Source organism: Pteronotus mesoamericanus, unplaced genomic scaffold (genome assembly GCF_021234165.1).
Source record: "Pteronotus mesoamericanus isolate MK-2021 breed Mesoamerican mustached bat unplaced genomic scaffold, CSHL_Meso_final contig_94, whole genome shotgun sequence".
Classification (NCBI taxonomy): domain Eukaryota; kingdom Metazoa; phylum Chordata; class Mammalia; order Chiroptera; family Mormoopidae; genus Pteronotus; species Pteronotus mesoamericanus.
In genome coordinates, this window is record NW_026555285.1 from 33225129 (window position 1) to 33369307 (window position 144179).

The 144179-nt window shown below is 36.2% G+C and overlaps 1 protein-coding gene and 1 pseudogene across 4 annotated transcripts; one reads left to right on the forward strand and one right to left on the reverse strand.

The window, feature by feature from the left end:
* The first annotated feature begins 11870 nt into the window (after positions 1-11870).
* LOC129081171 (60S ribosomal protein L26-like) lies at positions 11871-12357 on the forward strand (annotated as a pseudogene).
* A 20717-nt stretch (positions 12358-33074) lies between these two features.
* On the reverse strand, positions 33075-119056 carry RBM26 (RNA binding motif protein 26). 4 transcript variants are annotated; one of them, XR_008530245.1, is made up of 23 exons: positions 118923-119056; positions 92415-92533; positions 91077-91213; positions 87716-87804; positions 86843-87060; positions 84914-85174; positions 83240-83479; positions 82657-82797; positions 82174-82314; positions 77605-77716; positions 76310-76469; positions 73705-73869; positions 72922-73053; positions 64094-64219; positions 63677-63751; positions 61910-62077; positions 58535-58639; positions 55253-55465; positions 53741-53827; positions 43240-43353; positions 40458-41612; positions 39798-39856; positions 33075-36144 (listed from the first exon to the last, which is right to left on the reverse strand). XR_008530245.1 is itself a non-coding variant. In XM_054586465.1 (22 exons), exons 1-22 carry the CDS (start codon positions 118991-118993, stop codon positions 41523-41525), a joined length of 3081 nt encoding a protein of 1026 aa, XP_054442440.1. In that variant the 5' UTR covers positions 118994-119056; the 3' UTR covers positions 40233-41522. The 4 variants fall into 4 exon arrangements, 1 of the variants encoding a protein (XP_054442440.1); XR_008530244.1 differs by having other exon boundaries at positions 82657-82827; XR_008530243.1 differs by having other exon boundaries at positions 82174-82329; positions 82657-82827.
* Between the last annotated feature and the right edge of the window lie 25123 nt (positions 119057-144179).

Consider the following 144179-nt stretch of genomic DNA (forward strand, 5'->3'; position numbering starts at 1 on the left):
AAAATTAGAACTATGTTGGAGGAAGGTGCTATTATATAGGGAGAGTGAGTGAAGAGGGCTGTATCTTCATCCACCACAATAGCCGGTCAACAGATGTTTCTAAAATTGATAAATTAACTTAAGTAAACAGCACTATAAGAATGTTATCTAGAAACACAGAGGCAAAGGCCATAAGGAACAACTATCGGACTTGAGGGTGGTTGTCTCTGAGAAGCAACTCCGAGGAGCTGGGAAGAACAGGGTTGAGGGCTACCGGTCTCACTGAGGCTTTATTAAAAGTCTTGACTTTAAAATTGTGTGTGCCATTTTGATAAAACTATAAAATAATATTTTGAAATTAGCTTTTCATCCCAGAGTCTACTCTTTCCTTCTTTCCTTCCCTTAAATTCTAAACACTGGTAAATACATAGCCTTATGATAAAGAACACAGGGCAGGAAGGCAGTAATCGCACTGGATAGTCCAGGAGCACACACCAAATGTTTGCGGAGCTGCGTGGGGATTTATTTCACCCAGATTCTTAAATTCTTATCCTCATTTTCAAAAGGTGGAAGTTGGTGAACATAGAGATTTCTATATTCCAAGCAATTTTTCCATATAATCAGGATATGAAATATAAAGACAACTTCAATTCTAAAATAAGGTCTGTATTATATTAAAACATTGTTAAATTTTTTAAAAAACTGAACATTTTAACAAGAGCAGTCTCATATAAGCACAAAATTCACCAAACATTTATTTATAGAATTCCATAAAAGATTATCTTTATGATTCAATAAAACCTAAAGGAGAGGTCTTGGTTCCCCCTATGATGGGTAGTCCACCAACACCATGAAATATCATACAGAATGAAGCAATAGGTCTTGGCTAGAATGTCATTTTCCTAACTCTGAGAACATAAAATGCCTTTTGTGTCTTAGAATTAATAAAAGTAGCCCACTACATTCAGATGCTAGAAAATACCTGTAGTTCTTCCCATAAAGATAAAAACCCATCCTTACCCCCATTTTCCCTAGATCTTACAGCGTTTTCATTTGTTTTGGCTTTTTTGTTCAAGGTGCTAAAACAGCGCTGAAAATTGATAACAAACCAAGCCAACCTAATTTATAGTGTCAAAGTTAACTGACATTACATTAAACAGATCATCAACCATCAAAATTACTACAGCAGTGTTTATCTTCTAGATCATATTTCATAGTTTTGGATATGTCAAATATGCCTTCCCACTGAGAGGCAAATGTGGACATATATATGCTAGGAAGTCATCCACATGGGGAAGACTCAAAGCAGATTTACAAGGATTCATTACAGAACTAATCCATCCTAAAGTTGATTCAACAGGGACTTGATGTTGGGGTGGGGGGGATTCGTGTTATTGATTACTGCCTTAGGAACTGGAGTTCCTTATTGTTTGACCGAATGAAATTTCAGATCTGCAAGTTCGTGACCTCCAAATAAAGGACATTCATTTACCGCATGCTTTATTCAAATTAATGTTAATAGCCTCCTCCCACCTGTAACAGACTGAGAGCTCTCACCTGAAAAGCTGTATTCCTTTTATCACATTAAAGAGCAAAAGGCCACAAACATGCTCAAAATGCTGAAAGTCCCTTTAAAACATATAAGCCTTTTAGAATAATGATGAGAAATAGTCTCCCAACCTCCATGCCGATCACTCATCCCAAGCACTTAATACGAGCCTTTGCTTTCTGGCTTAGCCACCTCCTGCCGCCCCAACCACGCACACTAAAAAAAGTATCCGTGAATGTGTCAGCCACGACACACAAGTGACTGACTTCCGGCAGCCACCCTGCCAGTCCACCTCATCTTGCTCCCAGTTCCAAAACTCCAAGGTACTAATTGGAAACAATGGCTCCCCTTCAGACTCCTTGTGCCTATGTCTTTACACTGCACGTGAGGACAATAGCACAGGTTTCTGTCTTTGAAAGGCTCATAGTTTATGTGCAGAAACAGCAGCCAAACGACAACTGCCAGATAACGGCTGAGTACTAGAGACGTGAGAGGGAGGAGCAGAGGGAGGAGCAGAGGGAAGGAAAGTAGCCCTTCGGTCTCCGTTTGTGGCAGCGTATGGGCGTGGCCTTGAAGGTTAGGGGGCGGGGACATCCACAGGGTCCCAGGGCAACGTTCCAGTCTGGGAGAAGCATCTGAATAGCACAGCATTGCCTGCAAGCATAGTGCTCTCAGGATCCTGTAAGTGGGCTCCACGTAACTGAGGCTGGAAGGCGCGTTTGGCAGAGAATGGAAAAAAATGAGGCTGCAAAGGCAAGATTTAGGAATATATTATAAAGGGTCTTGTATGCTGAGCGAAGGAGCTTGTACTTTTATCTTGTAGTTTAAAGGGAACCATTCAGAATTTTTAAGAGAATGTAGTCCTGTGAGTTTCAAAATTAATCTACCTCTTCATGTTTTACCACAAATTCACCTAAGAAGACTCCAAAAAGCTCCATTTTAGAGTTGATAGGAGGATTCATTCACCAACACAAATTCCTCTGGTGGCCTTAGATCAAGAGCCCATAAAAGGAGAGCATACATCTTTTCTATGTGTTTCATACCCCCTTTGATTCCGCTTTAGCCCTAAGCAAGGGGGCTTTAAGTGCATGCTAAATCTATTCCTAGAATTTCCTAAAGTAATCTCCAGCTTCGGGTCTTCTACAAATAATATTCACCGAAGAAAACTCAGGAGGCTCTCATATTTGCTCTACCTATCGCTTCATCTTTTAGGACCAGTATATCCCAATAAAAATTGTCAATGTACTTGGATTTCTTGCTTTTTCACCAATCCACTCTGTGGGCACATGGGCTGATAATGACTCCACTCCATCACCCTCAATGTCAGGTGCAAAGATGTGACCCTGAGTCACCTCTTACTTATAAGCAAAGACCATTTGCTTGGCATTCCTAGGAAAAGAGATCCTTTTTTTAAAGTAGAGTAAATGCTCAATAAATGCTGACTGCTGGACTAGTGAGTGCCTCCTGCTAATTTCTAAACAGATTAGAAGAGCAGCAAATCCCCAGACAAGGCCACATGTCCAGGGCTGATAAAACCAGAGCATACGCACAGCCAGTCAGCACGAGAATCAGCCTTACCTGAACTGCCATTTCGAGATGGTTCCTTGAAGAGCCAAGCTGCACAGTGCCAGATGGACAGATGGAGTTTATTCAGAAATGTCTCCAGGGAGCAGGCTAAAAATTGCTACCAGGGCTCAGGAGACACCGGCCCAGGCCTGGAAGCCACTGGCTTGAGGCCAGTGCACATCACAGTTACAACCTGGGCTTCTTCTGTTGTAGAGAAGCACTGGAGACAGGGGCTTGGCTCCTACCCTGCATGGAAATCCCCCACACAGCTCCTCTGATCAGCCAACACTTGTTAACAATGACCCCAGGCATCACGTTGACGGAAGCGCTCTGTGGGTAACATCAGCACCTACCGATATGACCACACAATTACTCTGCATTGATTTTTTTAATCCCCCTTTACAATTTTAAACATTTTAAGGTTATTTTTCAGCCTAATTAAAGATAGAATATTGAACTACTTTCTAAAGCACCGTTATATATTTATCCCATGCACAGCCCTTATGCTAACTACTATCCCTCTTCTGGAGACCAGAGAGTAGACCTTGAGAAAGTAAGTGACTCGCCCATCGGTGGCTTTTAAGCAGTGGAGCCAGAGCCGCCTCCCAGGTTTTTCTGCTTCCTTGGCCAAAGCTCCTTCCTCGGCACCACACCGCCCCGTGCTTGCTGAGACCCGTGGGCACAGGGAAGAACTCAGGCCGCGGGGAGGAGGGGTCCCCCAAGACTGCTTTCAGGTGTGCAATGGCCCTCTGATCCGGAGGAACTAAGAGACGAGAAAGGAGGGAGGCAGAGAAGACAGGTGGAATGCAGGGGAGGGGAAGGAAATTTAACTTGCTGATTTCCACCCCTTCAAGCAAGCCTTACAATAAACGGGCACAAAATTTAAAGCATGTTTCATAATTAGAACTATGTCTAGCTTCAGTCAAACAAGCCAGAATTTTCAAATGTGCAGAGCATCAATGCGTATTTTCAGAGCAACTTCTGTCAAACAAGGTGTTTGGGGCATTACTTCCCTTTCTCTCTGCCATTGACCATTGCTGCCATTTCTGATCTGATGGCCATCAGTGACAGAGAAGCAGGAACCTCCTGATGCATTAGGAAAACCCATGCCAGGGGGCTGCTGAAGGCCTTGGGTGTCATGCCCTGGGGAAGGGGGTTCGAACCGGCCAAAAGAGGCATTATATTTACCTTCTGCTACCAATTTCTTTTGCTACAAATCACATATTGTTTTCTGCAATCTTCGAACGTGCAATACCCATTATTTCTCTCTTTTCCTCAGAACCCACATCTTTTTTCCATGTTGTACCAGAATTTTTTTTTTAGGGCAACCTGACCGAGGAAATATTTTGTGAGATGCAATGAGAAAGACAATCCCTAATGCTCCGTACATTGTAGATCTTCTGGGGGCCAATCCTAGAAACATCAAGTTATAAATTGTAGGACTTTTGATTACTGAAGTGTAATAATTAAATTATACAGAGATTTCCTTCACTGTAGGGTTGAAAGGAACAAAATCACTGGTAATTGGTCTCAACCAGAGTCAATAATGTTTTTCTTTTTATTTACATTTGGTTTTCCTATAAACTGCCTACTGGGTTGTGAGGAAGCAAGAGGCTAGTAGAAAACTGAATCCCCATCCATCAGTATTAATCTCACACTTTACTCTGGCTCCATCCATTTATCTTTCCGACACAAATTAGAAATTCAAGAGTTTTAACAAATGAGCCTGCAAATGTAAACTTATTAGGCCATATATTTTTACTACACACTGTGCAGTGCCCTCCACAAAGCTGTCCCTTCAGAGAGCATTTTCCTATTTTGTGTTATTGATGGCAGCTAACTAATCACATTTTTAATGTTGTCTTTGGGGAGGGCTGTTTGAGTGAATGTGCAAGCTAAACTACCCAGAATAAATCTACCTTATTAAATGCTTGAAATTATGTGTCTTTTACGATAAAGAAACTCCCGAGCATTGTTACATTTGCTAACCTTCTTTCCGCAGGAATCAAAAGACTGGGATTAATTAAAATAATACATCAAAACTGGGGTGGTGTACAGAATGTGTCTATGTGTGAGAAAAGGCCAAGAAAAATTGGTTAATTGGTCTCTTCATCCCTATTCACTCCCCTCCATCCAAATAGCTTTAAGTGTTGCTTTCTGAACTGAAACTACAATAATGTGAGCAAGGGGGAGACTCACCCTGCCTGCCTGTAGACAATGGCTGGTCCCCATCCCTGTCCCCACCCCTAAGAAATTCGATCTAGTTTCCATATTGCCTTTCTGATTAAAAAAGAACTCCAAATATTTTGGTCCCTAGACCCAGAAGCTCTGAAACATAAAGTATAAATATATTGTGAGCCCAGCATTGTATTTCTTCTAAACAAAGATGCAGATTTAAGGCCTCTGAACAGTATCATGTTTCACGAGCATTAGAAGAAAACATCTGGCAGGTCAATGCTTCATCCTTTCAGCTCAGGTCCTCCTTTCCTTTAGCTATGGCGGGTCTTGGATGGCGGGCCTCCCTCAGTACTATGTACAATCATTTCATTATTCTGAGTAGGTTTAATTACTGGCAGGTCCTTTATTGCTGAGCTCAAGTGCTAATCTGAGCCCTGAGAGCATCTGCTTTCTACCTCTGTTCTTTGTAAGTTTGGCGCTCTCAGAAGCAAATGCCTCCATGGCCGTAACTCTGGCTTGTCACATAAATTTCAAGGATAACAAATGATGCTTAAGCTTGAAAGACGAAATGGAGATCATCTGGGAGCCAGGGCTCTCAAAGGCACAAGTGGCACAGAATTTGGAGTCCGCAGCAGTATGTCTACTTCGGGACAGAAGGAGGCGTTGTTAGAAATTTGCCAGTGGCAGGGGCGGCCGGTGGGGACATGCTTGGAAAGTGGGAGGTGATAAAGCAAGAACTTGATTTTTTGCAAATCATGTCTCAGTGACTTGACTGTCCTGCTTGAGATGTATGGCCTTTGTGAAAATGACATTCGAACACGATCAGCATATGCTCTTCATAGAAATTAAAGGCACAAGCATTTCACAAGCACATAAGAGATGGTGTTAGTGTTCCCCTGCAATCAGAGTTTTCCCTCTGTTCCTTGGCTTGGAGGGGAAACAGAAACCTGATTAGTACTTAAGGAGAGTGTAATGGCTGATAAATCGGCCTTAATGTTTCAAAACTAGACAACTACGCTCAGGTTGCCTAGAATTTATTTCTTGACTACATAGATACACTCATTTTTCTCACTCAGTCACAGGAATCAACAATTTAACAAAGCGCTGGCTCTTTTGAAGTGTATTTCTTATTTATCTTGGATTAAAGATTTAGCTGTTATCCCTAGCAAGGATGCAATGGGAAGAAAGGTAAAGGCTGATAAATTAAAAAGAAAGTCACGGCTGGCACAGGTGAAACTGACTGGGAAAGCCTTCTGCGTTCGAATCTGATTTGAAAAATGAAAGGAGGTGTTTATTTACTCACTCAGCAAATATTTATTGAGCACCTACTTGGAGCTGGGACCTGTGTCAGGTGCTGGGAAGACAAAGCAAGTGCCCTGAAGGAGCCAGTGGAGAAGACAGCCAGGCAAGCAGGAAAGGCTGTGACAGAAACGTGAACCAGGCATTTGGAAGCTAGACAGTCACTAAAGAAATATCCCTTCCTCTCAAAATTCTGTTTGTTATGATGCTTAGAATCTAAATTACACTTGCTTTCATTACATTCACGTGGAGGGGAAAATTCTATTCTGCTGTTATGTTAGAGGATATAATATTCACATTTTAAATAGTTACATTGTTACCTTCATTGGGAACAAGGTGAAATTCCACATCACAGAAGAGCTTCTGAAAAGTTGGTTTACACAGAATTAAATAAATTATCATTTGAAATGGCCCATACTAAATGATATTTATTCTTAAAGAGCACCCTGCAATTAATCCTTTATTTAAGCAAAGAACCCTGTTTCTATTTGAACAATCCCCATGTTTATTTGCAGTATAAGCCTGGATTTTCATATATTAGGTTTGAATCTCAAAAAATCTTAGTGATAGGTCCCCAGGCAACACATTGTGTTGTCTTCTTTGGCCGTGATACTGTGCTTGCACTGAATAGAACAAAAGGCTTTAAAAGCACTAATCCCTCTTGCCCTCAGGATAAGGTCCAAACTCTTTAACCTTTCACGGATCTGGTCTCTGCTTAATCCTCCAGCTTCCCACTGAGTGACATAAAACAGTGGGATCTCTGTCAGCTTAGGTTCCTGAGTGACTAGGTGGAACAGAGACGCCGCCCCCCACCACTGTTCCCCTCAGTCACTTTGGATATATAATGTGAGCCATGCATAAATGACCCATTTTCTGAAACCACTTTTCTCATGCTCCTGGATTCAGGGGTCTTTTGCATCGCCTCTCCTCACTCGTTGCCCGCCTGCCGCCAAGTGCAGGACACTTTTCACACTTAAGCACTCTTGTTATCTTCACAATTTTTTACATACCTAAATACTATTTTTATTTCAATTAATTTCATTTTATCTACCTAGAACTTTTAGTTTGAAAATAAAACTATACTATCATTGTTGTGAGTAGAAAACCAGTATCACTTCCCAATAGGAAAAGATAACTGTAAAAACCATGACTCTTCAAAGAATGTGCCCCATTAAATCTTTGATGTGCCACTAGTATAAATGCAATGCCTTTTTAGAAATACTACTTAAGTCCTAGTTGCTGTGGCTCGGTAAATTGAGCGCTGGCCTGTGAATGAAAGGGTTGTCGGTTCGATTCCTGGTAAGGCCACATGCCTGGGTTGTGGGGCCAGATCCCCAACAGGGGGCGTGTGAGAGGCAACCACACGTTGATACTTCCCTCCCTCTCTTTCTCCCTTCCTTCCTCCCTTCCTAACATAAATAAGTAAACTCTAACAATTTCTTTTTAAAAAAGAAATACTAGTAAAGGAAAGAAAGGCATAGGCCTTGACGTCCAACAAAATTACATTTCAATCCCAGCTCCACTACCTACCATGAGTCCTCAGGTTGTTACCAAACGCAGATCCAGCTGCCTGCCACCACGAGCCAATCTCATGAGAATGGTACCGGTGAGAAGGAAATGGTTTATTCAAGTACTGGCCACCTGAGAAGGTGGGACACCCTTGTCCCAAAGCCCATCTTAACATCTCACATCCGGCAGAGGTTTAACTCCTCACATCACATAAGGAGGGAGAGGGAAAGCAGAACAGAGATCAAGGGGAGGAGTTGAAATGTTCTCTAGGTGCAGACCAGCACAGTGCATTCAGTAAGGACCTCGCAACTGGTCAAGCAATGATCCAGTGTGTGTCTTCCTGGTTTTAGGTCATCATGGTTTTATGGTTGAAGTTCATCAAATCTCCCAGAGTGGGGATGATTGAAGGTCGGAGTCTATATCTTCTGAAGTTATTTCCGAGAATTCTTACACAAACATGCGCTTTATCTACAGGCTACATATTAGTCAGAGTCAGCATTTACAGAAACAATGTCAAAAGAATGGCGGAGTGGGTTACAATTCCTCACCGTTACAAGGTAATTTAGCTGACCTCTCTGAGCCTCATATTTTATAAGGTAGAAAACTATTACATCAGATTAATTTAAAGATTAAATAAGAAACATATGTGAAATTCCTGGCCCATATTTTTAGTTCTCAGTTCAATGGCTTTTAGTACCCTGGCACATTTTTCATGCTCAGAAATATGAGGCGTTGTGATTGTTATTATTTTGGTGTCACATAATCCCTAGATTGTGAGTTCCTTAAGGTATTGTATTTATTCATATCTGAATCCTCATAACATCTTCTACTGTTCTTTGCACATAGACATGGCAAATAAATCAAGAGATCTGTACACCACTTACCTGTGGCATTTGTTTTCCATCTCTTTATGGATAGAATCAACGGATCAGTTAAATTACTTCTCAAGGTGTGACTGTAAATCACTTGGCCAGGCTTTGCCTAATTCCCACCATAGGCTAATTGGGGATTCTTATCTTTGCAAACTGTCATTCTTCAAAATAATCTGTATCTTGTCTTAGGAGATTTATTAATTGGTAGCAGCAGAAAGTGTGTGAAATTTGAAGGTTGGAGACATATGATTATAATAAAAGAAAAAGCCACTTTTATAAATCAAAAATCCCAGGCTCCGAGTGTCACTCACGGCTCACCTTTCTTGGACACATCAGGAAGCCATTTGTAGTGGTTAAGCATCCAGAATCTAAAATTAAAGGTACATGGGTTACTAACCTCTCTGTTCTTAGTGTCCCCATTAATAGCAGTCTCCTCTTGGAGGTGTCAGAAGGGCTAACGGAGAGAATGCACAGAGCTTGGATGGGGTTAGGAGGCCCTGACGCAGAGCAAGAACTCGTTACGTGTAAGCTGTTACTACAGTCCTTTGTACACTTGATGACCGTTATTATAAAACTCTACTGTCTGAGTATAAGGGTTCAAACTTTGAATAACTGTAAATGCTTCAGGTAACTGAAGAGAGACTTTAGGCATCCTATTACTGCTTTTGTTTATATTTTAATTTTTCTATTCAGTTGTTTCATTAACCAAGATAAACTAGATTATGCTGTGGCTTAAAAAAAAAAAAAAAAAAGGCCAACAAAAGCTTTTCTCTCACTCTCCTCCCTGGCGATAACCCCCCAGGGCAGCTCATCCCCACGTGCTGGAGTCTCAGGGCATCTCCATATCAATAGGAACGTCTTTCATTGCAGTGGGAGGGGCGAGCAGTCTGGAGACTCAGTCATTCTAACATTCTTCCCCTCCAAGCCTTGGCCAAAGAAAATTGCACAGCATACCCATCCTCAGGGCAGCAGGTGGGGAAAGGCCCACCCACCTGCCGGAAGATGAAGGAGAACCAGACACTGAAGAGCTAATGCTTGCCAGGGTTGTGAATGGTCCTAATCATCACTCATCCGGGACTGGGGCTGCCCATTATAAATTCTCCAAGCTCTTAACAAAAAGCTGTTATTACATTACGAATCCGAGAAAACACTTAACAAAATTCCAAAGCAGACATTAAAGATCATGAAAGAAAAATCCTACTGAAACATTTTTAATTCACCCACAATTTCAGGGATTTATGATAGCTTCTTTTCCCACTCAAAACTCTGACCTTATTTCATGCTAGAAGAACAGGAGTTAGTTCCCTTCCTTTGCTGCCTCCTGAGCAGTTAAGAAAGGAATGTAATGCTCAGATCCAATACAATGTGGGATCTGGGCTTTAATCCATTGGATTGTGTTACTTGTTTTAGACAGAGGAACAACCTACAGAAAATCACTTCCCCATGGCAAAGAAGTGTCCCCATTTTATAGATTCCTTCCAAATTCTCTGTTTTTTCATAAAATAAAAATTTTTGTACTTCTACTTGCTCTACTCATTTATCTCCCTAGTTTACTTTTTTCTTTCACTGTCAAGCTACTGATACAAATTATATCCCAAGTCCTGTTCATTATTTTCCTTCTATTAATTTCCACATTTGATCACCAAATCTGCACCCGCAGCCTCAATCACTCCAGCTTCATCCACACCTCACAGATCTAGAAACACACTCAGAATATCCCCCCCAAAGCCAACAATCTCTCTTGCACTATCTTAGTTAATATTCTGCCCAAGTTTGAGATGTGAATGAACTCTGATTTCTTCATCTTTTTTGACATCCAATTTTACCTGGTCTTAAGGCCCATTAATTCCTTTTATGAAATCTTTGTTTTCTATACTCCTCCCTTTCTACTTTTTACCACACTATACTTAGTACCTCACACCTGGACCATCCAAACCATCTTTTAACTCATCTCTCTTTCTCCAGGTTTTTCTGTTCCCCAATGTAAGCACGCAGCCTGCATAATCATCTTAAAACATTGCCTCTCTTAGGTTAATCTCCAGAGGTAGGGGAAGAGGACCCTTCTACAACTTGCCACTGAGTATAGTAATAAATGCCAACTCCTCTTCTTGATTGGAACTTTTGTCTTAAGCATCAATTTTCTACCAGACAAAATCAAAAGCACTCACTAATCTAAGGAGAGATCATCTACTTTCTTTCTCTGCCTTTCCCCCATTCATCTCTTCTCCCTAGCACTTGGCCTCCTGTCTTCAAACCCCACTTCTCATTTACAACCTGAAAGAAATGCCTTCATAAACTCTTTCGAACCAGGGTTGGCTCTGCAAATGCAACATAATTTGTATACAAATAATCAGAAAGCAGCATCCCACAAAACGCCACTTAGCTGTAGTTTGTTTGGTCAACATGGTGTGGTTGTTGCTATTGTTTAAACTAAATTTTAATACATTTAGGGACCACATACACTCTTTAGTTGCCTTATCGCTTGAGTATGAAAAACCCACGTCTATGCCATGCCGTGCTGGTGGCATTGTTTATTTCATAATCCTTATATGTGATTTAAAAATAATAATAATAACACATATATGTTGTGTTTATTTTTCCAACTCATTTGCATGTTTCCTAAGGTCAGGAAAATGTTTTTATACAATTAAAAACATCAATAGGGCAAGATGAGCAAAAAGCACTTTGTAAACATAACTAGTCCAAAAGTTGTTGAGCACGAAGCCCCACCAGCATGAAGAGGGTGTCTTAGAGCTACTCGGGGACCAAGATGGTTTTCGTTAGTGGGGAAGAAAATGTTTATGCTTGTATTCATTCATGAATTCCTTCAGCATTTTATCCCAAAGTAAGTTAATATTTAAGAAAAAAATATTTCTATTTAATATTTCTATTTGCATCTGTCTGGACTGTCCCCTTTTATGGCCATCCCTGAACCAGCAGCGGTCCAAGTGAAGTTCAAGCCCTCTGTGACTTCTGACCAGACCAAGGACCATAAAAGGCATTTCAATGCACCTTCCGCCTTTCGCAGGAAGACTGTGTCTTCTCCCCTTTCCAAGGAGCTGAGATAGAAGTACCAGGTTCGATCCATGCCCATTTGAAAAGATGATGAAGTTCAGGTTGTGCAAGGATACACAAAGGGCAGCAAACTGGCAAAGTAGTCCAGGTTCACAGGAAGAAATATGCCATCTACACTGAATGAGCGCAGCAGGAGAAAGCTAAGGGTACAACTGTGCCTGTGCGCATTCACCCCAGCAAGGCGCTTATCTCGGAAGCTGGACAAAGACCAAAAATATCTTTGAATATTTAGCCCAATTTCACCAAATAGGAAAGGAAAAGAGCAAATACAAGAAAGAAACAATTGGAAAGATGCAGGAAAAAAGTAATCTAATATACAACTTTCATTAAAAACTTAAAAAAAAAAAAGAATCCATTTGAGAGCTCTTCACATTCCAAATAAAAAGTACTTATTGAAGCAGGTAGGTCCAATATGGATAAATGAATAGAGATAACTTCAAAAAAAAGAATATAAAAATTCAGCAGAGAGGAAAAAATAATCTCAGCGTTTACAATAATTTGGAAATAGAATAGGAAAATATTTGCAGGAAATATTTTGAGAAAATAGCAAGAGCTGGAATATAGCAGGGATTGAAAGAGTAAATTAATAATTATTGACTACCTTATTACTGCCAGCCAGTATTTCACATGCCTTATGTCACAGTAACCATACGAGGTTAGTAATGTTTGTTCTTACCCTAAACAAGGAATTGAGGTTTGCAGGATTTACCTGAGGTTACACAACATGGGAAACGATAGTGTCAGGATTCAAACCAGGATCTGTCTGACTCGAAGCCTTACATTCATGGGACTGGGCAGCACAGCCTCCTACAGAATAAAATAGAAATAGTGGATAACTAAGTGGGTAACAACTGGTTCAGTAGTTTATTTTTAACTGTGAAAAACTTTTAACTTTGTTCAAAAAAAAAGCCACAGAAAAATAATTCTAACCATGCCAGAAGTTAACTGATTGAGGAGAACCGCCTAGGATGTGGCTATTTTAATTGAAATGAAGAAGAGGTGTCAGGCCCAGAACTGCTAGCAAAGGCCTGGCATTCATCTAGAGAGGCCTCTGCCTAGGGTGAGACTTTGACGTGACGAACTAGCAAAGGCAGGAAATGCCAGCAAGACCAACATGGTGAGGGCAGAGACTGCAGTTGACATTGCAAAATGGCTCAGACTTTGTGGATGATGATTTTGCAATACAGTTCAATACCCATAAAATGTTTATGCCTTATGAAACAGAAATCTCACCTTGGAAACTTAGCTCAGTGAAATAATACAAAGGTGGGAGCAGGAGGGAGACAGTCCTGAATGAACAGAGATACAGGTAACTGTTTATTTATAAATTAAAAAAAAAAAACTACTGGTAATAATAGAAATATCCAATAGTTGGAAAAATATTGGGTCAAGTATGGAATATCATAGAAACCCATTAAAATGTGAAGTGATTGTTTAGAGACCTTAATAAAGTATTAAAACAGGTCAAAGGCAAAAAACTAAAGCATTAATCTTGTATGTACTATAATAGCTACTATTTTTGAGCACTCGCTCTGTGCTGACTTTGGATCTAAAGCGTCATGCATAGTAATTCTCTTACTCTAATAACTATCCTATGAGGAAGGTGTTCCCATCTTCTCCGTTATGTAGAAGAGAAATCTGACATTAACGAGTTACACCCAAGGTCACACAGCTCCTGAGAGCATGAGACAGGATTCCAACCACTTAGCCTGGCTCTACAGCCCAAACTATTAACCAGTGTCAATGGTGGCTCCATAATTACAAGATCCATAATCAAGCCAATGCAAAAATGAAATAGCGTATCTGAGTAAAGAATAAGGGATATTACTGAAGAAGAATGAAAAACATTATTAATTTATTTTTTTCCTACTCCTCATAGGCCCTGTGATAATTGTAATAAGAGATTTTTCTGATAATGGTTTCATTCAATCCTTCCTGAAGTGTTAAATCAATTTTTGTGATTCTTTCCATATTTTTGGTTTAAAGACATTAAAATATCTCATCATCGATATTGTTCCTATGTAACTAGCCACATCTATTTGAAATTTATATATGCAGGCTCATACGGACTTTCATTCACAAAATAAAAAATTGTAATAACATAAAAATAGTCAGATATAAACAAAATATAGTAGGAATAAAATTATTCCCCTATCTCTGTCAAAAAAAAAAAAAAGGTCAACTCTTAAACGTGTTGTTTTTAAAGTGGTAAACATTTCATATCCTAATCTAACTTCTTTGAACTAAAATGGGATTATACATTGTAAAGAGATTAGTGCACACCCAATTTTTCAAATTATATTTAATCCCTCAGTAGTTTAGCAGGTTGTGGCAAAGAGATTTTTCTTAAGCTATTACTATATAAAACTGTATACATGTTCAACTATTCCTTTAATTAATCCATATCATACAATCTAATAAAAATAAATCCCAAAAGATACTGCAATAAATGATGTGACATCCAACTTTCACAAACCACTGTTGCTGTAATGTCACATTTCATTTCAACACTATTTCAAGAATATAACCGTCAGAATCTCCAAGATCATTTATGCTGTATTCAACCTGTAAAGCTTTCAATTTTAGTTAATGTCACCTTCCTTGTTGCTTGAACATTACATACCTAAAATACTGGGGACAAATTAATGCAGTAAAGCAACCAGAGGCATTATTATAAACAAAAGAAATATTTGCATGTGTGACTCCTGGAAAACACGTTTTTTTGACTTTATACGCATACCTTCTGCATTGTTTTAATGGGCATCAAGAAATTACCAATCTACAATAGTTAAAGCCTCTTTATAACAAATATTGAACCAGACTGTATGTAGTATACATACAGATTTTCAAAACACCCATATTATATACCATTTAAACAGAATCCATGAGATTGAATGTTGCAAGCAAAGGAGTGTTATCCATTGTTTCTAATACTATTTCAAATGGATTCATTTGAAACCTTGATTAAAAATGTATACTGGTATGTCAGGTAAAGTATTGGGAAGTAGAAATGTGCTTTTTAAGACCCACTATACAATTTTTATCATTTGAGGAACAGGAAGTAAGAAGCAAAACAACACATAGATTTTAAAATAACATATAAAACTCGCTCCTACTCCCATCCTTAATTTTTTCCTACCAAAGAGGTTATATAAAAAAACTAAATTTACCAAATGGAAGAGCACACAGCAGCATACACCAGCATTGTAAAAATCAATTTAAGAAGTGCAACTGCAGTTGTCTTTCCTGGGTTTTTAATTATGTGTTTGTTTGCCATGGTGGCCTAATTTAGTCAAGAAGATGAGCCCACATTAAAAGCTGGTAGGAGAGGTAAGTAATCCCCAGGGTGGGCAGCTTGTGCTCCGGAGTTTAAAAGCTACATACACAGAGGCAGAAGCCGAGGCACGTTTGAGAAGGGGGTCCACATGACAAACAGTGAAAGGCGAGCAAATCAAATTTTTCACAATTAGTTGAACAACAACTGTGACAGGTTTAGCGCTTAGCATTTTCATTTGTGTGCTCAAATTTGGTTATCTGTCCTCTTTTATGCAAATGCGATGTGACAGGAGAAGCTGGGAGCGCTGGAGCGGGCCAATCACTCACAACAGGGGCCAGGGCTGCTGGGCTGGGAGGCCGGGATTAAATGGACCGGATGCTGATGGATAAATGACAGGAGTGGCGCCGAAAGCCTCATGAACTGATTTAAAACTTCTGAGGGAGGATGCCAAGCCTATAATTATGCTTTATGCCCCAGCCTAAACTGTCAAAAATAAAAAGATAACAGAAGCATATAAATTGTACCAAATGAATATTATCGGCATTCATAATGTAACTAAACCCAACATGTTTATCCTACATTGAAAAATAGATAAGATTGGAAGGCTATGTTCTTAGACCACAGGCCTTAGGACTGAAGCAAAGTTTAAGAACTTGTAAACGAAGCGCAACGGCTAGAAATCCAAGACATCGCGTCTTTCTTCTGAAAGGGCTCCCATCTCCTGGGAGGAAAAGGCCACCTCTGCGAAGCTGGCTCAGTCAGTTCACCTTCAAATGTATGTCTGCCAAGAGGTGCAGGTTCGCGGTGGCAGCTCCTGTACTCGGGAGCACAGTCACAGCCCCCAGGGGACTCAGGGGCCATTTCCACAAGTGTGTAGGCTGTCTGGGCTCTGTCCCCAAGGACGCTACCAGGCTATGATTGCATCAAGCCAAGAGGGCTGAAGAACAGTAGGGCTTGTTATCTAGCTTGCTTCACCTGGGTCTTAGATTTTTATTGTCGCTACAAGTTCTTAATACAATGTTTTACAGCATTAAGTTTTTCATACGGTAGAGTCCTGTCTGAAAACAAGGATATGAATGAACTATTTTGCTCAGTACCTTTCAACATTTGACTTTCAATTTCTCTGTTATCACTATACACACATACATCCTTCTGGGAAGACATCGATGATTTCAGACAAAAAGATAGAAAAGTCCCACGCATGTGCTTTATGGATAAATACATACACATAAAAGGAGAATGTAAACGTAAAATCTTTTTATAGCCCTGGCTGTGATGGCTCAGTGGATTGATTGAGTGTCAGCCTGCAAACCAAAGGGTCTCTGGTTTGATTCCCAGTCAGGGCACATGCCTGGGTTGCAGGCTAGGTCCCCAGTAGGGGGCGTGTGAGAAGCAACCACACACTGATGTTCCTCTCCCACTTTTTCTCCCTCCCTTTCCCTCTCTCTAAAAATAAATAAATAAAATCTTTTTATAAAAAAAGAGGATACCAAGCAATACCATACAATATGAAGAGATGCAGAAAGGAAAGATGGTAACAAAGAGAATACTCACATGCAAGGAAATACATAAATGTTAAAATGTAATTTGTCCCAGTCAATTGATGCTATAAACTAATAAAAATTTTTGTTCTTTATAATAAACCTTGACATAATTTGTTACCTAGCCCATCTCTTAAAATTCATCACAAGATTAACTCTTGTAGAACATGTCATAAAATTCAGAAAATATTAATTGATACATAGATGCATTTAAAATAAAAATATCAATTCCTGTGCAAAGACTCTACCCTAATATGCTAATGAGAAACAAACCTATCTTCATAAGACTATAATAATATTATAGATAAAATGTTTGCTACTAAGCAAACCCCTTTCTAAATTTTTGTAGAGGTAAAAATACATGTGCTGAAAAGTGCATATCAGAAATACATATATTAAAGATATTTTGCAAAGTACCCACCATCCAAATCAAGAAATGGACCATTCCCAACACTTTAGAAGCTCCTGATATGCCCCTTCTCAGCCATTAACCCTTCAAACATAACCATTTTGGGGAATTCCTTTAGCAGTTTGATTTTGCCCATTTTTTAAATTCATACAAACTGAATCATACAAAATCTGCTCTTCATGGTATGACTTCTTTTGAGGGATGTGAGAGTATCTGACTTCCTAACTCAATACTCGGTTTGTGATATTTACTTGTATTACATAACAGTAGTTTTTCCTTTTTCATTGTATATTCCACTGTAGGTATAAGATATTCTACCATCGATGAATACTTGGTTTGCTGCTATGAATATTCTTGTACATGAACTCTGGTGCATATATTTTCATTTCCATGGAGTATGTACCTAGAAGTGGGACTGTTGTGTCATTGGATATACACATATATTTTAATATGCATTTATAGCTTTAGTAGATTCTGCCTAATAGTTTTCTAAAGTGGAACAAAGTACTTTTTATATATTAAAAAAACCTCAAAATGCCCTGTTAAATTTTGTTTTAGTTTCCAAAAAAGGAGGAGGAGGATGAGACGTGAGGAAGGAAGGAAGGAAGGAAGGAAGGAAGGAAGGAAGGAAGGAAGGAAGGAAGGAAGGAAGGAAGGAAGGAAGGAAGGAAAGAAGGAAGGAAGGAAGGAAGGAAGAGTAAGTAACAAAAAATCAATACACACATCACACATACAATTCTCAGCCAGGAAATAATGCGCCCAAACTGTAACCTGAATATTGAGTTCTCCTAGCCCTGCCAATGTCTTACATGCCTGCCTGTGGAAAGAAAGGTGTGGTAGTCATGGCTGCCAACTCTGATTCCATCTGCCCAAGGAGTTTATTAAATGTACTAGAGAATTATCAGTTCATTGAGTAGCTTCCCAAAAAATGTGCTCTCGGCTAAAGCTAGATATATCTGTCCACGAATTCCTATTCTATGTGGCAGACACAGGACCCATTCTCCATTATTCAGAACATTGTTGGAGGCAGCGAAAAGAGCACCGGTGTTAGATTGGTGGAGTCAGACCAGATACTGATTCAGCAACCTCAGTCCTCAAGTTCTGGCTAGAAAAGAATTCAGAGCCCAGAGTCACACGTTAAGAGGAAATTTACTTAGAAAGTCACAGAGATAGAAGTGAGTTGTAGAAGAAATGGGCTCAGAAAACAAGCTAGAGGGGCCAAAGAAGGGCCCTTGGAGCTTAGGAAAAAGAGAGAGACAAGGAAAATGTGCCTGAGGGGTGGGGGGAGAGAAATGGCGAGGACATGCTCCCAGAAGGGCAAGCTGGTCCTCAGTTCTACAGGCTTTTCAAGGCAGGGATTTGGGGGGAGGTTCCAGGGGGGATCTCAATAGAATATTCATCAGCTTTCCGGGCATGTCCTTTCAGGGTCGTGGTCTCCACTCATTGGTCGGAGCCAGGACAGGGGGTCATTAGTTAATGCAGCTGGTCCTGAGGTCAGCTGTGGCATCACTTGTCCGATTTTGCCGCTTTTCTGGGCCTGCAGCCAAAACGTAACTTAGGCCTAGATGTGTCTGATGCATCTGTATCAGAATGTATCTGAACCACCTTGTCCTGGGGTTGTAATGCTTAAGGGCTATTTTCCAGTCCCCTGTTTGTTCCCCCTTGAGAAGGGATCTAACCCACATGACTAGGAACAAGCCAGGAGAGCAAAGGTCAGGGGAGGGTCCACACCGCAGGACCTGCATTCTGCGAGGGGAGGAAAGGTCGTCCTGAGGGAGGGGTCCTTGCTTTCCCAGTTCTGCCTGTCCCCAGGCCCCTGGGGCTTTCCACCCTGGGGACCTTCTGCACCTGGCCCACTGTCCTTGCTCTGCTCGCGTCTGTCCAAAAGCCTAAGCACAACATGAACCAGGTTTTTATTTCTCTAACACATCTGATTTTATCCTTTTAGAACAACAAAAAGCCTCGTGCACTTTTAGTCTATAAATGTGCTTTTTCAGTAGGTAAATGGAGAGACCTCATTGTTCAGCCCCATAGTGTCACACAGTTCAGGGACTGGACAACACTACTAGCCAATCATCGTGCCAATAAGGCTCATCGTACAGCCAAAATGGCGACATGCAGTGCAAGAATGAAACCCATTTGCTAACTCTATCTACCAGGCATGCCATCACAATTCAAAACATCAGCAACCAAAAGCTCTGAACTACATTGAAGTCTATGTCAGGGAAACAGATTTTAATAGCAAACAGGGAGAAGGAGTTGAGACCTGGATCTCTTCCTTCCAAGAAGATTCCTAGCCTGAGAATTTCCCCACTCTTCCACAGAAACCATCAGGGTCTACTCTACAGAGCATTTTTTTTTTTCTTTTTGGAGGGGCGATGGAGACACATATTAAAAACAAAGTCTTTACCTGCGATACACAGTCAGCTTGATCCTCCTGGGTCCATATAAGCTTTCCTCTGATGCTTGTTTGTCCAACCAACCCCACCTCCCTCCCCACCCTACCCACCCCCTCCCTCACCCCTGTTAGCCAACCTGCATTTATTGTGTCTTAGCTTTTGGCTGCATTAATGGCCAGGTGTCATAATTTCATCCTAAGGCAAGGGCGAGTCTTCTACAACCTCTATTTCTACATTCTCGTTGTTTATTTTCTCCCATGGGTTCCAGGTTTTTGCATTCATTTCAGCTTCATGACTATTGCCCATATCCTGTGCCTGAATTTTTTTTCCTCCCAATTTTATAAAGCAGCAAGATAAGGCATATGTTTTGGTATCTTATTTCTCAAGCTTCTTTAGCCAAGTCAGTAGCCAAGAGGGAAGTGCGTAAGTATAAATCCTTTCCCTCCTGGAGTTCCCCAGCTCGCTTCTTAGCTTTCACCTCAGCCTTTAAAAGGGTGTCAGTGGCCAAAAAACTACCCATAAATGGGGCCAGCCCACGTTAGCAGCCAGCCCACGGTGGCGGCCATTCACACACTTCCCTACCTCAGCGGACAAGACAGCACTGAGCAAACAAATGCTCCAGCCCATCTGGGGTTTCCTGGGGTCTCAGGTGTCACACAGTGTGCCACAGCATCTAACACATGGGCCACCCCTCCCCACATGGAGGTCCAGGGCCAGCTCAGGATTTCTCCCAGAGAAACTCCGTTTCCCTTTCCCTCTCCTCTGTCTCTTGGCTGGCTTGCCAATTGTTAGTAAAATGTCCTGGGGCCCAAAGACCAAAGAAAGAGGCTGGTAAGTTCAGAATTTCATCAAGAGTTGATTAAGGGAACGTGCAAACAGACTTCAGGCGCATCAGGACAGTAAATCTCTCCAGTGAAGAGAGGCACAAGTGCCCCATGTATATAGCCACGCAGCCTGTGCTAACGCAGGCGGCTCACAGCCCCATGGCATGTGTTGTTACAAGCTGTGTAACACAAGGCAGTAAACCACATACCGGGCCCGCTTTTCTGTGCAAAAACATCCCTTTCAAGTGATATGGGCAGCCCCTGCTACGGTGAACTGCTAGTCAGGCTCCTTGAAAGGATGGTGTTGGTCACATTAAGTACCAGGAATCATTCCTTATAACAAATGCCTAAACTATCTTTCTCCACCAGACATATTGTTATTCATCCTTTAAGACTCAGCTCAGAGGCAATTCCTGTGAAACCTGCAGCGACTCCTTGAGGCAAAGTTAGTCATTTCATTTTTCTAAGCTTCACGAGACGATTATGGCATTTAACGGTTTGCATTAGAATTACCTGCTGGAGTGCCTGCCCTGCCCCACTGGGCCTTGAAGTCCACAAGAGCAAAGACCGTGTCTGTTTGTCTTTGTGCCCCGTATTTCATTTCAATTCAGCAAATATTCAACACCCAGAATTGTGTCAATTTTAAAGTTGGTACTTCATAAATGTTTCATGAAAGGAAGAAAGAGTGAGAAGAGATAAATTTACATTATTTTAAAACTCCTTCAAAAAAGTTCAGGCAGAACCCTGGCTGGGGAGCTCACTTGGTTGGAGTATCATCCCAATACACAAGGTGGTGGGTTTGATCCCTGGTGAGGGCACATAAAGGAATCATCCAATGAATGCGCAAGTAAGTGGAGCAACAGATTAATGTTTCTCTTTCTCAATCTTTTCTTCTCTCTCTAAAAATCAATAAATAATTTTTTTTTAATTTTCAAAGATAAAATTGTTCAGGCAGAAATTTCTTTTTTCACTCATATCTAAAAGAAAAAAAAATGAATTTTTCCAAAATCGTACTTAAATCAGCAAGCCTCAGGTTTGTTTTTCCAGTTTGTTTTGTGTTTATACACTTAAATTTAAATGATGAATAACATGAATTACGTGGTATAGCCCCAGTGACCTTGGAGGTAATCTAGTCTAGGGAGACAGTTAATATATGGCACAGTTGGGGCTGCTCTTCACCTCCTGCACCCATAGCAGACAGTACTAATCGATCATAGCACTCCTTCTCATTAAGCCCAGACTTAGCCTTAGAATTCTCAACTCAGCACTTAGCAGGCTGCTTTCTGGAGTTGGTGGTCATGATGAATCCTGCTTGTCACTCCTGGTCTAGTTCATTTTCTCTTATTACAGGTAAACAAAGTGAGGTCCAGAGAGGTTGAATAGCTTTGCCTAGGTCACAGAGCTAATTAGTAGTAGCTCTGTACTAGAACCCTGGTCACCAAAGGCTCTTTCTATTAAAATATGCTTTTTATTTCTGTAGCTGGATAATAGAAATGAATACATCATAGAACATGTTGGTTTTGGTCATTCTATGTGTGTGTTATATATTATACATAATAGTTTAGAAATTTCACTTACTATTTCTCAACCAATGGTGTCAGCAAATCAATGTATCATAAATACCTCATTAGTGTGTCATAACAAGCCAATCTTCCCTTAAAATGATGGTGGCATAATTTTTCAAAAACTGCAGCTTGGTCCAGCATTCTAGGGTGAACATACCATTTTTTTAAATCAAAAGTGAGGTGCCTTTAAAAGTTTGCAATAAAAAGCAGTAAAAGGCAAAAAAAATGCAATGAAAAAATAAAGCACTGATCAGTTTAACTGTCTGATATTTTATAGCTAGCTTCTTAACATATGAAAAATGTATTTGAGAAAAATAGCTATGGAAATTAGAATATAAGCAAAACTGATCATTTATATTTCCAATAGGTTGTTCAACTAGTAATTTTTATTAACTTTTTATGTATATTCACATTATCCTCTTCCATCCAGGTACAAGTAGGCATCAGGGAGAATCCTAGAATTGTCTTAATAGTATTTCTTATTTTAATTTTATTTTTTTTAAGATTTTATTCATTTACTTTTAGAGAGGGGGGAAGGGAGGGAGAAAGAGAGGGAGAAGAAACATCAATGTGCAAGACACACATCAATCGGCTGCCTCTCACATGTTGCCAACTGGGGACTTGGCCCGCAACCCAGACATGTGCCCTGACTAGGAATCAAATCAGCAACCTTTTGGTTAGCAGTCCAGCACTCAATCCACACCAGTGGAGCCACACCAGCCAGGGCTATTTTTTATTTTTTAAATGCTCAAATGCTGTAGGTGTCTATCTTTATTAAACACAAATGCTTATGTGTAAAAGAAGAATGCATGTAAAAGAAAACAAGAAATATATTAAGAAGTGAAAGCCACTGTTTTCTTTTCCAGCCCATAAACTTAAAATTCTCCAAAAGGGTAGACTTGTTCCATCCCAGTGGGCCAGCAGAGGCATAAGAAAGAAACAGACAAAGTTGAAATAAATTAAAATCTCAGATTTCTCAGCCTCTTTTTCTTTGAGTAGCAAACTGAAAAATACTCTCAAAGAATCAACACCCAAGATACCTCATTACCAGAAATAAAAAGGCAAATGAGGAAGGGAGGAAAGAAAAAGCAAGCCCACAGCCTGAGAATAGATCATAGAATGCCAACAAAGTTCTTGGACATGGAATCACACAAAGGTTAGCCATTTGAGGATAAGAAATGAAATAAACTATTAGCGAATAACAATGATAGCCTTTGGAGGGAGGAGTCTGATTTTTGTTGACCAAGTAAAAGTGGTTGTAACTGACCTCTGGCTATTATTTGAGCAATGTGTGTCCGTTTACTTCATCTCATGACTTAGAAGTGTAACAGATTTATGACGATGGTCATGTAGACATGCCTCTTTGGAGACTTGGGGTTTCAAAACGAGGCATTAAAAATCCTCTTCTTCTGACAATCCTGGGAGAAATGGTAATGACAGCTACTGCCTCTTGGACCCAATCCAAGCCTCCTGTACTGGCTCTGTAATGCAAACAACATTTCCCAAACTAAAGGCCAGTGGGAGGCACTGTTGGGAGACTATAAGGGGAAAGACAGGGTGAAAGGTGTTCCTTCTCCCAGGTCTTGCGTGCATCCTTCCAACATCTTTTGTCACTTTCAGAATCAGCTGTGTGGTCCCTCAGAGTCAACAGCCCCTGTATGTTGGTCCGGTTGCCATGATAGCTACCTGTTCCCTTCTATTCTTTGCTCTTGAGAGAGCAACAACCACCTCCATCTTTTTTAAGCGGTTGTTAACTAACACTTTGTCATCCATTTTCTTAAAACATCACACGAGTTTATCACTGGGAGACAGGAAGGCAGCACAACTACATTCTTTGCTACCTGTGTGTGAACTGAGTAAAAGATGCACAGAGACCAATCACTACAGGCTTTGGAAGAAGCAATGTGATTGGTCACTAATCATGATGTGCATCTCTTATTTACACAGTGATTTGTGTATTAAGAGCTAGCAGTGAACTTTGCACTTGAAACAGTTAATCACAGTTAATATACCAGAGTAACTGGTTTTCATTCATGGTGTTGGGGGACTGGGTGGTAAGTAAAATTCATGCACGTAAGAATGGTCTGAATACAAAGACTGCCTATAGTTATTTGTATTATTATGGGTACCTTCTTCTCAGTCCTTGCAAATGCTGGGGTTCACCATCTTTAGTCTTCCCTCTTCGCATACTCATTTCCTTACTGGGTCACCTCATTCATGTACATGAATGACATATCTGCACCCCAGACTTCTCTCCTGCCCACAAGACATTTCCATTTTGATATCCCATAAGGCCCTAAAGCTCAACACGTCAGAAACGAATTCAACGTCTCTTCTTATCCTATAACCCTGCTCCCAATCCCGCATGTCCCATCTCAGGGTATGACATGACCATCAACTGTGTTGCTCAGCCCGGAAACCTGGGGTTTCTTTGCCCTCTGTCCAATGTCCTCCCTGCCTCCAACGCATCCTCCTCACCACGGAAAAATGATTTATAATAAAAAATTAAATATAAGCATTTCACACTCCCCTCACCTCATCTGTCTTCCTTCCATTCCATCTCCTTTTTTCTCCCCGACTTTAAACCTTTCAGCGGCCTGCCAGGACCTCAGGATGAAGTTCAAAGTTCTTACAATGTTCTGAACCTTGTTTCTTCCCAGACTCTGTCTAGCTTCTATTTTTCTTAAAACTCTCTTTTTCCCCCAAACACCATTTTTATTTGAAGGGAACCTAGCCAAGGAAAAACACACACACAGAGACAGTGTTTTCTTCTTTGCATGTCCTTGCCTGTGTAAAGGGATATTCTTTTTTCTTTTGTATTTCTGACCAACCTGACATTATAGTTTTTTATTTTGTGGAAAGTTTAAAATTATTTTTCTGTAACTCATTTACCTTCCCGTCCTGAGGCAGAACGAATGTCCACATTTTCAGCCAGTCTTAGCGTAGCAGAAACCATCAGAGGTGCCGCGGTGCCTTCCGGGGCTGGAGGAGCGGGGCGGCGTTGGAGCAGGTGGTTTGAGCCAATGCAACACAGCTGGGCAACAGGAAACTGGAGAGAAGTGGCTCCGGGCTGCCCAGGGCCGGAGCCCAGCCAGGCTCTCCCGTGACGCCCAGCCATGGTCTGGCTTCCAACCCGACTTCTTCCTGGGCTTGAGATCCTGGGCCTTTCTTGCTCGCTGGTGCAGCCTCCCTTGGCTCACACGGGCCACTGCGTTCCGTGAGGAGAGAGCCAGCGCGCCGAGCTTACTCCTGCTTCTTGCACTGGCCGCCGCTGGGCGGGCTCAGGCTTACGGCATAAGTAGCATCACTCTTAGAAAGATGTGTCCTCCTCTTAAGGCTCTGCATTCTAATGACTTCACGCTCCTTGACGTGCTCTGAGCACTTATTTTCATTAACTGGTATTTACTGGGGAGCTTTCTCCCCCGCTAGGTTAGAGATCATGGAAGAGAGTGCGTAGAGCAGGAGAGAATTATGGAAGGGATGGCAGGATGTTTGTTCACCCACTGGCTTGAGAAGCTTAGAGCTGGAAACAGGAGTGCCTGTGTTCCAAAAAGACAGGCTCTGAGTAGATGCTGTATTGCATCTCAGGTACAATGACTGACGGGCTTGAAGACAGACCACCGACTCCCTCAGGCCACAGGGCAGTTTTGGTGCCTTGAAGGCGTGGTGCGGTGGGGGAGAGGGGCTCTGCGAAGGCTGGGTGTATCCGGTGAAGCAGCCCACTATGGTTGGCAGTCGAGGCCATGATGAAGGGTCCAGATGAGTCTCGTATGGAAGAATGTAAGGGGACTTAGTTAAGATTAGATAGTGAGGGGATCCTCAGGTGTAACTGGGAAAGACGGTCAAGTGGAGGGGGAGGTGCTACTTGACAGTTCTACAGGTGAGGGCATAGAGCAAATGATTTTCCTACGAGTTGGAAAGAAAACTGAAACCATCTGATGGGAACTCTTTGAATGTCACTACCAAACCTAAAAACATAATGAATTTGTTCCCCTCTCCTTGACTCCAGTTACAATGGAGGACTTGTCTTTGTTACTAAGAGCAGAACTTTTAATTCTGCTTTCGATCTATTCTCATCCCATCTTTTGTGGCACCTTAAATGATCAGTATTTTCCACACTGTCTTCTTAATAGATCTCCTTTCTGTACAGACTGAAACATGTTTGTGTCCACCCCACCCCCATCCCACCTGCCTTGCAAACTGCTAATGTATCTCTCTTCTATCCTTAAAAATCTCAAAAAACCCTGCTGCCTGTGCTGTCTCCAGACCCTTACCTTTATTTTTTTTTTTACTCCTTCGCCTATTCATTTTGCTCCCATATCCCTCTTTAAAACAAACAAACAAAAAAATAAACCAAACAAAAATATATTCCAGGTTCATCAATGACTTCCTTATCCTAAAATAAGTCCAGTGGACATTTTCTGAACATTTTCACATTTCATCTTACTTTACCTTGTAATATTGTTTATCATTCCCTTCTTCCTAAAACACCTTGTTTAAAAAAACAAACAAAAAATCTTGGCCTCCCTTTATAATTCCCATTCCTGGCTCTGTCTTTGGCTGCCCCCTCTAACCTTTCTTTGTAGAAACTGCCTACATTAACCTGGATTCCATGTAGATTTCCTCATTCTATACTTGATCTCTAGGAATCTCATCCTCACCTATAGATTAAAACTTTTGTAGTAAATAATTCTAAAATTGTATATCTCCACACTGCAACCACACTGGGCTTCTTCTTAGCCTACAAATGTACTACATTGGGTCCCTCTGTGGTACTTTTGCACAATACTGTTCATTCCCTCAAGAAAATGCTTCCCATTAGTAAATTGCTCAGCTTTTCAGATCTCAGCTGAAGATCACTTTTCATGGGGAGCCTTTCTTGACATTATAGGGTTTATATCATCCTTAGAAATGAATTGCTCCTTCAGAGCATTTAATTTATAATTTTGCTTTTATTCAATACTTCATTCCTCTGTTGGATGATTTCCACCCTCCTAAACTGTGATAAAGGGCAGGAAGAGCAAGGTAAACATCAGTTGTTTTCATCCGCACCCACCTTTTCATAGGCAGGTGAACTCTGCCATTTCTCGGTGAGAAGAGTCCTTTACAGGCAGCAATGCTGATGGAAAGAATGACAGTTGCCATGTACGTAGCACTGGTTGTAGTGTAACCAGTGGAAGAAATAAGTCTGCAGGACTTCCAGAAATCCTCAGGATGCAAACTCAATTGACTCCTTTTCTATACCTCAAATACTCACTCTCAAGAACTCATTCTCTTTGGCGAGCAGGTATCTTTCCAAAGACATTTCCTAAGACTGGATGGAACTAGACAGATGCTACTCTGCCATTACTTAAACTTTGTATTTTGAAATAATTTAAATTCACATGTAATTGTAAGAAGAGAAAGATTCCATGTACCCTTTACCAAATTTCCACAAGGGTAATACCTTGCAAAACTAGTACATCATTACAACCAGCTCACTGCCGTTGATAGCCGAGACACATTTCCCACACCACGGGAATTCCCCGCTGCCCTTTCAGTCGCACTGGCTTCTCTCCCACCCCACCTCCTCCAGAACCCTTGGTAACAAGGAATCTCTCACCTTCATAATTTTGTTGTTCCAAGAGTGTTATATAAATGGACTCACAGTTGCCTTTTAGGATTGGATATTTTCACTTACTGTAATCTCTGAAATTCATCGAGGGTGGCATGTATTAGTAGTTGTGTTGTTTTTACTGCTAGTATTTCATGGAATGGATATATCAGTTTAACCATTCATCTACTGAAAGACATGTGGGTTATTTGTTTTTTTATGATTTTGAGTAAAGCTTTTATGAACATTTGTGTACAAGTATTTGTGTGAAAATAATTCAAATGCCCAGGAATGTAATTGCAGGTTCATAGGATATTTGCATATTTAGCTATTTAAGAAATTACCACATTGTTTTCCAGGATGGCTATACAACTACCACAGCTGTCCAGAGAAACTCTCCCGCTAACAATGTATGAGTGATCCTTTTTCTGCACCCTTGCCAGTATTTGGTGTCACTATTTTTTCTTTGGCCATTCTGATAGGAATTTTGTGATACCTCATTGCAATTTTAATTTCCACTTCTCCAGTGGTGAAGGATGTTGAATATCTTCCACGTGCTCCTTTGCCACCTAAATATTATCTTTGGTGAAATGCCTCTTTGTCTTTTGCCCATGGATTGCTTGCTTTTTCATTGTTGAGCTTTGATTTATGTATATATTCTAGATACTAGTGCTGATCCATGTTGGTGTGGTTTGCCATTATTTTCTCCCACTTTGTGTCTTAGCTTTTCATCCTCTAACAGATTCTTTCACGGAGCAATAGATTTAAGTTTCAACAAAGTCTAATTTATCATGCTTTTGCAAATCATGTTTTTGGTGTCAAATCTAACAACTTCTTGCCTAGTCTTAGATCTGTATTTTTTTTCCCCTAAAAGTTTTACAGTCCTGTATTTGTCCACAATCCATTTTGAGTTCATTGTTGTTAAGGTGTGAGGCATCAGTGAGGTCTTTTCTTTTTTTAATATATAATGCCCAATTTTCCAGAATTATTTGTTGAAAAGGCTGTATTTCCTCCATTCAGTTGCTCTTGCACTTTATCAAAAATCAGTTGGGCGTATGTGTGTGGGTCTTTTTACGAGATCTGTGTTCTGTTGATCTGTGTGTCTGTCCATCTCAAGATCCTTTTATCAAGTTTTGCCCTAGCTGGTGTCACTCAGTGGACTGAATGCCTGCCTGCGAATCAGTCGCCTGTTCAATTCCCAGTGTAGGGCACATGTCTGGGTTGCAGGCCAGGTCCCCAGTAGAAGGCATGTGAGATGTAATCACACATTGATGTTTCTCTCCCTTTCTCCCTCCCTTCCCTTCTCTAAAAAATAAGAATCTTAAAAAAAAAAAAAAAAAACCAAACTTTTGATTACTGCAGCTATAAAATGCCTTGAAATTGGATAGACTTTTTTCCACTTTTGTCTTTTTTCAAAATTGGCTTTATTCTAGTCCTTTTGCCTTTCCACATAAATTTTAGGGTAATCTTGTATGTACAAAAAAAGGTTTGTGATTTTGACACACACACACACACACACACACACACACTACATAGGATTTTCCAGCACATTAAGTCTCTCTCCAATTATTTAGGTCTTCTTTATTAGCACTTTGTAGTTTTCAGCATACAAGTTCTGGACATGGATTGTTAGATTTACACCCAAGTATGTCATCTTTTCTGTCAATGCTTATAATTGGCTTTGTACTTTATTCAGTCTCCAAGTGTTCCATGCCAGTATATAGAAATGCAATTGATTTTTGTATGTTTATGGTTTGTGGAAAGCCACAGCTAGAAATACATATAGGGGGGCCTAATTGTTCACATTTGGAAAAATCCCAAGTCCAACTGGGCAAGTGAAGTCACGAGTAGGTTCACAGGTATACACTCAGCAAATTATCCTGAAACAATCAACCTGCATATTAGGTCTAACAGTGTGGCTCATGGCTGCATGTGATAATATAAACTATGCTGCCGTGCTCTTGTGGCAGATAAATGGGTGCTCTTTAGGGGCGGAAGGAGTACCTTGCCACTCAGGTTGCTATCATCATCCCTACCTTGAGTGCTTCCCATGAGGAGCTCAGGAGCTACCCCAAATCAATATGCTCTTGACTGCAAGCATTTCTATGAGATTTTCATGTCTTTTGATGCCTGATAAAACTTATCAATTGAAGGGGGGAAACCCCAGAAACATACTTGCTTCCAGGCTGCTTTCAATCAGAACTTGCACAAACGCAGGACTAAACCTGTAATTCATCTTTCTCTTCCTCGCCTTGGCATCTTAGATGGCTCTATTCCTTTGTGAGCACTCCCATTTTATTCTCTTTGGATTTGAATTTAGATTCTCCCCTTTTCCCCCAGAGATGTTAACAAAATTAAAAAATCCTACTCCTTTGGGTTAAAGAACAGTTGGTTAGACTATATTACATTTTAATATGTAACTTTCATCTTATATTACAGGTATGACATGCGAGGGTTATCATGACTAATCCTATCAGTACTCAAAAAGAATATTTTTGTTGTTACCTGTTTGGTTTTTATTTAAATTCTTACCTCACTCAACATGGTAATTGCCAAGTGCAAGAAAGCTTCCTTCTTACCATTCCTTAATTTTCTGTTAATATTGACTTGCCAAAAAAAAAAAAAAAATACTGGCATATTACCTGTTACCACACACACACACACACACAAAATACTCCATTAAACTTGGTACAAATTCTACAGCTATCCATTTCTAACTCCAAGACTGCAAGCATCTATAACCTCTACATGTAATCTACGTAATTCTAACACTTGTAATAAAAAATACAGGATGTTCATGAAGTCTTGCCATAGATACTCCCTTTTTTAAAAAATAGGTTGGTAATGTTTTTATTTAAATGAGATCTTTGGGATAAATGACAGTTTAACATCAGTGCTTCAAGAACGTGAGACTTAAAAAAGGCTACTTTTCTCATCCTTAGTATCAGAATTAGGAAGTTGGTCTTTCCATTAACTCCATCATTCAAAATCTTCAAACGAATACACTAAGGGCTTTATTTCAATCAGAATCATGACCCTCACTATCACTGAACATAAAGTGTATTCTTGCATACCTCAGTAATACTAATTTTGTAAGAGAATCAGATATTGACAATTTAAGAAAATTTTCATGACATTTGCAAATTCTCACACACTGGAGTTAAATATTAGCTAAAACATGACCATTACATGGATAACTCAGGAAAATGTTTGCGTTTTTTTCTTCCCAATAAAATTATCAAGAATTGAATTTTCTATTTATGACACAGAAGGAAAATATATGGAACCCACTATCTTCCTATTTCTATATTCTTCTTTCATAGATATTTCATGCTTTATGAGTTTCAGTAACAAATGTTCATTAACTTCATGGGGAAAATCTATTTTGCTGAAGAAAAGCAGTTTGGAGAGTTGAGATAAAGAGGGAGTTTGTTGTTGCTAAAAATTACTTGGCACCTCTTTGTGTATTCTTAAGAGCAGATATGGTGTTAAGAAATGTAATTCCCATCCTGATTCTGCCATTTTTACTTCATAAAGATTATCTACATCACATTTCAATACAGCCAAGTTATTACAACAGTTCTTGAAAATTTATGAAATGCCATAAAAATCTGTATTCCCAGGAAAAAAGTTTGGCTATAGTGAACAAAACCTTGGCAACTATGTTGTGGAAAAATAATAGTGTCGCTATTGCACCAGTACTACATTATGAATAACTTGGTTCCCATTATGATTATAAATCCAGTAAGTCCCAACTCATGTATGTGCAAAGAAAATTGAATTTGCGGTTTTCCAAAGCTATGTTATCAAAGTATCTAGGTGTTTATACTTACCTGCTTTGTAAAAGATTAAATTCAAAGCATCACATCTTAAAAACAAGTGTACTTTGACCCAGTAGTTCTGAGAATATATCTCGAAAGGATAATCAAAGATATTCAGGGAGACAGCACCATTTATATTAAAATAAAAAAATGGAAAGGCCCTAAGTCCCCCAAATGAGAATTGATTCAATTGATTCACCTACAAATGGAGGGGCTTTGAAAATGGTATAAATCTGTTACTATAAATGAAAAAGACTACAGAATAGTATACATTATATAACCTTAGTTTAACACATTGTGTACCGCTCATGGGTTTTCTTGTTTCGCGCGCCATCTGTTATGGACTTTAGATGTCAACACACTGTCTTGTCCACATCGAATGAAGCGATCTCATTGGTGGAAACCGTGCAGGTAAATCTACAAAAAACTATGTAATTGGACAAACCCATAAAGCATTGCAGTTACATTGTACTTTGGTCATTCGACCCTGGTGTATGTCTTAGAGATTTCTATGCGGTACGCAATGTATTAAAATGTCTAGTGATCATTTATAGACAGGCTACCATCCCTTTTTATTCTGAATTTCTACCTTTTCTACAGTAACATTTATGTGATTTTTAAAACGACCAAATTTATATACTTTATACAAAAAATATTTTTTAGGTTAAATGAAAGCTCACAACGTAATCTGCCAATTGTCCACAGGGATTGGCAGTATATGTAAGACACTTAATTCCTTTAAATAACTTTAGTGTGTCATTATTAACCAAGGTCCTCTCTATTTCGAGCTAGAGTCCTCTACTATTTCACATCCAGATCTAACTAGATTTTTATCAAGATTTATGCACTTGGAGATCATGTTTTTATTTTCTCATAGAAGCAGTATCACTAGTGGAAACCAATCTTACTTACCCAAGATTATAGATGATAAAAGGTATTTCTGCAATAAAAAATTTTTTTACCATTTGATAAAAAAAGTATGAAATGAATATGCTACATGCTGGGAAAGCAGATTAAGTCAGGAGAAATGTCCAAATGAAAACTGAAAACTAAGGAGGGAAGTTCTAAAACCTTTCAGTTGTTTCGGAGATTGACAGTGTAAGCACTTTATGCCAAACTTCACTTCAGAATCTATGGCAATCCTCCTTCGACGAAACAATACTTTTATTCTTATCACTCATGATAAGAAGAAACGTTTTGGTCCCCAAACAGAAGAGAAAGCTTCTGGCAGTAAAGAGGCAGGAGTCAGGGAGAATAAGGGTACAGAGGATTTGTGTATGTGTGAGAGAAGGAATCATAAGGCCAGTAACACATTGGAACCAAAGGTGACTTAGAACAATTTAAAGTGAGAATGCAGGGCAAAGAGGGGACAAGGCAATGTGAAGCCATTTCTTAACATAAACATTTTCAGAATTCTCAACTGTAATGCCTGAGGGCTACACATTTTTCTTTCTATTGATACAAGATACAGAACAATTCTTAAAAAGTTAACAACTTCTTTTAAGTAAGACTATTTTATTTAAAATTTTTTCAAAATATAAAAATAATAAACATTATGGATATTTAACAAACAAAACATAATTCAACTGTAAATAAAAATGTTGACAACCTCACATAAACATGTAAAACTATAAACATTCTAAGCATTCTAAGCATAAAAGAGTAGTTTTCTAGTTCAAGTTTTACCCTTTTCAGTTCAAGTTTTAGTAAGTACTTTTAAAAATAAACAAACAAAAAAAGCTGCTACAGCTTAACCAATTACTTTTGCTCCACTCAAAGAGCAGGGAATTTTTCCCCATGCCAACACACATTCGTGAAATGGATACGTATGGGCACAGGTATTAAACTCCAACAGTCCAGTCTCCAGACAAGAAAAGATTCCTTTGGTGTTTTAAGGTTGAACAATCCACAGAAATTGAGTTAAATTAAACCACTTATTAAAGGAACTCTTGTGCCAGACAACATGTTCTTTCACACCCAAAACAGTTTCAGGATTCTGAGAATCAAGAATAAACATCTATGAATGCTTTGTTGATACTTAAAAATTGTATCTCAAGAACATTCACTAAGGTGCTGGAATGAAGTCTTGTAGATGTAGAAAACAATCTACATATTAAAACAAAACTTGTACAATGTTAATAATACAGCTCTTTCAACGCATCAAATGTTCTATAAATATTTAAGAATTACCCTGCCTCGCGCTGAGTAAAAGACAAATGGGAATTTAAAGCAGAGCAGGACTATACCGTATTTTAGGACTAGAAAAAGTTTTCCACTTGAAATACAGGAAAACTGAGCCAAGCTGAATGTATCATTTTTTAAAATTCTAGCCAGGTTAACACCATTCCTCTTATTTAAAAGAGCCAATGACAAACTGAAGAAACTATTCTCTTTTTGGGAAGCTGGGCACAAATAAATACGCCGCCATTCTGCTTATCTTTAAATTGTGGGGTGTTTCTATTGGGCTGGGCTCTTCACTAACCACCAACCACTTTTATTATTTTGCTCTTAGAATAAAGTAAGTCACAAGCAATCAGAGATTAAAGCCTAGCAAAGTCTAAATAACATGTTCAAAAATGATACTGAAAGATTTTATAGCACCAATGACTTTTTCCTAAGACACTTTGGGACTGCATCATTTTAAAGTATTATTTATCTTGTAAACAAGACCAAAATATTCCATTGATCTGTATTTGAGCATAAATATTTATAAACTCTATTAAAAAAAAATATAGCATGACTAGGGCAGCTAGTAGTGTAAAATCCAAGTATATTGAAAAATATAAAGATATATATATATATTAAAAAAAGGCTTCCATAATGTAATCATGCAAAGGTAAACTGCTTCATTCAATTACACAAAAGTGATTTTGCACAGGTAATTACACATAGCTCCATGAGATTTCTACTCAGGAAAATGAAATAATAAAAATCCTTAATTCATCAATATATGGGAATTTTAACTATGAAACTGAACTACTGGATCTCACAGCAATTTCTAAAAAGCGCAATGATCTTGAGAATCAAATCACTTCAACTCTGATTCCAAGTGGTATGTTCAATTTTGTTTTGGTTTATTTTGTTTTTAATTTAAAGGCAAGGAGAAACCAGGATGATGATAAAAAAAAAAAAAAAATGAGGGTGGTAGTATGTGGTCCACATCCAATAACCAGCTAAAACTGTTAACAGCAAATATGGCCCCTACAGACAATGTTCTTTGGGTTTCTAATGCAGCACGTAAACCACTACTGGACAGGCAGAGAATCTTTCCTTGAAAAAATACTGAATTAATCTGGGAAAATATTTACAAACTCCCTACAACTATATGCTAGTTTGCAAATATAAATTAAAACTAAAGTCTATTTTTAAAAAGCCTTGTACACTAGGTCATAATTATGTTAGAAGACCTTCCAAAGTATGTATTTTTCCTTCATACCAAGCCTACTATTAACTATGCTGTCTCCCAACTACAGTGGATCAAAATAGATCATTTACATTATGTCTGATGTGTTCATTCTTTTTATTTTTCATGAAGACAAATGCAATGCATACTCAAGAAAGAAGTGTTTACAGAATAGTCAACTTTCCACACACACAAAAAGGAAAATATAGCAAGAACAAGGGTGAATATAACCAAGTGCCATTTGGACTTTTCTAATAAAGTTTGTACCAAGTGTAATGTCTAACTTTCTCAAATGCCTCACAAGAATTCAAAATACTCGAAAATTGATTTTCTGAAAACTGGGTTTTAAATTAATGCCCATTATAAAAAAGATACTTTGGACAAATACCTAGGATTAAATTCATTCACACTTTATAAATAATTTTAAGCCATACTGCTTATTAATAAATATGGGCACACACCTTTTAAGACCGGAAAATTATAGTAGTCTTTAACAATGTTAGACACACAACACTACCTCCCCTTGCTTTTATGATTGTCTGATATCTTGAGTGTGAGGAAAATATGGAAAAATTGTGTAAATTAGATATTTAATAGATATTTTTTCAATGCTTATACTCCACAAGTCATCCTGCAATACTTGAAAAGAAAGAAAAATATTCTCATTGTTGGTTTTGGACAGCTAAGAGTTTTTTTAAAAAAATTATTCAGGTAAGTGGTCTTGGGAACAACTTCACTAAGCATATTTATAAGAAATTCGCAAGAGTGAGTAAAAAAGTATTTTATCATCTCTTCAAAATTATTTTGACTATTCTAACCCCAGGAATGCCCCCTTTTAAACCTCCCCCCGCCAAATGAAAACTGTACCCATACTTAACTTTTTAATCATTTTCTTCATTCTAAATTGTTCATGTTAAAACAGCATCATGGCTTTACAGGTTTCCTAGATACAATTCTCAACTTTGCGAAGACTGAACTTATGTCCTATTAGGAAACCAAGAGATGTTTTACCTTCTTATGGTGTATAAAAAAAATAATGGTCATAAAGTAAGGGTAAAAATATTTAGGATAAAGTAAAACAAAGCACACACTCAGATATACTTCTGGACTCAGATGTACCCTTAGAGAACTGTAAAGATAAAATGCTAATTATAATGCATGTAAACATCTATTCAAATTGATAAAGGGCAAACAAAATGATAGTGATAACAGTCGTCTCCAGACAGGAACAGGTCTTGCTGTTGTAGTCACAAAGCTAAATTCAGGCAATGATGATCTCTCTCTGCTGGAAAAAGAGAAGACTATTAAAAAAACTGAAAATAGTAAGTAAATCTAAAAATTGAATCACACCATAAATTAATCTCCAATTTTTCTAAACATCAAAAAAAAGTCTACCTGAGAAAGGATCAAAGTAAAAGTGGTAGAAAGCTTTCATAAAAGATCCATTTTGGCTTAAAATGATTTTAACAAAACCTCTCTGTATCATGCTTCCTTAAAACATTAAGCTGCCAAAATCAGCTCTACAACATGAGTATCATCTAAAAATCTTTGGTTAAGAAATGTAGTAACAGATCAAAGAGCAAATTTTTAGAGGTGTGGGTAGGCAAAGTTATTTGAAAAAATCATGACCAAATGCAAAGATTTTATATATAAAAATGAAAGGGAAAAGAATTATCTTTAGTTTCCCAAAGATTTCAAAGTAATTGCAAGGTGTATCTAATTTCTTTAAACGCCACATGATAATCATTTTGTTCTCTAGTCACAGTATATATGTCATAAAATTCTATTCTAAGCACAATGATTAACAACAAAAATAAAAAGGAACACATCAAAATGAGACAGTGCTTGCTACACAAAGGAAGACTAATTTTGGGTGATGGGGAGGTGAGTGGATAGATGAAGTAACAAGGAAGGAGGGATTAGGGAGGAGTGAGTATAATAAATTGATACCAGAAAAGTAAAATAAAAAAACTATTTTCAATTATACTAAGTAATGAGTAACATCATACTTATAAACTGCAAGAAAATTATTTACCAAATTAGAAATTTTTCAACTAAGCAATGTTTTCATTAGAAATTACTGAGCATGGCAGGCATGTTCTCCAAGATTATTTCTTAGGACTTTTAGGAAGCTATTTTGGAAGATTACCTGCTGTCATCTAATAGGCATATAATAATCAGAAAGAGAAAAAAACCTACTCTTCTCTAAAAGCCTGCATACATACCCTAGAGGAACTAGCCAGTTCAAGAAGTTAACAAGAACAGGGTAGTTCCTAAGGTCTAGGAAAAGGAAATTTTCTTTTTGCCTTACAAATATTATACTCATAATTTAATACTAAATTAAATTTCCGCTTTTAATTTATAGGGTCTTAGAAGAATAAGAAAAACCCTGAGAAAGACCAAAAAGTGAACTAATTTAACCAGAATTTCATGCAGGATATTTTTGTTTTAAAAGGCTAGAAGACTTTTGTAAGAGAAAAAACAATAGCTTACAAATACTTATATAAATCCTAAAAGAAGTAAAAATTATTTTCTGTAATTAGTTCACATTATGGGTAAGGGGGAAAAAAGAAAAGAGATGATAAAGTTTGTATAATACTGTAAAATAGCCATTGATATTTTGACATACCAAACATGCAGCTGTTTGCTTTCTTTTTGTAACCCTTAGAGCCAATGATTAGTGTTCAAAATAAGACTGGAAATACCATCCTCACAAAACAGTCCTAATAACAGGAAATTTCCTTCAATTAAGCTCAGCCATATTTCTATAGATAAACAGCTAAAAAGTGAAGACTTATCTTCATAGTAAACTACCAGTTGATACATTTGTTCATATTACAATAAAACAAGCACTATGGAATACTCTCCCATTCCTACATGATTTCAATAACCACTTGGGCACTGGTTAAATATTATGTTACCTCATCCAATAACATTTAAAACACTGCTTAGGTAGAGACATAAAATATGTAAATTGACACCTCAACCATCCCTTGAAATAATCCTATTCAATCTTTTAACCAATTAACACATAATTTCCCCTCAATTTTTTCCAGTAAGTAGCCATCTACATTATTCTCAATCCTTTTTTCACTCCCAACTCAGCCTAGATCTGTACTAAAGCAAAAAGCTTGTTATGAGAATTGTAATTAAAAATGTGTTTCAAGTTTTAGGTAGCATATTTTAATAGCAAAGAGTCTTAAACTTTGAGTTCAGAAGTGAATGGAAAAGTAAGTAGAAAGGAGAAGTGCTAGTGAATACAGAGATTAATCTGTACTTCATAGGCTGAATGGAATTTGTACCAGCAAAGCCAAGCTTTGAAAACACCACATACAAAATTGTAGTAAGACATGTAATATGAATTATGATAACCAAATCAAAATTGTTTCTATTGGTAAGATAGAAACAATAGCAGCAACATGTATGGGGAGTTGGTATAGATATATTTAATTGTTTTAGATTAAACACTAGTATACATCAGGAAAGCTATAGGTGTGAAAGGGACCTTAGAGATCATCTAGTCCAACCACTTTCATTTTACAGACAAGGAAACAGCCCTGGATAAGTTAAGAGACTTTTCTAAGGTCACAGAGTGAGTTAGAGCTGGGACCAAAAGCTAAATCTCTTAACCCTTGTCCAGTACTCTACACTAGGTCTTCTTTGGATATAAAAAAAATTAGTAGGATGGACTAGATTGGTGGCTTTTGCCAATTCTGAAACCAAAAGGCTATTTTACTCCTGAAACTGACTACAACATTTAATTTCCTAAAATATTAATCGTTCACTAATTGTTATGGATGTTCCACTAAAACTACACATGTATTCCTCCATCAGCATTTGTAACCCCAGTGGTGCAATACTTAACAGCAGCAACTGTTTAGCAAAATGGTCCCAATAACTGAGAAGACCTTCAAGAGATACTTTTGAAAAATTGGTAAGAATTAACAAGGGAGGTAACTATCACTCCACTATTGGAGGTTCAAATGTGCATTCATTCATTAATTCATCCAACAAACATCGATCTTAGTGCCCACTAAGAGTCAGGCTTTGTGATAATCACTAGAGATAAAAAGATGAATAAGACATGGTCCCCTTCCTAGAGGAGCTTGTAATCTAGTGGGGAAGACAGACATATAAACCAGATAAATTATATTACAACATAAGTACTTGTAACAGAGATATGAACAAAGTGCTGTATTAAAAGGGAGGGTAAAGGTATGAACTGGCTAATGATCAAGAAGTCTACTAATACTGTGCAAGAACTACCACATTTATTGCTCACACAATCTCATGTTCTATCAATAATTAAAAAGGAGGTAGCAATGTAGAGTTTTTAAAAAAACTTCATAGCTGGCGCTGGAACCAGAATGCGTGCATTCAAACCTAGTCCTTCCATGACTAGTTGTTACTTTGGGCAAGTCACTCCATCTCTATTGGCCCAAGTTTCCTTATCTGTAAAATGGAAATTAACAACTACTTTAAAGGGATATCTTAAGTTTTAAATGAGAACAGATGAAAGTACCTGTAGAATACTAGTATCTATAAACATTAATTTAAAAAGTTCAATAGCAATGAAAATCTAAGTAATATTTGTAATTAAAATCATATTAACGCTAATGAAAATATAATTGTGAGCCTAATGAATGTCACTAATATTTAATCCCCATACCTCAGGACCAAATTGAAATATACTTGTCTTTGGATTCATTCACAGCAGAATAGCTTAAAACATTTCAATTTTAGGTTACTAGGGAATGTGAAACTAGGAAAATTACCTATTTGCAAATTAAATTAATTATAGGTAATTTCAGTTACACTACAAGGTGATTTACAGTAATTTTTAAAATATCAGGCAAAAATTTACTAATCAAATTATGAAGCCAAAAATCAGCATGGAGATTTAACTGGCCTTTGAAAGATTTTCTTTCTTTATAATACCTGTTTGGTGTAAAGAGAAGAAACGTGAGCCTCTGCCAATTTGGCACTTTTCACGACTACTAAAAAGAAAAGAAAACAAACTTACCTAACAAATCAGAATAGCACACAGTCAACATACAAGAGACTACATAAAAATATATCATAGATCTAAGTAAAGAAGCTTTCAAGTAAAGTCACTGTTTTGACAAAAGAAATTTGATTTGAAATTTTAAATACAAACATAATGTACCAATTACAGGTCAAAACATTCCTATGAAATAGTATTACTATCAAGAACATATATATAACTTTAACCCTAAGTGAGGGAAAAATCCACTTAGTCACTCCACTGCAGGAGACTATTGGTGGTGGAATCACAGTTTGTGATTATGAGGACCATAGTATGAAAAGGAAGTGTTGTTTTTAATGTGACTTTTAATATAATCACTATAACCTCAGAAGGAGCATTAACACTTGTAACCGAAATGAATTTAAAAATATATATCATCTCCCACCCCCTCATTCTACAAAGAATGCATTTATTTCCTGAATCAACTTTTAAGTGATCATGTTCACTTGGCAGAGATATCCACATAAAAAATCACAATATTGTTGCAAATGTCAAAGATTTTTATACAGTATAGGAAATGCACACTTAAAATATCAGACTGAAACACTTACCAAACAGTGTTTTCCTAAAGCAGTATCTATAGTACATTTCTTTATTCATACATCTTCAAATGGTCAAGTTTTCTTTCATACATCCAAAATGTAATGTGATGGTTTTCTTATTCACCAAATGTTAGCTCTACTTGAAGTCTGGTTCCAAACTAATCAGCCTGCTTTTAAATTTTAAAACATCTGTTGAAAATTTATAGGATCAAACTGAAGTGGTATAAATTTTAAACATTGGATTGTACATTATTGTAAAGGTACCAGTAACCATGGTTATTAAGAGTAAGTGATTATAGCTCCTTTTGTGATAATTGGGGGGAAGGGTATATTACCATCAGGAATGGTCTATTTTTAACTTTTTTTCTTATCTTTCTTTTCTTTTCTTTTTTTTTTGAATCAAGGAACATTGTATTGTTTTTTTTTTTTGTCATTGTTTTCTTTTCTTTTCTTTTCTTTTTAAGAGACCATTCCACTTTATTTTAAACATCTGAATGCATAAGAAGGGAGTCATATGCAAAGCAGTCATACACCATTATCAATGAAACCCATATGGTAAAATACATACACAAGTCCAACAAAAGGCTAATACATAGTAAAGCCTAAGCATACTACTATGTAATAATATGAATACATACTTGGAGATTTTAGTTAGAGTACTATGTTATCTATTCATTTTTGAAAACATTCATTAAGATTTTAAATGCAAATTCATTCCTTATTTGGAGTAAAACAAAATCCTCTAAGTTATAACAAGTATTGGTCATAAGTTTTCAGACCTACTCATTAAATTACAAAGAACCCGAAGAATTCCATAATGTTCAGTAGAAGTATGTAAAAAAACATTGCATGTTTCTAGTATGTCTTTAGCAATTGTTTACTGAAATAAAATGCAAACATCAATCTTTCAAAATACAGGATCAGAAGGTAGTTTTCTTCTCTTTTGTCTATTTGTGAAATCCATCTCCATCACATTTACCAAAAATTGTTTTTACAAATATGTAAAAGTACATTAGATAATACTAATGAAACACAGGTAGAGTTCTAGCATATGCAGATCAACGATCAGTCAAATCATCTTCTCCAAGAACGAGATTCATTGTCCTCTTCTTCTTCATCATCATCTTGAAGTAATGAGTCATCCACCAGAGACTCTTCCTGAAACTTTAGGTTAAAATGCATTTAGGAATTTACCCAAAAAAAAAAAGAAAAAAGAAAAAAAAAAGGTGACACTTTTAAATACACATTTCTCCCAACAGAGTCGAATATAAAAGGTATTTCTACAGCTAGAACATTCAAGAAACAAAGAAAAGCAACCTTTATCAACTCAATGGTTCCTCTATAATACCTATTTTTGGTTGCATCATACAGGCACTGAAGAATTATCAAAGAAAGCCTTTGTACATGCTGTTTCTCCTGCCTCTCTTTACCGAATAATGATGCTATCTTCCATACCTGCAAAACATTGTTTACTTTCTTTCTTCTTTTTTTTTTTTAAAGAAAACATCAATAACTCTTCTCTGACTTACCCTGTCTAACGCTGGACACTAAATCAACCAACAAGTTATATAAGTCTATCCACATTTTCTACTGTATGTGAACAAACATTTTCTTATAGCATTCCTTTCTTTTCTCCATTCCTTTCATAAGACCTTTTGAGACTGCTTTTCACACTTTTCAAAATACCTAATACCAGGAGCTCTCCTGCTTTTCTCCCCATTCAATTCAAACTCATGGAAGGACAAAGGTATAATCTAAAATATAAAATGACAAATCATGTATATGAGTTTCAAAACACACAATTGATTCTTGCATTTGACTATGGATATGTGTAACAGCCTTGAATGCTCTTCAAACAAAGTGAAGTGACACTCTGAAAATCTAAAAGTAAAACATGGATTCATTTAGTGTCCCTACGTTACCTTTTTTTTTTTAACTTCCTCAACTTTTTCCTACAGCTTATTATGATTAAACAAAACAGAGTTGCTTATTTTTAATATTGGGTTGTTCAAAGGGCTCCCTGTTCTTTACGCTCACAAGTCTAAGTCATCAGACTAACTGCTGTTACCCAAGAAAAATGTAATCTTCCACACCAACCCTCTGCTCAAATATGCCTCAACTATATTCCCCATCCCAGCCCTTGGTTATGGAAAGCTTTATTTTCACTTAGGGTTCAGCTTTACTGTCACCAACTCCTTCAAGATTCTTCTAGACAGAAATAATCACTCTTTCCTTTAGATTCCAACAGCATATTGTTCCAATCTCTATTCAGCATATCAGCCTGCCTTTTATTATAATTAGTTTCTTATGTGTCTGTTACCACCACCCTCCTTTCCAAATTATAAGCTCCTTGATGATAGGGACCGTGTCTTATTCATTTTTCTGCCTATCACAGTATCTACAATATAGCAGGTATTCATTCTAATAAACTAAAACAAGATGAATTAAAATAAAAGATAACTGAAAGATTAATAAAGCAACTAATAGTACATACTCTAAAACCTGAAATATTTTAAGTTCCTGTTGGATAAAAATCTAATGAATAATTATTTTCTTCTAAGAGTAAATGAAAACTGAGTATAGGTGATTTTAACATATTCTTTTTGGATTAGCAATCCACAGATTTCATTAATCCAGAAAACTTAAAGTTGTCTGCATTTATCTGATACCCATGCCTGAAATATGGCTCAGAAATAGAAGTTTTATGTTAAAATTACAGCCATAAAATCGCATTTTATATAAAAATGTGATCATTTAAGGATAAAACCAAATGGAAAAAAAAAAAACATACTTCCTCTTCATCAGGTTCAACTTCTTCTGTTTCAACAGCTGAAATGTTAGTTATTGGTTTATTCCATGCCAGTTTTAGATCCTGCCCTTTGAAACGAGCTCCATGAACTGCAGCCTAAAATAATTAAGACATGGGAATATAAAACATTAATAATGTTTGAAGAAAAACATAATGTTATAGAACTCAGTATTTAAATTAAATTAGCTAAACACAATGAAGACAGCCGTCTATTAATTTGCTTTATGGTATTTACTTTTCTATTTACCAGACATCATAATGTACTTTATATGGTTATTTCTAACATCAGCCTAGAGATTGCCTTTAAAAAGAAAACAAGAACAATTTCTCATAATTGATTAGAGCGAATTCACTACTGGCCACAATTTGACTAGAAGAACTATGTCTACATGTTTATAATACAATGGTAATTGCCATTCAAGACAACAGTCTCAAAGTACTTCAAGATCCTGACTCAAAGTCTAAATTGGAATCAAAAGACCGTTATTCTCTGTATTTTAATTCTTGTTAACTTACAAACAGCATATATAGTAACTATAAATAGAAACCGTTAACAGAATTACAATTTTGCATGTATGAAGTATATTATTTTTAAATTACATCACAAGATCACAAAGTGTTTGATATATCACTGTTATGAAATATAAATATCTCAAATCCTGAACTTTTTTCTTACAAACTGAAGTATCTTCTACAAAGCTTTCAGAATTGCATATAAAACAAACTTACTAAGTACTTGCTACATTAAGTGGCTGCTTTGTAAGTTGTGCATTCAAATTAAATAACATGCTAACATAAATCAAAATAAGCAACATACCAAAATAATTCAGTCACAAAAGATTTAAAGCACAATCTCAAAATACAGCATAACGTGAACTGTAGAAACAATTACATGTTCAATGACATCTGACCATGAGTTGTGTGATATTAAAGTCCCCAGGTATAAATTTTAAATCTGTACATATAAATTTATGATAAATTTAAGAGTCCATGCCTATTAAAATGCAGCCCAGTAGTCTTTAGTCCATAGCCTCCTCATAATGTCATATAAGTAATTTAACATACTTAATATATAAGATTTAAGTTCAGAAACAACTTGTAATTTTTGAAGCTGTAACTATTACATAAAAATATATTACTATAAGGAATTCCAATGGTCTCATGCAAAATGTCTGCTCATAGAAATCATCATCCAACATAAAAAGGCAAAAAATGTTGGTGACACTTTTTATAAGTTCTTTACAAAAATTTCTAACGACCTAATATTGTAAATTTCTATATTCAGCATATGCTTCTTCAAATTTATAAGGTAAGTCTACAATTCTCTAAAGTTTTAATTTTAAAATTATTTACCAGATGGTTTTCAAAGCTAGGTGTATTTAACTTTTTATTAACTGTTCCATTAGAAACTTGACTATTTGGCTGTGTAAATTTTTAAAATAACTGCATTCTTGCCTTTTGAAGGTATAAACTTATTTCAGGTACTCTGCAACATAAAATCTTTTTTTAAATTTATTTTTACTGTATTTTTTTCCATTACCATCTATCCCTCTTATATCCCCTCCGCAATATTAAATCTATAAAGTTTTAAAAATTATTCCACAACTCGTCCATTTTATTTCTAAAAAATTTCAGGTCACATAATGAAAGAAAATTGTAATCTATACTTACTCCATCCCTAAATGTAACCACCATTCAATGAAGAGTTTGAAAAAAGTCCTACACAGATACTAAAAGGGTCTGCATACTAACATATGAGAGATACATATGTGGGAATATACTTTACTAGTTTTACAACTTCCTTTGTATATTATTAACCCATGTTTTTCATAGATCCTTTCCATATCCATACTAACAGATATATCACTTTTCTTTAATGGCTATACATACACACCTACATACAAACACATATTTATCATATGTAAACCAACTTCTTGAATAGAGTTCTGTCATAGTTATTTGACAAAATTTTTTTTTCCCTCAACTGGACATTTTATTCATATACATGTTTTTCTTCAAGAAGGAAGGGTTGTTGCTGTTTTTGCCACAAGGAAGTTTTAAATTTTCATAGACTGAAATTTATCAACGTTTCTTTCTTATGGCTTCAAAATACTCTGCCAAGCCTTAAAAAGCTCTCTCCACACTAAGATTATTTTCTGAAATACTATGAATTTTTACTAGTCTTAGGTATTAAAACAAAACAAAATTTTATCCAACTTGAATTTAGTTTGATATAGAAAATAAAGACATTTGTCTTTTTTTTCCAAAGTTATCCCAACATTATTTACTGAATAATCTGTTTTATTACCTGATTTAGACAAAATATCTCCTTTGTAATTTGCTAAAATTCTTGTATTTACTTAGGTCTATTACTGGACTCTATTTTGTTCTATCATCACTCTATTCCATGTCATTACTATATTAATTATTTCATAATAAATTCAGTATCATTCCTCACCCTTTTCAGAATATTCTTGGTTATTCTGATGCTATTTTGTATTTATGGCCTTTGGAAATCTTTTTATTTAATTTTTTTTAAAAAAGATTATTTATTTATTCTTTGAGAGGGGGAAAGGAAGAAGAAAGAGAGGGAGAGAAACAGCAATATGGGAGACACTGACTGGCTGCCTCTCACACACCCCCAACCAGGCACCTGGTCTGCAACCCAGGCTCGAGCCCTGACTAGGAATTGAACCAGTGACCTTTTGTTTTGTGGGTCAAGGCTCAACCCACTGAGCCACACCAGTCCCAGCAACCTTTGGAATCTTTTGGCCAAGTCTATTATCATACTATCTTAATTACTGTGACTTATAAACTAGGTCAATGCTTTTCATAACATATAGTATGGCAGTTGCTGCAAAGTTCTACAAACATTTCATTAAAATGTACTTTAAAAAATAAACTCTATAATTATACAATTTTAATCGAGAATCACATTTAAATATATTCTATAGGATATCTACCTGAGCAAAGGTGGTAGTGATTATAAAGGTAAGTAGGGGCTAAATGTAAAAATATAATACTAAATGCGAAGTGTTAAAAAATAAAATTTTAAAAAATGCACAAAATAAGAAAGAAAAGTGAAGGAAATAACCTCAGATGAAGATAAAACTAAACAGATGAAAAAAGACAGAAAAAAACATATTTGTATAAATACACAAAAAATTCTAACAAAATCCATTTAGATCAAAAATTTAAAATTTCTAGAGCTTTTACTAGAATAAGAATCATTCATGTGCACTTACTCTACCTTAATTTAAAAAGCCAGCATCATACATAATACTAAAAAACACTAGCAATGACATTATTCATCATTTTCATTCATTTCATAAGAAAATGACACTTCAAGACACTATTTTATTTAAAATTTTCTAAAGATACTAACAAATAACAGGTAGTAAGTATATAAATATAAAAGTTGAAGGTAGAAAATAAAAATATGATGAAAGATCTCATTTAAAGTAGCAATAATATAAATTATCAAGTTAATAAGCAATATGTATTACCTATGTAGAGAAAATCTGTAAATGCTCTAAGAGGACTAAAAAAAAAATACTGAAAAACCTGAAATACAATGATGTTCCAGAGGAAGATTTAGTATTATTAAGAAGTTAATTCTCCCCTAAATTATCCTACCTTTTTGGAACCAGATAAGCTTATTTTGAAGTTTATGTAAATAAAGTAAACATACAAAATCCACCAGAAGTGTCTGAAAATGAATAGTAATTGGGCATTAAAAGAGAATCCAAACAACAGTCCTGACAAACTTTTAAAATACGTTACAAAGTTAGTTTAATTGAAAGAATGAGGAAGAGGCACATGAGCAGAAAACTGATTATAGAACAGAGTCCAAAAACATACCCAAATAAACATATAAGACATTTTTATATAATAAGGAAAACTAGCTGTACTCAATGAAATCAAGTAGACTTCCTATTTTACTCCTTACACCAAGTAACTTTCATGTGAATTTTCTTGAAAAGTCAATGTAAAATCTAAAAACAAAAAAAGGGAAAAAGAAAACTACTGAAGGACTAGGGGAAAATGCTTATCATTACAGACTGGTGAGTGCCTTTCAAACTATAGAAAAAAATTAACCAAACAACTCACTATTATTGCATGGCAAAATGCAGCACAAATGAAAATTCATTAAAATGCTTATAACTTATATGCTAATTTCTAGTATATAAAGTGCTCCCACAATTTGTTCAGAAAAACAATCAGTAGAATAGATAACTTACCAAAATGATAGGCAAATGACATAATAACTGAGAGAAATAGAAATAAATAGCACTTAAATGTGAAAACGGCACAATTTCAATTAAGAAAAATGAATTAAAACTGAAATGAGCTGCTGTATTATAAAAATATAACTGTTTGATATGTCACTGTGGCTTACATACTCATGGATTTTTTTTTTAAATAAGAAAATAAGAAAATCAGTAAATCAGTAAATCTACTATAGGTAGTACACACTATGGCAAAAGTGTAGAAAAAAGGCACTCAAAGATATATGGTGACTTTGTTCAGTAAGTTAAAAATATTAATGTTCAGAAAAACACATCTTTGGTGGATAAGCAAGTAAGATACAACCTTGTATGGAGGGCAATTTCATAACTATCTATCAAAAATTTAAATGCACATATCCTTTCACCCCGCAATGATGTTATCAAGAATATATCCTAAATCATATTCACATGTGTACAGATAAATATGCACCGAGTATTTTCGCTGCTGTACAGTAAGAGAATAAAAACAAAGTCTAACAATATAGTCGATTACATTTGGTGCATCCATATAATGAAATACCTATGTAATAATGAAGAAATAAAGCAGCTCTTGATATGAAATTATCTGAGGATAGACTAGTACTGTGTAAAAAGTCAAGGAAAAGAACACTGCACATCCATTATCATTTCTGTAAGGAAAAGATGTATTCTTGTAGATTCAGAAACTCTGTATGAAAATATAAACAACAAAAAAACCCACCTAAAAGTATGTGTAATCTCTGGGCAGGGAGAGAACTAAGGATAAGGATGAGAAGACAATTTACTTCTTACTTCACAACCTTTGGAGTTCTTATGTCATGAACATGTATTGTCTATCTAAAAAATAAACTAATTAATTTTAAAAATAAAATTTAAAGCAGTAAAAAACCTCAAATGTGTAAACCAGCAACCTTTAACACAATGAACATTATCAATAAATTAATGTATGATGTCAAAAGTCAATAATTTTTGAACAGCTGTGCAATCCCTATTTTACTAAAGCATACTCTGAAATAGTAAAGGAATTTTTTTAAAAAAGGTTATAATTCCTCATCTTATTACCATATAAAGCACAACTACAACCATAACAGTAAGTCAGAAAAACTAGGTATCATCTAAAATCTTTCCCAACTTAAATTTTTTACATTCATTAAAATAGTCCCAGTGCCTACAAATACTTTGCAATACGTAAATGCAGTATATACCTAATTAATAAACCAGTAGGAAAAGAATGCAGAAATATTCAACTTTTCTTCTCAGCAATAGCATTACCTGTGGTAAAAGTGGTATTTTTATTTTCACACATACAGAGCACATAACTAATTATGTTGGTGTAAGTAAAATGCTGAGTTTTCAGCACAAAAAAAGGAGATAGAGATATGGAGACCCCTGCAATTACAGTAACTACAGTAAAAACCATATAATCCAGAATTAACTAGTAAGTATTAGTCTGCGTTCTTATTCTGTCTTCCTACCTGTCTATGTGTACATGCGTGTGTGAGCACATGTGTATAAAAAGTTCAGAATTAAATGGAAAATACTAGCTTTGAATTTTCTTTATACACGTGTGTGTGTATATGTGTGAATATACATGCATATGTATATATGTACATGTGTTTATGAATGTATTTTTCCCTCCCAGCTCTGACCACTGGAAAAGATTAGTGACAGTAACATACTCAGTAGCAATGAGCACCCCTAGCACTCAGGCTGTGGTCTCTAAATACCTTTGCTCAGTTAAAAAAGAAAAAAAAAATCAGAGCTCCTTAGAAAAATGGCCAGTTCCCAAGACTGGAAGAGAAAATGAGTAAGATGAACCCAGAACACCTCTTCACACCAAAAGTAAAGATACTATCATAACCCATTAGGGGCCTGTCAAAAGCCTTCATAAACAAACTTTTATACTAGCCACTGACCAAAACTGGGACAATTCATAAATAACTGAGAAAAATAGGTCAATACCCATGAAATGTTTCAATCTATGAGTTCATGACTTGTATGATACCAATCAAGCTATCTTAAAATATGAACCTTATTCTGTATCCTTAAACACAATGAGTAAAAAAAAAAAATTAAGAAAATTAGGAAATATAAATCCTGACTGGATATTTAATAATACCTAGGAAATATCAATCATTTTTAGGTATAATAATAGTCTTGTGTTTTACTTTTTTAAGGCTCTCATATTGAAAGACACACTGAAATGTTTACGGATGAAATGCTATGCCTGAGAACGGCTCCAAAATAAGGACAGGGAGTGCTGCGGTGGGAGTCACAGACAAAATACGATGGGCTGCAAGTGGGTGACCGCTGAAACTTTATGATGAGCATAGGGTGGTTGATTTCAAAATCCTAATTTCTATGCTATGAAATGTAAAGAATAACTTTAAAAACTAAAGCATTTTATTCACCTTGCACTTCATCAAAGTTTGAAGCAAATTAAAAACTAAGGAAAGCAAGCATATGCACAACAGAAAGGAGAAAAAGGCTAAAGATCTGACAAATGATGGAGGAAGAAAAAAGGATAAAAAGTTATGAGGCGGGTTCATTATCTCATGGTTCTGGAAATAATTAACATTTGGAAAAAACGGGGTTAAGCAAAATTAAACTGTTGTGTTTACCTTCTGCCTTTTCAAGTCACTTAGATTGTGAATCTAAATGAAATACACAAAATGCAGCTTTTTACAAACTTATCTAACAAGAGAATCCTTTGTTAGGGAAACTCTTGCAAAACCAGTGTTCTGTAAAAACTGTGGGAAAACTGACCTAAGGTCAGAGGAGTTAAAGCTGCAATCCCATCCTAGGGTACCTTACATTTTTAGTAAACATATGATTAAAACTAATCTATAAAAGAAAGCTAAAACCAAGTTTATTAATGTTTGTAATAACCACAGTATACAATGTTTAGGCAGAAATTACATTAAAGGACCACAAATTTAAAAAAAAAAAAAAAAAGTAAAACCTAATTTTTAGAACTTACAGGGAAAGACCTCTTTCCATTCCTTTAACTCTTGAGTTCAAGCTGCATTGCCACTTTCCAACAAGCTTTAGACTTAGATTTACTAATTCTGGTAGCAGTGCTTATCATATAGCAGTACTTAAAAGTAAATCAGTAAAAACATACAGAGAAAGCTCTGCTATGTACATGATTTGATTTCTCTTGATTGAATCCACTTACACATATTGTTCTTGCTATTCATTTACTATTTATTCAGTCTGCCCCATCAATTACTAGCTATTATTGCACTATTCTCTATGAACCCAATTTTGTATTTCTAACTTCAGGTCTAAAGAATGAGTTTTGAAATCATTTACTCTTTCTTGTCTCTCTTTAGTTTCCAATCATTTCTCTTCTTGGGGGGAAAAAAACCCCACAATAATATTAATTATAGCTATCATTAAGAGGGTTTACTATGTCCCAGGCATTGTTCTAAGTACTTTCTAAGCTGTGAATTAGTGAATCCTCACAGCTACTGGGAGTTGAGGCATGAGTGTTAAAAATATAGTAGTAGAACAAGATTCTCTTTCCTTCTGAAATAAAAAGCCCCCCCCCACATCCCCCCCTTGGGTTTGAGACTGATTTATATGAAATAGGAAATTAACTGTTCCTTTTCTAAAACTGGATCCTTGTATCTTACAAAGGTATAGGAACAATTCAGAGTAGGAAGAATAACATTCTAACCAGTCATGGGAAGAGACTACTTTTTTTGTCTTGTTTGGGTACTTACCTGTCTTTAGTACATGGGGTGGTGATAGGAAAATGGAAAATAAAGCAGTAGGAACCATCTTCTAACTAACAAGAATCAAACCATAATCATCTTAACCTAAAGCTAAAAGTGTTCTGTTTATATTATTATTCCTTAAAATATTCTGATCTTTTTTCTAGGTAAAATTTCTCACTTTTCAGATATATTTGAATGTCTCAACTTATTCCTCTACTTCCACTTTGAAAAATTTTGCATCTATTGATTATAAAAAAAAAAAAATTCATTCATTCATTCATCTACAATGGTTCAGAAAATAAAAATATTTGAAAATAGATATTAGTAAAGGTTGGTAAGTTTCTTGAGAAAGTCTATCCTTTGTCTTGACTTTATATCCTTCTACATTTTGGTGTTAAAATTTATTTTACACAATAGTGATGATAAATGTAATCTTTTTTGTACTGTTTAAGCATTCCTCATTGACAAAATTAAAAAAGTAGCACCCCTATGTCAAACATACTGATTTTTAAATTTCTGAACTTAATGTTTCCTGAGATCCAGAAGTTTAAAAACCACTACTTTAGCCTATATTCTGCCTGTATAAGATAAGCTTCAACTGAATTTTCTATTATCTTCTAAAATAGAATGTTACAAAATTTAAAGAAATGTTATGGCTTAAGGAAATCTTTGTGGTTTAACAGTGTCTATAACTTAATTCTAAATGTTTATCACAGCCTGGTAGTTTTTCCTTTCAGCCTGTTCAGTAAATGCAACTAAAATGGTTATTTATCTTGAAAAGATAATTTTCATTATACCTAACTTAAGCTATTTTTTCACTTATTCAGGGTTAAAGCCTTTCTTATACATTAATCCCTGGTCTTTTGAATTGATTGCTATTCATTTGGAAAATAAATATATTGAGTTAATTTATACATCTGAGGTGAAAAAATTAAGACTCAAGAAAGAAGGTAGATGTCAACAGGTCTTAGCAAGAGCAAAATCTCCAAAAATTACTTAAAAGGCAGAGGTTTGTTTTTCCCCCTCAGTCACATAAGCAAGCAGAAGAAAGTAACACACGTATTTTAAAAGTTGTTATTAAACCCACAAACTTGGTAATGAAGTATTTTAACCATATGTACAATAATAAGTAACTACCATTGTTTTGTAATGTGACTACTTCCTAAAAAATAAAATAGAACTCAGGTACCTATCTAACATTACACTGAAAATTACCACTGGAGCCATCATTTATAGGAAGCTTATTCTTAACATGTACTCAACAATACCTTTAAGGGAAAACTTGATCAAAGACCTACTTTTTCAATATGACATTTACACACAAGTTTATAAGAAAGTTTTAAACTCTCATCAATTATAAATTTTTATTTTCACAAAAGATCTTTAAATAAGAGCCAAAACTAGATTTATAAAAACAGAACTGTAGAATAAGGAATTCCTAGTCTATAAAACTGTCCACTTACCCACCCCACTAACCTAGAAAACTAGGTTATTCCAGGGCTCAGCTGAACACTTTTCTGCGACTTATCAGACCCACTGCCTTTAATTGGTTACAATGTCCCAAGAGGATGTCCTACCAGGTAAGCCCCAGCAATGTACCAGTGTGATGGCAGGAGCTACAAAAAGGATAAATCAGTCTTTAAAACGTTTTCCAAAACTTATATACCCCATAAATCAACTTAAAACATCAGAAAAGCATCCAACTCTTCCATTCACATTAGATTAACTAATTTCTTTGGAACATTTACTGCATTTTTCCAATAACAATAGGATACATATGTTTTTCTACAATCTTAAACAAAGAACACACAAGGCTTAAACAGTTCCTATAAATCCCCTACACCTCATACCTATTTTTCTTTTTTCATCTTTTAAACCCAGAAGAAATACAAGGTTGCATATACTCTGGTCATTCTTTGGGAAGACAATTCAAGATGTACATGGTTTAAGGCAACTATATTAAAAGGACCCTAGAAGCTAGAGCTTTATATTATTCTTAGGAAAAAAGTTGTAGAGGCATAGTTGGGCATATGCTGAGCCAGGGACAGTTCTTTAGGGTATAGCCAATTGGGACTAGGAAACAGGAGGTAGAGGATGGGTAAGAAGGGCAGGCACGAAGATTCCATCTCGGCTTCCACCTTATCCCTCACTACTCAGTCTGACAAAGAAGACTTTGTTTGGGGCCATCTTAGAAAAATAATAGAAAGTGGGGTGACCCTATCTCCTGTAAAAGAAAAAGGAAGCAGATTTCCTGGCGTCTCAAGAATACAACTTGACATTCAACTCTGATTATAAATTCTAATTATTTCATGTTATGCATAGCCTAGCTGCTTTAGACATTCGTTGCGGCCATGAAGTCTACTTCATATGTTCTATCTATTGTCAAAGTGTAGTTATTTTGTAAGTTAAAAAGTTCATTTATATTAAAACTTAAAAGCAAGATTTATAAAACATTTAAATCTGAATCTTCAATAGATTGCTTGTAATACTTACTGCTTCAGCTTCTGCTCTCGTCTTGAATGTAATTACTGCATGAAGTGAAGAGTCATCAATCTGACAATCTTCAATCTCACCATATTGCTTTAAATTAAAAAGAAGTATTTCCTCCAAATAAATATTTTGAAGTAGCCAAAATCCTAATGGTTTTTAAAATACTTAAATACCAATAAATATAATCTAGAATACAAAACAATTCATGGTGATTAACAGAAATTATGATGAATAATTCATTTTAGTACCTGATATTGTAAGATTAGGGGTGGTCCTATCTTCCAAGTACAATTTAAGGAAAAGAATTAAGGAAACTTATACTCAATTTAACTATTCTTTAAATAAAGGAAACAACGATCAAAGACAGCTTCCTTACTGTCTTTCCTTTTATACTCATTATTTTGATCTCAGAATATGCTGAATTCCTTCTAAAGCAGAATATTTAATCCTCAGAATAGTCTGAGGCGGGGAGTTGTGGGGGTGTGTGTGTCATTTACAATTTAAAGATGGGGGTAAAAAAGACTAAGAACTTAAATGATTTCCCCAAAATAATGCAAAGTTAGTTACCAGGTTAAAAGTCTAGGACTTTTGATTCAAAAGTTTAACACTAACCACTCTTTACTACCTCTAGACCACATATGCACTCTGTTAAAGACATTTAAAAGCTAAACATGAAATTGTTTGTGTTAGATTTTTTTTTTACATGGAGGATTTTTCTATGAACAGCAACTTTATCATATAAACTTCTATTTTTTATGTATCATTAGTATTTTCCTTCTTACTCCTAAATAAAATTATAAGTAACAATCTCATTAAATGCGCACACACACTCTCCATCCAGAAAAATTCTGTAGAGTGTAATAAAGACCATTGACTCTAGAATCAGTCAGATCCCTGCTCTGTAAGTTATTAGCTGTGCAAACTTGAGTAAGTTACTAAATCTCTTCATGCTTCATTTTCCTCATCTCTACGCAAAGATACCTACCTCAAAATGTTGTCAAGGTAATTCATAATACAGTGAGTTATATAAGGCACTCAGAAGAATACCTTCCAAAAAGTAAGTGCTCTACAAGTTTTAAGGTATAATTTTTATCCACTGTGACCAGTAGCAGTTTCATTTCTAGGTTGGCTAGACCAATCAAGAATACAGTATTAATAAATAAAATTCCGTCTTAATTTAAAAACTCTGAATGACCATGGCAATGCGTTGAACTTTTCCTTTAAAGTATCAAATAAAACTAAATTATAGGACTTTCCTCTCTAAAGTAGTTTAAATCACTCATTTCACAATACCTAAAGGCCTAATAAGAATTTTAAGATTTTTTCCAGATAACAATTAAACAAAACCCCTTACAGTTTGTTACTTAAATAATAACATTATTATAAATTAATCACCATTTGGTCAGATTAATGGGTTTAAATTACTCATGTCATTTTCATAATTTCCCCTTTAATATATACATTATCCCCCAAAATGATTATCAATATTTGTTTTGTTGTGCAGTAAGAAAGTACCGCAAAATGAGGAAGAAGATCTTCTCTATCACTCTCCGTAAATGCAGAAATCTCCAGTGCCCTGGGACGGTGATCCACCACAGCATGTCCAGGCACACCTCGACCTCGACCTCGACCCCGACCCCGACCCCTGCCTCGGCCATGAGCTGCGCCTCGACTCCTTGAATGAATTCCTCTACCCCGGCCAGTTGAAAGAATCCCTCGCTTTGCAGCCTAGAAGAAAATAGACACACAGGTTAAACATCACAATTACTAAACAAGCCAAGCATTATACTTTGTCAGATAAGTCAAACTTTTATACAATACAACATTATATTCAAATAATGCCCTATAAAAGGATCTCATAATTTAAGTTGGGGTTTTACTTTTTAAAGTGAAAGCAAATTTATATAGCTAATTTAGAAAACAAAATAACATTAATTTTTAAGCAATGTTTTGAAATTATTAAATGTGCTTTCTTCTCTAAGTTCTTACTCTCTAAGACATCAGACATCATCACGAAAAGACCAGCAATTCTTGATTTCCAAATAGTGTTAAGTGTTACTTCTGAAGTCAGTTCAATACATAAATATAAAATACCTACATACACAATAAATGTATTTTCCCATTTGTGATTTTAAAGTAGTGTTTCCCTGTTGACTTCAGTAGGTACTTATCACAAATTCATCACTTTGATCACTTACAGTAACATTACAACCAGTGTTGCATAGTAATTTATATTCTACCACATCACTCTATTATATAAATAGCACACCATTCTTTCATTCCACAAATATTTAATGAATAGTTCCAATGCACAAGTCCTTTACCCTTATGAAACTCAAATCCTAGAGGGGTAAAAAGACATTAAGCAACTAAGTTTATATCATATGATTATATTAATGAAGTGACTCAAAAAATGAAGAACAGAACATTAGAGATCTGCACAGAACACTAAGATCTGCAATAAATAAAACTACCAGAATGAAAGTTTCATGAGGATTTTCTCCCCTGGTTTTATTCTCCACTTTATCCCCAGCACATATAACAGTAGCTGGCAGATTGTAGATACTTAATATTTGTTCAATGAATCAAAGAAAGAACAAAACACAAGCCAAGGCCAGGGTAAGAGGGAGGGGGTTGGTTACAGCATAAACAAAGAGGAACAAAGCAGAACAAAGCTCAAAGGAACATAGTACTTCAAAGCATGAATAAAATCCACTGAAGTTGGACCACATGGAATGGAGAGATGAAGCTAGAAAGCCAGAAAGAGCTAGGTCATGAATAACTTTAAGAACTACACTAAGGATTTTGAATTTTATCCCAAGAGCTATGAAAATCAATTAAAATTAAAACATTTAAAGCAGAAAGGTAGAGTGATGTAATCAAATCAGGGTTCAAAACGTTATTATGGCTAACGTTTTAAGCATAGAGGAGAAGGAAGAAGAGAACAGGCTGAGATACCAGTCAGTAGTTTACTACAGTAACACCGACTAGTGAAGACAGCTGGTCTACAGTGATGGCAATGGAGACAGAGAAGTAAACACACTTAAGATACGTTTGGAAGTAACATGTATAACACTTGGTAATTAATTAGACATAACTAATGATGGAAAAGGAAGAATCAATGAAGACACTCAGATTTTGAGTTTGGGTAATTGTGTGGATAGAGTTTAGGGGCAAAATGAGCACCGTTTTGAACATACTGAGTCTGAGGATGTAAAACATTCAAGTGGAAATATTAAGCAGGCACCATTGCCAAATCTCTGCAAGTATAAATATTTCCATTTTTTCATCTTAAGACAGTAAATCTTAACATTAGCTAAAATAATCTAAAATCCAAATAGACTTCAAAGGACAAGGATTAATGTTAAGAATAGAGCAGCATACACAAAAGGATACTCTAAAGAACAAAGCGCTCCCTAAAAAAGGGAGTCCATGGACAAATAAGTTTGAGCAATACTAAATTTTAAATATGTATTTTTAGACATTTACCAATTAAAAGCCTCTTAAAAGCTCAATAGCCAAAAATGATGTTTAATATAACCTTTCCCAAGTTTATTTGGCCTCGAAGCTTTTTTCACTAATATCTGTTAACAGAAAGATGAAAACTCTGAGAAACATTGCATTACTGCATATACTAACTGCAAGCTAAAGTCTAGCCATTATAAAAGATAAATAATAATAACAAAACATTATTCAGTGTTTGGCTATATCATGATAAAGAACTAAAACTCAAATTAAAATATTAGTAATATTATTATTTATTTACTAAAATAATGAGCCAAAACTTTTAAAAATGATAATTTTTTTTTCATTCCACCAACACAGGCATCAATTCTCCAGAATGAGGAAAACACAATTTCTATATAACATAAAAGAAATCTATCTTTTAGAAAACCTGTTACCTTGGGTAGGACACACAGGTAACCATATCAAGTTTCTAGAGAATGCAAAATGCGCAGCTTAAGGGACACCATTTTATAGCTTCCTATGACTGTTAGATACAATAGAGCCTTATAACAAACACAGTGGCTGCTAAATGTTAAATCTTTAATACCTGGCTGGTTTGTACAATGTCAGAGAAAGATGATCAAGTGGCTAGCAAATTTGGAAAAAAATATAATTCTCAGGTTAAGCAAATATAATCATCTAAAATATTAAACTGGAATATCAAACAATGATAAATATAGACAAGCACCAAATACACTGATGACATTAATTTCCCTGAGCTTATATATAATTCTAATTTTTAAACATCATTGTACTAAATTTTAGAAATTCTCATGTATAGGAATCAATTTCACTTGATTTTTTTGTATAAATAATCATATGTATAAGAAAGTAGTTTATTTTCTTTTATAAATATCCATAGCACCATCTATAGGCAAAACTTAAATAAGCATGTTCTTTGACATAGTTCTGGTGCTAGAGGTCTGAACTTTATAGAACTTAATATGCTTATTTATGCATAGGATATCTGTGAAAGAATACATGAAAAGCCTTCAATAGACTTCGGTCCAAGGAGGACACACAAAAAAACAGAAAAGTAGCAAAATTCACTAGAAATAGAAGGACTTGGGTGCATAGGTAGAACTGCTGCCATCCCTCATTATAGAACAGATTTTATGTATTAGCTCTAAAAAATTTGTTATATTCCCTCTTTCCTATATCAATTCCCAATGTGTATGCCAGAGACTGCCACAGATTTTTTATTAGAACGAGGGGAATGTGTTTTCAAATTAACCACCCTAATTATATCTGCTCCTCCTTAGCATTCTGTGTAACTATGATGAAACATACTTCCAGCTGTAATTCTGTATACTTTCTCCTAAGTTCAGTGACTTCTTCTCCAGCTTGCATCTTCTTATATAAATCCAGCTCTGTGTCAAGCAATTCTTTCTGCATCTAGAAAATAGTAATTAATATTTTAGGTGACAATAATTAATACCCAGCATTTATACAAAAAACTTTCACACATTACCATTTAATCTGTACACTTCTCTATCTCCTGTCACACCGCCCTAGCACAAGCCACCAACCACCCCTAGCCTGCACTACTGTAATCGCTTCTTAACTTGCTCCTACTCCCCTCATTTCCCTGTAACTTATCTCCCATACAGAGGCCAGAGAGTTCTGTGGACTGATATAAAGTGATTTTCAGGAAATAACTGGGAAAGAAAAACAAACACCAAGGTATTAACAAACAATATATAGTATACTTTTATGTACAGAAGAATACATACACGTGCACACACTAAAAAGGGAAGAGTAGGGAACAGTGTCAGGGATCAAAGGGGGCCAGTTATGTACTTGTATACCTTTTCATAGTTTAACTTTTGAATCATGTTGATGTTTTACAAATTCAAAAAATAAAAATAAATCAGTAAGAATGAGGGGGATCCAAAACTGAACAAATACAGAAATATGCTCAACTTTATCAAATTAATAATAAAACCACACAGTAAGAAAAAGTAATCCTACGGCCAAGATGGAGGCATAGGTAGATACACTTTGCCTCCTTGCACAACCAAAAGAAGGACAAGAACAAATTTAAAAACAAAAAATAACCAGAACTACCAGAAAACTGAATGGTATGGAAGTCCAAAAACTAGGGAGTTAAAGAAGAAACATTCACCCAGACGGGTAGGAGGGATGGAGACAGGCAGCAGGGGCAAAGAGGCTGCACGGCAAGGCAGCAGCTGAAGGACCGGGCAGTCTCACATTCGCATGTGGACAAACCGGAGGAACAGCTACAGAGGGAGACAGACCACGCAACCCAGGGTTCCAGTGCGAAAAAAGAAAGCCTCCAAACCTCTGGAGGTAAAATCCTGTGGGGGCTGCAGCGGCAAGAGAAACTCCCAGCCTCACAGGAGAGTCTGTTGGAGAGACCCATGGGGTCCTAGGACATACACAAACCCACCCACCTGGGAATTAGCACCGGAAAGGTTCAATCTGCTTGTAGGTAGCAGGGGAAGTGACTGAAAACCAAGCAAGCAGCACTGTTCCCTCTTGGACCCCTCCCCCACAGGCAGTGTCACAACACAGCGCCCTGGGTGGCCCCACCCTAGCGAATACCTTAGGTTCTGCCCCTCAACCTAACAGGCATGCTGAGACAAAGAAATATGGCCCAAATAGAAGAACAGATCAGAGCCCCCAAAATAGAACTAAGCGATGAGGAGATAGCCAACCTATCACATGCACAGTTCAAAACACTGGTAATCTGGAAGCTCACTTAATTGGTCGAGTATGGTTGCAAAATGGAGGAAAAAGCGAAGGCTATGCAAAGTGAAATAAAGCAAAATATACAGGGAACCAACAGTAAAGGGAAGGAAACTGGAACTCAAATCAACAATTGGGAGCAGAAGGAACAGATAAACATTCAACCAGAACAGAATGAAGAAACAAGATTTCGAAGAAATGAGGAGAGACTTAGGAACCTCTGGGACAACTTTAAACAGTCCAACATCTGAATCATAAGGGTCCGAGGAGAAGAGAAAGAGTAAGAAATTGAAAACTTACTTTAAAAAATAATGAAGGAGAACACCCCCAATCTGGCCAAGGAAATAGACTTCCAGGAGATCCAGGAAGCTCAGAGAGTCTCAAAGAAGTTGGACCCAAGGAAGCACACATCAAGATACATATAATTACATTACCCAAGATTAAAGATAAGGAGAGCACCTTAAAAGCAGCAAGTGAAAGTGAGACAGTTACCTGCAAAGGAGTTCCCATTAAGACTATCAGCTGATTTCTCAAAAGAAACCTTGCAGGCAAGAAGGGGATGACAAGAAGTATTCAAAATCATGAAAGACAAGGGCATATATCCAAGATTACTCTATCCAGCAAAGCTATCATTTAGAATGGAAGGGCAGATAAAGTGCTTCCCAGATAAGGTAAAGTTAAGGGAGTTCATCATCACCAAGCCCTTATAATATGAGATGTTAAAGGGACTTATCTAAGAAAAAGAAGATCAAAACTATGAGCGGTAAATGACAACAAACACAACTACCAACAACTGAACCTACAAAACAAAAACAAAACCAAAAACAAACTAAGTAGACAACTAGAACAGGAACAGAATCACAGAAATGGAGATCAGAGGGGAGAGAGAGGGGGAAGAATGGGGGAAAAGGTACAGGGAATAAGCAGCATAAATAGTAGGTACAAAATAGGCAAGGAGAGGTTAAGAACAGTATAGGAAATGGAGAAGCCAAAGAACTTATATGTACAACCCATGGACATGAACTAAGGAGGGGGGAATGCTGGAGGGAGGGGCTGTGCAGGGTGGAGCAGAATAAAAGGGAGGGAAAAAAAATGGGACAACTGTTAACAGCATAGTCAATAAAATATATATTAAAAAAAATTTTTTTTAAATGTAATCCTAAACCATAGTTCTGATTCTATACCATTTGTGGAATATATTGTGAGGTTATAAAAAACATGCAACTAAATTCTAAATTTTATTTTAGTTAGTTGTTGGAAGTGATATTGTTGTAGCAATTCTGAGACTATTTAATATAATATGTAATTTATTACATATTGTAATATATTCCAAGACTGAGCAAATGAGTACTGTATTGATGTTAGTGGAAGCCAAGCTGTCATTATGGGAAGGGGCAGATAAAATAAGGAATAAGAGAAGGAAAGGGAGAACCCTAGGTGTTGGATTAGAATCCGAAATATCAATAGATAATAAAGATTTTATATATGTACACACACACTACAAATATAACTTTTTTTTTACTTAATCATTTATTATCATCTGAACTTATTTATCATCTAATGAATTTTCCCCCGGTTCAATAAATTCATTCTGTATAGTGCTGTCAGAATGTTTCTTCTCTGTTAATGTTTTATATCACAAGCTCCTAATAAAATAAAGCTCAAACTCCTCAGTCAAGCATTCAAGTACCTATATCATTTTGTCTTCAATCTACCTTTTCAAGATTATCCATATCTATTCTCCTAATTACTGACTTCCATCTGTAATCCACAGGATTTAAAAGATTAGTAGAGTTTGCTTATTTGTGTTTACTTATTAATGAAGGAAGGGGAGAATGGTAGCATACAATTTTGAGCAAAGAGTATTACCTAAAAAACAAACAAACAAACAAAAAACAGAACTTAATGTAGTGTTTTAATGTTTTTTTAAGTAGTAATATGAATAACACAAAATACCTGAGTCTTGGTTTTTATACTTTTTGGAAGACAGCGTCCAGGAGAAGTAGCTTTGACCTCATCTTTCAACTTGGTAATATTTTTTGTCAAAACCTCTAATGTTTTCATTATTTCTGCTTTATCTTCAGACTTCATTGCTTTGTTTTTCTCCAACTTTGAAATTAACATCTGCCAAATTTTTAAAAAGAGAAATGTAAAATACTTATTCCTATTATTAATAATACAAACACAGCAAACTAAATATAAAAATAAGTATCTACTACTTTTAATTTATATACTTATAACAAGGATTACAACCACTAAAATAGATTGGTGATGCTAACTATCTCAATTCAAGCCTTAATCTTGGCTTAGTCCCTAAAAACTATAGTACTACTATTTAGAACATAAGAAATTCAATTCAATCCCTGAAGAGTTGTCAGTCTGGAATAGTATTGATAATTTAATTTCTTTTGTTTTACATTTTTAGTTATTGATTTTTTTAGAGAATGGAGAGAAAGAAACACTCTCTCCCTGATTTGTTATTCCATTTATTTATGCATTCATTCACTGGTTGATTCTTATATGTGCCCTAATTGGGAATCAAACCTGCAACCCTGGCATATAGGGACGACACACTAACTAAATGACTTACCTGCCAGGGCTGGACAATTTCTAATCCATTGTTGATTATTATAAGTATTCCTGCTCCACATGGAGTCTGTAACCCAGAATGAATCACAGGAAAAGTTTTGCTTTCCTTCCATATAAATAAGGTATTAGGAAAATGGGATGTTGAGTTACCTTCTTTGTCACAGGGAAATAGTACCTGGCTAGCCTAGGAATGATATCCCCAACATGAACAGGGAACAAGAAGATAAACAGGGTATTATGGGGTAGATGATACCACACAATATTACAGGTTTTTGAGTCAAGATGGCTTCAGTTTTTGGTGCAAATCATTGCCATTTCTCTTTTCAAGCATATCAAAATTTAAATTATAAAAGACATACATTTTAAACCAAAATGTAAAGTTTCTGTATTTTCAGTATTTTGAAATGTCATTTCCTTTATTTCCAGACTTGATCAAGGACTTATGCTTATGTAGTCATAAACTACAGTAACACTGTAAAAAAGAAATACTGCAAGCTACAAAATTTTTAACTTTTTAACAGTCATTTTAAAAAGATAAAGATACAGTAAATGTATTAAATAATATATTTTATTTAACTAAAGATATTTAAAGTGTTCCAATTCAACAAAAATTGAGGTGTTTTACTTTTTTTCTTCATACGACATAGCTGAAATCTGGTATGTATTTTATACTTAGAGTACATCTCAACTTGGACTAGACACATTTCAAGTAAATAATAGTCAGATGTGGCTCTTAGTTGCTGTATTGGGCAAAACAGGACTAGAGGATCCCAAACCAATTAAAGAAAGGTACATATCTCAATATTGAGGAAAAAAGCTCCATTTCTTTATCTGTTGAACAAAGTATGCTGTGGCTACATGCCTGGATAAATATTCCTTATCTTCATTTCAAATCTGATAACCGTAGTTCCATTTAAACTACTCCAAATCCCTGTCCTCTATTTAATGTGTGCTCTTTATCCCCTATATACTAGCAATTGATAATATACTTAATCATTGATAACATTTCAGTTTTACCATTATCAAGTACAGTAAATATGTTTTTCAGGAATACCTATATAGTATAAGATTAAATTCACTCAACATTGTAGTATTTATAAATATGTTTCACCAAATCTAGCCTTAATATTTTACCTTCTGTGTTTCAATGTGCTTTTCTAAAATTTCTTGTTTCCTTTTCCTTACATCCTGCTGAAGCTTCAGTGCCTCCTAGAGAAAGGGACCAAAAATATCATTAGACTATTTAATGTTTATTTTTCCAATAAACAAAATGACTCAAGAGGTGTTAATTACAGAAGCATGGCAACAAAAATTAAACGCAAAGTTTTCCTAAGTAAGACTTAAATATATGCGCAAGTTAAAAAAATCAGGAGAACCGTTCATTCCAAGGAAAAAAAAATTTAATATTTACTACTACACTGTGGAAAATAAAATTTGAGTGGCAACTGACATACTCCTTTCAGTTTCAGTTTGTTATAGGCATTGTCAAAACACATACATGCAGAAAAGCTTTCCTACATGCAAATTTTGTACAATAAGAATTATACTTACCTGTTTTTTTTTCTGTGCTTCATTATTATCAACTGCAGAGGGGGAAACAAGTAAGGTTTTTTGTGCAGCCTTCAAAGCAGCTGGATTATACACCGTTTTTGTTAGGCCAGTAGATGTAGATAACACCTACCAATACAAATTCAATTTCATAAAAAATGTATCAAGCATCCATGGTTTTCTAACAAAACAATGCTCAAGCACTTCTGTCAAAATTTAGCACACTAAACTAAATGTATTATGTATGTATAATAACTAAATCATTTCTTAATTTGAAAAGAAGGGTATGAATGATGGATAAGCTATGACATAAAAAAATACTTTTTAATTAACATACCTACAAGAAAAGAGCAAAACAAACACAAAAACTTCAAGAAAAAAGTGCTGTCATTACTATATCAATGAGAAAATATAAGTTGATTAATACATTTGCTAGTATTCCTAGTAACTGAAGAAAAGCTGTATCAGAGAGCATGGCACAGGAGAAAACTGGATGACATCGCTCAAACAATTGGCAAATGTCTCTCATGATAATTTGTAATTTACAGTTCAGAAATTAACTTTGTTGCTTCCTTCTCCATTCCTTTGCTAGCATGGCCTTTCTGCTTCAAGTGACCGTATTCCCCTAAAACCAGCTCAGTCTCAGCACAACCACTCAAGACCTCCACAAAGTCATAATCGTTTATTTCTTTTACCCAAGTCCTTCTATAAAAATTTACTCCTATGACTATTAGGATATTTAGTAAATATGACCTGATTTGTTTCTCTCCCTGTCTACATAGTAAGGGCCTTGAAACAAAAACCATGTCTCTCTCTCCTTTGCATTTCTTCCAGTACCTAATCCCTGCTACTAATTAATTATGAGACCCTGCGTAAGTTCAAGTACCATTTTAGGCCTCAGTTTGTTTATCTATAAAATGAGAAAGTTCAACTTGATGATATCTAATGCCCTTAACACATAAGGGTAAGGTTTTTTGGGGCTTCGTTCATTGCTGTATCTTTAGTGCCTAGAACAGTGCCAGGGCACATTGTAAATATTCAGTAAACACTAAATTAAACTGAAATGATGACGGATCTGAGTGGACAACCTCTTCTACACAAGGGTCAAATTAAGAAAAGCACCATATTTTGCTGTGTATAATGCGCACACACATTTTAAGTACAAATTCCCATGTACAACGTGCATCCTTATTTTTCACTCAAATATTTGGGCAAAAAAATACATATATACACAGCAAAACATGGTATATGGCTTACTTTTTAACCTGTCAAAAGCAAAAAGTTTTAAGTTCTATGGGGTGGTTGGTTACTGGTTCTTGGAAAGGAGTCTAGGGATCCCTTCAGGGAGATCTATTCTGAATGCTATAAAAACAAAATATAAGATCATATATACAAAGAATGTAAATTTCTAGAGGAAAAAAACATAGCTTCCAAAGTCTGAAAGGAATTCATGACCAAAAAGAGGCTTTATTAAAAACTATATATAAATAGAAGAGTATCAATGAGGAAAAAGAGCTCTATCTTATAGCCACTAAAATTTAAATATCTGGGTGCCAGAGAAGTAGCAATCTAGACTCTCTACATTGTAATCTTTTATCATGAAATTAGTTTGGGGAGCATCACGAAGTTCAGGCAACTTATCACAATTCCTAGTATTCAAAAATGCTAGCTTCTAAATAAAATAAAATCCCAGGGTACTGTAATTATACTTGTTCCAAACAAACAGCACCACTGATGTTTAAAAATAAAAGTTATTTCTAATATTTGATGTGTATCAAAATTTCACTGCTAATTTTCTGTAATAATGAAAACTAATAGCCAGAATATCACTAACAATTATAAAATGGTTTATTCAGTAAAACACAGACCAAACTAGATTTATTTAGTTTGTAGTCTAATTCCAGTCACCATTCTCTGAAATTCTAGAGAAAAATTTCTTCCATGCTATCTTACCGCACACTACACAATGCCAAAATGTATGATTATATAAAGAATGAGACAATAATTTTAAAGGGAGAAACACAAGATAATCTGCTGGAAACAGAGTTGGAGTGTTTCATAAACTTTTCTTCATGAGAATTCCACAAGTTAAAAAGTTGTAACCAAAAAATATTTGTGCCCTCAAATCAGTTGGGAACAATAAATATCATAAGTCTATTTTCTAGTTTCAAAAAGTATTTTATCATAAACACTACGAGAAAGCCAGAAGTAAAGAAATTACTTCTTTACTTAAACATTTCTCCAATTTCAGCGAGTAGGGAATGTTCCTTTTCAAAGATGTCTTAATAACATCAGATATTAGACTAAAGAGTGGCTTTTCAAAGTGAATAAAAGTATCTGATAAGAATGAGAAGACTCCTTTGTTCCTAGAAACATCCCACTTTGTTTTATCCAGGAACTTCCTTCTGTAAAAATAGAACATCTGCTAACATATTTCACTGAGCTTAAGACATCACTCATTTTCAAAGACATTTTCCATTTATATACCCCACTAAAGAAAAAAAAAAAGGCTGCCAATTACAACCATAAACACCAATGACTAAAATGGAGCCCAATTTCAGAGGTATAAAGTGTGAAAATAGAATGTCTTAAAACAATGAACTATATGGCTGCAAATATTACTATTTGAATCTATTCGATTCCAGAGTTTAGACAGAGTTGATTCCAGAGTAAGAGTTTGGCTAGCAAAAATATCTATATATTCAAAACATGAGGACACAGTTGTAATGAAAGAGAAGAAAATCTGTTAAAAATGAAGCCAGTGGAGGGAAGTAACAAGCCCAAAAAAAAGATGCTATAATTCCTAAGAACACAAAGCACAGACAGTGGACTTTCCGAACTACCACACCTTCTCTATTGTCCAAACAGGTTGCTGTGTATGCTATATTTTTACATTTTGACCTTATGACCTTATTTCATTCATTTATTAATTCCAACTGTTTGCGAATTCTTTTGGATTTTCTAAAATACACAATCATGTCATCTATGAGTAAATACTGTTTCGTTTCTTTCCTTCCAATCTTTATGTCATTTATTTCATTTTCTTGCCTTATTGTACTGCTAAGGCCCTATACTACTGTAAAAAAAGAGACGAGAATGGACATTCTTTCTTGTTCCTGATCTCAGGGGGGAAACAATCAATATTCCATCACTGAGTATATTATCTATAGGGTTTTCCTGCATATATTACTTCGTCAAATTAAGCAAGTTTCTTTCTATTCCTAGTTTTCAGAATTTTTAATGTGATGCTGTTACAAATATTATGTTTTTTTTACTGAGATAATTATATGGGGTTTTCCCCTCCCATCTTCCACTCCAACTTTATTCTGTTAATGGCGTGAATTATACTAATTTCCAAATGTTAAATTGACCTTGCATTTTTGAAATAAACCCTACCTGGCTGGGATGTATTATTTTTTTTCATATTACTGGACTTTTGCTAATAATTTACCTACAATTTTTGTGCGTGTGGTTCATGAAACATTGGCATGTAATTTTCCTTTCTTGTTATATATTTTTCAGGTTTGGTATCAAAGGTATACTGAATTTTTAAGATCAGTTGAAAAATATCATATGCTTTGTTTTTAAAATATACATCACTAATACCTTTTACATTTCAAGACACAGGCCATTTTCTTAACAAGATATGTTATAATCTATAACACCTCCTTGTCTGATTCCTATGTAAAACATTACCAGCCACAACTATTATTAATACACTTAATACAGAGGAAAACAGATTTTTGTCATTGATAAGAATAGAAGAAGACAAAGTATTTTGTAAAAATTACTACAAAAGGTTATTAGAAATAAAGTAATCCAAGTATCACTTTTTAATAAGCAATGCCCAAGTTTGAATCAAATACAAAAGAAACACAGTTACAGTGCTTCATAGCCACACTCACAGTAAAGTTAGCTCTAACAACAGGTTTCTAGAGCTGAAGTGCCTTGTTTAAATGCAATGAAAATAGAGTATCTGAGGAGTTACATGTAGGAAGCTTATTAATATAATTACTGCATGGTCAATTTTTATATTAAGTAAATAATCATCTTTTCAATAAATCTGAATGTTCATTTATGATAGTCTCTTACAGTAACACATACATGTGTTTTCTATAGCAAACAAATTCTAGTGAGAACAACATGATTTAAAGTTAAATTTATAAAATATTTTCAGGGGTTAAGAGTTTTATTTCTTTCAATAGTACTAAATAGCTTAAGAGACACAAAGGGATTAAAGATTGCAGAGAAATATTTTAATGTCAAAGGGAAAATGTGTAGTTAGTAATCAATTTTTGCTACAAATAGTTTGGTTCCCAGAAAATTCTGCATAGTAAGTAATTTTAAAGACCATATTTCTCTGAAGAAAAAATATTCCTGATAGCAATTTTGACTGAGTAATCCAGATATTAAACCTGACAAGGCCAATGTATTTAAATAATCAAAATTAGTTAACAACAGTTATAAAAAAAACTATCATAAATTTCCTTAATCTTCATATTTAAAGTAGAAAAATTACACAAGTACAAATTTAAAAAGCAAAGGTTTACTTAAATGACTGCATTTACCATTAAGGAAGCTGAGAGAGTAAGACTAGTTCAGGATCATACAGAACGTCAGCTACTAAATCAACAGGATTAAGTTTCTCTACAGCATGCAACCTTCCTTCAATTCTACCACTCAATTTCCCTTTTAAAAGTGCCGTGATACAGATGTTAATAAATCAGCATGCAAAAACAAAACAAAACAAAACAAAAACCCCCCCAAAGATGTATTTTTCAGATAACAAGAAAAATAATAAGAAACAATATCCTGTATCATATGTCTGATACACCTAAAAATAATAAATAAGAACAATAAATATTCAAGTGATTAATCAGCTTGCTTCTCAGAATTTAGAGGGGCTTCAAGGAGATAATGTGGACAATGTAAATCTTTTTTAAAAAACGAGCCAGGATGGTATATGCAGCAGATGCCTTAAGTCTTCATAAATCCTTCTACAGTAAACAGAAGCACTCAAACATCATTTGATCACTCTACTCAAATAATACCTATTTCACAGCTACTACAGTATTTTAACATTTAGCTGTATCAATTAGGTTTTAAATTTCTTCTCTCTCAGCCCTCTCAAGAAATGGAAACTTAAATTTTTTTTTTTTAAATCACTAAAGGATTTACTCAATGTCATATACAGTACATTTGTCTATTTGCTTTAACAATGAGAGAAGATACTCGGTGGATACTAGTTTTTGAGACTTTTCTCTACCTTCAATAAAAAAAAAAAAGGAGTAATATTTGATGACGGAGAACATCTTCTATTCCTCCTAAGACTTTTTTGAATAATTAACCTCTAAGGATTCTGCAGCAAAAATCACTGTGGAGTAGGGGAAGAGACAGCACCAAGAATAAGCAAAAATAAAATGCTATTCTTTAAACAGGTTCACTGAAGATGACTGAAAGTTATGTTTCTGAATAATTGCTTCCCTGAAAAGATTCTTCACAGTATTTAGCAAGTAATTTTTTTCCATAAATAGCCCACTGTCATTAGTGATTTTTTCAAATTCAATTAATTGTAACTATATTAGTAAATTATACTATCAATTTTTAGTTTCTCCCCTTATCCTAAAACTATATAAATCGCACTAAAACAAAATTAATGGAACAGTAGCAAAACACACTAGAAAAGTTTTGTAAAACCTATAATTAGAACACTTCAGTCTCAGAGTCCAAATTTCAACAGAAACAGATACTAAACATAATTAGATTTTTAGAACTGCTAAGTTAAATGACCTCATACTGTTATTTCTTAGTTACTTATTATCAAGAAAAATACACTTAAAGACTTACTGCTAAATTGAGTAGGACAGACTAAGGTACACACATTTAGAGAAATGGGCAGCATAATGTGGAAAAATTTGGAGGTTTCATAGAAGAGGTCAGAGATTTTTCACTCTTTAAAAGAATGACTAGAATTCAGTTAGTCAGGGGGAAATGCACTTTAGGAAAATCATCACCAAAAACAATTTAAAAAAGAAACAAAAAATAGCAAGATATAATGAGCAGAAAAAGACTCCTTAGAAAAGAAGGACTAAAGCAGAGGTAACAGAACCGGAATAACTGAGGTATGATGAGCTTTCAACCACAATAAGTCCTTTAGCTAAGAAAATGAAGGTTTCTATAAGCAACTCACATTAAAATAAATCTGAGAGCAGGATGATGGCAGTGTTCGCTAGAGGAGGTGGCTGGCAGCTATGACACTGCATCTAGAGGCCAGGGACCTGACGGTGATAGAGATGTGGACTACAAACACAAGCAAATGACTCTAAAGTCTTTTAGATTGTACAAACTGGAAATGGTGATATCACTTCCAAAGGTGAGGGCTAGGAGAAGAAATTAATTTATGTGGGAAATAATGAATCATCTTAGGCATATTATGCCTGAAGTAATGCTGAGGTAGCCAAGAGGGAAATCTAATTTAGAGAATGAGACTGTTTTTACATAGTAAATAAGGAAAACAATATACTGAAGAATCAGTGAAGAGAGCAGGTGTTCTATTTACCTACGAAGTCAATTTCCTAGCTGAGTAACTTAAGTGTATAGGTCAACCAAAAAACTATTTGGACCTTACCCTTTTACCCCCTGCACATGTCACGGTCAAAAAAATTACAGGGTAGGTCAAGTTAGTCTATGTTGCTCAGATCAGCTGCGACCTCTTCAGCGTTAAGGTGAAGCTATAGAAACGGGAAAGATTATCTAATTCCAATATTCTGTGATTCCATATACCTCAAATAAATCAAGGCATTCACTCATACCTAAACAGGTGTGGAGGGTAGGGTTCCTCATCTACACAGAACTGTAAGATAGGTCCATTAATGGTCTTAATTTAATCAATATTTGCCCCTTCATTTAAAAAAAAAAAAAAAAGACTAAATATATTGTCAGGCTATACACAATAGCTGTTAATAATAAATAAAAATCTTATATTTACATCATCTTTTTCAGTTTACAAAATACTTTTAAATAATTTTATTTAATCCTCACAAAACTCCATAAGCAAGACAAATATTACCATCACCATTTATGATGAAGAAAAAGGTTCATAAACATTAACAGCACTGCCCAATGTCATGCAGTTAGTAAAAAAAGAGCCAAAGCTCAAACTCCAGTAAAATCCCTAGTTCATGGCCCTTTCTATTGGCTGTCAGTTTTCAAATTAAAATGTAAAATATCTCTAAAGAAAATACAGTAAATACAAAAAATAAAAATAAAAAGAGAAAGAATGGAGCACACGTAAACTAGAGTGAGCGGCAAGTATTAAAATGCTGATGCAAAAAGTAAAAAAAGGTAGGCAAGTATTTTTCTTTTTCAGCAAATGGAAAGCAAAAAGGTAGGAATAAGAGATAGAGATACTATTAAGAAGCAAAAGTTTGGATCTATGAAAAAATTAAAAAAATTAAGATGCCACCTGAAAACATTTATGAAGCCAAGACAAACACATCATGCTTCTTCTTACCTTTTCAGTTGCTGAAACAGATGGCTTTGATACAAAACCCAACCTGTCCTTCACAGATAATTTAGTTACATTCTAAAAAAATTAAAATGGACATATTCAGTGTTTCCCCAAACATATATAAGTCTGTTGGGACTTTGAACATTCTGACTCTACTAACAAATACTGACTCTAGAAGTATACTGATGTTAATCACAAAATCTGAGCCTTTTTCAAAGACAGAGACAGAAAGAAAATGTGTATGGAAAAAAACAAACAGTATGCAATATTACTCAATCATGAAAAACTATGATATAAAATAAGATATTTGAACCAGGTGGTTGCAAAAGTCCCCTCCATGATACAGAATCCATAAATTCTTAGAATCCTATGTTGACAAATAGAAAGTTTGAACACTATAGTATTAGATTTGAGTAAATAAAGGATGTGCCTGTTTCTCGAACTTAAAAATAAAAGCCATTCTTTCCTGAAGTACGTTTGTTTTATAGCCAAATATATTGCATTTGCTGATGATTTGGAATAGGATTGGGTTTTCTTTTTTTAAGTAATTAATAATTTACCAATTTACACTCTGCATTTTTTAATAAAATCTGAATATATTACTTTTCAGGAATTATTCAGGAAGACTATTTTAATAAGGTGGCATCCATTAGCTAAGTAGGATAGTATATCCTAACTCTATTTTATACAACAAATGGAGAAACATCTGGAGACAAAGGAAAGCTAAGTTTCAGAGACTGAGGGTATAGAAATAAGAAACCGCCACTCAAGTATGGAAGGGAGTGGGAAGGGAATGACACATGGAGAAGAAAATCCGAGAGTGAGGAGTAAGTGACGCAAAGTTCTGACAGAGCTAAGTAAGTAACTTGAATCAGTATAATATTAAGCACGCTAAAACCTGATGGTTTAGGCCTTTCTGTCCCAAAAGTTTTGAGTTTGGGTCACTGCATAGTTATCACTAGGGTAGAATTCTAGTTCAGTAAAAGATGGTAGGAAAAATAATATTTGGTGTATTAAACTTCACTTTTCAGGCAGACTTACTGGAAAATATTTCCTCCACAAAGTGAAAAAAGAGCTCTTTCTTATAAATAAGTACTAACTTGAAAGAATAATTTAAGTTTCAAATACTATAGAAAAAGGAGAATGTGGAAATGTTATAATAGTAACAAAAATATTTACAGCTGAAGTTCAAGTATGTATGGACTACCATATTTCTGTGTAAAATATATACAGAAATTAACTACAATTCAAATCACCAAGGGAGAATAATGTACTAAGAACCTACTCTGTGACAGGCACAACAGTAAGACTTTTCATTTACCTGAGGAAGGTCTGAACTGGCACTCTGGGCTTCGGCTGGTTCAATAGTACTTGAGGGTACTGGACCCAACCGTTCTTTGACCGACTGCTTCACAACAGGCAAAATGGGCTGCTGGACTAAAGGCTGCATTACCTCAGAACAAGAAAAAAATGTTAAATATGCTAATTAGTTCATGAGCATGGAAAGTCACCTTTGCTATTTTGTTACTATATTACCCACGCAAAGGGATTCTTAAAAGTGCAGCTTGTAATGAAAACTTAACCACCTTCCAAATTTCTTCAAATAAGATGTTTTTCTTTGCATGTAAGAACTTGTAGAGAGAAAAAAAATTAAAATCTACCCTTCTCTATCTTTTATAAACAAACAGGAGAAAATTAAGGAAACAAATTGCTGGAAGACACCTCTACAAGCAATTAACCTAGTATTACATGCTGACTGATTCACTGACTGAAAGAAAGGGAGCGAGGGAAAGAAGGATTTCCAAGACAAACCCATACTCTGACTTTGTAAAATGTGTAAAGCTACCATCTGCTGAATGTCTATCTACCTGGGACTTTCCTATACGCTTTCAACATATCATCTTATAATCTTCTAAATTAGGAATTAATTGCAAAATAAAATGAAAGAAGAGGTTAGAGAAACTAAGTGACTTCATCAAGTCTACACATTTAACTGTGGTAGAGGCAGGGTCTAGCTCGGAAGCCTACCTGACTGCAATGCCTCTGCTCTGAATTACCATGCTTTCTACGAAGAGCATTTAATTCACACAAGTTTCTCTCTTACTTTTGGAGAAGTAGTCTGTAACTGCTGGGTGCTTCCTTCTCTGTGCCAATAAACCTTAATAAAGCGATTGTTTAGCACTGCTTCTGTACTTGATATTGCTTTCTTTGCTTCTTCATAAGTTGCAAATTGGATAAGGGCACCTTCAGGATCACCATTAAAAGCAACCTAAGATTTCAAATATTAAGAACAGTGGATTTCCAAATGAATCTGTTGCTTCATACAGTAGAATTTCTCAACAAATGAAATACTGGTTCTTCTAAGTAAGATTCTAAATTTATATTTCCTTAAATCTAGATTATTACCATAGCCTACTTTCACTCCAGAAGAAAGGGTAACTGAGGACTGTTCAGCAGAGTGGAACAAAAGCGTCCTCTACATGACACTTAATAGAGGATGTTCATTTGCACAGATGTTATAAACAAGCATTCAAAATGTTTCGCTTTTTACCCCCAGTACTGACTACGAGAAATAATCCCTATGTCAATGAGTGGCTTTTGGTCAATATCTAGAGCAAGGAGAAGACAGTATTAACTACTTTAAAAAGGGGTAATCTCTAACTAAAAATTACCAAAAATCCATCTGTAAAATCTTTCAAATATATAATTCTCACAAAAATATTTCCAGGAGTACAAGAAAATTTAAGGGAAAAAGTCACATTGTACATATAAGGAAACTGCAATTCAAAGAGTATATGATTCTGCAGACCCATATTACTAAGTAATAAATACAAGGTATATAGTATTTGTTACTGTATTCAATAAATATTTGCGATATGGATTCTAGGTAGCATTTTGACTGATTATACATTTATTGGGATTTAAAAAATCAACTCATCAATTGATTTTTTTATTAGGCTAAAGTTATTAAAACTGGTGTTTAAAAAACGTGTATTGTATAAATAATAATCCAAGTATATGCAGATACAGTAAAATGACCAGTGAAAAGAAAACATCAACTTCACAAATTAAGGAAATGTAAATTGAATAGTGAGATACCATGTTTTGCCCCTCTGCTTTGAAAAATGTCTTAAATTTAGTATTACCAGTGTAGTTAATTGCGTGAGAAAAAAATATTCTGAGAAAATTTTTGTCTAGATCTAAATGTGATAGATCAATTCAACTGCTGTAAAAAGATATTCAGGCCTTGGCTGGGTAGCTCAGTTGGTTAAGAGCATCATCCCAAAATGCCACATTTGCAGGTTCAGTGTCTGGTCAGGGCACACAAGAATCAACAAATGAATGCATAAATAAGTGGAACAACAAATCAATGTTTCTCTCTCCATAAGAATCAGTAAGTAAAAATTTTTTTAAATATTACATATACTCAATGTTAAAACAAATAACTATAGGGTAATGTATATATTTTAAAAATATATGTATTTTTAAGTTTGCTGATTGATAATACATACATACATACATACATACAGAAATTAAAAACCAAAAACCTAGTCCTGGCCAGTGTGACTCAGTTGGTTGCCGCGCTGTCTGGTAAACCGAAAGGTTGAAGGTTCAATTCCCAGTCAGGGCACATACCTAGGTTGCAGGTTCAGAACCCAGTCTGGGCGTGTACCAGAGGCGACCTATCATCGTTTCTCTCTCATATCGGTATTTCCCTCCCTCTCTCCCTCCCTCCCTTCCCATCTCTCTAAAAATCAGTGACCATGTCCTTGGGTGAGGATTAAAAAAAAAAAAAAAAATCTAGAATAAGACATGGTAAATTGTTAACAATGGTGCAACTACATTATGGGGATAAATAAGAAGAGAACGTAAGGGGCACAATGAGTTGACACAGAAACATTTTGTAAAAAGTCTTATATAAATCTCTATTGCCCTATCACAAGCAAGCATGTTTTTCATCTATTACTTCTGTATTATTTTTTAAATGGCAAGAAACAGTTTTCCAAATTATCAAGTTAAGCTGTACTCTCTAAAATTTATTATTTTTAACAGGTAAGGAAAATAATTTTAATTGAAAAGAACATCATAAAAACTGAAAAAGAAAAAAGCCCAGCATTATTTCAACACTTTTAACATATTACATGATGTAAACTCAATACTAAGAAACCTCACAAGTTACACACACTCAAACCAAGGTCCAATTTTCGGTGAAGTCAAATACAAACTACACTGATACTAATCTTGAGAAAAATGTTCAAAAATGGTACAGGAAAAAGTAAATGTTTAAACTAATTATGATTACATTGTTTTTGGGCCCCATCTGTTAAATGCATCTCATCAGAGAGGCAGCAAAAAGAATCGGACTAAAGCATTCTGTTGTAATGACTTTGAGAAATTGAGGAAATGAAAACTGCAATAAGATATGAGTTTACCAGTGTGATTATTTCACTTTGCTATAATTTTATGTTAACCTCTACTGAGTAAAAAAGTATATATAATATGATCAACCAAAAATGCTGCCTTTTTAAAGTATAAAAGTTATTCAAAATCATACATCTAAAAATATAGTTTCATTTTGTATCCAATTTAACAAATTTAGATTACCAAATTTTTCATAATATTTTGTTATAAAAGTACTTTTCTTATTATGTTAAGTTTTCTCCCTAAATACCTGAGCAAAGAAAACAGAATCACTTCACAGCTCTTACCTGTAAGTTAACCAGAGTTCCAAATCGACTAAAATGTTCATTAAGTTTGCTGATATTATTTAATTCTGGAGGAACTTTTCTAAGTTCAAGTTTGGTATTTTCATTTCCAAACTGAACCTTTTTCTGGAATCCTGGGCTGTTTGTCCTATTAAAATTTGGTCTGTAAGAAAAATCAAGTTAATTAATACATACATTTATTAACCCTGACCCTTATCAAATACAAAGAAATAAAGTTTTACAATTTGTTTCTTTTGAAAATTGAAATTATTTGTTGATAATGAAAACTGAAATTTTCTTCCAAAAAAAGTCAAGTCTTCAAATTAGTAGTGTATGCAACTTTCATGGAAGCCAACTGAGGATTCTTCCTTATCACTTTACTTGGCACTTGTAATCCACTTCTACTTAAAATTGTTAGCAGGAAAGGTCCTAGCACCCTATTTCAGTCAATTTGCATATATTACCTTTGTTTCATTTCTCCAAAAACCTGCTTACTGAAACTTACCCTATTTTAAAACATTGATTAAAAGAGAGGAATGACTGTGTCAACCACTTCCCAACTTAAGAAAAAAAAAAAAGGTCCTGACTTCCCGATTGCAGACCATACATTTACCACTTGAAAAAAAAGGTTAAAGCTATAGCCGAGAGAGGTTAAAATGCTTGCCTTAGGTCAAAGAATTAAAGGCAAAGGCACAATATGAAATTATCCACTTCAAAATGTTAAAGCTCTAAAAATGTGTGACCCTAGTCTTTCCTCAAACGTGGAAATTTACAAACGAATCATCATCATCAACACCCCAACATTCTGATTTCTTACCCCTTTCTCTGAAGATCTTCCTTGACAACTTCAGGGCCTATCCAGCCTCCCTCACCACTCCCCCCCAGAAGACTGCCTTTTTAGATCTTAAAAGGAATTGCCTCATGCTAATACTTTCTTCCAGACCTGAACCACCCTTTCTTCCCTAATAATAATTTCATGGCGATCTTTTGTATAGGTAGTATTCAATGACATCTCTAGCATAAGGAATGTTTTTTGAAGGTGGGGGGACGTAGAAAGAGGAAAGATTGTATCCTTAACCACCTAATCATTTCTATATGAAAGTGCCTTCCAAATACCAGACAACTAATTATCAAATTTTTAGAAAACAACTTACACTTTAGTGGCAAATTGCCAATAGAGTAAAATTATATGTATATATTTTATTTTAAAAAAAGAATACTATACTGTCATAATAATACTCCAACAACTCTACAAATTATTCCATAATAAAAGTCCTCAATTTCCCCTGCCAGCTTACTTATCAAACCAAGTCTTCTTTGTGGTAACTCCAGGCTCCCCAGAACCTATGGTTCTTTTCCTTGACTCTGAATCCACTACTATCCTCATAGTGCTTTTATTAGGAGGCTTTTCTGTTTGAAAAGAAAAGAAAAGGCAGATTAATATTTTTTATCATAACTACTTCCTTAAATTCATATTTTGAAAACTAAGTTCTGGTTTTCCACATATATGTATTTTAGAAAAAACAGAAATAAATGTACATTCAAATATAGTAGTAATAAAGGGATTTTTAACTTACTTCAAATTTGCTTCAACCTAACTAAAGAATTAGTAATTCTCACATTTGAAATTAAAATACGGATTTGTGGGCCACTTCTATGGGGGGTGTGGTAAAATCCATGTCATTGTTCTTCTTTGCTATCAACCTAATCACAAATATGACCTTATGACCTTTAAGAATTGATAACTTAGGCCCTGGCTGGTGTCGCTCAGTTGGTGCATGACGAAAGGACACCAGTTCAATTCCCAGGCATGCCTGGGTTGAGGGTTTGGTCCCTGGTAGGGGTACATACAAGAGGCAACCAATTGATATTTCTCTCCCTCTCCTTCTCCCTGCTTCCTCTCTCTCTACGAATAAATAATTAAAAACTTAAAAAAAAAAAAAAACCAACTTAAGAGTTGTGACTTAAGTGAGTTGCTTATTTAAACACAGTATTAACATAATTAGCATACATGATTTTAAAAGGTAAAAAATTGAAATGCAGTGCCAAAGAGCTATGAATATCTGCTATGAACATTTTACATTTATGTAGAGTTTGATTCAGTTATTCCCCGATGACACCAAAGTTTAAGACATGCTAACTTTAATACCTACAGAAAAAGGCAATTAAAAAATTCCTTTTTAAAAGATGGACAAAAATTGGTTGTAGGAATCCAGTTCTTAGTATTGCTAAACACATAACTAACCAAAGGAATTTTGGATCTGTTTCAGCACAATCTCTCTCATGGCTACAACTATCTCTATGCAGGGAATCACACATCAACCTTTCACATGTGAACTCTGTTCTGAGGACCAGTCCTAAATTTCTAACTTCTTGGTTTTCTCCAGCCATCTTCTTCTGGAAATCCTATGAGTATCCTAAATACAAATTATCTTCATATTTAATGGATTTTTAAAATATTAATCATTTAAATTAACGAAACTACCATTTTCTCAATCATATTTAATTTGACTTTTCTCATACATCCCTTCAATTCATCTTGCACGGATTTCCTTTCATTGCCCACTGAGACAACCTTAGCACAAATTTGCAGTGTCTCATCTAGTCTACTGTCTTGAGCTTCTGCTTCCAGATTCTCCTGCCATCGATTTATCCCATACAGAGAGTTATCTATCAAGATCAGTGCTCCAGAACCCTGCAGCTTTCCTTCATCTTTTTTTTTAAGATTTTATTTATTTATTTTTAGAGAGAGGAGAAGGGAAGGAAAAAAAGAGGGAGAGAATTATCAATGTGTAGTTGCCTCTCATGCACCCCTAACTAGGGACCTGGCCTGCAACCCAGGCATGTGCCCTGACTGGGAATCAAACCAGTGATTCTTTGGTTCACAGGTCAGCACTCAATCCACTGAGCAACAACAGCCAGGGTGCTTTCTTTTCCTTCATCTTTAACCTCTCCCTCGAAACTGACAATTCCCATTTCTTTTTATATGTATTGGTTTGAGGTATACAGCTTAGTGATTAGATAATCATTCGTTTTACATAATGTTCCCGTCGATATTTCCAGTACCCCAAGTGGCACTATACATAGTTATCACAATATTATTGAATATATTTCTTATGCTTTACTTGCTTCCCTGTGACTTCCTTTTAATTACCAATTTGTGCTTCTTAGTCCTTTCACCTATTTCACTCTGTGCCCCAACCTCCCTTCCCCTCTAGCAACCACCAGCTCTCTTTCTGTATCTGAGTCTGTTTCCATTTTGTTTATTCATTTATTCTGATCTTTAGGTTCCACATGTAAGCGAAATCATAAAGTATTTGTCCTTCTCTGCCTGACTTATTTCACTGAGCATAATATCCTCTAGGTCCATGAAAGCTGCTGCAAATGGTAAGATTTCATTCTATTTTATGCCCAAGTAATAGTCCATTGTACATTTGTACCACAGTTTCTTTATCCACTTGTCTTTTGATGAATACTTGCATTGCTTCCAATGCTTGGCTATTATAAATAATGCTGCAATGAACACAGAGGTGCATATATTCTTCTGAATTAAGTGTTTGGTTTTCTTCAGATAAATCCCCAGAAGAGGGATCACTGGGTCATAAGGCAACTCCACTGTTAATCTCTTGAGGAAATTTCATACTGTTTCCCATCAGTATTACTCAATTTTTCTTTTTTATCCTCATCCGAGGACTTTTTTCATTGCTTTTAAAGAAAGGAAGGGAGAGAGAAAGGTAGAGAAAAACATCGATGCAAGAGAGAAGTATTGATTGGTTGCCTCCTGCAGGCAGCTGGGTATGTGTCCTAACCATGAATCAAACATGCAACCTTTCAGTTATATGACAATGCTCCAACCAACTGAGCCACACCAGCCAGGACAACATTACTCCATTTTTAAAAAGAACCTTCTTAGGATCAGTTTACCCTCCAGGTACAGCCTTCTTTCTCTCCTTACCACAACAGCTCTTTCCTAAGAGATGTCTTACACTTGCTAAGTTTTCCTCCTTACAACCCAAGCATTCACTAATTCTCGAAAACTGGCAGCTGCTGCCATTATTGCACTTACCTTGTTCTTGCTAAAATCACTATTCTCACCTGTTGCTTAAGCTTATGAACACATCCCAGTCCTTCTCTTACTTGACCTCAAGAGTATTTAATGCTGTTGATCACCTTCCACTCCTTATTTTCTCCCCTTGATTTTCATGACTCCACACTCCCTGCTTTTGACTGTGCCTTTTTGGCTTCATTTTTCTCAGTGCCTTATGTAAGCTACCTACCTTTGTCTCCTGCTTCAATGTAGGCATTCTCCAGATTATTTATTTGGGCCTTCTAGTCTCATTCTACAACCTCCCTAAGACATCTTATCTACTGCCAAGGCTTCATTCACCAATTTAGTGATTTTCAAGGAGGAAGGGGGTAGTATCAGAAACACATGAGAAAGACTTTTGGAACCTATGTCAGTCAGGTTTGCAGACTTGGGTATGCCTCCTTCCACATTTCTTTATTTCCTGCTATTACCAGTGACTCTGAAGAAATGACTGTTCTACATGCTCAATGATTCCAAAATCTGTATTTTCCAGCCAGCTATCTCTTCTAGACATCAGGTTTCCAGATTCTATCTCCACAGGACATTTCTACTCAACTGTACCAGGCACACAACAAATTAAACACTTGCAAAACTAAATTTATCTGCCAACCGAATCTGTTCTCCCTCTCAATGAATATTTTCATCTGCCCAATTTCCAGAGCAGAAACCTGTGTCTTTAATCTCGCCTTCTCCATTACCCCCATTCTAAGTCACAACAGAATAAAAAAATTCAAAGTATAAATAATCACAAGTTTACTAAACCAGTTAGTTATTACTGTTACTTATTTAATTAGGTGGACTTTTAGTCATGACTGATGAGGCATGACTTTTTTAACTGGAAAAAAATGGAATTTAAAAATTAGTTGAAATAGGAATAAAGAGATTTTTGTTGGCATATATAATATTTTCTAATATGCCTAACAATCCCCCAATTCTCTATACCACATATTTTCTATAGCAAAAGCTCCATTTTTCAAATTAATGTAAACTCTCTCCCTCCTCTGAATTTTCATATCCATTTGCACCTCTAGGATAGCAGTTTCGCTGCCTCAGCTTGTGACTCTATCAGTCTAAACAGTATCTTTCCCAAACAGAAATGTTATCAAAAAGTCTGTATCCTCTATATCCCGAGGAAAAAAAATCTTTTTAAATCCTCACCCAAGAGGACTGAGAGAGGAGAGAGAGACTGACCTTAGAAAGAGAGGAAAGAAAAGAGACAGAGAGAGAGACGGACGGACATCGGTTGCCTCCCAGACGCACCCCAACCAGGAAGATCAATCCCGCAACCTAGGTATGTGCCCTACCCAAGAATCGAACCTGCAACCTTTTGGAGTATGGGATGAAGCTACAACCAAAAGTCACACACTCATTTCCTAAAACATAATTCCATCTGCTTAAAATATTATAAGCAAACCTATTTCAAATTCTAACATCTAAAGTAAACAAAAATAAAATACACATCAAGCACAAGTTTGTAGAGCTAATTTCATTATAAACTATGAAAGGCTGGTATCTTCGAGAATTAAAGCATTACTCTCAAGAGTTTAAAGGAACCTATTAGGCTGCAAATGATAGAAAATACTCAACAATGTCTACCTTAGAAAATATGTTCTTCTGTAAAGTTCCCTTTCCCTTGGAAATACATTACATTTTCTCTCATGGGAGACCAAAGATAAACATCATTTTCTACTCAACCCCTGTAAATACAGAATCTTTTGGTCTTTATAAATGTTCTGTCACTCTTGATATGAAAATTACTTTAAAAGATTAATCATAGTACCTCTGGGTGGCAAATCCATATCTCCTGATGTCAGTCCTATCAAGTTGGGCCTTTGCGCATGCACTCTGTGCCTATACATAGGTCTGGAAGTGTTTGTTATGCTTGGGGCCTCAGGATTATAGCCATCTGTGTCATATGTATCTGGTAATACAAAAACTGTAATTAAAAAACAATTATAAAACTTCATTTCATAATTTTCCTATATTGACAATAAAATAAACTATATATTACTAATACAAAGCTAACACATTTCATGTTTTAAAAAGAAAATTTAAGTTTTATAAAATTTAAAAATATAACTTAGTTTTTTTAAAAAATCATAATTTAATGTACATTAACCATGTCTACATTTTTACTGTATCATTTTAGTGAGAAAAACAGACCTACTAGAGCAATTCACTCTCTAAATATTTAATAATTCCTCAAATAACTATGCTCTAAAACTGTATTACATCATGAACATAGAGAGAGCCAAAACTGCACCTGCAGTAAAAAGGGAGGGTGGAGCAGGAGGAGGCTGGTGATGAATGCCAGTTGTTACTACAGCAGGAACAGAACTGGTTGCAGAATTTGGGGGAGCATCCATGCCAGATGGCTGCAAAGGAGGAAGTGGAGGTGGTGGTCCTGTCAAAACCAAAGAATAAGAAATATCATCTGAAAGCAAACAAATAAAATAAGTTATTTGTATATTCAAACATGACATTCTCATTCATCAAACTATAATATCTATAAACACCAAGCTCTTATATTATGTTTCTAGGGTAAATATCCTTTTAATGTTTTCCAAAATAGATTTCTCTTAAGCTATAAAGGACCAGAGGCAGCTGGGATTTATCAGGGATATACATAATTCAGGGCCACTCTATACTACAGTAATCCATAGGTTTGGCATAACCAAGCAAAGTAGGGGTATATTCTAAATGGGAATATCTTGCTCTTGATTTCCTGCATCTACAAAATTACTTGATAGATACTTTTAATAAAAGCAAGCATCAAGCTCTTAATTTTTTTAAAAGTCTATGAATAGGCATATAATAAATACTGGCAAACAAACACATTTAAGTACCTGTGACAGGTGGTAGACTGGGAGGTAATGGGCCTGGTGGTGGCACTGGGGGTCTCAAATTCACAGGTGGGGGTGTAAGAATTGGTGGAGGTGGGGGGAGTCCAGGAGGAGGTGGTCCTTCAACAACAGGAGGCTGTGCTGGGAAAGGCAGCATACCGGGCAGATTCACATCTTCTACAACTACTGGGTCACTTCCATGATCAAAAGGGCACATGTCTCCTCTCATACAGAAACCCTTTTCTAGGAGGAAAAAGTAGAAATATGAAAAGTGCTGGACATATAAATTTTCTCTAAGTTAACAAAAGTAAGATATTTAAAAATAGGAATATTTTAAATATTGGACAAGTATAATTAATCATAAGAGCTAATTACTAATTCCAGTAATTTACAAATACCTGTCAAGTGATAATATAGGTAACACATACACTAAAAAACATATCAAGAAATTCAGGTGAGTATACCTTGCTAGCAAGATGGTATAATATATACAAGGCCTGTCCACAAAAAGTCCAGCCATTGTTAATATAATGAGATGGTGTGCATGACATGATGTAACCAGGCAGCCAAGGAGAGCATACTAAAATGCACACATGTGAACAAGAACAACTTCACTGTACTAGTCAGTGGAGGCAGTAGACGCCACTGAGCGAGCATATGCATTGTGTGGCTGTCCCATTGAAAATGACTGAGCAAGTAGAGCAACGAATCTGCATAAAACTTTGCATTAAGCTTGAACATTCCTCTGCAGAAACTATCTGGATGATTCAGAAGGCCTCAGCTATGGGTAAATGGTAACTGGCAGCTTCACCACGACAACATGCCCACTCAAGCATCAGGTCTCATGCAGAATTTTTGGTGAAACATCTAACCACCCAGGTAGCTCAACCCCCCTACAGCCCAGATTTGGCACCCTGTGACTTCTGGCTTTTCCCAAAACTAAAATTACCTTTGAAAGGGAGGATATTTCAGACTGTCAATGAGATTCAGAAAATACAACGGGGCAGCTGACGGCTATTGGGAGGAACTATGTGAGGTGCCTACTTTGAAGGGGTCTGTGGCATCATTGTCCTATATACAATGCTTCTTGTATCTTGTATCTTCAATAAATGTCTCTATTTTTTGTATCACATGGCTGGATACCTTCTTGGACAGACCTCGTATATTAGTCATTAGAAACACTCCCTGTACTTAAATCTCACTTAAAACTTTTAAGAATACTGCAACTATAGCTTTCATATAATTTATAAAACTTTTACAGTAAAACCTTAAGAGTCTTCATTTATAAAATTCTTAAATAGGTAATATCACATTTCTAGGTTCTACCTACATGCCAATAACCATTCATTTTTAAAGAAGTGAGTTTTGTCGAAAATGTTTCAGTAGCAGATTCCTTCACGAGTAACTCTATAAGTATTACTCTTGCTTGGTAAATTCCAAAAATATATTAAGACTTACATGCAAATAAACAATATCTTTAAATTGATATTCAATAGTGAGTGGTAACTAACTAATGTAGTTTTCAATTATATTGAGGAATTCATGGATACTTATGATTAGTTTCCCACCATTTCCAACAGGTTAAGTCTTTGAATAATTATGGGCTACCTAAACTTGCAGAGATTAGTCAGCTGGAGATATTAATTCAATACTTTATGAAACAGGTCAAAGACTTACCATCATAGTCTCTACACCGTTTCTTTGGCATTGGTGGTCTGACATACGAGTTATGGTCCACTTGATCTTCATGAAATTCAGACCAACTTTCGGTAGTGTTATTACCATGATGTGTAGGAGCAATTACTGTTATAGTGCTGCTCAAAGTAGGTACAGGGTAGTGACCAGATGAAATATTAGGTACCGAAGAAACTGGAGTATAGTTGTTTTCCAGTGGATCTGTTCTATCCAGATCATATTTTGGTTTTACCAGATCCCTTTCTGCAACAAAATATAAATGACCTATAAAACTATATTTAAAAAAAAAATGCCCCAGATTTAAGAAAAAGTAACATTTTTTGATAGTGAAAATGCCCAAATTTTAAATAACCCTCCTTCCCTTTTAAAAACTAACAATGAATACACCATGTTCCAAAATAAGCTATCTCTGTTCAATATGACCTAAACTATAAAACCACACATAAAGTTGCTGTATTTAATGAGTTTGTTCTTGAAGTTCTGTTTACAGAAAAATGATTTTAAAGTTTTCTTCACTGCAATCTTAATATGCATAACTTCAGCCCACAAAAGAAAATATGCAATAAAATAAAACTAGGGTTATTTTTTCTGAAATTAATATTTAACTGTCATCCATCTAAAAATACCAGTGTGCCTTTTTACAGTGAACACTATTTGATGATGTGACTAGATGCGCAGAGGAAGAAAAAGTAGTTCATATTAAACATGAACAAAGAAATTAATGGGGCTGTATACAGTCCCAAGGAAAGAGAAAAGGCATTAAGGAGATTCGTTAAGTGAAACAATGTGCAGAGAGGCCTAGTACATATAGATCATGGGGGAAAATTCTTCAAAAGAAGAATAATAGAGAAGTACAAGGCTTATACAAAGGCTATAAAATCATTTCCTAGACTACAGATGGCTATACAATAAAGGTTACAAGGGTAGCTAAAATCTAAGATTGAATAAAAGTGTTTTACGCAAAGGTGTTCGTTGTTTTATTGGCTATAGTATCTTCCTTTCAATAATAAACATTGCAAGGAAAATTATACTTGTTGGGAATGACATCGTCTTGCAAATACAGACATCTGAAATGAAAACTTTTAACTGTTTTCACAGATTTGAAGTGTAATTGATAGGTAATTAACTGAAAATATTTAAAGTATACAATTTAATGAATTCTGATATATGTGTGCACCTGTGAAACCAAACACCACAATCAAAATAATGTACATATAATACACATACTCATCACGCCCAAAAGTATCATTGTGCTTCTTGATAATCCATCTTAGGCAACCACTGATTTATTTTCTGTCATCATAGATTAGTTTGCATTTTCCAAAATTCTGTACGTATATATTCTTTTCTGTCTGACTTCTTTCACTCAGCATAATTATTCTAAGAGTCATCCATTTTGTTGTATCAATAATTCTTTTTTTTAATCCATTTTAGGGGTATACCACAGTTTGTTTACCCACTCACTTGTTGATGGACATTTAGATTGTTTCTAATTTTTGGCTATTACAAATGAAGCTGCCATGATCATTTGTACACAGGTCTTTGCGCAGAAGTACACTTTCACTGCTCTGAGGTAAACACCTAGGACTGGAATGGCTGGATCATTTGGTAGGTGTAGGTTTTACATTTTTAATATACTGTAAAGTATTTTCCAAAGAGTTTCAGTTTATCTCTACCCTCACCAATACTGGATAAAGTCAGTCAGTCTTTTTAATGCTAGTCATGCTGATGGATGTGCAGTGGTAATTCGTTGTGCTTTTAATGTGCATGAAATAAAAATTTTAAAAGAAGATTTTGAAAAGCACCTGGGCCAAATCAAAATAGAAAAAATGATCACAACACTGACAAAATTAAAAGAAGTATTTTCCCAATAAAACAATTCCAACCAAAATATACACATATATGATTTACCCCTGCTTCGTGTTCTGCTTCTGCTTCTAGTCCTGCTTCTATCCCTGTCTCTGTCACGTAGTCTCTCTTTACTCCAACTTCGACTCCGACTCCTGCTGTAACTGCGACTTCTCCCTCGCCGTCTATTGTACCGGTCTCTGTAGGAATCTCTTCGAGGAGGGTTTCGATCATAATCTCTTTTGCGAGAACGATCATCTTTTTTCCTCTCATCACGACTTCTAGAAAAATAAATCACTTCCATGTAAATAATTTTTTAGAAGGCACAAGAAAAACTCTAATTAAATGCACAAGTAATTTAATTCTTGTAACATCGTGATTCCTTATCACACCATCAGAATATAAACATGGAAACTCAGACAACTAAAAAACTGAACGTGATCTCCTTAAATACTCTAAAACTCCTTCAAAAGAAAAACTCAGTCTTATATATAAAGGCATCTACATATATGTCTTATAGTACAAACTGTCTTGTAGACATATACTTGTACATACGTACACTTACATCTTTTTTCACAGGCATGTATCACATTCACTGTATTCTAAATGCCTTTGAAGCCCTAACAACAAATAATAATGTATTAATATTAAAGGGAAACTTTAGGCAAAAAAAGGTCTCATTAAGATTTCACTGGAATTTGAAGTGAAGAATAAAAATAATAACAATAACTAATAAATGCCGAGCTGTTTTAATCACTTCCAGGACCTTCAAATCTTACCTAGATATTCTTGATAGAAAAAAGACTGAGTTACACTTTTGCAGACTAATAAAAGAATAGACATTACTTGCCCCTGTGTAAAAGATAATCAGTCTAAACATTTGTATAAAAGATAACCAATGTCTAATCACCAAACATGGTTCAATGAATTAATCACCTATTTTCTCTGTATCGAGAGCTTGACTGTGGAGGACTGTGATTTAGCCTTCTGGAAAACTTCTTCTCTCGCTCTTCCTCCTTTATGATCTGATATACAAAAAAATGTGTAGAACTTTAGCAACAGTTATTCTTTGCCATGTTACCATTTCAATGGCTTAACTGATATTAAAATATAAAAGCAAAATTGTCATCCTCTAAAAGCATCCAAACAAATTTCTCTTCTAATTATGTAATTTAGTTTAACCACTAAAGACAGGCATGCTGAAAGTTAAAGTAAATCTAAAGAAAACTCATACATGATTATCTTAGGTACATTTAGTGGTGAGAAAACATTTTAAACAAGTGTCCCCATTTTAACATTATTAGTGAAAACCCAACTTTATTCCTTCTTTTCAAAGTCCAACACACATTCGTGTTTTGGTTTCATGGATTTGGTTTGGGACCGAACAAATAAAGGAATATAGGAGAATGCATTAGCACTAACCAAGTCATAAAAAAAGAGAATATTTGAGAAAACAATATATAAAATAGTTCTTCAGTTTCTCATGTTAGTGTGGCAGCTACATATTTCTCTTTCCTACATAAGGCCTACACTGGCATTATATAATTAATAGAAAGCAGCCCTGGAAAACATTCCTTTGTTCAATGCTACTTTGTCAAGGCCAGAATATTCCATGTAGTACTGCCCAGAATACTGTTTCCATAAGACATTAATAGGTGTTACTAGAAAAGGATTTAGAGGATAAATTCAGAAAATATTGAAATTGTGTCTTCTGGAAATGTGATAGGGCTCAAGATTTGTATTTTTAATACAACCCTAAGATATTCTGATGTAGGTAATCTACAGATGATATAAACATATTCCAGTTTATGCCAGTTGTTCCGGCACCCCTCTAGGTAAGAGCCTCTCACTATAAAAAGTGTTCCACCTTGGATGATAAATTAAATGGAAATCCTAGCAACAGATCAAACTCTGACACTGCTTAAAAACCATATTTTAAGAGTCTGCCTTTTTTTCTTATAAATACTTTTGTTCTCTTGACAGCAACTTTGACCTCCCCCACATCCAAAAATACTGGGTACAAATAAAACCCTCCTCAGGCACTTTTTCCTATTTGCCTCAATGCACACTTGCAAGTAATTTATGTTGACAGACTATCATATTCCACAGTACATGCTCAACTGGGAACTTTTGCTACAACCACAGCATTTTTAATCTAGACTGCCATCTGACATTTTGACAGTTCTGAAAGATCAAGGATAAATATCCATAACAATTGGTTAAAAAATAAAAAACTGTGCTGAAATATTATTACATAAATAGATGTAAAACTAAGACTTTGCCAATAACTTAGTTTTGGGGGAAGATTTCTTAGTGTTTTTCAAACCAAGAACCCATGATTTACTAAAGACTTTTTTAAGAAATTGCCCTGGCCAGGTAGCTCAGTTGGTTAGAGCGTTGTCCTGACATGCCAAGGTTGCAGGTACAATCCCCAATCAGAGCATTCAAGAATCAACCAATGAATGCATAAATAAGTGGAACAACAAATTAATGTTTGTCTCTCTGCCCCCACCTTCCCCTCTCTCTCTAAATAGAAAAAAAACAAAAAACCAAAGCATTAAAACACACTTTGTAATAGCAAAAATCAGGACCCAACCCAAACTTCCATCAATGGACAAAACTTAAATAAATTGTATATCTCCATATATCATAAGTAGTTGCCGGCATAATATCCACTATTCTACTTTACTTACAGAATCCCTACACTGTTTGGTATAAAATAAGCAGTTAAAAATTACTTCCCCTGCAGAGAGAAATAATGGGGGTGTTTTATGTATGTGTCTGTGCAACTATGTACATATACTTGTGTATAAATGTTTAGGTATAAAGGAATAAAATTATAGTTAAGAATTATTATGTAATGTTATACATGCATGATATACATATTATTGCTTTATAAACATGCAAGAGTTATACTCTGGGGGGGAAAATGATTTATGAGGGGTAAAAAGAACCAAACATCACACCCACATCTTTCACCACACAACGATCTCTCAATACTAGTAACGATTACCATTTACCGAGAAACCTACAATGTGTCGCATAATATACCAGGTACTTTGCAGACATTATTTAACTCCTCACAACAACCCTGTAATACTTCCGTATCACAGCTGAGTAAACTAAGGCTTGAAAAAGTAATGTTTTCAAGGTCAAAAAGCAGTGATTGGTAAAGCCAAACTTTTAACCAGGATTGGACTAAAACTAAGCTAACTGCAGAAATATAACAGTTTATTGCACATTATTTTGCTGGAATATTTAAATATCAAATTGAAGGGATTTGGAATTATATGGTTATTAAACAAGAAGAGCAATCTTGTACAAAAAGTAAGTACTTCAAAACCTCTTAACGTATGAGGTCATTTCCATTGTGGTAAAGGCTGTTTTATTTGACTACCTTAAAAATAGTTCCCTACAAAATGCTTGTGGAACAGAAGTAAACAGATCTACTGCCAATTATTTTCATAGAACAGAGATCATAAGAGTCCACAGCTATAAGATACTGCAAAGAAAGGCCTGCTTGCAAAGTAGATCCTTAGCTGGCACCTGCGAACTTTTATTTCTGGAGGATTCCTGTCATTCCCTGATAATTATAGCTCACTTACGTCTGCATCGTTTGTGCAGACAGTATGGTTTATGGTGAAAACCGGCTTTCCTCATGGGAATCTAGAACATACTAGGCAGAAGGAACATACTAGGCAGAAAGTACTTATGTGGCCAGACCTAAATAAAAACACTGGGTACTGAACTTTAAACAAGCTTGCCTGGTTAACACACATTGTCACTATTCCTCAGGCACTGTGTGACTTCACTGGGAGACCCTGGAAACTTGCACCTGTTTCCCTCCAGACTTTATACCACACGCTTTTTTCCCTTTGCTGATTTTGCTTTGTATCTTTTTACTGCAGGAAGTCATAACTGTGGCTCTGGCCAGGTAGCTCAGCTAGTTAGAGCGTCACCCAGATATACAAAGGTTGTGAGTCTGATCCCTAGTCAGGGCACATACAAGAATCAACCAATGAATATATAAGTGGATGGAACAACAGATCAATGTTCCTCTCTCTCTCCAAAGTGCAATAAATAAAAAATTAAAAAATAATAATAGTAATAAATTTTAAAAAAAGAAACCATAACTGTGAGATTGACTATATACTGAGTCCTGTGAGTGCTCCTAGTGAAAGCACTGAGCCTGTGGACAGTATTAAACACTCCTGACACAGATACTGAAAATACAACTCAGTTTAATTATCCCTTATATGTTGTTAAAGAAAATGTAATGTTTAACACAAATCCTTACCTCTTCTTTTTTTATATCTTTTTCTTGGTGCTGAAAAAATTCTACCTTTAAGCTTCCTGACGATGGCTGCTCTGGGGGAGGTAGATAACTCTTTGTATTCACAGCATCAAAAAGTTTTTCCACAAATATCTGAGTCTCTAAAAATAAAACAAATAAACAAAAACCCCACATATTAAGAGACATTTGCTAAGATATTATTCTCCACTTAAAAGCTTCCTAACCAGTGAGCCATGGCACAAGTCCCATGCTAATACTGATCCATTCAATTTTCAGAGTGATGGGGACAGGAATGGCCAGACCTTCTGGACCAGTTGCTTCCAGCCATGACTAGTTTCCATGTACCCTACGCCGTCTGCAAATACAAATATTACCATCATCTAAATGCTGGCTAGTGAAAAAGCACTGTGCTAGACAACATTCAAAGTAGTTTCCTAAGGAGCAAGATCTTTAAATAAACAAGCATTCGATCATTTTCCTTAATCTTTAAAGAAATAAACATTAGCATGGTTTAACGGAATAAGAACGGTAATGACAAGGTTTTCTTTATAAATAAGCTATAAATATAACTGGCAATAATACTGTTTGTTCAACTTCATTACAATTAAAGCCTGTCTCTTACTGAGTTCCTCTAATACTGTGGATAATCTTTTTATTTTTTTATTTTCACTTCAATTACTATTTATTTCATGATGAATTTATTCCTGGGCCATAACTTTTAGTTTCTTCTGGAATATCTTCTTCTTCTGTGCAACTTCCTCTTCTGGTTTAGGAGCAATCTGCTCTTTTTCTGTAAGGACCATCTCAGCATGGCAGGGAGAGCTCATGGATGGGTTAATCTGCCCATGAAATCTGTAAATTCTGTGTCACATCTTGGGAGCGTTGTTCACCTGGATGTGATCAATAACCAAAGAGCTACACCTAAGCCCTTAAGTTCAGCATTAATCTCTGTATTTTTAAGCATTTGCAGCAAAAATGCAGCACTCTTTGGACTACCTACCCTATGTCGAGCCCCACTGTTTGACCTGGGCACGCCTACCAAGTCCACTATTGTAATGACAGAATGGGGCACATTGCTTCTATAAAGTGGTATCTTCAGCTATTTGGTGGCTTTTTGGATATGCACACCTTCGACGGCCTGGGCAGTTTCACAAGTGTTCTTAAAGTGAGCACAAAGATCTGAACCTCTTGATTTGCATGATTTTGTGAGGTTTTCTGTGGGTCAAGTGAAGAGCAGACCATTTTCAGAGGTTACCTCAGGCTTCTTTCAGGAAGAGCTAGATAATCTTATTTTAAATAACTTATTAAAATAAAGTAGTATTTTTGAACCAAAGATCTTACCTTTTTGAAGAAATACATCCAGTTGATCAATACATAATGCCTTTAACTCTTTTTCACTTTTGTCTTTTTTCACCAAAGCAAGAACATACTTTGCTAAGGCTGATGGATCTGCGTCACAGCTAAAGAAAAAACACAATTTGAAGGAAATTTAGCAATAAATAATTGCCCACTCTAAAACTCCAGTTACAAAATGACTTAACATAATAAGTAGTTTTATGAGTTAATATATGTAAAAGCCACCTGTTGTAGAGGGCAATAAAGAAATATAAATTCTCCTTTATATTAATATACTTTACATGATACATGTTGTTATCATTTGGTATCCTTCCAAATCTATATGAATTAAAAATTCAGTAGGCTTTATTATTATTAAAAAGAGAAATTATAACAAAGTAAAAATTTCAAAATATCAGAAACTAATATAATTGGTATGGTCTGATAAAAACACAAAAGGCTTTTTCTCCACCAAACTAGATAAATAGCCCGAAAAACACTGAAAAGGAGTGTATAAAAAGTAATGAAAAGGAGTAATAAAGAGAAACCTAAAAATACACCACTCAATATATTTTAACAACAGAAAAGTCAAGGAATGAACCCAAACATAAAGGAATCTAGATTTTATAATGGTGGCATCCAAATCAATGAGGAAGAGATGAACTATGTTACCTGTTCCTAAATTCCTGACCCATAGGAATGATATTATGAGATGATAAATTTCTGATGTGCTACTAAGTTAATTTTCACAGTAATTTGTTACTTATCATAAGACAACTTCTCTCATAGATCTACTATTAGTTTGCAAAGATACATGATTTATTTGCAAAGACTTGAAGTGGCTTATAACCTAAACAAGAAGCAAGGGAAAAAAGTCCATTTCAGTCATACATGAGAGATATTTAAAAACTTGCGTAATTTACTTCAAAATACTTACTTATACCAACAACTTAAAACAAAATACAGACAAAATAATTTATGGTGAATTGGTATTTTCATATCTATTTATAATAAGCATGGAAATACTTAGACCTGTGATATAATAAGCATGAAAAAATGGGACAGTAACTTCAGGATGTATCTACAGATATACTTATATCTGGCAATCTGGAATTACTGCATGAGAACCCATGAAACAATATTTATGCATGTCTGATAACTTGAATAAACACAATCAATTAAACATTAACCTGACTAGGCATCAATCTAAACATACTTCAGTTTACTGGAAATCACTGTGATATATAACACTATCTGTTTCATTGAAATTGCTGTTTATAACAAATTCAGAGTCTCTATATTAAATCCAAATGCTATTTTGATTCAATACTAGTTTGATTGTTGTGAATTTTCAATTTAATAATGGCTTTTCTAATAATATAACCATCACGTTACATTTCTCTAACTAAACCCCAAATCTATTACATTCCACATTAATTTTAAACAGAACACTATGAAGTTGGATTAAAATGTTAGCAACTAAAAATATACAGAAAAACTTGGTGATTTTTTATAATTACTATGGCCTATAGACTAAGTTTTACAAAACAGCAAGACCAAATTCCCAAACAATCCTTATTCAACAAGTTCTATAGGAAGCAATTTGAAAAAATCAAGAACCAATAAAAGTCACGACCACAACGAATCAACTAGTACACACTAAAAATTTAAATGCTTGAGATAGTCTGAAAGGCAGACTACTTTTTAAAATTTGTTAGACTGCAAATTACATACTACAAAGTTTATAATTTCACATTTAACAAAGTAACAGTACATTTGCATATGACAGGCCATTTTTCTTAAGTCCTATAAGACATTATTTTGTTTGTATTGCAATATTTTTGAAAATAACAAAGGCATGTATTTGCAAGTTACAGCCTACTAAAAAATAATTTGAAGTAAAAACTGGCTCAGGAAAAATACAAAGATTTATAAGAAAATATTACAAACAACTATGTGCCAACGAATTGGACAATCTGGACAAAATGGATAAATTCTTAGAAATACACAATCTTTCCAAACTTAATCAGGAAGAATCAGAGAATCTGAATAGATAACAACTAGTGAAACTGAGGCAGTAATCAAAAAGCTCCCAACAAACAAAAGTCCTGAACAGAATGGCTTCATAGGTAAATTTTTACCCAACATTTTACCTACCCTTCTCAAACTATTCCAAAAATCCAAGAGGAGGGAATACTCCCAAAGCTGATTTTACTAAGCAGGCACTATTCTAATTCCAAAATCCCATAAAGACACTGAAAAGAAAGAAAATTATACGCCACTATCCCTGATAAAATAAACATAGATGCTAAAATCCTCAACAAAATATTAGTAAATCAAATCCAGCAATACATTAAAAAGATCATACACCACCCTGACTGGCGTAGCTCAATTGGTACAGCATTGTCTCACAAAGCAAAAGGTCGCCTGTTCGATTCTTAGTGAGGATACACGCCTGGGCTGCAGGTTCAGTCCCCGGTTGGGGCATGTGCGAGAAGCAACCAATCGGATGTTTCTCACATGCATGGCTGTTTCTCCCCCTTTCTCCCTCTCTTCCCCACTCTGTACAAAAATAAATAGTAAAATCTTAAAAAAAAAAACCCAAAAATCATACATCATCATCAAGCAGGATTTATTACAGATATACAAGGTTGGTACTATATCTTCAAATCAAGAAATGTGATATGCCACATAAATAAAAAGTAGGATAAAAAACACATGATTATATCAATAAATGGAAAAAGAGTTTTTGATAAAATCCAGCACCCATGTATGATAAAAACCCCCACCAAACTGGGAATAGAGGGAATACAACTCAGCATAATAAAGCCCATATATGACAAACTCACAGTCAACATCATCCTCAATGGCAAAAACTACAAGTGTTCCCCTTAAGATGAGGAACATGACGGGGATGCCCACTTTCACCACTCTAACTCAATATAGTGCTGGAAGTTCTGGCTATACAATCAAAGAAGAAGAAGAAGAAATAAAAGACATCCAAATTGTAAAGTAAGAAATAAATATATCATTATTTCCAGATGACATGATACTGTATCTAGAGAACCCTAGAGAGTCCACCAAAAAACTACTAGAACTGATAAATGAATTCAGTAAAGTAACAGAACACAAAAAATATATCCAGAAATCATTTGAGTATTTAACTGATTTAACTTGCAATATTAATAATAATAAATCATGCTACCTGATATCAAGCTATACTTCAAGGCCACAGTAATAAAGACAGTACGGTATTAGCATAAAAAAAAAAAAACATAGAAATCAATGAAACAGAACAGAGAGCCCAGAAATAAACCCATGCCTTTAGGGTCAATTAATATTTGACGAAGGATACAAAAGCATACAATGGGGTAAAGATATCCTATTCAATAAATGGTGTCAGGAATACAGAACAATTACGTGCAAAAAAGAACCCCCACCACTTTCTTACACCATACAAGGGAACAAACTCAAAATCGATTAAAGACTTAAGTGTAAAACTTGAAACCATAAGAATCCTAGAAGAAATCATAGGCAATAAAATCTTGGACATTTCTCAGAACTGTATTTTTTCTCATAGACTCATATCTCCTTGGGCAATGGAAACAAAAGGAAAAAGAAACAAATGGGACTACATTAAACTAAAGTTTCTGCACAGCAAAGAAACCATCAACAAATTGAAAATACAACCCACTCAATGGGGGTACATATTCGCCAATGATACATCTAATAAGGGGTTAATATCCAGTATTTATAAAGAACTTACAAAACTCAACGCCAAAAAATAAATAAATAAATCCAATTTAAAAATGGGAAAAGGACCTGAATAGACACTTCTCCACAAAGAGGACATACAGACAGCCAACAAATGAAAAGATGTGCAGAGGAATGCAAATTAAAACCACAATAAGATTATCACCTCACACCTCTCAGAATAGCCATCATCGATAAATCAACAAACAGCAAGTGCTGGCAAGGAAGTAGAGAAAAGAGAACACTCATGCACTGTTGGTAGGAATGCAGCAGACTGGTGCAACCACTGTGGAAAGCAGTAAGGCATTACTTCACAAAACTAGAAATGGAACTGCCTTATGACCCAGCAATCCCACTTCGGGGAATTTATCCAAAGAAACCCGAAACACTAATTCAAAAGAATACACGTACATGCTATGTTCATGGCAGTGTTATTTACAATAGCCAAGATTTGGAAGCAGCCCAAATGCCCATTAGTAGACGAGTGGATAAAAAACGCTGTGGCACAGTTACACAATGGTACGCTACTCAGATGTGAAGAAGATAATCTTAGCTTTGGGACAGCATAATGCACCTGGAGAATATTATACTAAGTGAAATACGCCAGTCAGAGAAAGACAAGTACCATATGATTTCACTCATATGTGGAATCTAATGAACTAACATGCAAAACAGAGACAGTCTTATAGATAGCAGGCTGACAGCTGTCGGGGCAAGGTCTGGGGCGAATTGAGCAAAAAGAAGAAAAAGAAATCAAGTTATTGATACAACAGTTGTGGTGACTGATGGAAGGAGGGTAGGGTTGGTGAAGGATAAATGGTAATGGGCAGAGACATGACTTGGGATGGTAAAACACACAACACAGTGTACAGACGATGTGTTGAAGAACTATGCACCTGAAACCTGTACAATTTTGTTAACCAGCGTCATCCCAATATATTCAAATAAAAGAATCCGAACTACAAAGTTTAATAATAAACAAAATGTTATGGATCAGGAAAAGGAAAGGTGTGTTCTTTTATTTGTCTTAATTAAAAGTGCCAATGCTGCATCATATCAACAACTAGCAACGACAATCTGCTATGCAAAATTAACGATGTAAAAATATCTAAATTACCTAATAAAAAATGATATTCACATAGTAAGGGGTTGGTTATTTTAAAAAACTGTCTCCATAGCAAGCAACATTGATTGTTCATTAGGTACTTCATTGCACCGGTTTGTTATTCGAATGATACGTATCTTGTCAGAGCTAGACTTGTCAGAGTAGACCCTCTGCTCTACTGCTAGTATTCTGGAAACATGTGAAATTAAAGTGGGGCTGAAATCTTCTTTCAGATGAAGAGAGAGAAGCAAAAAAATCAGATTCTGAAAATGTGTAAGGACAAAGGACACTGAAAGAGTGGCAGACTTCATTCCCATCTTAGGCAGCATGCCAAATTCCACTGATTCTATATTCCATGAGTACTTAGCCCAGCAAAAACATGATCTGCCAATAAAGCATGATTTTAACCACAGAATAATTAATTATCCTGTGCGTGTGTGTGTTTTGTAGGTGGGGGGAGGCGACAGTGGGAGTGAGGGGGTGGGGAAAACACAAAGAAAACCAGAAACTACAAAATAAGACATGAGACATGACCTACCAACAGCATTTGTGATAGGTGCGGTGGAGGCAGAGCAACTAAGTATTTTAGTTAACAGTAAGTCAAATGAGATAAGGTGTGAAATGGCTGGGAGAAAATTTAAGACATAAAGATTCAAAAACACAGAAAATTAAGAACTAGAGAGGAAAGAGTGCAGTTTGCCTATGCAGTATGGCGTGCTACTGACTTCACTTCTAGGTGCCAACTTTTGTAAATATATAAACAAACTCAAACAAATTCTTAGAAAATGACCAGGATGGTAAATGGATGTCGTTATCAGATAGCTTACTAGTGATTCTCAGTCCGGATAATTAAAATGCCAGAGAGAACTTTGTAGGTTTTCAAGTAACTGAAGGGCTATCACAAGAAAGAATCACATTTATTCAATATATGCTTCATAGCATATACTATATTTTGCTGTGTATAACACATTCTCATGCATAAGGCATACCCACATTTTTGACCTAAACTTTCAGGAACAAAAAAGTCTTTCATTTTAATTTTTTAATTCAATTTTTTATTTATTTAGAAACAGAACTGATTATCGTATTCCAGGGTATTATTGTGCATACAGATATTACTATTGCTTTCTAGAATTACACTTTTAATGCATAAGCATAAATGAAAGAATTAAAAACATTTATATAGATATGGAATTAGCACTACCCATGTATAATGCACATCCTTATTTTTACCCCAAAAATTTGGCCAAAAACGTCCACATTATGCATGGCAAGGTACAGTAGTTAGAACGAGTAAGTGGAAGCAACAGATTTTGGCTTAAAGATAGACTTTTTTTTTTTTAATAATCAGAGGCCTCTCAAAGGCAGAATAAACTGCCTGAGGGAAAGTGAGTTCTCCATCAAGCATAGGCTAATAGTCCCTGGCAGAAAAGTACTGGATTGGATAGTAAATCCCTCACAAATCTGGAAAAGAATAATCCTTAGCTTTAATTTTGTTCATAGGACATTGTACAGATATATGAAATACAGTATTCTTTTCAATTACTGATCTATAAATATTAGTAATAAAAACATTTTAATTACATATTATAAATAAAATACACATTACATAAGACAGTTTTATCAAAAACATCAAAATCCAAAAATAGAACTTCTTACTCATCTGTGTAGCCTCTAGGCCTAACAGAGTACCTGAGACAGAATACTGAAAAGAGTATGTAAAATCTATCTCACTAGATCAATATAGTTCACTTTTGTCAGTGATCCTTTTTTAAATCTTTATAGTTCTGAGAAAAACATATCATTTATTGATTCTTATAAATATCACATTAATCTTTCAAAAGTATTTAATAAGCACCTACTATGCCAGGCACTGTTCTAGATTCTGAGGATATGAGCCTGGGGGGAAAAAAAAGTTCCTGTCCTTGGAAACTTTACATTGGGGGTGCAGGGAGGAGAAAAATAATTCATATAAACATACAATGTACTGTCATATAGGAACAAGTGGTCTAAAGAAAGATAATGCAAAGTAAAGGGATAAAGTATATAAGAGGATGAAGGAGAAAAAAAGGAAGAAAAGGAATAAATGAATATCTTAATGAATATCTTAAGACCATCAGGGAAGGACTCTGATAAAAAGACATTTAAACAGGGATCATATTTAAACATGGAATCAAAATGGAGTACAAGCAAGCATTTTGGCTACCTGGAAAAAGGACAGCCTAGGCCAAGGTGCACAAGAGAAATGGCTTGGAATGGCTGCTTACTAGATACAAGGAAAGAGTCCAGTGGGCACAGTGAGCATTCATAAACATTTGGATTTCTAATCTCTCACCTCTGTAAGGATTTAAAATCAATGGCTTCAGTGAGCTTTGACAAATTTAATGTCCAAGTGGCTATGAAGTCATTCAATCCAATGATTTTGAAGGCATAAATATAAAATTTTATCACTCTCTGAATATACTGTATTAAGGATACAGCTACTAATAATGGCCTTGAAAAGTAAGTACACGGGTGACCATCTTAGGGGGTCATTCACTTCCAGTTGTTATCTGAGGAGGGGCAAAGTGTAAACACTAAATTAGTCAGAGAAGCCAAAACAATGCAAAAAATCAATTATAAGAAAGTCTCCCCACAAGACTGAATTTTCTTAATCCTTTAAATAACACAAATCAAATCAGCACTAAAATAAAGGTTATAATTACTCTCCCTAACACATTCATTATATTTTTACTTTTTAAATTAGAATTTTCAAAATAGTAATGACAGTTAAAAAATAAAGCCAACGTCCAGTATATTTCAAAAAACTTTTGTTTTACTCAAGTTTCTTAGAGGCTTTAGAAATTCAGAAAAGATAACAGATAAAATTTAACCCAAGCTTCCATTTTCAGTAATCTTGAGAAGGAGGAGGTGGAGGTGGCAGTGGGAATTTAAATTTTAAATATGTTAACTCAGACACTTGAGAACACGAATATACACCCACATCTGTTCCTACCAAATTCTCACTTTACATTCAAGAAAAATATCTAATTTGCATTAGCCATGCTTCTATTATTCTGCACTTAGAATACCCTTTTAAAAATCCAAATTCCAGGCATAGGTAAACACAGTTCGCCTCCTTGCACAACCACATCAAAATTAGAACTAAAATATACAACCGTCACTCAGAACCATTAGAAATCAAGGTGAATGGAAGTTGGACAACTATGGAATTAAAGAAACCACATCCATTCATCCAGACTGGTAGGAGGGGCAGAGACACGGGAACAGGCTGATTCCACATCCACATGTAGTGGATAAAAATTTGGGAGGGATGAGGAGTCCCAGCCCCATACCAGGACCCCCAGCCCAGGGTGCCAGTACCAGCAAGATAAGTTCCTATAACTTCCAGCTGCAAAAACCAGTGGGGATTGAGTGGGTGGAATAAAGTGCTGGAGTCTCAAGCAGTTCCTCTTAAAAGAACTCATACATGGACTCCTCTGAGCTCCAGCGCGCGGCTGGGCAGGGGGGGGGGGGGCAGTGTCAAGGGCACCAGTAGCATAAGGGGAGGAATTGAAGTATCTGGCATCAAAGCAAAATCTGGGGGACATCTTTTTCATAGACAGGGGGTGGGCAGAGGTATATGTCCCTTTTCTGAACTCTCCCCCCAACAGACTCACAGAGCCAGCAGGCAAGTGGCATATCTGAGACTCCATCAACCTGGCTAACACTGTTTGCCCCAGCCTGGAGATCCCCTGAGGCTCCATCTCACCCAACTTACAGGCCCACTCAACTGATAGCAGTGGCTTTTCCATATGAATGGTTGACCTTGGCTCATGCTTCACAACTTCCTAAATCCTTTCAAATAAGCAACAGTTCGCCTTAGCTAGCCCCACCTCTTCCTATGTGGCCTCAGGGCTAGCACTAGCAGCAGCCAGCCCAGATTCACAGCTTGGCTTCACCTCGGAATCTCTAACTCCAGCATGAGTAGCAGCCATCTCAGAATGCTTCACAGTTCATGCAGGATGGCCTGGGCAAAAAACAGGTGACAGTTGAACTTGGCATGTACCACCCAGGTAACCATAGTGCCAGCTCACCCAGTGGACAGCTACAGACCACATCGGAGCACCATTACCCTGCCCCTGTATAGCTGATCCTACACAAAGGGCAGAGGCTGGTGGTCAGTGGTCACAGCAAATCCTTGGAGCTGACTGGCCTGCATAAATCCCTCCCATTGATCTGCCAACAGCAATCAAGGCTCAACTACAAGAGGAGGATGTACTCAGCCCACAAGAAGGGCACACCTCCAGTACCCAGCATGGGTGATAGGGGAGGCTGTGCTACTGGACCCTACAGGACACCTACATTAGGCCACATTACCATGACAGGGAGTCACAGCAGCTCTACCTAATACATAGACATATAAACAGAGGAAGGATGTCAAAATGAAGACACAAAGACACATGGCCCAAATGAAAGAACAGACCAAAAATCCAGAAAAAGAACTAATCAAAATAAAGATAAGCAATCAATCAGATGTAAAATCCAAAACACTGGTTATGAGGATACTCAAGGAACTTAGTGAGGACTTCAGCAGCATAAAAAAGATCCAGTCAGAAATGAAGGAGACACAAATTGAAATAAAAAACAATTTACAAGAAAACAACTGTAGAGTTGATGAAGCCAAAAATCAGGGTAATGATTTGGACATAAGGAAGCAAAAAACAAACGACTGGAACAACAAGAAAAAAAAAGAATCCAAAGAAACAAGGCTAGTGTAAGCAGCCTCTGGGACAACTTCAAGAGGCCCAACACTCGCAACACAGGGGTGTCAGAAGGAGAAGAAAAAGAGAAAGAAATTGAAAATCTATTTGAAAAATATAATGAAAGAAAACTTCCCTAATTTGGTGAAGGAAATGACATGCAAGTCAAAAAGCAGAGAGAGTTCCAAACAAGATGAATGCAAAGAGGTCCACTCCAAGACACATGATAATGAAAATGCCAAAGGTTAAAGATAAAGAAAGACTCTTAAAAGCAGCAAAAGAAAAGCAGTTAGTTACCACCAGGGGAGTTCCCATAAGACTGTCAGTTGATTTCTCAGAAGAAACTTTTCAGGTTAAACAAGATTTGCAATAAATATTTAAAGTCATGAAAAGCAGGAACCTACAGCCAAGACTGTTCTATCCAGCAAAGCTATCATTTACTATCAAAGGACAGATAAAGAGCTTCCCAGACAAGGAAAAAACTAAAGGAGTTCATCATCACCAAACTATTACTATATGAAATGTTAAAGGGACTTATTTAAGAAAAAGCAAATATAAACTATGAACAATAAAATGGCAATAAATACATATTTATCAACAATTGAACCTAAAAAACAAACTAAGCAAAGAAGAACAAAGACAGAATCATGGATATGGAAAGCATTTTGATAGTTGTCAGATAGGAGAGGGGTGTAGGGGATGGGTGAAGATATGAGGAGATTAAGAAGTACGAATAAGCAGTTACAGAAAAGCTGTGGGAATATAAAATACAGTGTAGGAAATGGAATAACCAAAAAACTTATACACATGACTCATGGCCAAGAACAACAGTGGGGTGACTGCCTGAGAGAGTCAGGGTTGCTGGGTGAAGGAGGGCAAAGGGGAGAAACTGGGACAGCTGTAATAGCATAATCAATAAAATATAATTAAAAATAAATAAAAATTGAAAACATAAAAAAACCAAATTCCATTTGCAACAAATATAACACATACATTGAAAAACTTAACTAGTGTAGTTTATTACATAACTTCATTCAATTCCAATAAGGAGGCAAAAATAAGTTATTTGTATATAGCAATTAGTTATAGCAAACGTTACAAACTGAGAATAATCACACACACTTAACTTAATAAATTCACCACCATAAAATAAGCATATCGAACCCATGAGCATCACACAAATCACCATTAAAAAAACTTATCACAATACATGTAATTATAACTGAAAACTCTTCAGTTCCTTTATTTCCCTATATTTTGAACCCAAGAAACAGCAGTGATTCCTTCTTACCCTGAGAACAGTGGTTCTCAAAACTTTTTGGTCTCAGGATCCCTTTACACTTTTAAAATTATAGAGAACTCCAAGGAGCTTTTATTTAAAAGAATGATATCTATCAATATTTACCATATTAAGGATTGAAACTGGGAAATTTAAAAATTGTTAATTTTTAATAATAATAAATCCACTATACTTTAACTATTTCCCCTTTGAAGGGGGGATAATCAAAAAGAGGTATTTATTGGTACAAATAAGTGGAAAGTCCAATGGTAGAGCCATCTTTAGGCAGAGGTGAACCCAGGAGTTCAAATACTGGAACCAGGTCCCTCTTCTTTCCATCTGCTTTCCCTTAATTTATTTTTAGGCAGGCCTTCTGCATATGGCAATACAGATGGTCCACAGTAGTTCCAGGCTTACATTATTCTGACAGCTAGTGAAGACAAAGAAAAGGGCCTGCCCTTCTCTCCACCTGTAACATACAGGTCCTTAAAAATGACTCATCTTCCCCAGCATGGACCATATCCCCACTGCAGGGCAAGGATGGCCAGAGCTCCATGACTGATAATCTCACCTGAAACTAAACACCCTGTTTTTTAAATTTAAAAAATGTGTATTTTCACCAAGAAAATGAATTTTTTGTGAGAAGACTAACAATTTGTCGCCTTTTTTCTTTCTTTTTTGCAAACACCATTAATGTCTGGCTTAGCAGACAGACTAATTCTCATATCTATTTTTACATTCTACTGTTGTGATATGCTGTTTTGGTTGAAATATATGAAGAAATCTGGTCTCACAAAGATACATAGTTGGAAAAGTGGGGACTTCACAAATCCAATGAAATATGAAAGGGTCTCAGGAAAGCCCGAAGTTCTTATACCACACCTGAGAACCAGTTTTAAAAATTTAGAAGATGTTTATTAGGTGTCTAATTCAAAAGCAAAGTCAATCTTCATCTTCTCAAAGATAATACCTAATAATTAGATTGTAAAATTATGCTATTGAGTACAAACAGCATACTCCAAATGGCAAACTGAGCAGATAGGTGTGGTTATAGTATCATACCACAGGACTCTCTTAAGGAAAAGTGAGACTGCCAATGAAATGCTGATAGGGCAGCCGACAACTAAACCATGTATTTTTTTTTTAAAGATTTTATTTATTTTTTTAGAGAGAGGGAAAGGAAGGGAGAAAGAGAGGGAGAAAAAGATCAACGTGTGGTTGCCTCTAGCAAAACCCCAACTTGCAGAACAAGCCTGCAACCCAGGCATGTGCCCTTACTTGGAATTGAACCAGAGATCCTTTGGTTTGCAAGCCAGCACTCAATCCCCTGAGCCACACCAGCCAGGGCCAAAACCCTATAGTTAGTATATGTTTTACATTCCAATTCGTAACTGAGGAGTTGAGTTCTTTGGGAAAGGACTCTGCCTTCCAAAGGCTACCCCCCATCAGTTACTCATGTGGCTTCACATTCTACTTAGTTACCAAACAGATTAAAGAATGAAATACAATAAAACTTAAAACTTACAAGACACCCAAATCTTCCTTCCTCACTTTAGAACTGGTGTTAAAATCTGGTTACTATGTTTTAAGTACTGTTCCCCTTTCAAATCTACTAATCCTCTTAGCCAAACTGTCAGCCTTTCCTTGAAACAGTCTGGTATTGGGGATGGGGGGGGGCCACAAAAAACAACCAAACATTTGACTGAACTGCAAAAACCCAGGGGTTTTCAGATTTCTAGTAGTGTCATTTTACTTTATTTACTAGTTATATAATCCTGGGTTTCCATTTTCTTTCTTTCTAAGCTTCAACTTTCTCATTTTTAAAACAAAGGTACTGAGCCATATGGTCTGAAAAAGTTGATCATTTTAAGGAATAAAATGCTAAGCTTTCACCAGCATTGCACTCCCTTCCTCTCATTTCAAGGAACTTTTAGTTAACTGAACTTTAAAATAATTATGTATGTAACAAAAATTGTTTTTCCTTTAGGTCTTTTTCAAGAGCCATAAAATACTCTTTTCCGAATATTAAAGAGCACATCTTAAACCTTTAGGAGAAATAAATAGTAATTAAATTTTAAGAAGAAACATTTTATATACTTTTCCTAAATTGCCAGACCTTGAGATCTCTAATATTTCTACCACTGTTAAATGATTACTCTTCATGTGCATGTCTGTTTCCAAGATAGGGATTCCACCACAACTATGTCCATGTTTTCCCCAGACTCAACCACAAGGTATTACAAAGTATCTACTAATTATCACATTATATAAGGGCATACTAAATCAGGGGGCATACCAACCAAAACTCACAAAAACCAAACAAACAAAAGAAAAACCCCTCTCAGTTTAGGTCAAACCCAACTATGGCAAACATAAAAGTTCAATTTTAAAAAGTCTAAGATACAAAAACAAAAATCAATGAAAAATGTCTGCAGCATTTTGACAAATCTTTCCTAGTTACACCTTCCTCTTACATCCTGACTGCTGAGATGGCCCTGATATAGATTCAGTACATATGTCCCCAAAATATTACCTCCCCTTTTCCCATCTCCTGCCAATGTCCAGTCCAAATTCAGGCATTTCACAGCTCATTCTTAAAACAAGGATTAAAAAAAACCCATCCACTAACAAATCTTTCTCGTCCCCAAAATGCTACTATCTAATCAAACCTCTTACACCATAGTATCATTCTTAAAAAGACACCTGATCAAGTTACTCCCTTGCTTTAATAATCTTCCCCACTATCCACAACCAAGTCCCCATAATGCCCAAACACTTTGACATGGCAATAAAACTACTTTTTTTTAATGTAATACCAACAATAATGAGCTGGATTCAAAAAACTCTTCCTGTCCATAATGAAGTCATAATTCCTCAGAAAATTTTACTGTTCCTCCAAGTTTTGATTATTCAATGTAATCAGAAGCTTCAAAACTTAATACAATCCAGACTGGTCACTATAAGTTTATGAAACAGGTTTCAAAATTAAACCAATCTTTTTCATAATCTACCTGTTATAAGCTAACTTTTTAAAGAGGTAAAATAAGTACATGAGATATCATCAAGGAAAATAATATAAACAGGTAACAGCCACACTGACAATTTCTTATAAAATACACCCAAAAAAGTCCTAGGTCATAGGGCTAAAAGTACTTGCGGCACTTAAAAGTATATTACAGATGTCAGCATCATGGCAGGCTGACTATTCTCCATTTCGCTCCCCTTTGATTTAAACTAAGCAGACATCCTTAACTGAAAAAGAAAAAAGAAAAAAAGCCTCTGCCCAACTATCAGGATACCCAAGAAATCCATCCATCTGAATGGCCTGAAAGTTGGGGGGATAGGGCCACAGACAAGCAGGGAGCTGGTCACTATGGCAAAGAAGGTGCTGGCCAGTACAGCAGCAAGCCAGAACCACCTTTCCGGAAGCAAGGTGGAGAGTGAAGGCTGTGAGTGGGGGTCTGCAAAGGCCGTGAGTACTACAGCTGAAGGGACCAGTTGCTCTCCCTGAAGAGAGACTGCACCGACTAGGGGAAGGAAAAGGGAAGTACGCAAAGAGAACTGAAGTCTTCCCACTGCCTGTCTCATGAGGTAAGATGGCCACCCAGGGAAATCTGGGACCCTCCACTTGATGATACCCTACTAGGTTGTGGGCACATCCAAAGCCCCAAATGCTAAGGACACACCTCCCCAGGTTTTACCACCACTCTTTGCCTATTTTTTAATGCCCACACTCCCAAACTTTGCAGCAAGTCAGCTCCAGTAAAAAAAAAAAAGAAAGAAAAAAAGAAAAAGAAAAAAACAAAAACAAAAAATGTGTGCTATAGCGCCACGTTCTAGAAAACAAAATGCTCCTAACTACCAACTTGGACTGTTAGAACTAAGGAAAGTGCCATTTTCTAGGACAGACCACATATTAGGACACAAAACAACTCTCAATAAATTTAAGAAGAATGAAATACTACCAAGTAAGCATTTTCTCCTACCATAATGCTATGACTAGAAATCAATCACAGGAAGAAAACTGAAAAAACACACAAAGACATGGAGGCTAAATAACATATTACTAAACAACGAATAGGTTAACAATGAGATCAAAGAAGAACTTAGAAAGATACCTTGAAACAAATGAAAATGAGAACACAGCAATCCAAAATCTGGGGGACACAGAGAAAGCAGTCCTAAGGAAATTTATAGGCCTATTTTAAGAAAGAAGGAAAAGATCAAATAATCTAACTTTACACTTAAAGAAACTTGAAAAAGAACAACAAACAAAACCCGAAGTGAGTAAAAGTTAAGGAAATAATAAAGATCAGAGCAGAAATAAACAAAAGAGAGTGTAAAAAAAAAATACAAAATGTCAACGACTCCAAGAGCTGGTTCTTTGAAGAGATACCAAGAATGACAAACCTTCAACCAGGCTGAAGAAAAAAAGAGAGGACCCAAATAAATCCAGAAATGAAAGAGAAGTAACTGACACCTCAGAAATACGAAGGATTTTAATAAAGTATTACAAACAACTATATGCCAACAAATTGGACAATTTGAACAAAATGGATAAATTCCTAGAAACATACAATCTTCCAAAATTAAATCAGGAAAAATCAGAGAATCTGAACAGATTACAAGTAGTGTAACTGAAGCAGTAATCAAAACGCTCCCAAATCAACCAACCCATGGACCAAACGCTTCACAGGTGAATTTTACCAAACATTCTGAGAACTAACACCTCTCCTTCTAAAACTACTCCAAAAAATTCAAGAGGAGGGAAGACTTCCAAGCTCAGTGTATGAGGCCAGCATTATCCTAAGTCCCAAAACCAGATAAGGGCACTACAAAGAAAGAAAATTACAGGCCAATATCCCTGATGAACAGAGCTGCTAAACTACTCAACAAAATAGCAGCAAACCAAATACAGCAGTACATTAAAAAGATCATACACCATGATCAAGTAGGATTTATTGCTGGGATGCAAGGTTGGTACTATATACACAAGTCAATAAACATGACACACTGCATAAACAAAACGATGGATAAAAAACACGTGATCACATCGATGGATAAAGAAAAAGCTTTTGACAAAATCCAGCACCCATTTATGATAAAAAACACCAGCAAACTGGGAATAGGAGAAACATACCTCAGCATAATAATAAAGGCAATATATGACAAACTCACAGCCAACATCATCCTCAGTGGGCAAAAACTACAGGCGTTCCCTTTAAGATCAGGAACAAGACAGGGATGCCTGCTTTCACCACTCTTATTCAACATAGTGCTGGAAGTCCTAGCTATGCAATCAAACAAAAATAAAAGACATCCAAATTGTAAAGTAATAAACCTATCACTATTTCCAGATGACATGATACTGTGTATAGAGAACCCTAAAGAGCCCACCAAAAAAACTATTACAACTGATAAATAAATTCAGTAAAATAATAAGACACAAAATATATATCCTAAAATCAGTTGTGTATTGATTGATTTAATATGCAATATTTCTTAAAGATTTTATTTTCAGACAGAGGGGAATGGAAGGAGAAAGAGAGGGAGAGAAACGTCAATGTGTGGTTGCCTCTTATGCACCCCCTACAGGGAACCTGGCCCACAACCCGAGCATGTTTCCTGACTGGGAATCAAACCAGGGACCCTTTGGTTCGCAGGCCAGTGCTTAATCCACTGAGCCACACCAGCCAGGGGTAATATGCAATATTAATAATAATAAACTATCAGAAAGGGAAACTAAAAAAAAAAAATCCCATTCAAAATTGCTTCAGAAAGAATAAAATACTTAGGAATAAATTTAATCAAAGATGTAAAGAATCTGTACTCAGAAAATTATAAGACACAAGACAGAAAGTGAAGAAGATACAAACAAGTGGAAACATATACCATGTTCATGGATAAGAAAAATTAGCACCATTAAAGTGTCCATACTACCCAAAGCAATCTATAGTATCAATGCAATTCCTATCAAGATACCAATGGTGCATTCCACAGAACTAGAACATTCCAAAGATTTACATGGAATCACAAAAGATCCCAAATAGCAAGAGCAATCTTGTGAAAGAAGAACAGAGTTGGAGGAATCATGCTACCTGATATCAAGCTATACTTCAAGGCCACAGTAATAAAGACAGTACGGTATTAGCATAAAAAAAAAAAAAAACATAGAAATCAATGAAACAGAACAGAGAGCCCAGAAATAAACCCATGCCTTTAGGGTCAATTAATATTTGACGAAGGATACAAAAGCATACAATGGGGTAAAGATATCCTATTCAATAAATGGTGTCAGGAATACTGAACAATTACGTGCAAAAAAGAACCCCCACCACTTTCTTACACCATACAAGGGAACAAACTCAAAATCGATTAAAGACTTAAGTGTAAAACTTGAAACCATAAGAATCCTAGAAGAAATCATAGGCAATAAAATCTTGGACATTTCTCAGAACTGTATTTTTTCTCATAGACTCATATCTCCTTGGGCAATGGAAACAAAAGGAAAAAGAAACAAATGGGACTACATTAAACTAAAGTTTCTGCACAGCAAAGAAACCATCAACAAATTGAAAATACAACCCACTCAATGGGGGTACATATTCGCCAATGATACATCTAATAAGGGGTTAATATCCAGTATTTATAAAGAACTTACAAAACTCAACGCCAAAAAATAAATAAATAAATCCAATTTAAAAATGGGAAAAGGACCTGAATAGACACTTCTCCACAAAGAGGACATACAGACAGCCAACAAATGAAAAGATGTGCAGAGGAATGCAAATTAAAACCACAATAAGATTATCACCTCACACCTCTCAGAATAGCCATCATCGATAAATCAACAAACAGCAAGTGCTGGCAAGGAAGTAGAGAAAAGAGAACACTCATGCACTGTTGGTAGGAATGCAGCAGACTGGTGCAACCACTGTGGAAAGCAGTAAGGCATTACTTCACAAAACTAGAAATGGAACTGCCTTATGACCCAGCAATCCCACTTCGGGGAATTTATCCAAAGAAACCCGAAACACTAATTCAAAAGAATACACGTACATGCTATGTTCATGGCACTGTTATTTACAATAGCCAAGATTTGGAAGCAGCCCAAATGCCCATTAGTAGACGAGTGGATAAAAAACGCTGTGGCACAGTTACACAATGGTACGCTACTCAGATGTGAAGAAGATAATCTTAGCTTTGGGACAGCATAATGCACCTGGAGAATATTATACTAAGTGAAATACGCCAGTCAGAGAAAGACAAGTACCATATGATTTCACTCATATGTGGAATCTAATGAACAAAATGAACTAACAACTCGTAGATACGGAAAACACATTGACAGTCGTCAGCGGGAAGGGGGTCTGGGTGAAAAACGTGAAGGGATTCAGGAAAAAAAAAAAAAAATCCTCACAGACACAGACAAAATACAGTAATTACCAGAAGGAAATGAGGGATGGGGGAAGCAGAAGACGGGAAAGGGGGATAAACGGTGATGGAAGGAGACTTGACCTGGGGTGATGATGTATTACACAACTGTACACCTGAAACCTATATAATTTTATTAAACAATGTACCCCAATAAATTCAATAAAATGTAAAATAAAAATTAAAATGAAGATGTTTCTACAGGTTATAAAATGTCTTCATAATATTAACTTTTTAGTTTTCATTAAGAATTGAGATTTTAGGAGTTGAAATCTCAATATATGTAGGAATAACATTTTTTATTCCAGAAAGGCCCCTAGAACACCTCAAAAGATGTTTTTTCTCCTTACAAAAAAGAAATTTTCAAATAATCATGTTAAAATTGCATGGGATGCAGAATAAAGCAAGTGAAGGAAAAACTGTAGGGTATATCAGTAAACAATGGCTGTAAATTAAGTGAATAGATGGGGCTCCAGGAAACCCAAGATGGCAACTTGGTTCTTCCAGGCTCCCTGGAAACCCCCCCGTTTTTTGTTTTTTGCATTCCTTCATGCATTACATAATTCATTTAAGTTGGACTTAAATGAAGAAACATATTACTGAAGGAGACATCTTATGTAATTGCCAAGGTCTGAAAAAGTCACTTAAAAAATATGCCAAATTGCACCCTGGCTAGTGAGGCTCAGTGGATTGAGCATGGGTCTGTAAACAAAAGGGTCGCCAGGTTGATTCTACTCAGGGCCCATGCCTGATCTGCAGTCCAGGTTCCCAGTAGGGGGCGCAGGAGAGGCAACCACACATTGATGTTTCTCTTCCTCTTTTTCTCCTTCCTTTCCCCCCCTCTCTAAAAATAAATAAAATCTTAAAACAAAAAAATGCCAAATTGGTAAATGCTTCCTTTCACAGTCAGTTCCCAGGAGAAACAGACTTTAAAGATCCCTCACTGCCACCTAGAGATTTTGTTTACTGGAAAGAACATCAAATAAAAGATTCTCTAACTTCACTGGAAGGGACCTAAACTTGGATAGACATCTAGCCATCTCTAACACTCATCTCCACCTACAATGGACATCAAAAACTCCTCTAAGATGAGATGCCACTGACATTAGAAGTAGACAGCTATCCCAAAATATTAACAAGGCCTGTATACCTACAGTTTGATGAAGTCTGAAACCAGTGCTTGTCTTTACCTTTCTGCTAAGAACAATAGTTGTAATAAGTTGTACTTGTTCTTTGGGTTTTTCTATGTACTCCAGCTGTTTATGATTCCTGAAGATGTGTAAGATGACTTTTAATAGTCTTTTTATGGCTTAAGTAAATTTTAATACTAGATGCAAAAACTCACATTGTGATAGTACACAGCACAGGAATAACCCAAAGTTGTTTTTCACAGAGGTCATAAGACCTGACTGCCTTCTCTTTACCTACCATTCCCTTTTGGGAAAATTCAGCCTCAACTCACATACCACACATACCGTATTGCCCCATCCCCAATAGTCCACCATTTCAACAAGATGACGTCCATACTGAGACTTCCTGGAATGAGCCTTCCTAGGGCTGTGAGACCACCTGACCAAAAAGCCTGTCATCAGTGCACCTTTGGATTGACTGATGGCCAAATGGGAAAACTGGGGGTCTAAAATAAAACTGACAAGTCAAGCGACGTAAAGTAATCTCACGGAGAGATCTGATCAAAAATTCCTAATGGGGCAAGTCATGGTGGGTAGTCAAGGGAGAACACAATCTTGTCAAGTATCTTGTACCTTGCATCCACCCACCTGTATGTAATCTTCCTTCCTTTCTTCCCTAATTACAAATGTATAAAAGAAAGTGCAAAACTGTTATCCTCAGAGCACTTCAGATCTTGCTTCCTGGTAAAGCCATCAGTTTGACTCAAATAAACTCCTAAAAATAAAAATTCTCTACAGGTTTGGACATTCACTACATCAACACCTGAATAATTTGGAAAAATGAAAGGGAAATAAGAGAATTCATAGAACATTTTTTAGAAATATAGTTTGAAGTTCAGATAAGAGAACCAGATGGATATACAGCTAAAGTTGGAGATAAGAGCTTAAGCCTTTGAAGAGTGGTTAAGTCAATGAAAAATATGTGAGATATAAATGCATGCAGTAGAGGCTCTTTTGGAAAAGAACTGAAATTCAATGCAAATGTATATGGAGTATATGCTACATTCCACAGAACGAAGTCTTTCATTAAACTTTTAAAGAATCTACACACATACACAAAAATTTTAAGAACCACTGGCATGGATTATAACAGAAATGTGAAAGAGATGTCAGGAGTAGAAATGGTTGAGAAAAAAGAATAAGTCATGAAAACAGAAATTGCAAAATACAATTAAAAGGCAAAACAAAAAAAAGAACTAAAGAGAACAGAACTGATTTAAGAAGAAAGAGAACCAACGTATTAGGGAATCGAGACCTCAAAAGTTTAAAAATACACACACACACACACACACAAAAAGGCAGCATCAACATTGTCTAATGTTATACAAACAGGACAGAGAATATAAAATTTATATAAAATCTTTCCATTTAGTAAACAAATCATTGGTAACACTGAGGTAAGCAATTCTGATTGAAAATAAGCAGAAACAATCTATATTGTAAAGCATTAAGAAACAAATGGCTGGAAGCAAGTGAGTGAAAAATTAAAGACTATTATATTTCAAGATTTACCACTGAAAAGAGAAGAAAGCTAGGATGCAAATGACTGGAGGAAAAGCATGATTTATTTTTTGCTTGTTTTTGCTGCTACTGCTGCTGACACTTTCTTCCTTAAAGAACAGAAGATTGACTCTCTATGCCCAAATGACTGCAGAAAGGGAAAGATCAAAGGAAGGAAATAGGAATAAAGTTCGGGAGTAAAATGATCACCTTTCAGTTCTTCCTACAAAACAGGAAAAAAAAATACATTTTAATGTGGTGAGAATGGTACAGTAACAGGTGTGGAAAGTAAGGAAAGACTATAAAAACTCCAAAGAGGTTTCTTTTTTAAACTCTATAGCCATGAAGCCTTAGAACACTGCTTCTCTACAACAGCAGCTACTCCTATGAAAATATAACAGTAAAAAATAGAAAACAAAACAGTACAGTATAGTAGTAAGTTAAAAACATGACTCCAGAGTCTAAAAGCTTCAAATCACTGTGTGGCCACAGGTTATAGCAAACTCTGTGATTTTGGGTAAGTTTTCTGAACTTTGTGCATCAGGGCTTCAGTGTCATCACCTGCAAAATGGAAGTAACAATGCTTACCTCACAGAACTTCTAAGAGAAAACTTTTATCAATGCATGCAAATGTTAGGTGGTAGTGGCAGCAGGAACAGTGATAACAGTAGCAATAATAATGTAACCTATTTGTGTTTAATCAACCAATATTTAATGAAAGAAAAAACTAGGCTCTAAAAAAATGCGCCTCATTCAATCCTTTCAACTGCAGTAGGAGACAAGAATAATTGTCCCTATTATACGAATAAGGAAAGGGGAGGTTCACCTGCCTGGATTACTCAGTTTATAAGAGTCAGAACTAAGATTTGAACACTGGTCTTTGTGGACACAAAACTTACTTTCTTTTCACCACACTACCCTATTACCTTTGCAGTACTTAGCATTAGCAGGAAGAGCAAAAAACTAGGCATTCTATTCTATACTACTAACCTCACAAAATCTGGGCACATCATTAAATGTCTGCCTTTCAATTTTATTTTCTGAAAAATTAAGGGGTTTGATGAGACCTTGAGGTTCCCCTTCAGCTAAAAAAGTTCATGATTTTATAAAAATACCACATTTAGTGAAGTGTAAACTCAGAAAAAGCTTTAAAATACAGAAAACCTTTTCTTTTTTAAAAACAAAATCCGAAAAATCAAACATCCAAAAAAAACAAAAACTTAAATTTTTCCAAAGTCTTCACTCATCAGTAAGAAGTGAATGTTAAAGGAAACACCGATATCTAATTTTATTTTATTTATTAGCAAGTACTGACTAAGCAAATGATTGGAAGAACAAAACATCAATCTTAAGTATTTCAAGATGTCAATTTTAACACCTACATTTTTAATAATTTATGGGAAAGAAAACTCAGAATACCTACAGACCTTATAATCAAATAAAATACAGATTTACACTTTTTTACTTCATGCTGAAACTGCAACCAGGATAGTTTTGTTTAAGATACCAATCTGAAAACTCTCCTGCCCTGAAACCCTTCACTGACTTCCTACTATTCTTCAGCAACATCCAAAATCCTTAACATGACGCAACTAAGTCATGTGATCCGGCTCCTCTCTCTAGAGCTATCCAGTGCTATTCTTCCACTTGCTGTTTTTTCAGTTTTCTTCAGTTCCTCCAAGATACATTTTTTCTTTCATTTTAGAGCCTCCATCCAATCTGTTCTTCAAAACCTAAAATGCTCCCATCCTTTTGCCCCAGTAAACCGTTCTTCATCTTTCTATGCTGAGATCAAATACTACCATGCCAGGAAAGCCTTTCTTGACCTCCCAGACATATATTTTGACAGAATTCTGGACTTCGTAACACTCACTAGTCTTCTAATTACTTGTACAACACCTGATTTCTTTGCTAAATGGTAAACAATATGAAGGTGGTCATTTCATGTCTTATTTCCTACTATTTTCCCAATACTTAACACATTGCTTAACACAAAGCAAATTAAGTGCTCAATAAATGTTTGCTGAACTAATATATTCAAAATGTGGGCCAAGTCCAAACCCATGAGACACCTTACTAGTACAAGTGCCAAAAACGTTCTATATGGCCCTAGCTGGTGTGGCTCAGTGGAGTGAGCACCAGACTGTGAACCAAAGGATCACATGCTGATTCCCATTCAGGGCACACGCCTGTGTTGCGGGCCAGGTCCCCAGCAGGAGGCACGCGAAAGGCTACCACAAAGTGATGTTTCTCTCCATCTCTTTCTCCCTCCCTTCCCCTCTCTAAAAATAAATAAATAAAATATCATTTAAAAAGTTCTCTACAAATATGAGTTATATCTTACCCTTAGTCTTTCAAATGTTTCTCCTTCAAACAGGTGCTATTTAGCAATTATATTATACAGCTTTAAAGTAAAGCGGAAAAAAAAACCCTACAGATAACAAACCCTTCTTAAAGTTTCATGAAACCAAGGTTAGAAACCACAGGTTTTAAATAATTAGAATCAGTTTTAATATTCACCATCTAAAAGAATTCACCTCTAATGAAATTAAAGGGACAGACAGGTCTCAATTTTACCACACCAGTGTACATCATAAAACGACCAATCCCAATTCCTACTACTGTAGTGCCTTACTTATTCCAACATTAATGACTGCAATAAGTCATCTGTGTATACTATATGATAGCTGGAATATGCTTTATTAAAACTAAAGAAAAATTATGCCCTGGCTGGTGTGGCTCAGTGGACTGAGCTCCAGCCTATGATCCAAAAGATCGCTGGTTTGATTCCCAATCAGGGCACATGCCTGGGTTGTGGGAAGGTCCCCAGTTGGGTGCGTGCTACAGGCAACCACACACTGATGTTTCTCTCCTCTTTCTCCCTCCCTTCTCCTCTCTGTAAAAATAGACAAAGAAAATCTTTTAAAAAAAAAAACACTAAACAAAAGGTATAAGCATACACACTAAGTTACTACAACTAATCACCTTTTAGGTTAAGGGAAAAAGGGAAGTAGTCGTCAAGCTGTTAAGTAGTTCAAAAACTGGAAGCTTGAAAAAAGGAATACTGTTTTGACTATAACATTTTTTAAGGTTTTCTATTCATCTAATACAGTGCTAATTATAAACCAAGTAGAGTTCAAAGATTTTCTTAATACATATTCACCACCTTCTCCATTTTAGAGATGAAGAAACAGAGGCACTGAGTTAAGTAAGTGACAGCTGGTAAGTGGCAGAGACAGAACTCAAAACCAGCCATTCCCATTCAAATTGTCCCTCTACCACTACACCACACTGACGCTCACTCTCTTTCCATTCCACTAAAATACGGCGTCTATCTGCACCACTCCACACTAGTGAAACTATTTTTGCTACGGCCACCAATGGCTTACACCTTCCAAAATCTAAGGGCCACTTATCTGCCTCCATGTTTTTCATCCATTCTGCAGCATCCCATCAAGTTGACAATTTGCATTATCATACATTCCTTCAGCGAGATATAGCCCAATTTTCTTCCTACCTCAAATCTGGGCTCTTCTTCTCTCTCTACCCCTTGTCCTGGGAAATCCCCCACAATTTCATGGTTTTAAATACCATCTGCATGATGGTATTTAAATATCTTTAGTCTGGGCCTGAGTTCTAGACTCATAACCAACGACCTATTTAACACCTCACTCAGACACAGCCAACCACCTTTCCTTCCATCACATAACCTGTTCTCTCCCTGTCTTCTCCCAGTTGCTTAGGCTAACTTCTCAGTCATCAACCTTGACTTCCTTTTCCCTCATCTCCCACATACAATCCATCAGCAAGTTCTATCAAATCTACTTATAAAATACACACGGTCCGGCAGAAATAGCACCATTAAGTGTGGCTGGTAGGGTGCACGTCTCACACACAACGGACAGCAATTTGAACATTTCACCTAAAATGTTAAATGGAGTGCTTGAGTGTGATATTGTTATGTTACAGAATTACATGCTTATGATTTTGTAGTAAAAGATTTGGTATAGATTACCAAAGGGGCATTATTTGTGCTGGATCCTGTATTTAATTGTTTCCACTATCACTCTAATGCAAACTACCTACACATCTCTGCCTACAATGCGCTTCAGAATGGTTTTCTCGCTTCCATTTTTGTCCACTGAATCGCCACAAAGCAGACAGTTAAAACAAAATCATATCGAAATTGGTCCTTGCCTGCTTTAAATCATCTAATGTCTTCCCATTAGAATATAAACTCCTAGCTCTTGACCATGGCCTCAAAGATCCGACTTGACTTGGCTCCTGCCTGTTTCTCCAACTTCATGCCCCCCCCCCCCCGCCACCCTCCCCCGGCCCCGCAACCAGGTTCGTTGAGGCCTCAACAGCCTTATTACTCTTCGTGGAGCACAACACAACCATTCCTGTTACAGGGTCACTGCACTTACTCTTCCTTCTGCAAGAAACATTCTTTTTCCAGACTCTCACACAGATGTTCCTCCTTCCCCTAAGGTGTTGCTCAACTGTCACCTTTGGAGAGGCCTTCTAATCACTCTTTTACATGATCCTCTATTACTACAACTTTCATTGCTCATATTATCTGAAGTTATCTTATTTGCTTATTATGTCTTGTCAGCTTTGGAATTTGAAAGCTCCATCCCCAAAGCTTCCCACAGTACCTAGTCATGCTTAATAAATTTCTTGAATGAATTTTCCCCAATGCATTTTGTTTACCGTAAACCAGTTTTGATAAAGCCCTTGACCCATATTTTTTTATGTATTCAAACATAGATCCTTAAAACACTCCTTAATTTTCCCAATCCAAAGCATTTCAGCCCTCTGAGCCCCCTCCCCTCAAGCACACACAGAGCCCTCTAACAGAATCCCACTTAAAACTGCTAAATATTCCATATGGATAGACTGCATGTTCTTCCTCCCTTCAAAGCCAATGAACAAGGTGGGAAAAGGTATTTCTACCGAGCACCTCAGCACCTGTTAGATTTTCAATCCGTTAAGAGAGGTGCCTATGAGCCAGTCAGCACATGGGAGATGTGGCCTTTCTTTCAGGAACAGTATTTAGGTAAAACCTAAGTGGCTTAGACTAGATCCAAATCCCTAATAAGGGCCATGCACTTCGTTTAAATAAACATGAAAAAATAATCTGTGCGCAGGAGGTTATGAACAGATTTACTAAGAAAAAGAGAAAGAGAGAGAGAGAGAGAGAGAGAAAGCCGATTTGGGAACCCTCAGCAAACTCAAGTGTGTCTGTATAGGTTGGGGTCGGTCTATATATAACGGGAAAACAAGAGCAGGAGACAGCGGTTTAAGAACCAACTCAGCGATACGATAAAGGCTCTCCAGGGTATGCAGAACCTGGGAACGAGGGTGGAAGAAACGGAGAAAACACAAGAGCCCTGGGACCTCAGTTCACCGCTTCGGCCTCCACCGCAAGCACTTGGGGAAATTGCATAGGTCTGTGACCGCCTTATCCCCCACTTCCATCCCTGCAAGCAGATAGCTCCGGATACTCACATGGGCTCGAGAGTCTTGCTGAGCCAGGATTTCAGTGCCTCGAAGTTTTCAATGATCATTTTAGAAACCATCCACAGAGGCCCCGAGGCCCGTCACACTCCTCCGCCCGCCCCGGTCGCGGCCGCTACAGCCGCCGCTGCCCCCGCCCCCTCCTCCGCCCGCCGCCCGCCGCCCGCGTGGGCCGCGGTGGGAGGCGCCGGTGGCAGGTTCCCGCGAACCGCGTTCGGTGAACAGCTCCACGAGGACCGCCGCAGGCCTCGAATCCACAGGGTGCTAGGAGCTCCCCCTCCCCGGACCCCGGCCCGGGCTAAGGCTACAACGGCTTGCCCGGGCCCTCCCCCTTCTCTCCACCCCAGCGAATCTTTCTGAACCAGGAGCGCAACACGAATCTAGACCCAGGCTTTCTCTCAGCCTCGGGACCAGGTGCTTGTAGGTGACGCAGAAAAGAAAAAAGTGAAGAAAGCAAAGACGAACAGCAGCTCAATGTGAACGACTCGGGGGGTCTTCCCGGCGCCCAGCACCCCCAAGAAGATGGCTGCCGGTAACTCTCGCGAGAATTGACGAAGTCTCGCGATGACTCCCGGAGCCTGCTGGGAAGAAACGTAAAATTGGCCGAGAGCGAAGTGTTCGATTTTTGTGTGTGTATTTGCATTGGTCGCGGCTTTTGTGTCTTTTCACACTTTAATACTCTTAAGGAGTAAAGACATTTTTTTTTTATCTAGCAGGGGAAGATCGATGATTTCAAAAACAGCTGGAACCCAGACGGCCGTAGGGCGTCAGGTGGAACAAACCTAGGGGCTGGAGCGCTCCTTGAGAAGATCCCCACCAGTGTGTGACTGGGCCCACGGCTGTCCCTAGTTTCCTGTTGCGCCGCTGTGTGCTGCCTCTTCCGGTTACTTGCGTCCTGTATTTACCTGTACCATACTCTGTGTGCGCTGTGATGTAGGTTGGGAAGCACAGGCTGGTCTACTCTAACCGTCTGAGACTTCCAGAGGATTAGTGTCTTGTCCGAAATTACTCGGCTTCTTGGCAGAGCACTAACAACCTAGGGATGTCTCAAATGAAAGTTGAAATAACCTTGACAGTTCTCAGTTTCTAACCATCTGAAACGTTCGGACTTTTCCCCAGCTACAGACAAGAAAAGTGTGTTTTTAAATATCTTAGAGCGATTCGGCGGCAGATAGGGAAATTACGTAGTCTCAAAAGAAAGAGTCTTCGTTCAGCATCCCAAATAAATTAACTTCCCTTCTCCAGAGTGGTCAAATAAGTTTGATTTCTGCCTGAGTTGTTCTATTTGCTATTGTTTACTACTGTTAAGGTACCAGGTGGAATTTTGCAAAAGATCTAGTCCCCATAAACTATAAAGAAATGAAAACAATTCACAATATAAACACTTAGAGTAAGTAGACCAATTAAAAACTCACTTATGACAGAAGCGTAATTGTCGTTAAGAACGCTAAGGTTATAATTTCCTGTTTATTATTGCTTGGAGTGAAGTGTCCTGAAGCAGTAAGTGGAAAAGATTATCAAGTAACAGCTAGACATTTGTTTTAAAATATAGCATATAGGGTAGGATGGAAATTAAAATCCAGTTATAAAATAACCAGAGTGCTGGTTAAACCAATTTAGCTAAGTGAAATAAGCCAAACAAAAAAGAACAAATAGCATATGAGGCCACTTATGCGAGGTACCTAAAGTAACCAAACTCAAAGACAAAAAGTACAATAATAGTTGCCAGGGATGGGAGGGGTAGGGAAGAATCGGGAGTTACTTTCTAATGAGTAAAGAATTTCGGTTTGGGACGATGAAAAAGTTCTGGAGATGGGCTATGTTGATGGTTCACAAGAGTATGAATGTACTTCATGCCATTGAACTGTACACATAAAATGGTTAAGATGCATTTTATGTTGTGTATATTTTACTGCAATAAAAGATAATTTATAAATATATTTCTAGAGAAAAGTAATATTCTAAGTGTTTAACTTATTTGTTTAGAAGCCTTGTAACTAGCTGATTCCACCAACCATTTCAGCCTCATCACCAGCTGTCCCATAACTCTGGCCATTCATTCCAATGTCCAAAGCTAGTCATCGTTCTACTGTCATACGCTGTATACTCCAGGTAAACTGATTTGCTTTCCCTCCGCTTTTCCAAACATTTATTCACATCATTCCACAGAGAATGTCTTTACTCCTTTCTCTGGCAAGTCAAACTTTCTTCTCTCTTAATATACCGCTAGTGTATGTTTGAAGTCTTCTCTTACTTTCCCTAAACAATAGCAACAACCTTTTAATTTCTCTGCCTCTTAGGTTGCTCTCATGTCAGTCCGTATTAAATTACCTTCATCATCATTGTGTTAATAACAATCATTGTGAAACTTGGATCTAAATCATGTCACTTCCCTGCTTAAAATCTTCATCAACTCTCACATTGTCTTCAGGATAAATATCCAAATTCTTGGTGCTCTCCCTCTCGGGAGCATGCCCATGCCTTTTTTTCTCTCTCTGGCGTGCATCTCCTAAACTCTAAGGGTCCCCACGAGACTTGCAACCAGGGGAGCAGTGGGCAGTGGCAACCTGTCCAGGGCTGACTCCCTAATCCTGCCTCCAAGGCCCCTTTTCTCTGACTTCCTAGTGATCCAAAGCAACCCCACCTTGGCTCACTTCTATAACGTTTCTAGGAGCCAAAGCAGAGCACCGCCTCAGCGCTCTCCTGTTGCTTCTACTATTCTGAGCCCTTGTTTCACTGTCCCTAGCTTTAATAAACATACATATGCTCAAAAAAAAAAAAAATTCCAAAAGTTTTAACATCCCATAAAAGGCCTTTCATAATTAAATCCCATCTTTATTTGCCTTAGAAACTTCTTTCAGTGCCTTTTGGCCTCTGTTCCAGCCATCCTGAACTATTTCATGTTCCTTAAAAGAGGTGTGTTCTCATTAAAGTGAACCATTGCAAAACGTGCTTCCCTCCCTATCACTTGACCGAATGCTACTAATCCATCAAAATCAGTGTATCACCTTTGGAAATCTATCCCTGACTTCCTTGCTCTAAAGCAAGAGTCCTCTGAGGTTTTCCTCAAATCAGCCTGTGCTTGCCTCTCTAATACCATTCATTGCTTTATTTCAGGAATTATCTGATTACCTGTTCCTTAGTAGACTAAACTTTGAACCTCCTACTCCACTCACAGCCCACGATGTATAGTCAATTCTCTGTTCTCTATGTTTTTAATGATTAAATAAAGCCCTACCACTTCCATGAAATCTTTCCTGACCACTGTAGCTGATAGCAACATCTTCCTCCTCTAAATCTATGGTTCAGTGCTTGCTGTCACTCCATGGTTGGTCATCAGTGCTGCCTAGCATGCTTTTCTTCCTTAACCATTAGCATTTATCCTTAATTAAGCGCTTCATCTTCTTTGGCTTTGCCTTCAAAGGTGATAATTAGTTAATGTGATAAGCCATTCTACTAAGAAAAGACTAAAACAACCCCCATCAGCTACTTTCCCTATTCAGTAACAAACATTTCAGAATGTCCAGTATTAGATTCCTGAGTAACATTTTCCAGCACACTGTGCTCTTTAAAGCCCTGTGACTTTCTTAGTGTTGTTCAATTTGCCTTTAATGACTGACCTCATTGCTGAAACACCATCTTCCTACTGATGCCCTAGACAAAGGTAGTTGCCTCTTGGATACTACCTGTAGAATGAGAATTAAAACATTTTACTTAGTTCTCTCATGTCTCCCTATCTAGATTATGAGCTCTTTAAGGACTGGGAGTCGGGCTTATTTCTCCTCATATCTCCTACACTTAGCACAGTGTCTGGAACTCAAAAATGTTTATTGAAGGATATGTACTTTGTTTTATATAGGGGGAAAATAGACACCAGGGAACATATTTAGGATAGGCAAGTCATAATGATATATCTCCTAACAAACCTATATATATCCTTATGGTTTACTTAGCTGCCCTGATCCCAGGAATACTCTCCAGAATGTATGAACTCCTTAGGCTTTAACCATTCTCTCTCCTAGCTGATGGCTACAATCTTACTACTCTCAATAGTGCTTTTGAGGCCTTGTTTAAAAACTCAGTCTGCATGTCAACATCACCAAAAAAAAAAAACAAACCCAAAAAACCTTTGTTTTCTTCTCTTTGTTTTACAATTTATTACTTCCTCTAGAAAAATCACATTTAGGTCTTCATTCTCTCTAGAATATAGTTGTATATACAATGTAAGGTGGGCATCTAGCTTGTTTTTTCTCCAAATGGCAAACCAATTTTTCTCTGTAATTCCACTCAATAATCTGTCCCTTCCCTGTTGCTTTTTTTTTTTTATCCTCAACCTAGGATATGTTTATTGATTTGAGAGAGAGGGAGAAACATCCATGTGAGAGAAACATTGATCAGTTGCCTCTCATATGCACCCCAACTGGGGATGAAACCCACAACCCAGGTATGTGCCCTGACTGGCGAGCGAATCCACAGCCTTTTCTGGAGTAGGGGACCCAACTGAAAAACCGGGCCAGGACCCTTCGCCATTGATTTTTGATGCCACCTTTATCATAACTTCATAAGTCCATTTATATGTGGCTGTGGTTCTGATCATTTTAATTAGTCTCTTAGTGACTACACCAGTACCAGGTTTTTTTTACCATGATCTTATAGACTATCTTAATATGTAATAGACTAAATTCCTTCTCTTTGCTCTTCTTCTTCAAATTTGACTGAGTTAAATGTGAACCTTCTGTCTTCCAAATGCTTAAAACAAACATGTTGGGCTTGTCAAAAAAATCCTTCATTAAATGTATAGATTCGTTTGGATTGAATTGATATCCTATAATTACAGGGGAGGGACTCAAAAAAATGAGAATTACCTTCTGAAGGGCAGGCCCCTTGTAATACAGGCTACCCCTGCTAGGTGCGTGTCCCAGGAACCCTTCTGTGTCAGTGCACCAGCTGGCGTTGTTGTGAGAGGCTGCATTTGGGTGAGGTAAATTTTTTTGAAGACTCTTTCAACATGTTTGCCCATTTCATGGTGAGTGACTTATGAGTGCACCTGCCCATATTGTACTGAGTGTTAAGCAGTTTTTGACCAAAAACACTATGACCTCCCTACCCCCCACTCTCCTTATTCACTGGATCTCACCCTAAGTGACTTTTTTTTTTTTGTTTCCCCAGACCAAAAAATAGTGCTAAAAGGGAACATTTTGCCGATGTGGATGAGGTAAAACAAAAAAATGGCAAAAGCACTAAAAGGCACCAAAATTGATGAGTTTACAAACTGTCTTGAGCAGTGGAAAAAAATCTCTCCATAGGTGTGTTGCATTAAATGAAGAACAATTTGAAGGTGACTAAAGTTTGAACATGTAAGAATAAGTACACAATTTTTATAAATAAATTCTGGTTTTTGGCGGCGGGGGGGTGTCCCTCCTGATACATGGCAGTCACCGAGGTGCCCTGCTCAGATATGCGCACCTTCAGGAAAGGGCTCGCTGTTCAACTGCAAGGCATGTGGCTAGCTGACAGCTTCTAGCTGTTCGCTCCTTCTCGATTCTCTCAGCTGAAGCAACACTATGCTCAGGACAATCTCTTTTTCCCCTGCCCTTCTTCAACCAAGACTAAGCAGGACATAGTATAAGGGTCTACTTAACACTGTAATAACAAGTTTTGTCAGACCTACACACCGATGGCTTCCCTTGCCCAATACTGCTTTCTCCCTTCCCCTTTCACAAGAGCTACTTTCCACTAAGCTTTCTGTACTTCTAACGCTGTCTCAACATCTGCTCCCCAGAGACCCCAACCTATAAGTGAAATTATCTGATTCATTCTAATTTTATGAATTTTTTAAAAATTATAGTTCATAATAAACTTTAACCGTACTTTCTGGCCCAACTACTTCTTTGAAATCATTCTTAGCCACCTCAATTTAATTTGAGCTCTCCCAAGACATATATTCTAACAAGACTTTGACTTTCTATGGTCCTTATTTAATTAGCACCTATCATTTTATTTTTTAATGTACACACACTTTATCTTCCATGTAATCCTCTGAATTTAACCCCCTGTGGCCTCCTTAACTACCTTGTTTCATCCGATACTTCCTTTCCTCCTGTTTTCAACTCTTGCATTCTATTTAGTTTTTCCAATTCATCTTACAACTAATGTTTACTGAAGATCTGTTCTGTTTTAGATATACTTGCTGGGAATAGAGTGGTAGACAAAAGAGACATGATATCCGCCCCTTGGCACTTACAGCCTAATATAGAAGAGGGACATTTAATAAATAATCATATAAGGAAAAAAATGTATAATTACAGATAAAAATAGGTGTTATGAAAGAAAAGAGAGGGAAAAGTGAACCACTGTAATAATTTAGAAAGGTTCAGGCATGGCTTCTCTAAGGATATGGTATTAAACGATTAAGAAGGCTGATTAATAAGTAGAAGTTAGTCATGTGAAACAAAACAGAGACAAGAACATTGCAGGCCAACATAATAGTATGTGAGGTGTTCTGAGTTAAGGATGCACCAGGATCTCAAAGAAGGGCAAAAGGTGGCAGGATATTAAGGTAGGAGGAAAATGGCCTTTGGTTAAGTTAGGTAAACATGGGCCATATTAAGATTTTTGAACTAGATTTTATTTCAAATATCATGCACAGTTATAAAAAGTTTTCAGTATGTCAGGATGAACTGAAAACATGATCAAACACATGTATTTCTTTTTTAAAAAATTTTAATTGAATTTGGGGATTCTTAAATAAAAACAGAAGGGATGCAAATCACCTTAAAGATAGTAAGTGCCAGGGTTTTTAGTTCTCTAGAAATCAAATTAAGAGCATGTTAAAGGTAATATAGTTTTCTCATTTGAGACTAGACACTGATAACTGGGAAAGAAAAATAATGCTTCTGTGGTGAGGTAAGTCCTTCAATAATTTAAAGTGAAACACTTCAGCAATAGGTAATAGTATAAACTGGGATAGAGAACATATTGTAATTTTCCTCTTGCTAAGATCATAGTACTTCTGGTAAAAAAGAATTTGAAAGGCAATCACCAATTCTGTGGTGTATTAAGGAACAAAAATGGGGGTTCAGCTACCCACTGCCACAGAAGGACAACTCTAGAGGCAGAGGCCGGTGAGAAAGGAAAGAGGTTTTTATTCAGACACCGAATTATCTGGAAGAATGGGGGGTTCCCCATCTCAGGGTTCATCTATGCAAAACCCAGATAAAACCCAGCCATCCCAAGCAAGAGCAAACAAAAGGCAGGGCCCGGAGTTCCTGCTCCATTTTAGAACACCTTCTTTTGGCCCTGGCTGGTGTGGCTCAGAGGACTGAGTGTCGGCCTGTGATTGAAAAGTTGCCAGTTCCATTCCCTGTCAGAGCACACGCCTGGGTTGTGGGCCAGGTCCCCAGTTGGGGGCCCGCGAGATGCAGCCGACTGATACTTCTATCGCACATTGATGTTTCTCTCCCTTTCTTTCTCCCTCCCTTCCCCTCTCTCTGGAAACAAAAATAAACTCTTTTAAAAAATAAACAAATGAAACACCATCTCTTGGAGTCTGAGGTGGCTGCTAAGCAGTCATCCAGGTAGCTTAGCTTGCTCCCAGCTGCAGTCTGGCTTCAGGCTCCCTCCTGGAGGCTGCGTGTGGAACCAGCGCAGCCATTAGCCATGCGGCTGCCAAGGTGGCCAGGTCACATGCAGCAGCTAAAGCTGCAAGGTTACAAGCTACCAAGCGAGGGAGTGCACAGAAGCACCAGTGGATGCTCCACCAGGCCAGCAAGAGGAGGCCATGGGCCTCATGGCTGCTAAGGCCACATGGCCCTTAGAGAGGAGTGACAAACAAGAAAGAGTTTCTTTGTTCCCCTGGGACTGTATTTATTTTGGGTGTGGAATGGGCCAGGTGCTTTGTCAAAATAACCAATTCCCAAACTTTTGTCTGCTTTAGGTGGGTCCACCTCCCAACCAATACCTTTTTTCCCCAGGTTAGACCAATGAGGCACCACCCCCATTATTATTCTAACTTCTTTATTTTATTTTATTTATTTTTAGAGAGAGGTGAAATCAGTTGCCTCTCTCACACCCCCAACCAGGAACCTGGCCCACAACCCAGGCATGTGTCCTGACCAGAAAGTGAATCTGTGACCTTTTCCTCTTGAATTTGGCGCTCATTCCACTGGGTCCCACCAGCCAGGGCTCCATTCTCACCTCAATTGCACATGTGCCTGCCTTCCCCCTGGATCTCCCCCTAATCTGGTGCTGGAAAAGGATAGTAGGGCTTTTTTCTTGCTAGCCTTGCACACTCAGTGTGAGAACCTCTCCCTGCCACCATCATGCCTGGGGGCAGGGATGCTCCCCTGATGTTCTGTCAACTCTGCCCCCTCCCCCCAGGCTCTAGTCCCACTATGTGCAGCAAGTTGCCCATACTCAGGGCCCAGCAACAGCGACTGACTGAACCAAAGGCGTGGAAAAAGGAACCCTGAAAACCCTGCGTGGCCTCTCAGGCAGTGCAGAAGGCAGCCTCAGTGGAAGGGGCAGGACCTCCCCATTGGGGCTGAGTGTCTGCAAGGCAGGCACTTGGTTACCTGGGCAACTGCAGCCTGACACCTACAGGACCTGGTGTTGAGCTATGAAACTCAGTGTCCTTGCCACGCCCCCAGGTGGTTTGTGAAGGCATTGTTTGACTGGCTACCTGCCATGCCCTCAGTACTGGAACCTCAGACCTCTGTCCAGAGGGTCATGGTCAGGTGCATAAGCTGCTCCCCGGTCCCATTCCCATGGCCTAGCTCCATCTGCCCTGCAGCCTCCCCTGTTCCCTGCCCTCAGCCCACTCCCAGTGGTCGGGACAGGCTGTCTGTCGGTATGAAGTAGACACTCCATTTACACTGAAAATTGATTATAATGACTCCCTCTAGCAGTACTTTTATAGAAGAGATTCAAAACACACTAAAACAGTACAGAGTAAGAAGAGTAGGAGTTGTGCCATTAATATACTGAGCTCATTACTTTGTTCCACAGTAGAGGATATGTCCTTACATTTTAGAAAAACATTGTCCAATAAAAATAGGATGTGAGCTGCATATGTAATTTTAAATTTTCTAATGACCACATTTTTTTAGAAGTAAAGAAAAAAAGGTGAAGTCAATTTTGAGAATATATTGTATTTAGCCCGGTTTATCCACAATAGTATCATTGCAATGTGCAATCAGTGTAAAAATTACTGAGCTATTTTACTTTTTTTTTTTTTTTTGGCTACTAAGTGTTTGAAATTCAGTGTGTATTTTACACTATAGCACATCTCAGTTCAAATAAGCCACAAAGGCTCATACCCAAGCATTGCTAGTGACTATAGTATAGAGCAGTGTAGCTTTAAAACTTTATAGAGGGTCTTACGTGGGCATTTAATTGTGCCTGATATCTGTGGTTTCAGTGTTCTTGATATTTTCCTCTGCTCTGGCCCCCAGTAAGACTGTGGGATTAAATTTCAAAAGCCTTACTTAAGGTTCTGCATGGTTACTTTTGTAATAGACAGTTTTGTCCTCAAGCTACTAAGGGAACAAGAACAAAATGTAGAGGTGGGCCTTCTTCAAAAGATTGTTTATTCCTCCCTTCATTTATATTAACAAGAGAATAAAAGAGGGAAGGGGAGAATAGGGTATACATAGTTCCCCCCCCCCCCATTCTTGGCTTGAAGGACAAAGACATCTTCATAATAAGTATTTGTTGGAAGAAATAAGTATTTGTTAGTGAAATAAAATGCTATGGCAGAGTCCCCATAGAAGCTCTCTAGGGATTATGTGCATATAAGCATGTAAATACCTACTTCTGATGGAATTCCAAAATGAGATTTATGAATCTGCTTCACTATCTCTTCGAGTGGTTTTCTGGAGGTATTTATCTTTACAATAGCTAATAGAATGTCATTTGTAGCATGGCAGATGAAAGACATCCCAGGGGCCTTGACTCTTAGTCTGATCTTTCAGACTCTCACTCAGGTTATAGGTTTTGTCTTCCAGTGTTTATTCATTCAGGAAGTACATCTTGTCTTGGGTGTGCTATAATCTTCTCTAGGCCCTGGAGGTTCAGTTGTAAACAAAACACACAAGGTCTCTACCCTCATCAAACTTGTATTCTAGAGAGTCTGTTAGGCCTTCCCAGGGATCTTTTTTATTTTCTGGGTCTTCTTGCCTTAATGTTAAAAAATTTTTATGATGGAAAATTTTAAACATATACAAAACCAGAAAGAAGTATGATTTTCCCTAACATCCAGTTTGCACGATGATTGACTCACAATTAGTCTTACTGCTACTCCATCTTCTCCCCTTACCTCATTTCAAATTATTTTTGACAGCCTAGGCATTATTACCTTATTTCACTGAAGTTCCAATAATATTACATATTTTTTTCCTCTGGATAGTGAGATTTACATCTATATGTAATCATCAACCATGGCAGTTTGTTCAGGAGACTTTCGAAGTGTATGTATGTGTATGTATGAATATATAATATATTCATATATGCATATATGTCTTTAGCCTCTGCCAAATCAATCATGTCTTCCTTAGAAGCACACCTAGAATGTATACTGTTTCATGCTACCCGGACTATACATTTCACCAAAGAAAGCCTTAAAAACCCATTGTCATGATGTCACTATTTAAAACCCATTATTGACCCCCCATTCCCCAGGTAAAATTTATTAATAATGGTAGTTAATGGCAATTAAGTATTTTATAGTATTAAGCACTGTGCTAAGTGTTTTACATTTATAATGTTCATCTTCCTGATTTAGCATCCCCATTTTAAGCTTTGAGTGCCTCAAGCATGGCCGAGATTCAACTCAGGCCAGTGAAAAAGACCACATCCTTTCTCGATTTGTTATTAATTGACACACCTAGGAACCCAACTTCGTATTGCACTCCTTCACCTTTCACACTCTACAATGCTGCCAAACCAAAGTATTTGTAGTTCCCCAAACAAACAGCACTGCATTGTGTAATGGGACCTGGTGTAGGCTAAAGAAATCATCAAAACAGGTACGTAAATATATGTTCCAGAGAATGTGGGATTTCTTTTAAAGTATTAAACATGATAAGAAAAACTAGACCGAAGGACTTTCCCACATGTATATTAGTATTATTTTTATTTTAAATTTCAATAAAGGAGCATTATAATGTTTTGATGTGTTGGGCCTATAAAACCCTTAATCTATTTGTAAAAGCAAGCCATGCTGTTCTTAATTCTGTTCTTTACACAAGAAGGCGCTTCTGTTTAAAACAACCATGCCCAACCCTGTTCCTTACTTAGTTCCTAATCACCTTTCAGGACTTCTCTTAAAAATCACTTCCTTCTGAAAGCCTTCTCTGACTAGGCTGAATGTTCACAGTGTTTATTCCTATTATATCACACTGTTTTGTTAATTTTTGTCTCTCCAGCATATTAAAATATTAGGTCCCCCAAAAGCAAAAGCCTTTTTTTTCATTCACTGTTTTACTCCTAGTATCTGAATTACAGTAGGTGGTTTGCTTGCTGCGGCAGGGGAAGGTGCACACCACAGAGAGTTCAACACGGCAACAGGTAAAAGTTAGAGAAGAATATCTGCAGCGTCAGTCAGTGGATGGCCTTGGCAGAGACTGGTCAGAATTTGTAAACTAGGAAGTTCCTGGAACAATCAGTCATCTTGTCTTCAGGACGCAGGACTTTGTGTGTAGTTAATGTTCTGTTAGTTTGTCTGTTGTCTTATTTAGAACACCAAGGGTCTGAATGAGCTGATGTTAGGAGTCTGAACTTAGATTGCCTTGCATGTCATGATGATTTTGTACATTTTTTTTTTCATTTTGGGAATGATAATGCTGTTTTGAAAGTTGTGGTTGCCATTTCAATCTTCAGTTCCTCCCTCACAATTTCGTGACCAGCTGAACTGGTTTTCTCTTTATCAGAAGATAAATAACAAAGTTCTCGTTGTCAAGGAGTTACCAGTTTAAGCTATTATAATATAATTTGTTAGTTGCCATATTAGCAATATAAATAAAGTATTATGGAGGTCAGAAGAAGCAACATTTTTTTAAACTACCATTTTGTTGAAATACTGTCACATGCAATGCTCTACATACATTATGCTTTAGGTAAGTTACATTCATTATTTTGTTTATCATCAATAGTCCTACGAGTTTCATGCTATTTTTCTTATTTTCATTTTAAAGTCAAGATATTGGAGGGCAAAAAGGTTAAATAACTCATCCAAGGTCATCCCACTAAGAGATGATAGTTCTAGGAATTTATTAAAAATGGACTGGATAATATCCTAGGTGGTCTATATAAACTTCCAAAATAGACCTTTGAGTAGCTACCACTCTATCCTATTTCACTGCTGAGGAAACTGAGACACAAGGAAGTGAAATAACTCATCTCAGATCAGAGAGCTCATGACCACATTGCACAGGCAGGATTCAGACTCAGGCAGCCTGGATCCATGGTCCGTATGTATTACCCTCTTGTCTGCTGCCTCTCTTGAGCCCTGTTCCCCTCCCCCCGCCCTCCCTAAAAATAACAATGGAAATTATCATTGTGTAAGACTTGCTGGGAGCTGAAGAAGCAATGATGATCTATGACAGCTGCTTAGCTGAGAGGTTCTGGCTCAGCGTCTCATGAATTTGCAGTTAAGATGTCTTCTGGGGCCACAGCCTTTGCAGTCTTGCCCAGGGTTGGAGAATCTCTTTCCAATATGGCTGTTGGCAGGAGTCCTTAGTTTCACACCATATGGGCCTCTTCATATGGATGTTTAAGTGTCCTTATGACGTGGCAGCTGGCTTCCTCCAAAGCAAGCAGTCCAAGGGAGAGCCAGTCAGAAACCACAATATCTTTTATAAAAAAGCTTTGGAAATCTCACACCATTACGTCCACCGCATTTTATTAATTAGAGTCAAGTGCAACCCACATTAAGGGGTGGGCAGACTGGGCCTCACCCTTAGAAAGGAGGTACAATATATCAAAGGGTCTGTGGACATATTTTAAAAGCCCCGCACTACCCTTGAGGCCGGGCAAGCACTATATCAGTGATTCCTCCAGGAGCCTCAGCAGAGAATTGACTACTTACCTGTCTAAAGTACCTTTGCTGGTTAATGTTTATAACTGGCTTTCTCGAAAACAAAATATATGGATACATATGTATGTATATAAGTTTTACTGACATAAAGGATGAGTAGCATATAATTTATGAATAACAAAATATACAATATTCTTTATTGTAAATTCATACACCAAATTGGTTCTCACAAAAAATGTTTCAGTTGATTTTTGCCAAATGCTTGTATCTGTAACATTTGCTGCATCACTTTCTAATGCCTAGACAATCAACAAAACAATAAATCAAGCCCAGCTCTGTAGCTCCTGCCAGTTTCCATGGTGTAAATGCTCTTACCATAGCCAATTTCATGTTACCAACATGGTATCACTGAATGCAGAGTTGGAAAGAGATTCACAGTAACATACTGTTATACAGTGTTGCCATCATAGAGATAGAAGAGATATAAATAACCTTAGGAGCACAAATAATAAACTAACATAGGATAATTAGGAAATAATGAGTTTTGAGTATTTATTGCCTTTTAAATAGAATTAGTTTTAAGTTCAGACAATTTATCTCCTACCACGTGGGGAATTCCCAGTATTTCACACTCAAAATTACACACATGAACCAACTGAGGAAAACAATGTCTTATGTAAGAAGCACCAGTAGTTTGAGAGAGGAATATCAGTCAGGACAAACAAGAGGAAAATAAGACTGGTAAGAGAGATGAAAATCTGAATTTTTAATAAGAGGCATTCTTAAAAAGATTTAAGTACAACACAAAAAATTTAAAGAATTTAGTAGAAAAAAATGGAAGAATAACATGGTCACCACCAAGATAGTAAACAATGACCTACAAGATAAAAATAGAAATCATAATAAAAGAAAAGAGGTAGCTGGTAATTTTTTGAAACATATAACACATTAATATATCATAGATTATGTTGTCATGAGAAAGAACAAAACATACATACTCAGACTTGTCATGTAAATCATTGCTTAGCTATGGAAATATTTAATATTCCATCCAGCTTGAAAATATGCATTTTTAAATCAATTAAATATGAATATCTCGACACAGCATGTTTCAAGATTTTATGATCACTACAATTTGAAACCATAATAGAGAATTAAAATTCCTCTGTATCTGTTGTGGTGGGTGTAGAAATTTTTTTCCTGTACAATCCACTTAAGTGGTTACATATGTAGGGATGTATTAAACTTTAACCTTTATATTCAAATGCTCATCTTGCCAATATAAGTGGTATATTAGCAGAACTTAACATTTATAAAAGTATAAAAAACACATAGCTTAAAACTCCTCTCTATTGGCAAATGAATTAATGGAATTAACCATGTCCGTTTCTAAGTAAAATCAAAATACACTCAATTCATATCAATGTTCCTGCAGAACCAGCAGAGGGAGCTCAAACTGTTTTTTTGCTTTTTATCTCAGAAAATTATATTTTAAAAGTTGTTGGATTCTGAAAAATACTATTGTTATTTAAACAATAAAAATGTAATAGTAAGAATAATTTCATACTTTTGCTTAAAATAATAAACACATTCCCAAACAAAAAATATCATTAGCACTTATTTTATTTAGAAATGGCAAGCACTTAAAATTACATTCTTTCTGTTTACTTTTCCAATAGCCTTGATGTTAAAAAATTTTATTGCCCAGATTTCTGATTTTGTTGAGGTGAAGTAAACTAATATGGGAAAACTTCCAGCTTCAAACATTAAGCATGATAAGTAAACTATGACACATTTTAAATTTAATTTTTGCATGTGTAATATAATATAAACATATTCCCATCCACTCAATTCTCAGGCCCTCCAAATACACAGATAAACCACCCATTATTAGTTTTTTCTATATCCTTTCATAGTTTCTTCATGAATATACAGACATATGAATATAAAGTTTTATTCCAATCCATTTTTTCTTATGCAAAAAACAGTATACCATACACCTTGTTCTGCTCTTGCTTTTATCACTAATATATCTTCAAAATATTTCTGTGTCTGTAGACCCTAGTCATTTTTTTACAAAAATTTATATAGTGGATAGGAAGTGTATTTTAAGAATATATCACAATGTGCTCCCTGGCCGGGTAGCCCAGCTGGTTAGACTGTTGACCCCACATGCCCAGGTTGCAGGTGGATCCCCAGTCAGGGCACATACGAGAATCTCCTAATGAATACGCATATAAGCAGAGTGACAGAGATGCCTCTCTCTCTCTCCTCTTCTCTCCTCCTCCCTCCCTCCCTCCCTCCCTCTCTCTCTCTCTCTCAAATCAATTTTAAAAAGAATATATCATAATTTATTTACCTCTTCTTAGTTGATGAACTTTGGAGTTGTTTCCCATTTTTTCCTATTGCAAACTATTGTTAATTATTTTATTTTTTCAAAATAAAAATGTATTTAGAAAGTTACAAAGGCAAACGAAAGAGCTCTTGGAGCTCAGGAGAGAGAAAGGTAAAGGTAATGCACCTGGGGGGACGAAAAGGGGAGAGTGAAAGGTGCAGGCGTGCTGGGGGAGGGAGGTTACCACAAACTATGTTTTAATAATAATCTGTGTACATGTGCCATGCTGTACATGTGAAGACTATAGCTGAAGAATTAAGTCCCAAAAGTAGAATTGCTAGGTAAAAGGACATACGAATTTGTAATATTGATGAATATTGCCAAATTACCATCTATGAAGGTTATGCTGATTTATATTCCCTCAGGAACAATGTTGCTATTTCTTAACAATATTTCCAACTGAGTGTTATCAAACTTTTCAATTTTTCCAGTCTCATAAATAAAACATGTATCTAGTTGTAGGTGTGATGGACATTTCTCTTATTACGGTGAGTTGAACATCAGCATCAGATCCATTTGTATTTCCTTTCCATGAACTTACTGTTCATAATCCTTTGCTCATTTTTCTATGGGATTGTTGGTCCTTTCCTTGCTAATTTGCAGGTGGTCTGTATTAAGGCAAGTAGCCATTGGTGATATGTGTCACCACTTAGTTGTCTTTTGACTTATGCTGTTATTTGGCATGTGGAAATTTTCATATTTACAAGGTCAAATGTATCAGACTTGTTTGATGCCTTTTAGATTTTGGGTCATAGTTAGAAAAGCCATCCCCATTCCCCTGTTATAAAGAATTATTTCATGGTTTAGTTTGGTATTTTCATGATTTGTTTGTTTTATTCATTAATATGTGGATAGTGACTTTATTCTGAGGGACAGTGTGAATTATGAATCCTAACATTATTTTTTGAACTGGGTAACAAAATGTCAAAATGCCACTGATAGAGTATAATATTCTAATGACTTCACCAAAAAACTGTCAGAAATAATAAATGAATTCAGTAATGTTGCAAGAAACAAAATCAGTACACAAAAGTCAGTTGAATTTCTATACACTAACAATAAACTATTTATAAAAATATAAAGAAAACAACTTCATTTACAATAGCATCAAAAAACAATAAAATGCTTAGGAATAAATTTAACAGAAAAAATGAAACATCTATACACTGAAAACTATACGGCATTGATGAAAGAAACTAAAGAAGACACAAATAAATGGAACAATAACACTGTATTCATGGACTGGAAGAGTTAATATTGTTAAAATGTCAATACTACCCAAAGCCATCTATAGATTCAATCCCTATCAAAATTCCAATGGTAGTTTTCATCGAAATAGGAAAAACAATTCTAAAATATATATGCAACCACAAAAGACCCCAAATAATCAAATTAATCTTGAGAAGAAAACCTAGCTGGAGGCATGATATTTTCTGCTTTCAAACTGTATTAGAAAGCTATAGTAATCAAAACAGCATGTTAGTGGCAAAAAATCAGACACATAGACCAATGAAACAACATTGACAGCCCAAAAATAAACCCAAATATGGTCAATTAATATTAGCCAAGAAAGATGAAATATTCAATAGGGAAAGGATTATCTCTTCAATAAATGGTGTAGGGAAACTGGATATTCACATGCCAAAGAATAAATAAAATTAGACTCCTATCTTACACCGCTCACAAAAGTGAACTCAAAATGGATTAAGGACTTAAATGTAAGACCTAAAATCATGAGACTTATTGAAGAAAATGGGAATTATTTTTTGGATATGACACCAAAAGCATAAGCAACAAAAGCAAAACTCAACAAGTGAGACTACATCAATCTGCAAAGCTTTTGCTCAATTGGTGGTTACAGAATAGTCACCGAAATATAGGTTACAGCTTAGAGAATATAGTAAATAATGTCGAGATAAAAGTGTACGGGACCAGGTAGGTACTTAAAGCAGTGGTGGGACCACTCTGTAAAGTACATGATTTTCTAATAACATAATTTTCAGGTGTCCTTTGCTGTACATCTGAAACTAATACAGGATAATATTGAAATTGAAAAATTAAAACAATAATAAAAATAAAAGCTTTTTCACAGAAAAACAACAAAATGAAAAGACAATATATGAAATAGGCTAAAATATTTGCAAACCATACAAATATGTCTGATAAGGGGTTAATATCTGAAACATGTAAGAAACTCAGACAGCTCAATGGCAAAAAAATATTGAATAATCTCATTTTAAAAATGGGCTGAGAATCTGAATAGACGTTTTTCCAAAGGAGACATAAAGATGGCTAAAAGGTACATGAAAGACACTCAACATGACTAATTATCATGGAAATGCAAATCAAAACCGCCCCACACCTGTCGGAATGGCTATTATTTAAAACAAACAAACAAACAAACAAACAAGAAATAAGTGTTGGAGATGATGTGGAGAAAAGGGAACCCTCGTACGCTGTTGATGGGATTATAAATTGATACAACACTATGGAAAACAATATGGAGGTTCCTCAAAAAACTAAAAGTAGAACTACCACATGATCCAGCAATTTTACTTTTGGGTATTTATACAAAAAAGGAAAACATTCATTCTAAAAGATATATGTACACCCTTGTTCATAACAGCATTATTTACAATAGCCGAGACATGGAAACAGCCCAAGTGTCCAATGACAGATGAATGCATAAAGATGTATAGACAATGGATATTATTTAATCACAGAAAATAATGAAATCTTGCCATTTGTGACAACATCAATGGACTTTGAGAACATTATGTTAAGTGAAATAAGTCAGACAATGAGACTATCCAAGGCCATGGCCAGGTAGCTCAACAGACCCTGTTGGTTAGAGCGTTGTCCCAATACACCAAGGTCATGGGCTTGATCACTGGTCAGGGCATGTACGAGAATACAAGAATCAACGAATGAATGCATCAATAAGTGGAACAACTAATCTTCCCCTTTCTCTCCCTCCCCTTCCTTTCTTACTCTAAAATCAACAAATAAAAAATATTAAAAAAGAAATATCCTATGATCTTACTTATATGTGGAATCTAAAAACAATAACAACAAAGCAAGCACGTAGATACAGAAAACAGATTGGCCATTGCCAGAGGAAAAGGGTGGGGATGCAGGTAAACCGATGAAAGGGTCAAAAGGTACAAATTTCCAGTTAGAAAATAAATAAGTTATGGGGATGTAATGAACAGTGTGACAAATATAGTTAATAATACTGTATTGCATATTTGAGAGTTGCTGAGTGGATCTTAAAAGTTCTCAGAAGGAAAAAAATATATAACTATGTATGATGATGGACTTCTTACATGATCAGTTTCACAGTATACACAAGTCATTGTGTTGTATACCTGAAACTAATACAGTGTTATGTGTCAATTATACCACAGTTTTTTAAAAAAGATCAGGTGACTATATTTATGTGGTCTATTTCTGGGCTTTCCATTCTGTTCCATTGATCTATTTGTCTATTCTTAAAACAATACCACACTGTTTTAATTATTATAGCTTCATAGTAAGTCTTAAAGTCAGCTAGTGTCAGTTCTCAAACTTTCTTCTTTTCCTTTCATGTTGAGTTTGTGATTCTAGGGTGTTTTCCTGATATAAACTTTAGATTCCACAAAATAGCTTACTGGGATTTTGATTGGGATTTCACTGAATCTATAGATCAAGCTGGGAAAAACTGACATCTTGATAATCTTGAGTCTTTCTACCCATTTATTTAATTCTCTTTTTCTTTCCTCTGAGATTGAAGTTTTCTTCATATAGCTCTTCTAAATGTTTTGTTAAACTTATACATAAGTATTTAATTGGGAGAACTAATGTAAATGGTAATGTGTTTTTACTTTCAGAATCAACTTGTCCATTGCTTGTATATAGGAAAGCAATTTTGACTTTCGAATATTAACTTGATATACTGCAACCTTACTATAGTCACTTACTACTTCCAGGAGGATTTTTTGTTTTTGTTGTTGATTTTTTCTGCATGGACAGTTCTGTTTCTTCCTTCCCAATCTGTGTAGCTGTCATTTCCTTTTCTTGTCTCACTGTATAAGCTAGAACTTCCAGTAAGATGGTGAAAAGCAGTGTGAGGGGAAACATCGTTTCCTTGTACCTGATCTTAGCTAGAAAGCTTCAAGCTTTTCACCATTAGGTGTGATATTAGATGTATTTTTTTTGTAGATGTTCTTTCTGAAATTAAAGAAGTTCCCCTTTATTCCTAGTTTGCTAAGAGTGGTGTTATTATTATTTTTTAATAGGAAGGCAGCATAGCTGGACTCATACTCCAAAATTTGTCTTCCCTTTGGAAGGCAGAGGCTGAAATCTCTATTCAAATCTTTTGACTTTATCTGGGTTACTTTAAATCTTCCCTGTGCAAGGAGAGTTCAGAGAATTTGAAATTCATCCTCCCTGGACTTCTCTTTTATGAGATTTTTTTTTCAAATTTTCAGTTACAGTGCTCACTCCAAACTCTATGCTTTGTTTTTTGTTTCTTTGAAGCCAGTATGACTGTGGCTTTCAATCCAAGTTTGAGCTCCCTCACTGGGTCCTCCCTTCAGGATAACAATTACATATACATACATATATATATATATATAATTTTACATATACTATTTACAAATATAGTTTATATGCATATATTCACCTGTTGCCACTTCTTTCAAGTGTTGACTTCTGTCCAGCTTCTGCCTGATTTGGGTCACTCTCCAGTTTATTTAGGTAGTTGTTTTCTAAACAAGTTTTAAAAATCATGAAGTACATTTGAATGATTCCCTTGATGCAATTGCAGAGAATTGGGTTTCGTGAACAAACATTGGATGCAGGGAGCCCCAGATAACAAACTGATGATGACCTAAAATGGAACAATGATTATAAGAATACAGAAAGCAAAAAATTGATAACATCTACAAGCTTAGAGTGGTGAGCTTTGTGACTCTGAACTGCCACGTTTGGCCCATCTAAAATTGGGGAAGGGGGAGCATTTTGAGATCATGCTTCCCAGCATATCACCAGTTTGGTTTAAATAAATTCATAGAAATTAAAAAATAAAATAAAATAAAATTTTCTACATTCTATAGGGAAGATCACAAAAGAGGTTGAGGCAGTAACAGCCAGAATTACTAATTGTCACCTAAAATTTATAAATGAGGCAAAAATAAAGAGAATTACTTACAACCTTAAGCAAAAATATTCTTATTCCATTTCTTCTCATTTTCTTTTAATTTTTCTTTTTTATTGTATTTTTTCTTATTTTCCATTCACAGAAAATAAATCCAGACATGTCTTGAAGTACCATTTACATTTGATTTTAGAGATATAGTATACCAAGGAGGCATTTTGTCATCTAGTAGCAATTACAGGCGTAACTGCAATGGCTTAAACGCCTAAGAGTTTATTCTTCCACATAAAAGAAGTTCAAAAGTGGGCTGTCCACACTGGTACAGAGGTCTACAGACAACAGGAATCCAGGCCTTTCTGTATTTTCACAGCACATTTCTTACCATTGCTTCCATTTCAAGGTCACAAGATGGCTCCTGGAATTACAACCATGATATATCCATTTCAGGTTGAATAAGTAGAAATGGTGAGGAGTAAAAGGACTCATCCAAGCTTTGTGTTGTTAAGACCCTTTTAATAAAACCCAACCTGTAACTACTGCCTATATTTCCCTAACTAGCACTTAATTGCATAGTCATACCTACCTACAAAGGAGGCTGGGAAGTCCTTTTTTAAAGCTGGAACAATTGGTACCTTGAATAAAACTGAGATTATGTTACTAAGGATAAAGGGGAAAATTGGCACTGGATAAGTAGCCAACTTTCTCTGCCGTGAGTACCAAATGATCTCATTGGATTTCTCTCTTTCTTTCTATGTCTCTCTCTCTCAAAAAAAAAAAAAAAGAAAAAAGAAAAAAAAAAGGAGGGGCAATAGAGCGACCCATTAGCAAAGTTCAGGTATCTGTATATAGGCGTACCCGATCGAGGTGCTCAAGTGGATTGGAAACAGGCTTAGGCTACTCTCCGGCACATGGCGGTAAGATGGCTATTAGAAAGACTAGGCTGATAGTCTCTCATTTTAGCATTCCCAGTGGAAAGAGACCACCTGTTTCTTGATAATTTTAGAATGAGTCATAAGAGGGAGTCCTGGTCTTTGGTATCATGTGCCTATTGCAATCACTGCTAGGCAAGGCATGTTCTGATCTGATTGATCAGGTCTGCATCATAGACCCCATCCTCCTGGGTCAGTCCCAATTAAACCGTATAAACTGAGTTGGAGCAGGCATGTTTCCTGATATTAAACTCGATGCCAGAAGAAAAAGAGCGACTGGAGCTAGGCAGGCGAACACAGCAGGCCTGGTGCAGAGGATAAAAACTTGGAAGCAAAAATGTTAATTTAGACACTTTTAGTCTAGAAATAAAAATATAGGCAAAGTTCTGGTAATCTATAAATCCCTGGCAATCATGCCAGGGATTCTATTTCTATTATTTTTAATAACATTCAATAATGTGCCCTGGCTGGTATGACTCAGTGGATTGAGTGCCGGCCTGTGAACTGAAAGGTCACCAGGTCAGTTCCCTGTCATGGCTCATGCCTGGGTTGTGGGCCTGGTCCTCAGTTAGGGGCATGCGAGAGGCAACCCAGCAATGTTTCTCTAGCATACTGATGTTTCTCTCCCCTTCTCCCTCTCCCTTCCCCCCTCTAAAAAATAAATAAAATGTAATAATAATAATATTCAAAATACAATGTCCACAGGGAAAAAGTATACTACAAGCTAATGCTGGTAATACCATGAGCATTATGAAAAGCTTTCACAGTTCTAAAACAGCTGCCAAAATATCAAGGAGATGATTTTCATAAATATGCTATTTATAGGGATATTTATTTGTGGTAACTCCTTTAATACCTAAATCATGGAGATTCAAAGTGATGTACAATCATAAGTTAATCCTTTCAACACTCTGTAATAAAAAAAGCTTATAAGGAGAACGGGGCACAAAGCAATGATGTGTGATATTCCAAGGTCACCAGTTAAATCAGTGGCCAAACAAAGCTGCTGATGCCCAAAATATATGACTCATTCTGCTCCGTATTTCCGTACCTTAATTTAGTTTGTCAAAATGATTGGTCTTTTCTTGGCATTTTTTTTTTGGTGGTGATTGACAGAAAGTGAAAGTGGCCATATGTTTGAAACTCAGCATCATCTGCCCTAGGGAAATAATAAACAAAAGAGGACAGTACAAATACTCAGATGAAAAAAAGCAAACGGGCACAGCAAAAAATCTATGGAGAAAAATTGCTAGAAGCTGAAAATAACTAATGGTGGAATGTAAATTGAGATATCAGAACTTTCAATATTTGGTATGACAGCCAGTACACTTAGAACTGTCGTTTGCTTTGCTTTGTTTTGTTTTAGCAGAATGTTATGCTTATAGAATAGTTTCAAAAGTAGTACAAAGAATTCCAGAATAACCTCCATCCAAATTCCCTAAATGTTAACTTCTATTATACTCACAGTCTTATTTATTCTTTCTCTATATGTGCCCATGCACACAAACACACATTTTTGAACCACTTAAGAGTACATTTCAGATATGATGCCCCTTTTCTGCTATATGAAGTCTATCCAGAAGGTATCCAGCCATGTAATATGAAAAATGGAGACATTCATTGAAGAAGATACAAGATACAAGAAACATTGTACATGGGAGAATGATGCCTACATTCGCCTTGTAGGCACCTGGGGACCTCACACAGTTCTCCCAATCACCAGCAGCTGCGCAGTCATAGTTCCCTGAATCTCATTGACAGTCTGAAATCTCTTCCCATTCAACGGTGATTTTAGTTTTGGGGAAAACCAGAAGTCACAGGGCGCCAAATCTGGGCTGTAGAGGGGCTGAGTCACCTCAGTGATCTGATGTTTCACTAAAAATCCCTGCACGAGACATGATGGGTGAGCAGGCATGCTGTTGTGATGAAGCTGCCGATCACCAGTTGCCCATAGCTGTGGCCTTCTGAAGCATCCAAATAGTTTTCATGAAGGAATGTTCAGGCTTCATGCAACATTTAATGCAGATTCATTGCTCTACTTTCTCAGTCATTTTGGATGCAATGGCCACACAGTACACATGCTCACTCAATGGTGTCTACTGCCCCTGCTGACTAGTACAGTGAAGTTATCATTGTTCACACATGTGCAATTAAGTCCATACTTAAAGAATTCCAGGCCATTCTCCTTGGCTGCCAGGTTACATTGATGTTGCACCAACTTTTCTCGTTTTATTAACAATGGCTGGACTTTTTCTGGACAGATCTTGTACACCTCAGTGTGCGTGTACTAAAAACAAGGACATTTTCTTATATAACCACAGAATACTTTTCAAAATTAGGAAGTTAATACTGATACAACACTATTATGTACTCTATAGTCCTTATTCAAATTTCACTAATTGTCCTGATAATATCAGTTATAACAAAAGATACTTAAGATCATGCACTACATTCAGTTCTATCTCATTACTTTCCTTCAATATGGAAGTCCTGAGACTTTCTTTGTATTTCATGAGGCTGATATTTTTGAAAACTACAGGACATCTGTTTTGTATAGTGTCCCTCAAATTAGGGTTTGTCTAATACTTTTTCATGATTAGATTCAAGTTATGCACTTTTGGCAGGAATACAACAGAAGCATTGTCATGTTCTTCTTGCTGCCCCACGTTAAGAGGCATATGCTGTTGATACATATCATTACAGGTGAAGTTAACCTTGATCATTTGGTTAAGGTGGTGTCTGTCACGTTTCTCCACTGTAGCATTCTTATGTTACCTCTTACAATTAATAAATGCCTTTGGGAAAAATACCTGGAAATTATGTAACTATCCTGTTAATCCTCAAGCATTCACATGCTAGTTTTAGCATCCATTGAAGACTACTGCCCAAATCAATTAGAATGAGTATCTTTTAATTAAACATATTTGTGGAATGTATACCCGTCATGTTATGCTAAGTGTTAGCATAGTCATAAGACTTTCATTATAGAGGAATTCTTACAACTTAAAAATACTATAATCAGTGATAGAGAGGTGGGTGTAATTTTAATAAGCCTAATAATGAACTAAGGGTCATCAGGAGGCGTGAGTGATAGGGGGATTAAAATGTTTTAAAACTGACTTATGGTGATGGTTGTACCATTTAATAAAGTTACTAGGTGAATCATGGAATTGTACACCTGAAATGGGCAAACTTTATGATACATAAAGTATCATAAAATTAAAGGTATAAAAATGGGAAAAAATAGTTGAGGAAATAATAACAATGATTTGAGTCAGAACACAAAAACAACGGCCAATGACTATTCAATGTCATAATTTACATAAATAGCATGTTTATATCAAGGGTTCTTAACATTTTTTTATATCATGGGCTTCTTTGGCAGTCTGATAAAGACTATGGACTTCTATTAAGAGTAATGTTTTAAATACATAGAATATACAGAATTACAAAGAAAATCAATTATATTGAAACAATTATAAAATATCATTTCCATAATATAACAATATACATGCTTTTAAAAATATGCTAAATAGCAATAGGTTTTAAATATAGGTAAGACAATGTTAAATTTTATTTTTACCACACTTATCAGTATGGTGGCTGCTGTTGCTTAGCATGAATAAGAATGATAAACCTTTTTTGATGGCAATATACATGTTATATGAGACATCCAGTTGACTTCTGGATTTTGTGGTTTGTTTTTTGTTTTTGGTTCTTGTTTTGTTTTGGTTACAAGTATTGACAATTTAGA

Coding starts and splice junctions, on each gene's coding strand:
- RBM26 (XM_054586465.1), bottom strand. CDS start 118,993: ATGGTTTCTAAAATGATCATTGAAAACTTCGAGGCACTGAAATCCTGG. Junction 62,078..63,676: donor AGCACATTGAAACACAGAAG/GTAAAATATTAA, acceptor AAAATTTGGCAG/ATGTTAATTTCAAAGTTGGA. Junction 43,354..53,740: donor CGAGAGCAGAAGCTGAAGCA/GTAAGTATTACA, acceptor TAATTATTTTAG/GCTGCAGTTCATGGAGCTCG.